The 144,179-nt window shown below is 37.1% G+C and overlaps 10 protein-coding genes and 2 pseudogenes across 11 annotated transcripts; 4 read left to right on the top strand and 8 right to left on the bottom strand.

Annotated features, from left to right (window-relative positions):
• Positions 1-1,563: 1,563 nt before the first annotated feature.
• LOC125176615 (olfactory receptor 52E2-like) lies at positions 1,564-7,213 on the bottom strand. 2 transcript variants are annotated; one of them, XM_047878348.1, is made up of 2 exons: positions 7,187-7,213; positions 1,564-2,475 (listed from the first exon to the last, which is right to left on the bottom strand). In XM_047878348.1, the coding sequence occupies exons 1-2, from the start codon at positions 7,211-7,213 to the stop codon at positions 1,564-1,566; spliced, it is 939 nt and encodes a 312-aa protein (XP_047734304.1). The 2 variants fall into 2 exon arrangements, with proteins under 2 accessions (XP_047734304.1, XP_047734305.1); XM_047878349.1 differs by lacking the exon at positions 7,187-7,213 and having other exon boundaries at positions 1,564-2,505.
• Positions 7,214-11,845: 4,632 nt separating this feature from the next.
• LOC125177208 (olfactory receptor 52D1-like) lies at positions 11,846-12,820 on the top strand. Its single transcript, XM_047879323.1, has one exon. It carries the CDS (start codon positions 11,870-11,872, stop codon positions 12,818-12,820), a length of 951 nt encoding a protein of 316 aa, XP_047735279.1. The 5' UTR covers positions 11,846-11,869.
• Positions 12,821-19,042: 6,222 nt separating this feature from the next.
• On the bottom strand, positions 19,043-19,984 carry LOC125176855 (olfactory receptor 52E1-like). Its single transcript, XM_047878759.1, has one exon. It carries the CDS (start codon positions 19,982-19,984, stop codon positions 19,043-19,045), a length of 942 nt encoding a protein of 313 aa, XP_047734715.1.
• A 14,508-nt stretch (positions 19,985-34,492) lies between these two features.
• On the top strand, positions 34,493-35,449 carry LOC125176736 (olfactory receptor 52E2). The gene has a single exon (XM_047878537.1). It carries the CDS (start codon positions 34,499-34,501, stop codon positions 35,447-35,449), a length of 951 nt encoding a protein of 316 aa, XP_047734493.1. The 5' UTR covers positions 34,493-34,498.
• Positions 35,450-51,068: 15,619 nt separating this feature from the next.
• On the bottom strand, positions 51,069-51,727 carry LOC125146474 (olfactory receptor 52J3-like; annotated as a pseudogene).
• Positions 51,728-64,319: 12,592 nt separating this feature from the next.
• On the bottom strand, positions 64,320-65,288 carry LOC125176846 (olfactory receptor 52J3-like). Its single transcript, XM_047878723.1, has one exon. It carries the CDS (start codon positions 65,286-65,288, stop codon positions 64,320-64,322), a length of 969 nt encoding a protein of 322 aa, XP_047734679.1.
• Positions 65,289-75,755: 10,467 nt separating this feature from the next.
• LOC125176885 (olfactory receptor 52J3) lies at positions 75,756-76,694 on the bottom strand. The gene has a single exon (XM_047878801.1). The coding sequence runs from the start codon at positions 76,692-76,694 to the stop codon at positions 75,756-75,758; it is 939 nt and encodes a 312-aa protein (XP_047734757.1).
• Positions 76,695-83,840: 7,146 nt separating this feature from the next.
• Positions 83,841-84,796, bottom strand: LOC125146473 (olfactory receptor 51L1-like; annotated as a pseudogene).
• Positions 84,797-104,769: 19,973 nt separating this feature from the next.
• Positions 104,770-105,714, bottom strand: LOC125177143 (olfactory receptor 51G2-like). The gene has a single exon (XM_047879225.1). The coding sequence runs from the start codon at positions 105,709-105,711 to the stop codon at positions 104,770-104,772; it is 942 nt and encodes a 313-aa protein (XP_047735181.1). The 5' UTR covers positions 105,712-105,714.
• Positions 105,715-118,840: 13,126 nt separating this feature from the next.
• LOC125177152 (olfactory receptor 51L1-like) lies at positions 118,841-119,803 on the bottom strand. The gene has a single exon (XM_047879237.1). It carries the CDS (start codon positions 119,801-119,803, stop codon positions 118,841-118,843), a length of 963 nt encoding a protein of 320 aa, XP_047735193.1.
• Positions 119,804-134,791: 14,988 nt separating this feature from the next.
• LOC125177131 (olfactory receptor 51A4-like) lies at positions 134,792-135,736 on the top strand. The gene has a single exon (XM_047879202.1). It carries the CDS (start codon positions 134,792-134,794, stop codon positions 135,734-135,736), a length of 945 nt encoding a protein of 314 aa, XP_047735158.1.
• A 5,596-nt stretch (positions 135,737-141,332) lies between these two features.
• Positions 141,333-142,250, top strand: LOC125146659 (olfactory receptor 51A7-like). The gene has a single exon (XM_047823381.1). It carries the CDS (start codon positions 141,333-141,335, stop codon positions 142,248-142,250), a length of 918 nt encoding a protein of 305 aa, XP_047679337.1.
• The last annotated feature ends 1,929 nt before the right edge of the window (positions 142,251-144,179 follow it).

Here is a 144,179-nt window from a genome sequence, read left to right as displayed (position 1 = left end):
TGATCACATACAAGAGATCAGGCTACAGAAAGTTAAAAAAAGGAACATATGAGTGAGATCAAGAGAATATGAGCCAAAATAACAAAAGATTGTGGAGATAATGGAGATAACTTGCCTCGCATTACACAATGAGGAAGAGAAGGATAAATGATGAAAATAATTATTTCCAAATTAAAAATTTATGTTTTAAAGACTAAGAGGTAATACCAAATATATACATGAAAAATATGAATGTCATTTTTGATGGAGTTAGGTAAAACGAGCATTTTGAACATTTTCCTTAAATAATAACTTTAAGAAAATCAAGTTTTTATTAAATATCAACAAATTAGTTGTGGACTAGTATCTTGTGTGTGTGTGTGTGTGTGTGTGTGTGCATGTGTAGTACATATACAATGTATATATTATATTAGATACTTTTTGTACTTTGTGTCACTTTAGCTTCAGGTTATTTTATGTGAGGGTGGTATTAAAATAAAACCCATAAACACCTCTTATAGAAACACTGTTGCCAAGGGTGAGAATAATAAACACAACATAGTAATACAAATAATTATAATACTAATGGCTAACAATTATTTTGTATTTATTGCAAACAACATCCTGGGAACTATGCTGATGACTTTAGAAGCATCATATAATTAAGTCTTCATGCTTAATCTCTGAAATGAAACTATGACTATATTTGGAAAGTAAAGAAATCGAGGCCACTGAAACTTACGCATCAAAGATAGAAGTAGGAGTGGAATCAAGTTCTGTTTAACTGTTCAAATCATATATGAAAAGACAGGACAAAAGGAAACAACTACAAGATGACTCTCAAAGCAAGTGAGAAAACCAATAGAACCTAGGAGGTGACAGTGGGCAGCCTCTCCAGGCTGCAGGAGGTTTCTTCCTTCAAGTTTACATCAGAGTTGGGTCTATGTAAACCTAAATATATTTGTGAGAAACGCCACACAAAAATTAGGAGGAAGGTTTTTGTAGCCACATTTATTTCCTCACTTCCTTTCTATGTATAAAACCAGGACTTAATCTATGATATGATTCTGGATCTTTGCAGTATTTTGATGAAATCACAGGATATCACAATACGGTTTTTGTAACGCAATGAAAATTTGCATAATTTCTGAAGAGGAAAAAAAAAGACAAAGAAGAACAGATAAGGGGGGGGATGCAAAATAAGGAATGAGAAACCAATACAGGGACACCTAGAGATAAAAAAGGAGTAAGAATCATCAAAAAAAAGAGCCATATAAATGATAAAGGGTAACCAGTACGTGTCCAAAAAAATACGGCATGCCCTATAAATTCTACTTTAAATCTACTGACACCAGTTATTAAAAATCACATGTAAAGACTCTGCTATGCCCTCACTTACCATACAAATTGGATAATAAAGCTTAAGCTTTCAGTCTCTGAATTCATTAAAATATTTACAGAATGGACCCCCTTCCCCCCCAAAAAATAAACACTGTCAAGCACATTTAAATTTACTAAATTTAATATCACAAGGCGTTTCTCTGCTCAGAAGTTCCATCTATATACATATTCCTTTTTAATTCTTTATTTTTGCAATATTATTTTCTTCACACGGTCATAAATCTGTTTGGTTCTGACTCCGTAGATGACAGGGTTGAGCATTGGTGGCACTACGACATAAAGATTGGCCAGGAGTATGTGGATATAGCGGGGGACGTTATGGCCAAAGCGATGTGTCATAAAGGAAAAGAGGGCTGGTGTATAGAAGGCAAGAATTACACAAACATGAGAACCACATGTGCTGAGGGACTTGAGTCGGGCTTCGCGGGAAGGAAGACGGAAAACGGCACGGAGTATCTGAACATAAGAAAGGGCAATGGCTATGATGTCAAATACTAGGATTGAAATAGCACCCAGGCCATAGATGATATTGATCTTGATGCTGGCACAAGACAGGCGAGCCAGACCCATGTGTTCACAATAGGTATGGGGAATGATATGATTCCCACAGAAGGGCAGTCGCAAAATAAGAAACACAAATGGAATAACAGAAATAAATGACCTCACTAACACACCAACACCAATCACAGAGACAACCTTGTTGGTGAGAATGGTGCTATATCGAAGTGGGTTGCATATGGCCACATAGCGGTCATAAGCCATTGCCAACAGGACTGCTGACTCCATACCAGTGAAGTTGTGGATAAAAAACATCTGGGTGAGACAAGCATCGAAGATTATCTCCCTGAGACTAAACCAGAAGATCCCAAGCATCTTGGGGATGGTAGCTGTGGACAGACCCAAATCAATGCTAGCCAACATGGCCAGGAAGTAGAACATGGGCTGGTGTAGGCTGCTGTCAACCTGGACCACAAACAAAATAGTGAGGTTTCCTATGAGTGCAATCATGTACACAGCGCAAAAGGGAAAGCCAATCCACATGTGGACAGTTTCCAGTCCTGGGATCCCCAGCAGCAAAAAGAAGGAGGGATGAAACTGGGTGTCATTGGGAAGGGACATCTTGATAGGCAACGCATAAGTCCATGTTCTTACAATTATATGTCCGTTAATCCTCAGGACACAAGGTAAAACTCTGCAACGTTTTAAACCTAAAGAAAAATAAGATCATACAATTTTGTACATTCTCTTCTTCAGTTAATTCACACAATTAAAAATGTACAATCAGAAATCCATCTCGAGCAATGTGAGGAAGTGAATTCTCAGTGAAAACCTTTGGAAGCAGTTATGCAGTGGATTATAATAAAACATTTTTCATAATATATTCATGTTTGTTAGCAACTTTCTTTTTTCTTTTTTAATTTGCAATGGTCTCACCACTGGTATTAGGCTAAGATTTTGCCTTAATTCCTACTTCATTCATTATCTTCTGTCATCACCAACATAATTTACTTTCAATTTTGGCATATACAGAGTTGTGCTGGCCTATGTAAATAGTTATTTCTGTTGGTTCCATTTGGTTAGATGGTAACACATAGGTGTTGACATACAAGATGGGTAACAAGTGTTAACACAGATTCATTAAAATGTAGTCTAAACTATTAGAAATAAGTCTTCAGGATTAAAATCCATCCATTTGTTAATATTTATTCATTATTATTATAAAATAAGAAGCAAATGTGGTGAAAACAGAAGAAACTACCTTTTTTATTTAAAAAAATTTTTTTAACGTTTTTTATTTATTTTTGAGACAGAGAGAGACAGAGCATGAATGGGGGAGGGGCAGAGAGAGAGAGAGAGAGACAGAATCAGAAGCAAGCTCCAGGCTCTGAGCCATCAGCCCAGAGCCTGACACAGGGCTCAAACTCATGGACCATGAGATCCTGACCTGAGCTGAAGTCAGACGCTTAACCAACTGAGCCACCCAGGCACCTGGCAACTACCATTTTTGAAGGTACTGCCTATTACTTTCCACGTTGTCGGCACCTATGCAAGTACCAGCTCTAATCTTTATAAACACATATAGGAAAACATAGTTAACCATATTTTTACATGTGGATCTGAACCTTAAATAGTTTAAAACCCTTGCCAAACGCTTGAAGTGCTTGTAGTTCTGGAGCTGTGGAAAGAAGGTAGAGAGGAAATAATTAAATTGGAATGGAGAGAGATTGGAAATAAGGAAAAGCTGACTCGTGCCTCAGTCACGTCAGATCCACACAGCTTCCCTTTGTCCACACACATTCACACAAACACATAATCTCTTTTAAATTCACATCCCTCTGAATAAGAGATATCAGTGTCTTCATTATAAATCTCAGGCAGTCATTATTTTAAGAGTTAAGATGCATGACAAATATGTTGAAGAAAAGACCAGGTGGCATATTCTGAGCAAGCTGAATCTATCATATCCAAAGCTACCCAAGCTGTTCTACATGTTCATGTACTTTATGTCACTTGTTACAGTATTTCTGAAGCACTTGATCATTCATTACATGTAATTGTTTTCTGGTAAAAAGTGTCTTTTCATGATTTTATATCATTGGAGGATTCCAGAGGAGCAGTAGTAATTATGATCCCAGTTTCAGTTAGACAATCAGGGTATTAGCCAGACATTGTTGTATGAGAAGCAGAGGCAAGAAGTGTCATGCCTGTGATAAACAACTAATAGAGGGAGTAGTACCATGTGGGTGAGGAAAGCTGGAACTCCTGGGAAGAAATGGTAGACATTTGAAAAGGAAGGAAGCTAAAAATAATAGGTATTATTTGTTTTTTTTAAGTTTATTTATTTATTTTGAGAGTGAGAGCACGCAAGAGAGAGCATGAGTAGGGGAAGAGCAGAGAGAGAGGGACAAATGGGAATCCCAAGCAGGCTCTGCACTGTCAGTGCAGAGCCCCAATAAGGGCTTGATCTTATGCACTGTGAGACCATGACCTGAGCTGAAAACAAGACTCAGAAGCTTAGCCTACTGAGCCACCCAGGTGCCCCTAGATGTTATTTATAAGGAATGCTGTGTGACATGACTGTAAGAATAGTCTCTCTTCTATAATCCTCTGGCCTTGTAATGGAATGATGAATAAAAAGGCATGATGTGATCAACACAAGAATAGAAAGTAGGATTCAATTATGGTAGCTAAATTTTCTGTGATTTATCAATGTAAGCAAAGTGCCAATGGCAGATTCTTTTATTAAATAATTTTTATATATTCTTCAGTAACATCTCAGAAGATCAAAATTGTAGGCAATAGTCTTAGAAAGCTACAAAAACAAAACCCAAACAAACAAAAAGGGTGATGCTACTTTTCAAGTAGATTTAAATTTCAGTACCTTTATCTCTGTCCTCATGGGATCATTTTTGGTGTTTATTACGACACAATACTTTACAGTGCTTAAAAGCATGAGCTCTATAGTTTGACCAATTGTGTCGAAACTCAGTTTCCTGACTTAGTCACTCTATAATCAAAGGAGATTAAATAACAAGCACTTTTCATCTATAAAATAGAGATTAGAGATAATAAAGATTAAAACCCTAAGTATGTCGTTAGTTTTAAACAGATAATTTTTTAAAACACTCTGAACCATGTTCCAAAGATACTAATTATCCATCATTCTTTAGATATCAGGCAGACTAATTTTTCTAAAATGCCCATTGAATGGATTCAGGCTGAAATCCAAATGCTTTTACTAGAATTATATGGTTTTTCCTAATGTAATCCTACTCATTCTCTAAACTTCAGTCCTAGTCCTCTATCCCCTACACTTATCCCATGGCTCTTCTCTTCCTTTCCTATCCCTCTCTTTCCCTTCAGCCATCACTGTGACATAAGGAGGCTCTGTGAGCTGGGAGATGGGGAAGACTCACCAGAATGAGCACCAGGAGAGAATCCTGTCTCTGTTTTATCTCAACCTGCTCAGTCTTTATGAGGGTGCTGCTCTTTGCCTGTGAGGAGCCTTTAACAGGAAATTCCCCAGAGCCAGTTTTGTAAAAACACACAAGGTCTCTGAGGAATCTAATTTCTAATTCTGACTCAAAAAGAGAGAACCAATACGGAGCTATGGCTTCTGAGAAAATGAAGGCAGAATAGTGAGGTTTAAGTCAGCAAGATGACGGAATAAGAGGACCCAGGACTCTTCCCAATACGAAAACACAGATTTAACAAGCATTGATGGATGAAAAGACCTGTACGAGAGTTCCGGAATTCAGTTGAGAGATTACAGGATCCTGGTGGCTCATACAAGAATATACAAATGGAAAAGGATGAGAAGAAAAGTTTCACCTGACCCACACCCCCTCTCCCCCAACCTGGCACTATTCTGCGTCAAGAGAGATTCCCTCAGCCCATGAGTTCTCCCGTGGTGGAAAGAGTGAGCAAGTCTGCCCCCGCACACCTATATGTGTATCCACACAAACATAGTTCTCATTATTCTCAATAGCTATGTTCTATAACACTGAATTATGTTCTTGAACACTGAATTAGAAAATTTGGAACCATTGCTCTTAGGGGAAATGCAGAGTAAGATTCCTACAAGCATCTTGTCACAACATTTTTGTCAATCAGCCAATACATAAACTTTTTTTAAATGTGTGTTTCTGTGAAAATACACCTCCTTTAATACATAGTTCTTACAAATGATTAATTGTACAGTCCTTAAATGATTGAAAACCGGGGGCTTTGGAGGCCACTTATGTTGGTTCCTTCTGCAAAGTCTTTATAAGACAAGTCAGTCTCATTAGTGTTGATACTTGTTTTCCACTTACTGCTTACTGCTTAATGCCATTTAATAGGCATTTGAAGAACTCATCTGCAGCCTCCTGATTAGCAGAACCTGCCTGAGGCCTGAGCTCCAAGTTTAACATTGTATATTCTTTGTTGCCTTTTTTTTCCAATATATGAAGTTTATTGTCAAATTGGTTTCCATACAACACCCAGTGCTCATCCCAAAAGGTGCCCTCCTCAATACCCATCACCCACCCTCCCCTCCCTCCCATCAACCCTCAGTTTGTTCTCAGTTTTTAAGAGTCTCTTATGCTTTGGCTCTCTTCCACTCTAACCTCTTTTTTTTTTCCTTCCCCTCCCCCATGGGTTTCTCTTAAGTTTCTCAGGATCCACATAAGAGTGAAACCATATGGTATCTGTCTCTCTCTGTATGGCTTATTTCATTTAGCATCACACTCTCCAGTTCCATCCATGTTGCTACAAAGGGCCATATTTCATTCTTTCTCATTGCCACGTAGTACTCCATTGTGTATATAAACCACAATTTCTTTATCCATTCATCAGTTGATGGACATTTAGGCTCTTTCCATAATTTGGCTATTGATGAGAGTGCTGCTATAAACATTGGGGTACAAGTGCCCCTATGCATCAGTACCCCTGTATCCCTTGGGTAAATTCCTAGCAGTGCTACTGCTGGGTCATAGGGTGGGTCTATTTTTAATGTTTTGAGGAACCTCCACACTGCTTTCCAGAGCGGCTGCACCAGTTTGCATTCCCACCAACAGTGCAAGAGGGTTCCCGTTTCTCCGCATCCTCTCCAGCACCTATAGTCTCCTGATTTGTTCATTTTGGCCACTCTGACTGGTGTGAGGTGGTATCTGAGTGTGGTTTTGATTTGTATTTCCCTGATGTCTTTGTTGCCTTTTGACACATTTTCTAGCCAGCCTGTGCCAGCCTAGAAGAGTGATTGTTATTCTGACCTGGAATGATAGAACTGAATACCTTTGACCTCCTCACACCAGGGTTGTCCCACTAGGCTTTTTTTTTTTTTAATTGTCATCTCTTGAATCCACAAATTTAACCTCTTTTTCATCTTTTCCATATTTTTATCTCACACTACCTACCGATGTTATTTTAGTACTTTCCAGAGTGACTTCACACACAGATAGACAAGTTTCCTCTTCCTTTATCAGGGTATATATTATATTTTTGATTCATTAACCTTGAACTCACAACCAACAATGCTATAACTCACACTTGAATGGAGTTTATCTAAGATGGTTATTTTCTCCGTAAGGCACATTACAATCTTGCACTTATAAACACTAGAAAAGTATTATTTATACCAGTAAACTCCATAAATGGTAAGATGTTTACTTATTCTAGTGTGCATCAGCCGTATGCATGGGGGCCATTTTAAACAGTGGAATCAACAAAAAACACAAAAATATGAAAAATGTGGCATGAAACAGATTGCAAAAGCACTTGTTTAGAGCTGAAATGAGAACTCAGAACCTCACCTTATTCAATCTCTGGGAATGTGACTGTCAGGCAACTCAAATATTTACCAGCTCTTTGCATGCTGCAAATAACTGTTAAAGTGCAATGAGAATTTATTTGACAATAATTTAAGTTACAATTTAAATTGTATGGAGTGGGCAAATTTGCAAGTATGGAAATCCCCATGTAATGGAGCCCTGCTGTGTATTTGTAATTTATATGACTCATATCTAAGATGTCCACAAAGAATGTAAGTAAATGTAAAATTAATCTGATAAAATTCCAACCTCTACAACTTACAGATTGGTGAGATTGACACAAAAATGATGTAAAAACTATTCAGTGCTCTCAAAGGAGCCTGAAATACATGCAAAAGCATAGTAAATCTAGATGCCTGAGAGGATTGCATGTTTATTAAAGTTGTCAAATTTTCCACATTAATGTTTAGATATAATTCAACTTTCACCAAAATCCCATTTTGATTAATTTCATATAATCAAATAAATCTTCCACAAAAATTATTCTGATGAATTGTGAAAAGAATAAGGTACATGTTACAACATGTTATTTAGACTCTGATATAAAATTTTAAAGTCTAAATGACTTAAATATTCAAATGTATATGAATATGAAAATCATGGAATAAAATTAAACCAAATATCAAAGTTATAGTATGGTTGATGTTTGTTTTGTGTTTATATTTTCCTATATTAAAAATAAAAAGACATTATTTAAAGTAAAGGAACTAGACACTTATCTACCCTTTTGTGATAAATACACATGATGTATTTAAGAACAATTCCGAGACTCAAGCAATCCTGCTGAGATGCGGGCTCCAGAGACACTCCAAAAAACTCACCTTCCCTCTCCCCACCCTTGTTAGATTCTCCTGTTATTAAGATGTTAGTGCTAAAGACTTAGAACCTGAGTTCTGAGCTCAAATTGAACTCCCAGTGGTTTTTTCTCTTGACATGTGGGGAGGCCATCCCCATTCTATGCCCTTGAGAGCTTTAGAAATCAGAAAACATGTCTGTAACTGAGCTTATTTGGAAATCCTATAAGTCTTGAGAGAACTAAAGTGTTCCTCAGACCAAGATGCTCATCCTCATCCTCACAGGTCCCCTGGTAGGTAAGGCACTGTTTAGTCACACTCATTTGTGTCATGGGCTGGCTAAGTGGACCATAGCCAAAGAGAAGGTTTCAGGGCTCTAATAGAACAAACAGGCTCTATAAAAAAACATGTTGTATAAGATTTCTTGGGGCACCTGAGCCTATTTGCCTTTGTGGCACCTGAATAGACTACCTACCTCTGTTTTACCCTGTATGGGCTGAGATTAGGCTGCAACTTTTATTGAGAATAAATTTGTGCATGGGCTTCTCTGCTTAGTTCAGTACATCAGAGGGAGTCTGATGAAGGAAAGGATGGGAGTATAGATGTGTCAGTTCTTTAGCCTGAGTGAATCTATGGTATTTGAGCAATGTCTCATACTGCTCATGTAGTCATAAATGCATTATGCCATTTTACATTTATAAAACCTTAAGAAGTGCTCATCTCCTAAAGCTTAATGTAAAGATTACAAACTTTGTAATTATACTTAAGTAGGGTTCAAATTCCACATCCTTGAATTCATAGTAGAATAGCTTTGGGAATGTAAATTAACATTCTTAGGGTTTTTTTTAAAGCTGTATTATGAATATGGTTATCTACCAACCCCCTTCCTTAAGGATTAAATGGGATAATGCCTGCAATGTTAGTAATATACTACCTAATATATGCCAATGCATGTTGATTAATTTTTGTAAGGAGATGTATAGGGGTGTAGAATTTAGCCAGAAGATATAATAGTTTTTTTTTAATTTTATTCCTCCCCAAAAGCAGATGTAAGTTTATTTTCCTCTGAACCTTCTTTTTATCCATCCTATAATCAGACAAGGAATGAAATGCTGACAGAATTCAATTTTGTTAGAAACCAATCCCTGGGTATGTCTTAAAGATTTAATATTAGAATCAGGAAAACTGTTAATGCACTATCGTGTTTGAAGATAGTGTGCACTACAATAAATTTATAGTGATTCCACTGGTTGTCTTAAATTTATATTGAAATTATTTACCAGAAAAATAATAACATTCCTTTGTCTTTTCCTTTTCTCTTTTTCTTCATTCTTTGGAACAAGCAAATATATGAAAGTACATGGCCTCTGCCAAGTATTTTATTTGCAATATATATATTTACAATATAATATATTTATTTGCATTATATATATATATTTGCAATATAATAAATGAGAAAACATGCAGAAATAGACAATATGACAAAGCATAGAAGACAGGTAAGTATACATATCATAGGAACACTTGAGGGATATCAGTGATGGTTCAAAGTTTCCAGAAAAATAATCTCACAGGAGCTGATATGTGAGTACAGTCTTCAATTCTAACCAAATTACTAAGGGTTTGTATGTGTGAAGAAATGCTATGACAAATAAAGACACAGGGTTACCACCTTCATGAAGTGAGTAGATGACCAGTTCTCCAAGGAGAGAAATATAGGAAAGGTATTTCAAGGGGTTAGAAAACTTGCTAATATTTTACAAGACATAGAAAGCTACATCTTCTTTGTAACTTCTTGGGTTGTACATTTTTCTGATAAATACATTTGTAACTCTGTATTATTTACTTACATGCTTTAAACAGAGCCCATATTTTAGACCTCTCTTACATTGAATGTATATCCTTTTTAGGTTATTTCTTATGTTTATAAAAGTTTTATTATAAATGTGTGTGTCTACACCCACACCCATACATGCATACACACACACACACACACACACACACACATATATATGCTTAATTTTTGCATGTGTGTCAATGCTAATGGAAAAATAAAATTTATGCTTCATTTTTTCATTTTTCTGTCAGTTTGCAAAAATATACTTTACTTATTCTAAGTGCTTCTGAGTATTCTAAAATATAAATATACCACAGATTTTTAAGTTCAGTATTACTTTACTGATGGGCATTTATTTACTGATGGGCATTTTGAATGTTTCAATATTTATTCTTTTACAGGAACTTTTACAATGAAAATTACTGTATATACTTCCACATGTATATATGAACATTGTCCCCTGAGATGGCACGTAGTTAAATTGGTCTGTCCAAAACTTTGTTTTTAATAAGAATGATCACTATACAATTTTCCACTAAGAGCAGGTTCAATTTTCTCCAATAAATTGGGCATAAGGATCGCTCTTTAGCCCAAACCTCACTAATGCTTGTTTTCATCATTCCTGAAATTCTGTTGGTTAAAAAATCCAATTCATTTCCTGACACATTGTTATCAGCCCCACTCTGGCCATCATGCTGAATGAGTTCCATGTCAGTGTGAATGAACTTCCTCCTGGTCCTTCCAAAGAAAGTCACACATCCTCCCAAATTTTGGTATTCCCTTCTCAAAGCTATACACTATCACTTGGCATCTTGGCATGAACTAATATGACTAAAATCTAAAAGAAAAGGTATATTTTCTATTTAAAACTTCCTATCATCCCTCCTGCCTTTCTAACCTGTGTCTTACAACTGTTTCTAAGTCCTCCAAACCCATGACTCTTACACATTTTTCCCCACATGATTCTACATATACATTTACAAATACATGTATCGTAATGAAAGAAGAAGTTAGTTGGAGGAGCCATTACATACAGTGTGGTTTTGATGAATTAATCATACAGAAATTCCACTAAGCATCTAAACTTATTTTTATTTTTTTATGTTTTTATTTAAATTCCAGTTAGTTAGCACACAGTATAATATGGGTGTTATATGTAAGTACTGAATCACTTATCACAATATACCTGGGACTCTTACATATTTTTTAGCATATTACTTTTTACATATTACTTTCTTCTCAGTGTGTAAAAGATTTTGGATTTTCACACATTAAGCTCCAATTTTTGGTGCCTAGATATTTTCCCTCATATAGCATCCATAGATCAGCCACATTGTAATTACAACTGTGAAATAATATCTGATAATCAGATATGATGATGAAATAATTCATAAATATTTACAGACATTGGAATTATTTCATGACCTGCAATTCCCTGCATTTTGGTTTACTTAGCTCATCAAAGGTTTCAAAATTTGCAAGCTATTATTTTTGTTTGTTGTAGAGGAAAATACACCAAGAGAAAGCTAAAACATCAGGCACTTGTTATGTCAGCATACAATAAGACTGATGTCCATCCATCAACCTTCATCCTCATTGGCATTCCTGGGTTGGAGGCTGCCCACATCTGGATCTCCATCCCCTTTTGTGTGGTATACCTTTTGGCCCTCCTGGGAAACTGCTCTCTTCTGTTTATCATTAAGACAGACCCCAGCCTCCATGAGCCAATGTACCTCTTCCTCTGCATGCTGGCTGTGGCTGATCTGGTTGTGTGTACTACAGCTGTACCAAAACTTCTTAGCCTTTTCTGGTTCCATGATGGAGAGATTCGCTTTGAAGGCTGCCTCACTCAAGTGTTCCTGATTCACTCTTGCTCTACCATGGAATCTGGCTTCTTCCTGGCCATGGCTTTTGACCGTTATGTAGCCATTTGTAACCCATTAAGACATTCAGCTATTCTGACACATGCTGTAATTGGGGGGATGGGTCTAGCTATAGTACTCCGGGGCACAGCACTTCTCAGTCCTCACCCCTTCCTGCTACGCTGGCTTCCCTACTGCAGAACCAATATCATTTCCCATACCTACTGTGAGTTCATGGCCCTCATCAAGATTGCCTGTGCTGAGACAAGAATCCGTAGAGCCTACAGCCTCATTGTTGCCTTCCTTACTGGTGGTCTGGACTTCATATTGATCATTTGTTCTTATGTTCTCATACTGCACACTGTCTTCCACCTCCCATCCAAGGATGCTCGATTCAAGACCTTGGGTACCTGTGGCTCCCATATCTGTGTCATCTTAGTGTCTTATACTCCAGCCTTCTTCTCTTTCCTTACCCACAGGTTTGGGCACCATGTGGCTCCCCATGTCCACATATTTGTGGCCAACATCTATCTTCTGGTCCCACCCATGGTGAACCCTATTATCTACGGGGTAAGGACCAAGAAGATACGGGACAGGTTTCTTAAATTTTTCACTTTTTCAAAGCCTATGAAATAAGTCTTTTGTGTTGATGAGTAATATATGAACAAATGTTATATTATCTATCTTAGAATGTGTGATTTCTTTTTTTTAATGTTTTAATGTTTATTTATTTTTGAGAGAGAGAGACAGAGTGTGAGTAGGGGAGGAGCAGAGAGAGAGGGAGACACAGAATCCAAAGCAGGCTCCAGGTTCTGAGCTGTCAGCACAGAGCCCTACGTGGGGCTCAAACTCACAAACCACGAGATCATGACCCAAGCTGAAGTCGGACACTTACCGACTGAGCCACCCAGGAGCCCCAGAATGTGTGATTTCTTCATAAAGATCCTCTTTTAATGGTCAGAGGGCTAAGACTTTTCTGTGGGAAGTAATTCTTCCAAAGATACATTTTATGTTGTAACAATCATTACCTACAGGCAAACATATCACTGAGTATGCCTCTTTACCAAAATATTAAAGTATTATTTCCTAAAAAACATAAAACTAGAATCATCTGTGGCTAAAAATAAGAAATTTAAAATTAACATGATACATAATCACATATCTTTGGTTTATCATCTAAGACTTACTACCAGGTTTACAAATTCCATCTTCCCCCCCCCCCGTTTTTTTTGCCCCAATCTTTCCTTTTTGACTTATGTCCTTCTTTCTCAAGTACATACCTCACCACTCAGTGAGAGTTTCGTGGTGCTAATTTCTGTGTTCTGTGTTCATCTACAGTTTTCTTTAGTTCTTCTTGAATGATACTGTTCTCTTAAATGATACAGTTCCATTCTCCAGTTACTACGTTTCCTTAGCTTTTTGATGTCATTATCCTACAGTCTTCTAGAATCTATTATTACTTTGAGAAAACTTATTGTTGGCCAGATTGTCATCAATTTGTAGGTAATTATCTTTTCTGTAATTTTTTTTTCTGTCATTAAATGCTATTGCTTTGGTGTTTTGTAGTTTCACATGGATAAATCTCATGGGCAATATGCTAAGTGACAAAAGATCACATACTGCATGATTCTGTTTAAATGAAACTTTAGGGAAGAAAAATTAGTGTTGGGGTAGCATTTAGGCATCCATGTTTTAAATTTCTGTAGGTGATTTTACATGTGGCTAAAACTGACCCACACCTGGAGCAGCTGGGTGGCTCAGTGAGTTAGGCGTCCAACTCTTGATTTTGACTCAGATCATGATCTCACAGTTCGTGAGTTTGAGCCCCACATCTGGCTTTGAGCTGAAAACGCGGAGGCTGGTCGAGGTTTCTCTCTCACTCTCTCTCTCTCTGCCCCTCCCTGGTTTGTTCTCTCTCTTTCTCAAAAAATAGACACAAAAAAAAGTGATTTAAAAAAATTGACATGTGCATTGAGACACAGAGACATTAGTTGACCACAGGGAAAATATTTTAGTCAAGTACCTCACCCTTCAAGCTAAAATGTGAGGCAAATCAACATTTGTTAAGCATTTACTTAAATAAGCTGTTTATTGTAAGTTTATATATATATATATATATATATATATATATATAAGCTGTTTATTATAAGTTATATATATATATATGTATATATATTACTTAACCCTGATATTTTTTAGAATTAATTATCATGATAAGTAACTCAACAAACTTGTATTCAACGGGTTAGTTTAGAGGAGCTAGGATTTGAAGTTTGTCTAGCTCCAAAGCCATAATTTTCTTATAATGTCACAGTGAATCCATATACAGCCAAATCAATGCGTGGGGCTCCTAGGAACACAGCACCTCACAGGCTGAGGTATCAAAATTGTTGCTACTGCTCAATTCATTCTCCATAACCACATTCAGTTTCAATCCATTTAGCTAATATTTACTTGTTCATCACAATTCACCAAGGATATAGAAATGAGTAAGGCAAGGTTTGTAATCAGTTTCAGAGTCTCAGAGGTACACATGATCAATATAGCCTTTCTTCTCCATATGATTCCTGAAAATACTGAGACTGAAGAAAGGTGTGGCTAATGTGAGTTCAAAATATCATCTTTCTTAGTTATGAAGGACCTAGTCTATTTTGAAGGACCTAGTTTGGTTCAAGAGTCAGTGAACATTCTATAGAGTGCCTGGGTGGCTCAGTCAGCTGAGCATATGACTCTTGGTTTAGGCTCAGGTCATGACCTCAAGGTTCATGAATTCAAGCCTTGCATGGATGTCTGCACTGACAGTGTGGAACCTGCTTAAGATCCTCTCTCTCCCTCTCTCTCTGCCCTTCCCCTGCTTACATTCTCTGTCTCTGTCTCTGAAAATAAATAAATAAAAACATTTAAAAAATTTTTAAAAAGAGCCAGTGAACATTCTAACTAAACCCCAGAGTTAGGCATATATTCTGAATCAGAACAGTTATACTTACTATATGGAGGAACACCAGAGAACATATGACTGCCTTAGAAAGTTGGGAGGTAGGAGGGCGTGGAGAGAGGTCTTAATAAAACTTATTGAGTTTACTCCCACCAAGTTTTCAAGTCTACAGCTTCTGCCTAGCACATAGTGAATAAGGGTATATATAAAATAAAAAAAGATGGACTTTACGATACATGAACATCCAGAATAGGCTAGAAACATTTTGTTCCAGCAGTCTGATAAAGTTGATTCAGACATGCAAACACTTACTTTTAGTATAATAACATGTAACACTTACATAGTGTGTACATTCTCATAACCACTCCTGAATTCTTTACATATATTAATCCATTAAATTCTTGTGCAAACTAAAAAAGATTTGTAGCCTTAATATCCTCACTTCACAATATAAGAAAATGGAGAAATGGAGAAATATTTGGCTTTCTCATAGTTACAGATGGTTAAAAAGGGAGACAGGATTTGAACCTAGGAAGTCTGACACCAAGTTTACATTCTCAGCCACTACACTGCATTTAGTCACATTACACTCTGATAGAGCAATGTGACAAGTGCGATGATAGACGTAGAAGACAGATAAGTAGTCATCCAAGGCCATGGAGTTTAGAAAGTCAAAAACAGTTCCAGAAGATAAAGACATCAGGAACATCAGATAGGCAACTAAACTAAGTTCCCTGTGGATTAGGTCAAGTCAGGTAGGTAGAGTGTGGTGTGGGGAGTGAGGGGAGGGAGTGTTAAGAGTGGTGTCCAGTTTGAGTTTTGAAAGCCAATTCTGCTTTCAGTCATTTCACTTCCTAGAGTTTATCCCATTTTCTTCATCTAACAATCAACCAATTTGTTTATTAACGAAGTTTCAAGTTTCTAGAATGATAGTTTTCAAAATTTAGGCTTGAAGACTCTTAAAAATACATATTGCTTAGGCCCACTCTAAAACTACTAGATTCAAAATGTCTATGGTGTATCCCATAAGTAAAATCCCATTTAATTTTCCTCAGTCATTCTGTATATTTATAATTCAGTGATCCACAGTCCATGCCACAGTTGTAGGAAGCAGAGAATCAACACGTAGCTGTTCTACTCAGAGGATACAACATGATTTAAAATTCCTACCAAGATTTATACTCTTTACCTAGAATATAAAAACTTGGACAGAATGTAATTCAAAAGCTTTTGACAAATAAAAATATTGCTGGATAATAAAAAAAACTCACAATTTTCAGGGTGCCTGGGTGGGTGGCTCAGTTGGTTAAGTGTCCAACTTTGGTTCAGGTCATGATCTCATAGTTTGTGAGTTCAAGCCCCGCATCTGGCTCTGTGCTGACAGCTCTGAGCCTGGACCCTGCTTCAGATTCTGTGTCTCCCTCTTTCTCTGTCCCTCCCCTGCTTGCCCTCTATCTCTCTTTCTCAAAATTAAATAAGCGTTAAAAAAATAATTTAAAAAACTCATAATTTTCTTGGACCTGTCAGAAAGTTGAAATCACAGAGCAACTAACCCAAAATATAAGGAAAGACTGGTAACTCCAAAGAGAGATGGAACATGATTCTGTGCTCACCAGGTGCTAGATACTATACAAGCCATTCTACAAAAAATCTGTTAAAATTTTAAACCAAATTATTCACAGCTGAATATGAACCTGTGTGAGAATACAAAGTGTCTGGGAGTCTTGTGTATATGACACAAAAGGGACTTCCCACCCTTTTCGGGTTTTTTCTCCCTAGACCTAGACCAGGTACTCATTAGAAAGCCTGAGTGCAGGACTAGAGACAAGAGAAGGCCTTCATCATAGAACAGACCTGATGGAGGCAAAAGGCAAATAGCAGCCACCTGAACGTAAGAATGACCCCTCATCCAGTTTCTCTCCCCTAAGGAGCAAAAGCATTTACCCTGGAGGAAGAGGACAGCAGAGACCCATTGCTGCTGAGACAAAAGAGCAGAAACAAACTTTGTAGCCCAGGGTGAGGCCTGTTCCCCAGAAACTGTAGGACACTTCTAAGGAAGGGGCAGGATGACTGAGAAGGCTTTACTTTCAAGACCCAGGGACATAGCAGCCCAGTTGGTCATGCTGTATCTTCTGGCTCTCACTAGTAGACTAGCAGGGTTCGAGTAATAAGTAACAGTGCTCTGCTCCTGAGGGAATGTAGAGGACATGAAGAATGGCATGATTTGTAGCACAGCAACAAAGGGAAGATCTAATACTGATAGTGGGTTGGACATCAGGCAAACCTAATTCATCAGCCCACACCCTGAACAAGGGTAAAGTTAGAGGAATGTGATACGTTTACTGAGGACATTCAAAGCAAAGACATGAAGAAATGAATTACTTGAATAGTTGTTTACCTATCAAGTAAGTTGAATCCGGAGTTAGCAACCTTCTAACACAGAAAACTCCAGGGCCAGGTGACTACATTGGTGAATTTAGTCATTGAAAGGTTAAATACAATTCTCCACAAATTAGCCAAAACATCTAAATGGAATGAGCCCTGACCAAATCACTCAAGGTATAATTGAGGCCATATCATTAAAATTCATTTCATAAGCAGAATAAATAGATAGGGGATGAGCTCAGTGTCACAACAGGATTGCAGGAAAAGCTGCTTGTGCCTATAATTTTACAGCATAACTGATTGTTTCAAAGAATCCCAAGTGGGGTGGGATCCCAAGGATGTGATGCTAATTAATATAAATTCCCACTAAGAGTTTATGATGTCATTTTTTATACTATAGTAAAAATAAGTAGGATTTTTTTTCTAAAGTGCATGCTACAGAATATTAGTGTCATAGGTTGGTCAAAGGAACATTCTGAAGCCAATATCACCCTAAAATTTCAATGAATGAATTTGAAAATGAATTTTCAAAATTCAAATTTCAAATTAAAAATGTTGAGAAATCCCACAATAAAAATATAGGTAAAAATTTAGTTTTATTGGCCAGGATTTGCAAACATAATTTCTCTGAATCCTTCACACAAATAATGCCAATAATATCACCTAGAACTAGAGAACACTGAGAGGTAGCATATGGAACAAGAGTTCCATGTTTAAAACACACACACACACACACACACACACACACACATACACACACGTACTCACTTGGCTAATACTGTACTTGGAACATCACTAAAACCTCCTGCTTTTCTTAAGAGGGAAACTCCTCCATGAAGTGGCAAAAGACACAGAGACAGTACTTTTTGAAAAAGAGTTGTTTGAAAAGAAGTATCAATAAGCCAGATTTTGTAAGTATTCATCCATCAAGTAAACGGTACAATTTAAGACCAAAAGACTACCAACTTTTTGCAATTCTATTCCTGGTAGGAAATAGCCAGTTTTCTTACATGATTATGGTATTCATAGGATCAATTTCACATCTTCTGACATTAACATGGTAGAGGCAAGAGTAACCCATGCTTTTTGATAGGGAGTCCAGCCATATGGGAAGTGTTTGAGCATCTATTATTTTGGGGACCAGCACTAGTAAGGGTGATGAACTATTTTTGTTTAAATTAGGATATGAAGGAATTTATGGTGTTTTTATTATTTGTGTGGTATTTCCTTTTTGGAGGGTTGGTTTTGCTTTAAAATGATGCCAAGTGTGGAATGCAATATGTTCGATCATAATGGAAACAGAACAAAGAGTTCGTTTTCTTCCACATGAGGAATTTGAATGATTTCCAAACAATGGAAAATGATAAAACACTTTTACTCATGTGTTAGGCATGGGCCTAACTTTCCATTTCTGGGTTTGAGAAGGAGGGTGACAGGACTCCCCTAAGATAGGCCTGTGTAACTTTCAAATGTTCTCTTTCTGTTCTGAACATAGAGAATTAGTGCTGCTCCCTTCTTAAATGGATTATTTACAAGAGTTATGTTTTTTTCTTGGAAAATACCTTCAGCACCTGTTCTCTAATCTGTTTAGTTCTGACACCATAGATTACAGGGTTGAGAGCCGGTGGAATGACTACATAGAAATTAGCCAGAAGGATGTGAATATAACGTGGTATATTCCGGCCAAACCTGTGGGTCATAAATGAAAAAAACGCAGGCGTGTAGAAAGCCAACATGACACACACGTGAGAGCCACAGGTGCTGAGCGCTTTGAGCCGAGCATCATGGGAAGGCAGTCGAAAGACAGCATGAAGGATCTGGGCATAAGAAATGATGATGGCTATGATGTCAAACACCAGGTTAGAGATGGCATATAAGCCATAGATGATGTTGACCCTGATGCTGGCACAGGACAGGCGGGCAATGCCCATGTGCTCACAATAAGTGTGAGGGATAAGTTGGTGCCCACAAAATGGTAACCGTAGGATGAGTGGAACAAAGGGTATGGCAAAAGACAAAGGCCTCAGTAGAATTATCAATGCAATGATGAATACCACCTTGTTTGTCAGGACCAGTGTGTACCGAAGAGGGTTACAGATGGCCACATAGCGATCATAGGCCATGGCCACGAGCACAGCCGACTCCATGCCAGTGAATAGATGGATGAAGAACATCTGGATGAGACATGCCTCAAAGGAGATTTCTCTCAGGCTGAACCAGAAGATTCCAAGCATCTTGGGGATCGTGGATGTGGACAGGCCCAGGTCGATAGATGACAGAATGGCCAGGAAGTAGAACATGGGCTGGTGGAGGGTGCTCTCAGTCTCAATCACAGAAAGGATGCTGATATTCCCAAGAACAGCTATCAGGTACACAGCAAAGAAAGGGAGACCCATCCAGATATGCATGTGTTCCAGCCCAGGGATCCCCAGAAGGAAGAAAGAATATGGATGAAATAGGGTGTTATTAAGTGAGGCCATCTTTCTGGGATAAATTTACAGTGAAATATATTATAAATCAAGTACCTTTCATTCACTGAGTAGGTCTCATCCTTGCTTAGTGCACAGAGAAAGTGGATAAACCAGTGAAACATTTATTGTATCTACCCATATCACTGCATCATAGACTCAAAAGCATATAAAATTGAATGGTAAAATGAAGCCACTTGATTTCAGTGTACTTCATCATATCCATTCAATTGAATTAAATATTTTTACTCAACCAAAATTGACTGAGTATCTAGTATATATGTGTCAAGCTCTGTGCTAAGACTGATTACAAAAGATGAATTAGAAAAAAAAATGAATTATAGAAGGTTCTTTTTTTAATGAAAGTTAAAGTTTTAGTGGTTGAAACAGTTATACAAATCAACCATTTAAATTAATAGAATAATTATTAAGATAAAGGTGTTCCCCTGATACTCAGGTGCACAAAAGATTTTTCTTAAATTTATTTATCATTACTTTATAGAAAAATTATTTGATTTATGACTACATACGTTATGTACAAGGTAGGGACATAACATAAACATAATGACAGCCATTATGATTCCACATGTACAACATTTCTGAGCTGAACTTATATAATGCACTCTTCAAAGGAACTGTAAATGTGGCAAACCAGAACTTTGTAAGACAAATTTGGATCTATGTAGGCTTCTCACTAAGTCTCCCCAAAATTTTTCATGCCATAATCATCTTCTGATCTCTCCTTTCTTGCTGGTGCAGTATCAGGTGCCTTGAGGTTTCAAAATGAAGGCACACATAACTTCATTTTAGGATAAACCTCTTAATCTGGATGGGTCTGCTGAGAATGGAACATACATATTCTTCTTCGTTTCTGTCCTGATGATAGGCAAACCCTTGCCCTTTAAGTGCCCTCCTGCTGATGCCTGTCCAGAAAGAAATGCAGATTTGTACATGGAAACATAAACATTTATGTTCAGGTTTATAAAATATCCATAATCATCAGGTAAAGTGAGTTAATTTATATAAACCACTCTTTGAAACTAAATTCATCATTTCTCTTACTATATAAGTTGTCACAATATATACACCTTAATAATTTTAAGTACATTGTGATTAGGAGCTCTTGCTTGCTCTTTTATAGATAGATGATAGATGATAGATAGATAGATAGATAGATAGATAGACAGATGATACATCGATCGATCTACACACACACAGAGAAGGTCTGAACTTAGAAGTGCTCAGTAGAAATAAAAATTATTAATTTAAGGAAATTACCATCATCAGGAAAGTAGGTCTAATCCATACCGCCAGGAGGCTATCTTATTATTAACATGAGAAGTTTGGAAGAACTCAGAGGTCTAAGGTAAAATGTATTATTGTTATAGATCACCTTCGATGTACTCCACTCCCTTATAGATAGAATTGGACCTTTCCATTGTTCCTCTGCTCAGTGTTCTGTGAGACTCCTAAGTACTGTGCCAAGCAGGAACAGGCGACATTAGCCAGATCGACTGTATTAGAACAGTACTTATGGGGATGGAAGTGTGTGTGTGTGTGTGTGTGTGTGTGTGTTGCAAGGGTGCATTTCAGCTTGGGTCTTGGACAAATTGCTTAAGAAATCCTAGAAACAGTTTGCTCACAGGTACAGGAACGAGACAGTTAATTAGTCAAAGGCAAGCAAATTACTAGATTGAGAAAATAGAAGAGGGATTTCAAGAGAGAAGAACTATATAGAAAACCATCCCTAATTTGAACAGGGATGACTATAGGCAAGGAATGGCATTAAAATCCAGGGGATTCTGGAAGAGGATGAAGTAGAGTCCTATAATCAGATCTCTCTTCTGTGATTGTGGTTCAGCTAATTTAGAGTTTAGTGTATGAGAAATGGCATACTGTTTAGAATCGGACACTAGGAACTGAAGCCAGGGTCTGCATGCCATGTGAATTTGGCAAAATTACTTATCTTCATTGGGTCCATGATTCTTCACCCTTAAAATGAGGCTGCAAGGCCTACATAGCAGGATTCTTGCCAAGTTTGCATGACTCAAGATGGGTCATCAAAAAAGTATAGTTACAGTTACTGGTTAACCTGTTGATAAGAACATGATAAAGTAGAGAGTTTTTGTGGAAGTGGTTCTGACATATCTCAGGCCTTCAGGTAATCCATACATCAGGGGTCAGCAGACTAAATCCTGATCTTCACTTTATCCACATATAAATATTTTGATAGGGTTTCCAGCCTTTATAATAGAGTATATCTGATTACCATATCCTTAGACATTTTCACAGACATTAGCATTACACACTTGGAGGCCAAACCATTCCAAAATGATCAGTACTGCCTTTAGTTAGAAGAAAGTAACAAGTGGTTTGGTGTGTTTTACTAGGTTGTAAGTTGTGAGAGATAATTTCTGAATAGCCGAAGGTAAATTCAATTATTGTTCTCCCTCTGGGTCAAAAATGGACTCAGGATGGGGATATTTATCCAACCTTTAAATTAGACTAGAAAGGATTGAGGGAGAGATAACAGTGAGAATGAGACAGAAAAATTGAAGAGAAAGAACTTGGTACATTAGTGAATCATTAGGCTGCAGGTCAGTGAAGAGCTCTATGCACAGAAAGAATGGCAGAGGTGTCAAGAGATAAAGAAGCTGCACACAGAGATGGTGTAGGAGGTATTGGAAATGAAAGCAGAGGTTGCTCACATGCATATAAGAGATTACGCCAGCACATTCTTACAGACAGTTCCCTTATCCCCTCCCTTCAGTCAGGAGGTTTTCCTGTTCCCCCATCCTATCAGCTATCCCTCTTTCCCTTGTGCTCAGCTGGCCACAGATAAGGACCCATGCTTCTAAAGCATTGCCTACCAGCAAGGACTCCTGGAGAAGTTAGCAAATCTCCCCTAGCATACTTCTGAGCTCCATTTGCTTTGGTGGGAGGATTTTTTATATGGTTGCCACAGCCTCTAGAGTGAGAACTTAGCATGTCTTGGAACTCCTTGGGGATAGTGTGGGCTACAAAGCTCTGAGATCTGTATTGACTCCTTTCCTAGTGGAATATATGAGACATCGATAGACCATGTCCTGATTCTGGACCCAGACTCTCAAATTTAGGATTAGCATATTTCCAAGGCAATAATTGTTATTATCTTGGCCTTGTAAACTCTGTAAACATTTTTTCCAGCAGGGTTCCTGGAACTGGTCTTAGGATATTAATTCTGAACTCCTCAAAGGGGGTTTAGACGGCTCATACAGGCCCCAAATATACATAAGCTAATGATTGTATTAAATCTGGGTATATCTTCTTACTATTGTGCAATTGTCATATCGACTCAATATTTATCACAACTGAAGTGCTAAAAAGTAAAGAAGTACACTAAAATTGAATCATAATGGTTCAATATTTAGCGTAATTTCATGACCCTGAAGTGAAGTAATGCATACAGTTTTGCATCACAACTGAAATCTATCATGTCATTCCAGTGGACGTTCCCTGTCAGTAATGAAAAGCAGATATGAAAATCCAGAGGGCAGAAGCTAGTCATTTTATCAGTCCCCACTGACTACTTATTTAAAACCCATACAAGTTGGCTTATTCTCTCAATCTTGATGTTGAAACCTGTAAAATGAGGACATTTGTCAAACAAGTTTTAGTGTCCTATAGTCCTAACATCATATGAAGTTATCACCCCATTTTACTGATGAGGAGACAGAAATAGAGAAGGGAAGGGGAGGTAGAGTTGAGTGTTCAAGCTTCCATCTAGAAGGCTTTTCCGTGAGTAATGGGGACTGATCTTGGACATTCAGGTGGATACATCATTTCAAGGTTCATTCACTGATGAATTCAACAGCTATGCACTGACCATCTGCTATGTGTCAGGTACCATTTCAGGAACTATCCATACAGTAAACAGGACAGACAGAATACCTTTTTCTCTAGTAACAGGAAGATAAGAAACAGAATAATTACATAGATGACAATATGAGCTGTGTTGAAACATAAAGCTGGGAAGTGGGGGAGATGCTGATGGTCAGGCTTAGTCATTCTAAGTAACATTGTCAAGAACGTGACGTTTATGTAAGGGTTAGGGGATGAGGGAGCCAGCCACGTGGGATTGGAAGTGGGGCGATGTCTGGGGTGAAGTATTGCCGGCTGAGGGAACAGCAGATGCAAAGACACCGAAGCTGAAGCATGTTCAGTGTCATCAAGGAAAATGCAAGTTTCACAGAATCCAGGTCTCAAAGATGTGGGCAACACTGAGAACCCTCAGACCTCCACACACTTAAGTCTCAGAGGGCCATGATCCATTAGGATAAACACCGAAGGAGATCCACATACAGTGCCTAGCAGTTAGGAGAGCTCGTGGTTACTATTACAATTAAGGAGCCATGTTTAAATCAACTCACTTCCTTGCTCTTTGTTTTGTTTTATATAGCAAAACATGGAAATAGAAAAAAAAACAGCTCAATCAATAGTTAACTTTTTTTTTAATTTGCTGATACAAAAATGTATTTCTATGCCTTCTCATTTGTAATATTGCAGTTTTAAAAAAATCTGTTTGACATACCATATGACCCATAAATCTGAAGTTTTATGTTTCTTTAATTTTTGAAATTATTAGTCATTTTTTCAAATATTTTACCTCTTCATTTATTATTTCCCCTCCCTCTAAAATTCATCATCTATGTCTTTGGCAATTCTACATTAATCTTCCAATATATCCAATTTTTTGCATTTTCTTACATCTATTCATTAGTGATAATTTCATAATTGCTTTATGATCTATTATGTAACAGGTTTTTTTAAGTTTATTCATTTATTTTGAAAGAAAGAGAGAGAGTGGTGTGCATGAGCAGGGGAGAGGCAGAAAGAGAGAGGGAAAGAGAGAATCCGAAGCAGACTCCATGCCACCAGCATGGAGCCCTACACAGGACTCGAATCCACAAACTGCGAGGCGATGACCTGAGTCAAAACCAAGAGTCGGTCACTCAACCAACTGAGCCACCCAGGTGCCCTTATGTAACAGTTTTTGTGTGTGTATGTGCCATAAATGATATTCAGTAATCTTATGTGCAGAGTTTTACCCATATTGATTAGATCAACTCTACTGAAGTGTCTTTTTTCCCCAAATATTCTATATAGGAATTAATTCTATGAAAATTGTATTTGTTTCCTACTGCTCCTATAATAAATTATCACAAATTTATTTGCTTAAAACAACACAAATTTATTAGCATACAATTTTATAAGTTAGAAATTTAAAACATATGTCACTGGACTAAAATCAAGATGTCAGGAGGGGCGCCAGGGTGGGTCAGTTGGCTAAGCATCTGCCTAAGGCTCAAGTCAAGATCTCACAGATTATGAGTTTGAGCCCCACATCAGGCTGTCTGCTCTCAGCACAAAGTCTGCTTCAGATCCTCTGTGCCCCTCTCTCTCTGCTCCTCCGCCACTGGTACTCAGTCTCTTTCTGTCTCTTCCAAAATAAATAAATAAACTTAAAAAAAAAAAAAAAGATGTCAGCAGGGTAGCATTCTTTTCTGGAAGCTTTAGAGGCGAAACCTTTTTCTTCACTTTTTTAGCTTCTAGAAGCTTCGCACATTCCTTGATTGTTTGTGTTCTTCGGTGTTCAAGGCTGGCAATGGATGTTGTCAGTCCATTCAGGTTGCTATAACAGAATACCATAGATTGGCTGGATTTACCATTTTGGAGATAAATCTCCGAAGTCCAAGATCAAGGTGCAGGAAGATTCAATCTGTGGTGAGAAGTTTCCTGTTCACAGATGGTTGTCCTCTTGTTGTGTCCTCACGTTTGGGGTCTCTTTTCAAAAGACATTGATTCCATTCCATTCCATTCCATTCCATTCCATTCCATTCCATAATTAAGCTCCATCTTCATGATCTAATAACTTCTCAAAATTCTTGACTTCAAATACCATCACACTGGGGATTAGATTTCAACATCTGAATTTGGAGGGAGGCACAAACATTGCTTACAGCAGATAGTCAAGTGTTTCTCACATCATATCCTTAGACACTAACTCTTTTGCTGCCTTTTCACTTCCATTTTTAAGGACCATTGTGATTACCTTGAACCCCTCTAGATAATCTAGAATAATGTTTCTGATTTAAGGTCTGATCATTAGCTTTAAGTCCATCTTCAGTCTAAATTCATCTTTATTTTGTAAGGTAATCTACCCACAGTTTTGGGGGACTAGGATATGAATATCTTTGGGGGACCATTTTATGCCTACCACAGAGGTTCTTTTTATTTCTTAATAACATTAAGAAATTTTTGAAATTTAAGAAATATTTGTTTATGTTCTACTTCCTATATAGTGTTTTATTTTCTTGTTGTGGTGTGTGTGTATCTTAATTACATATTGAAATCTTGGTGCTACTACTTAAAAACACCACAACTTTGGGCATTTACTCAACCTCTCCATTATACAAGCATCCTAACAGTGTTGAAGTAAAGACTCTTAATTTCTTAATTTGGGTTTTAGTATTACTTTTAGTCATAGAATATCCATTTGAATCTTTAAAAGTACTCCAGTTTCTTTCTGAGTATTTCAATCTTGTCTTTCATTTTCTCAAGTATATTTAATCATACTTATTATAAAACCTGACTGAAAACTGTATTATTGAGTCTCCTATGTTTCTTCTTGGTTTTTTTTTTAATTATTAGATGTCTTTATTTTATGTTTTTTTTCTGTGCTTTGTTATTCTAATGCCAGATATATTGTGTAAAAATAAAGTATCAATAATTTGAAGTCTTGGATAGTGCTATATAATGCTAGGTCAGTCTAGAAGATTCCCATTTTTTAGCAGGTGACAATGGACACTAAAAGTCTCAAGTCAAAAGGCTAAGAAAAATAGTGTGGAAGAGAGATCATGACAGTGATGAAGTGAATAAATTAAAATACTTTGGACAAAAGGGACATGTCTTTTGACAACTTTTGTAACAAAAGGGCATGTTGATGAATTGGATGGGGTGGGAAGGTTTGAATAATTGAGGAAAATGCTTAGTTTTAACATTTTACCAACTGTACAGCAAAAGTTACATTTTCCAAGATGGAAATATTAAGGCAGCTATGGAGAATCCTTCCTTGTCCATGTGATCTTTGCTGCACCTTTTAGACATATAGGCAGAGATATCTAGTACACTGTTTCACATATCACTGTGGATATCAGTAGAGAGATAAAGGATCGAGAGGTACAGTAGAGTTTCTAGTGTTCATACAGTTTTTAAAGCCAATTACTGAATAAAATAACTTTAAAAAGAGTATAGTATATAAGAGAAATAAAAGCAGAAGTAAGACCCAGGGTACTCATGACAATATTTAGAAATCAGGCAGTAGAGAAGGACCCAACCAATATTAAGAAATGAGATCATGTAGTGAGGTGGGAGGAGACTAAGCATGTAAGAGTAGTTTTTTAAAAAATGTATATGAAGACAAGCATTTTCAAATGAGAGAATGGTCAATTTCACACACTGCTGAAAGTTGTGTTATGAGGGCAGGGTTTGTCTGGGTTTGGTGACCAGAGATCATGTACTTGACCAGAGAGGTGTTGGGGAGGATGCCAGACTAGAGAGATGAGGTGGGGTGAGGAAAGATACACCTGATTGTTTTTTCATGGTCTGTTTTCACATATTGTTAGAGAATTCCAGTGGATCCATAATCCTTGAGGGATGATATTGTCACTCACTTGTTTTCAAGCGTTATCACCAGAAACATGTGTATAGTCCTAGATCCAAGTTCTAGGATTTCAACTCTCCCCATAGGAATTTCCACTTCTGTTCCACTTTGTTGTAGGGTCCTGGGCTGAGTGTCTGATATGGATGTTTTCTGCTCTTCATCTAACACTTTGGTGCTCAGGTTCCCTTGGCAGGAATGATTCAATCTGCCAATGCAATTGGAGAGCTGCCATGAAGTGACAGTACTGTCCCTCTGTGTCAAAGTACCAAAATACAGCTGATTATCTTCCTTTTCCTCTCCAATTACCGGGTTCTAACAACTGCCTAAGGTAGCACTGTGGCCTCAGAAATTCTCACAGCTCTCCCCATTCACTTCCTTTTGTGCCCATGAAAGCTTTTCCTTTAGAGAGCTGTCCCCCTCAGTTTTCTTCTAGGCCTATCTTTTTAGGGAAATGCAAATGAAGAGTGAAAAGGTAACACCTGTTCCGGTAAAACTTGGAGGAATTGATGAAGTGCATTCACCACTCTAATTCCCAGTGTGTGATGGAGGTCCTCATGGTGCAGAGGTAAGACAGGTTTCTGAACACAGAGTTACAATGTTCCAGTGGAAATGGTAGAAGTTTCAGAAGGAAGGGGTTAGATTCTGATCATACATCTCTTTAGTTTCCTCAGTGACATTTCAAAACCTGGGAAGTGCAAGATCAAAATGCCAGCTGATTTTGTTCCTGGTGAGAGCTCCCTTCATGGCTTTGTAGATGTCTGCCTTCTTGCTATTTCCTCACATGGCCTTTCTTTCTTTGTATAAAGCCATTAATCCCATCCTAAGGGCCCCACCCTCAGGACCTAATCTAACGCTAATTACCTCCAAGGACCCATCTTCAAATACTATGACATTGGGGGTTGGAGGTTCATTTATGAATTTGGTGAGGGGAGGAGGAGGGAACAAACATTCAGTCCATAATATTGCCCTGAATTTTCAGGTGTTGTGTCTGAGCCGGTGTCTTAACCAGGGCAGGTTGCATGACCTGAGAAGCCCGGTGCAAAGTGAAGTTGGTTGGCCGTTTATTCAATATGCAGGGAGAAAAAGAGCTCCCCCCCACCCCCCACCATGGTCTCTTTTTTAAACAGTCATGGTGTTTTCCATGTTCTCTTTTACCTTCCTTTCTTTGGGGTATAGGAAAAACGTATGGGGTAAGTGCAAACATGTCGCTGTCCTGTGAATGGAGCACTGGTTACAGGTGTGGATAGGAATCGAGGTCAGGAGCACGCCAAAGGCAGCCTCAGTCTCTAAGCAGGGAATATCCTGGGAATATGGGGGGGGTGGGTATAGCCCATGAGAATGTATGAGTCAGCCTGACTCATACAGGCTTCCTGACTCTCACATTCCCCAGCCCCAGCACCTGCCCCATTTTCATATCAGATTTCCATTACAGAAAATAAATGCAAAGATAAAATTATTTAAAAATTTGATACAGGGTAACATCCCAAATACCACAGAGATTAAACCCCAAGTAAAGGGCCCCCTTTTGAAGGCAGAGTCCTGAGTACTGCAGTGGTTACATACCCATGAAGACCCTAAAAGCATTAACTAAGCCACAACAGGTCTAACTTTTGTGATATTATTGGTTAGTTACTGAGGAAGAAACAAAGCAAAAGGACTGTGTGGGACCATACCTGCACCGATAAAGTTTTTATTTTTCATAGAATAAGTAGATCGACTTGAAACATTCAAGACACAGTATTAGCATCTGCTTAAAGTTATTGATTTACAGGGGTGCCTGGGTGGCTCAGTCAGTTAAGCATCCGACTTCAGCTTGAGTTCGAGCCCCGCGTCCGGCTCTCTGCTGACAGCTCAGAGCCTGGTGCCTGCTTCCGATTCTGTGGCTCCCTCTCTTTCTGCCCCTCCCCTGCTTGCACTCTGTCTCTCAAAAATGAATAAATGTTTCAAAAAATTTGAATTATTGATTTACAGTGTTTACAGAATTTCATTACAAAATTTTATGTTAATTTTGCCTTTTGTGTGTAACTCAAAATTTAATCACAATGGTGAAGGTCAATAAAAAGAATTGAAAGAGTAACTGATTACACTTATGAACTGAGAAATAGGTTGGTGCGTTAAAACAGAGAGAACAACTGAAAAATAAATGGAAAACAAAATTATGAGGTTAAATTGTCTGACCAATGCCACTTATCTAATTAAGTGTAAAGAGCTACCAGTAGAACAGCAGTGTTCTGACTTGAGAGCCCTGTTCTTGAACACAAAATTATACTGTCCCCCATAGTGATGATCTGGGATGGTGAGAGAATGATCTGTATCAAACATCGTGTGCTTTAACACAGAGCAAGTTAGCAAAAGGTTAATGGAGACTCACAAAGTAACCAAGAAACCTTAGTTTTTCCTGCCTTCATTTCCTTACAAGTCATGTCTTTCCATTCATGACTCAGGACTAGATTAGAAAATAGACTCCTCAGAGACTTTGTGTTTTTTATAAAACTGGTACCAGGGGATTTTCTTTTTTTTTTTTTTTTTTTTTTTTTTTTTTTTGATATTTATTTTGGAGAGAGAGAGACAGAGCATGAGTGGAGGAGGAGCGGAGAGAGAGATACACACAGAATCTGAAGCAGGCTCCAGGCTCCAAGCTGTCAGCACAGGGTCGGATGCTGGGCTTGAACCCACAAACCATGAGATCATGACCTGAGCCAAAGTCAGACGCTTAACTGTCTGAGCCACCCAGATGCCCTGGGGATTTTCTATTGAAGGCTCCTCACAGGCAAAGAGCAGCACCCTCATAAAGACTGAGCAGGTTGAGATAAAACAGAGACAGGATTCTATCCTGGTGCTCATTCCGGTGAGTCTTCCCCGTCTCCCAGCTCACAGAGCCTCCTTATGTCACAGTGATGGCTGAAGGGAAAGAGAGGGATAGGAAAAGAAGAGACAGGAGATAAGTTTCAAAGAAGAAGAATAAGGCTTGAAGCTTAGAGAATGAAAAGGATCATGGTCAGAAAGGGCCATATAATTTTAGTAAAAGCATTTGGATTTCAGCCTGAATACACTCAATGTGCATTTCAGAAAAAATCACTCTGCCTGATATCCATGAAATGATGGATAACTAGTATCTTTGGAACATGGTTCGGAGTGTTTTAAATTTTTTTTTTCAACATTTATTTATTTTTGGGACAGAGAGAGACAGAGCATGAACGGGGGAGGGGCAGAGAGAGAGGGAGACACAGAATCGGAAACAGGCTCCAGGCTCTGAGCCATCAGCCCAGAGCCTGACGCGACGCTCGAACTCCCAGACCGCGAGATCGTGACCTGGCTGAAGTCGGACGCTTAACCGACTGCGCCACCCAGGCGCCCCGGTTCGGAGTGTTTTAAAAGAATAATCTATTCTAAAATTAAGGGTTTAATTTTGAAAGGTTTATTTACACTTATTTCTATTTCCTAGATGAAGAAACTGAGGTATAGCAATGTTATAGCTCTTGTGCAAGGCTCACACAGCTAATAAGTAATACTTTATTTACTTTTCTTCAACTCTAGAGTGAATAAGTCATGAAGCTGGTTTCAACACAATTAGTCTCACTACAGAGCTCATGCTCTTCAGCACTAGAAAGCACTGTGCCATAATCAACCCAAGAAATGATGGCTGGAACTGTTCCAGTGAGGATGATGACAACTGTAATGATTTTCAGGATATTTTTAGAAATAGAATCAATAGAGTTTTTTTTTTAAGAGGTGGAGAAGGGAAGAGGATGATGCTCATATTTGTAAATTGGTCAAATAGTTAAATGGTAATGACATTTACTGATATTAGACAAGAGTGAAAGTAAGATTGAGTTAAAGTGGGAGTCTGGTAGAGACAGGTTTGGGGATTCAATTTTAGGAATATTTTATTTGTAATATTTTGGCAAAAGAAGAGCAAAAGTAATTGCCAAGAAGAACTTGGTTTTGAGAACCTGAATTTGATAAATTCTGAGGGTTAGCAACTTTTACTTAGGATTTTTCATTGTAAAGATAGCTATCAAAGCAATGGATGTGAATGGGATTGTTTATACAGATTAAAGTGGATGAGAAAGAGCAGTAACTACAGCTGATGGTTAAGGATCACCAATAGTTAATGAATGGTCAGAAAAATGTCTTTAAAGGAAAATGAGAAGATGCAACCCAGAGAGATGGAAAAACATCAGAAATGTTTAGTATTATAGCATTTATCTTTCTGCAGATTACAATAATGCAGTTACAATGTTTTATATTTTAGTTACAGATGTCAGGATGTGAGGCAGTGTTGGCATTTATAGGGAAGCATTTGACATTCATACTGAGAAGTGGTATGTACATATGAATCAGAATAATAATTTTGAGAAATTCTACTCTGTATTAACTTTAAGAATAGATTGTATGATTAGATCAAATGTTGGTGTAGAGTTTCTTTCACTATTGATAGGATAGTTCCATGCATTTATTTATAGAAATTTGTTTCTCTTGCATATCTTTGTTTATAAACATTGCATCAGATTATATCATTTTTTATTATGCATGATTGCACAGATCTCAATTTTAAAATGTCTCAGAACAGTTTCTGACACATAAAACACATTCTGTAGTATTTATTTAACAAACGAGTAATGCATACATTACCATGAAACTATTAACAAGAAGATTAGAGAGCAAATTAGTCTGACCCAGGAATTATTTATAATTAACCCCTAATATTTATTACCATTAATAATTTATTAATTATTAATCACTTAAATATTAACTTCCTTGATACAGTAGACTCTGCACATTTGGTAAGTAGTTTACATTTTAAATTAGATACAGAAATGTAAGCATGAGTGACACTTGTAATAATGCTGTAATACAAATCTGTATTAGATCCTATAGGAGCACAGAAAGGATCAAGTAAGTCATCAGCACCTTGTATATGGATCTTAAATATGTCTTGAAGGATGCTTTTCAAAATTTTTTGATGGAACTTTCCATTATTGTTAATGCACTTTTGTCCATGAGAAGCTTAGATATAATACTGATGTTTTTATCAATTCAAACACAAGGGAGTCAAGAAGATATCAGGGTATTCCTATGGTAACATCAGATGCATAACATATCTCTGGGAAGGGGTAAAAATTCAAGATGGCTTAAGCACATGATTGTAGGTATTCTTGGCTTGGAAGATAAGAATCAAAGTTACTAGTAACGCTTCCTTTAACACATCCATCTCACTGTAACTTTGCCCCACTTAAACTTTTGTAAATACTAAAGACCTCGTCAACAAGTATAAGACTATCTTTGCTATTCTTTCCCATGTTTATATATTCACGTTGCCCTTGGGGTTTTCCAAATTTTTTTCTTTAATAGTCACCTAAGAAAAACTATTTAATGTCCACAGGAGCATAAAGATTTAATTGTGAGAAATCAGATCTTATTCCTGTCTCCGTATTCCTTATTTCCACTCTAGGTTTTTGTGTCCTTTGTCCATATTTGTCTTCTAGTTGGTTTATTCACACCATTTTCTGACTTCTTATCTCATATTATCTCATACTGCATCATTGTGGAATATAATTGTATGACCAGGGAGACATAATTTCCCTTATCTTATTTGCAATCACAAAATATAGTACTATTCTCTTAGAAAAACCAGAGGTAGCTTATTTTTACCCTTCGCAATCATATCTACAACTAATGCCCCAAGTAAATTCCCCATTAACTGAGAAACTGTCCTATATGTGTATACTGGAAAAAAGAAAAACAGCCTTTTTTTTTTTTTTTTTTTTTCTTTTTTTTTTTTTTGCTAATTTCCACCCTTGGGCTTCACAGAAACACTTGCCTCTGACTGAATTCTACTTTTACTCCTTTTGTCCATTGTCATACCTTTTAAAAGTATTCACAATTTCACTGTTATGACGTAACTTTACAGAAATAGCCTCTATTCCTGTTGAAACTGCCAGTTTCCTGGCTTTGCTCTTCACATTTACCATCCATATTCAACTGCTCATCCCATACTTTATCACACTTTTTCTGGTTTTTTCCTCCTCCTTATGTCAGAGTTTTCATCATGTCCTGCTTTCTTGCTGAGGATGAGGTCACAATTAGTATTGCTGCCATGGAATCTCCAAATAATCAGAAAAGAGACTTTTTATTATAAAATAATTACCCATATGAATGAATAAATATTTTGGAAATACTGCCCTGTCAAATGCTATAAACAAGCTACATGAAGATGTGTAATACATTTAGGGAACTTAAAAAATGATTGAATTATCAAGCACCTAATTATCCAATATTCCTGGTTTTTTTCCCTCTCACTAGTTTTCTTATTGACATTTTGACATGTGTCTTCGACTCCTAAAGTCACAATTGCCTTAGCTAAAAACAAAAAATAACAATTTTATACAGACAGATGTCGTGAGTTTTAAAAAAGATTTATAATTTGTATGCATTTGTATGTGTGTGGAGTATTGTGTGCGCATGTGTGGTTGTAGTGTATATAAAAATAGGTGAAGCACATCTTTTCCTTTATTTCCATTTGCTATTTTCCTCCCTAATTCTCCAGACCTTCCACTGAAAACATTTTAAACTTCCGGCAAGCCACTTAAACTCTTTGATCATTAGATAAGTTTTATGTAAAATTAATGTTCTTCTTGAAAGGCATTTTTATTTAAATATTGGAGATGATTTTTGCACAGATTCTGACATAAAGCCTTGTAAATAATGGATAGCACCTCACTAATTAGTATCTGATATTACATTATCTTTAGGTCTCTAGTGATACAGAGAACTATCTGGGTCAGCATACATTTCTGAAGGCTTAGGCATTACCAAAAAGAATGTTCCTTCTCAATGACACCCAGTTCCACCTCGTCTCCTTCTTGTTGCTGGGGATTCCAGGGATGGAAACATTGCATGTCTGGATTGGCTTTCCTTTTTGTGCTGTGTACATGATTGCCCTCATGGGGAACTTCACTATCCTGTTTGTGATCTGGGTTGAGAGCAGCCTACACCAGCCTATGTTTTACTTCCTGGCCATGTTGGCTGCTATTGATTTGGGTCTGTCCACAGCTACCATCCCCAAGATGCTCGGGATCTTCTGGTTCAACCTCAGAGAGATCATCTTTGAAGCCTGCCTCATGCAGATGTTTTTCATTCACAGCTTCACACTTATGGAGTCAGCAGTCTTGTTGGCAATGGCTTATGACCGCTATGTGGCCATCTGCGATCCGCTTCGATACAGCACCGTCCTCACCAATAAGATTGTCTCTGTGATTGGTGTTGGTGTGTTAGTGAGGGCATTTATTTTTGTGATTCCATTTGTGTTTCTTATTTTGCGACTGCCCTTCTGTGGGAATCATGTCATTCCCCATACCTACTGTGAACACATGGGTCTGGCTCGTCTGTCTTGTGCCAGCATCAAGATCAATATTATTTATGGCTTATGTGCAATTTGTAATCTAGTATTTGACATCATAGCCATTGCCCTTTCTTATGTTCAGATACTCCGTGCCGTTTTCCGTCTTCCTTCCCGCGAAGCCCGACTCAAGTCCCTCAGCACATGTGGTTCTCATGTTTGTGTAATTCTTGCCTTCTATACACCAGCCCTCTTTTCCTTTATGACACATCGCTTTGGCCATAACGTCCCCCGCTATATCCACATACTCCTGGCCAATCTTTATGTCGTAGTGCCACCAATGCTCAACCCTGTCATCTACAGAGTCAGAACCAAACAGATTTATGACCGTGTGAAGAAAATAATATTAAAGAAACAAGGAAAGGAAAAATAATGACACCTAATGCATGTGTGGTTCAATATGAAATTTCATGAAACTTGAATTAGAGAAATTCCTTCTCACAAAAATTATGTTAAAATATATATCTATATTGGCTCTGTTCAGTAACTATTTAAATGCATTTCATTTCCACCTGCTTTTCAGACCACTTCTCAATATCCATTGCTGCAAACTCTTCGTCCCTTAAAATTTCATTTAGCAGGTCATGTCATTTTCTCTATTCATTTCAATATCTGATTGATATTCATATATCACAAGTTTTGAATGCATCCATTGCCACTAGATTAGTTGATGTTTCATGGAGCTTCTTTCTTCTCCAAATATAATGGTTTTCTGAGTGTATATTTTCATAAGTACAGGATGCTGGGGATATAATGGTAACTATTCCACTTTACCTGACTTTATGAAATTTACAGAGTTTAAACTTATAAGCAAACTCAACTTACAAACGTCCTTCCTTTTTCTTTCAGCCTTTTAAGATCTTGATATTTAATGTTGTCACCACTTAGAAATATCAAAGTATTTATATTTAACTCAGTCTGACATCTTTCATATTTCAAATACACTACTAACTTCATGCACATTTAACATAATTATTATTTTTCTAGTAATTAAATCTCAGATTTACTTATTGTCTTTTACCTCAACCTGAGATATAAATATTTCACAAAGATTTTCTTCTTTAGAATTTTTTAATCATTACCATAAGTCTCATTTGCTTTGCTTTGATTTTATACATAATTTCATAGTTATTTTTGCCATTGTCCTACACATGCCCATGCAACTTATCAAATCTTAATCTAAACCAGCAGTCTTACTGCTTTCTATTCACAAAGGGTCTTAATAAAAATTAGTCTCTTTTTCTACTTTCTGAGTTATATATTATTGCTGGTTTAACTTCTTATACAAACATAGGGTTATTGTTTTGGAAAGTCAATATTCATGTAAATATTTCCAAATATTTACCACTTCTATTGTTATTCATTCCTTCTTGCTTCTTTGAATTTCATCTGTAATTATTTTACTCATGTCTGAAGAATAAACTTAAATATTTCCTTGATACAATTTTTCTGGTGAGGAGTTTTCTTTTCTTTGCCTAAAATAACTTTGTCTCATTTCATTTTAAGGTTGTTTAGAGGATATAGGATTATAAGTTAACTGGGAATCTCCCCAGTCTTATGGAAATTTGACCAAGACTGTCTATATTTAGCTTGCATAATGTGATTTTTAAAGGTGTACATGTTATGATTTAATATATAAATATATATTTGTTATGAAATGATTACACAATCAAGTTAATTCATACATCCATCACCTCACATACTAACCTTTTTTTTGTGGTGAGAATACTTAATATTTACTCTAACACATTTTAAGAATACAATACCATGTTATTAACTGTAATCATCATGCTGTACATTAGATCCCACCGCCTAGTCATCTTCTAATTGAAAGATTTTACCCTTTGTCATTTTCTCCCTCTTCCCCCCCACTCCCTAGCCACTGATCTACTCTCTGGTTCTATGAGTTTGACTTTTTTTAGATTCCATATAAAAATGAGATCTTATAGTATTTGTCTTTTCTGTGTCTGACTTATTTCACTTAGCGTAATGTCCTCTAGAAAAGATTTCCTTCTTTTCAAGACTAAATAATATTCCATTGTTTATATATACCACATTTTCTTTATCCACTCATTTGTCGACATATATTTAGGTTGTTTCCTTATCTGGGCTACCATGACTAGTGACCCAGTGAACACAGGGGTGTACTTATTTCTTCAAGTTACTGATTTCATTTCCTTCAGATATTTACCAAGAAGTGGAGTTGCAGGATCAGAGTAGTTCTATATTTTTATTTATTTTTAATTTTTTTCATGTTTATTTATTTTTGAGAGACAGTGGGACAGAGCCCGAGTTGGGGAGGGGTAGAGAGAGAGGGAGACACAGAATCTAATGCAGGCTTCAGGCTCTCAGCTGTCAGCACAGAGCCCTACGCAGGGTTTGAACTCATGAGCTGTGAGATCATGACTTGAGCTGGAGTCGGAAGCTCAACCGTCTGAGTTACCCATGTGCCCCATATTTTTTTGAAGAAACTTCATACTTTTTTCTGGAATGTCTGTATCAAAGATATTACAGTAAAGTGGTTAAATTTAAGTATAGTGGAGTCAGAGTGTTTGTATTCCATACCAACTCTACGAATTCCTCACTCTATGTCTTGGGGAGGCTACTTAACTGATCTAAGTGTGCTTAACCTACCTAAGCAATTCAGTAAAGGGAATGTTACTACTTTCTACCTCTCACAGTTACTATGGGTATTATACCTCCATGTAACAAATGCATGTAAAAACATGCATAAATACAATATAAAGTCACTAAACAAAAGTTGGTATCATTATAATTTTAAAATCACACCAGTGTGGTTTTGTCTCTGCTTTATATTCAGAATATCATGAATGCACCATCTTTTTCCCTTCTCACATAGACAAATGTATTGATATCTAAAATGGTGTTTCAGAGATTCACCCAATAATTATTTGCTTTACCTCTATGTTACACGTATGATGTTTTACTCATTTAATGTAATCAGAACAGTCAGTACATCTTACTTTTATACTACATTTAATCATATACAACCTTCTGATATCATTGATATTTTATTATATCACTGCCAAATATTTTAAAATCAGAGAAAACATAGAATAATATATAAAAACTTGTACATCTTTCAGCCAACATAAAACTTAAAAATTACATGCAAACTAAGATCATTTCTGTACCCATCACCCTCTCTTCTTTTCTAGGTGTAACCACTATCCTAAACTTGATGTAAGTGATTGACATGCAGCCTTCATTTTTTTGAAAAAGTGAGAGATGCATTCACAAACATATAGCTTGGTGGGGTTTTTTTTTTTTTTGAGAAAATTGTATAAAGGAAATCATAATGAATGTACATTTCTGAAGCATCATTTTCCACACAATATTTTTGGTGTAAGATATATTCATATTTATATTTTCCTGGTGTTTATCACTACATCATATATATACAGCAAGTTTATTTACCATTATCCTCATATTTCATTTATAGGCTATTTTCAATTTTTTAAGCAATGTAAGTTTCTCATCCTTTAGGGAGCAATTCTAAGGTGTGTTTAGTCCTTCAGAGACTCTACTACAATATATTGTTGCCCACAATGGTAACCAGCACAGCAATTTTATAGGAGTTTTTGTCTTTCCTATAGTAGTATTCCACTTCATTACTGTGCTTCCTGGGATCAACGTCCAGATTAACTAAAGGCTCCTAAACCCTTGTCCAAGACAAAGGAGCCCAAGGTAAGATATGGGTATTAACACATGACATTAATTTATTAATAAAGCAGAATTGTTCGATGAAATATGGATCTAATTCTCTCTCAGGTTTGTCTCTGTGTGTATCTGTGTGAGTATGTGTATGTGTACCTCTCTCTAAATGAGAAGCTAATTGTTCCACAGTCATTTAATTATTAGTCCATCGTTTTCCCCACTGACAGACAACATAGAAGTGCTATGTATGTATACTGTATTTTATATGAAGTAAATGGTTAGAATTAAGTGAATCCCTTCAGTCTCAATATGTGGGAGGTAAAATTGTTCTTCTTATTTTTATTTCTGACTATGTATTCTCTTCTCTTTCATAAGTGATAATTTAGCCGAGAATCAGTTTTGAAATTGGCAATTATTTTTCTCCAGAATAGTAAAAACAGTATTTAATTCCTGCTATTTTTGTTGTCTTTAAGAACTTTTGGGGCGCCTGGGTGGCGCAGTCGGTTAAGCGTCCGACTTCAGCCAGGTCACGATCTCACGCTCCGTGAGTTTGAGCCCCGTGTCAGGCTCTGGGCTGATGGCTCAGAGTCTGGAGCCTGCTTCCGATTCTGTGTCTCCCTCTCTCTGCCCCTCCCCCGTTCATGCTCTGTCTCTCTCTGTCCCAAAAATAAATAAATGTTGAAAAAAAAAATTAAAAAAAAAAATTAAAAAAAAAAAAAAAAAAAGAACTTTATATCCAGTCAGGTTGTCTTTCCTTTCTTGGTGTCTGAATTTTCTTGTTTACTTGTCCTTTTATTTTCTCTTTATCTTTGATCAATTGAAACTTTAATTTATTTGTGTGATATAATTTTATATTATAGGTTGTAATTACATATTATATTATATATAATAGGCTGGTAACTATTACATACTATTACTATTATACTATTATACTATTACTATACATCAAATAAACTATTGATGTAAATACTTATAATTATTTTTGTAATTAGAAAGTTCTCATTCATAATATTTTTAATATATCTCCTTCATCCTATTTTCCAGTTTCTTTTTTAAAAAATTCTATAAATACTATTTATTCTTAATTTATGCTCCAATTATGTAAATATTATTCAACAACCTCTCATTGTTTTGCTCTTTTATACTATATCTTTAGTGAATTATTCAGTATTGTTTGGAAATTTTCTGTAGTTATTTCTTAGGATTCTCACTTTTTTATTTGATTTGTATTCAACAATTATAAAGTTCGACTATAATAATCACATGACTATAATAATTTACATGATTCTCCATTTTTAGTTGGTTGTTTCCTTTTACTCAGTTATTATAATATATATTTAAAAATTTTAATCTTTTGTTTTTGAAGTTGAGAGATATAAATATTTGAATTGTTTCTCATTTTGTTTGGTTATTTCTATTTTTTCTGGACTGATTTTTTTTTCTTACTGTGAATGTTTTAGTTGACTTTATGTGTTGCATTTTATAGGTTTGAAGATCCCTCTTAAGTGGGATATTTCCCTATTTCCTTTTACTCTCTTTTTAAAATCTTTTTTCCTACTTCCTGTCTCACTTGCTCACTTTATTCTCTCTCCTATAAATTTTACCATCATTGTACCTACAAATCAACTCCTGTCCAGAAATTTTGTGATGGTCTCTACCAAGAGAGCTTCAAGGCAAAAATTTGTCTTCTCATTGGAGCTTCAGGATATCTGAGAAGCAGTGACCAACAGGTGCTTGGATCATTTGAGTTCAGAGGTTGACAGTGTGATTTGCAAACTATGCTCATACACCTTCATGGAAGTATGAGCCCCCAAAAATTATCCCTAATAGTTTTTTTCAGTTTTCATTCTGATGTAGTAAATCACATCCCAGACTTGACTTCCAATAGTAGGGTTTGTTCTAACTCTGGTGGAATGTTTTTGCCTTTATTAGCTCAAAGGAGTAGATATTTCATCTTATTCAGTACCTTGTTTTTTCTGAAGTATTTTGTATTTTTTTTTCGTTGTTTTTTGTTTTGTTTTGTTTTTACTTTTTGAGGAGTAACTTACATATAGTAACATGTATAGATCTTTTGTGTACAGTTCCATGGATTTTGGCAAGTGAAGGTACTTATGTAGCAAATGTAAATCTAATTATGCATATTTTTATTTCTCCAGGAAGTTCTCTTGTCTTGTCTCCCAAGATAGACAAACATGATTCTGATTTCTATCACAGTAGGGTTGTGTCACCTGTTCCTGAACTTTAAATACATCGAAGCAAACTGTATATAGATTTTTCCTTTTAGCTTATTTCACTCAGAAAAGTGTTCATTTTTAATATTTATTTTGTTGTAGTATGTACAGTAATTCTTCTCTTTTTTATTGCTGAGTAATATTTCATTGGATGAATATACCCTGATGTGTTTGTCTGTTGTTCAGTGAAAGTTTATTTGAATTGTTTCCCCTTTGGCAGTAGTATTGTGAATAAAGTTGCCATGAACATTTAAATATTGGCTTTTTTGTGGGTAAACGTTTCCATTTCTCTTGGTAAAATGACCAAGAGTGGAATTTTTGGGTACAGGATAGGTGTAACCAAATGTATATTTAACATTAGAATACTTTTCACCCCCACCATCAACTTAAGAGGTTTTCAGTTGCTCCCTATTTATATTGTCACCACTTCATATTGTCAATATTTTATTTTTTTTAATTGTATCAATCTTGTATGGCATGAACAGGCATTTCATTAAGGAGTTAATACGTATTTGCCTTACAATTAAAGTTTCTAGGCAGGTTTTATTATATTTATTGAATCTTACATATCTTTATGAGTACATATGCAAATTTTTCCTTACCTTTTGTATTGCTTTTTTTCATTTCTTAATAAGTAAATCATAGAAGATCTTTTTTTTTTTTTAATTTTTTTTTTCAACGTTTTTTATTTATTTTTGGGACAGAGAGAGACAGAGCATGAACGGGGGAGGGGCAGAGAGAGCGGGAGACACAGAATCAGAAACAGCCTCCAGGCTCTGAGCCATCAGCCCAGAGCCCGACGCAGGGCTCGAACTCACGGACCGCGAGATCGTGACCTGGCTGAAGTCGGACGCTTAACCGACTGCGCCACCCAGGCGCCCCTAGAAGATCTTTATATAGTGAAGTTACATTACCTTTGTCAGAACTATTTATTGTTAATATGTTTTTTCTGTCTGTGATTTGCCCTTTAATTTTTGGATAGTTTTTTTTACAGAATAAAATAAGAAATCTTTTCCTTCCTCAAAGTCTCAAATACATTATCTTATTATGTCTTCTAGGGACCTTATAATTTGAATTTCAATTGGATTAAGAGCTTGGATTTATCTCAAGAAATGCTCAGATTCTGCATTTAATTTGAAGGCACAGTACATACAGTAGCCTGATATGTTTGATGTAGATGGTAAGAGAAAGAGAGGGATCAAGGATGAGTTCATGTTTTATTTTTCTTAGGATATTAGAAATAGGATAGTAATGATCAATAATGAAGATGTGTTATGTGTATGTGTACAGGAGTGTTATGTACAATTAGGAAACTTGTCATTCATTCATTCATTCATTCATTTATATTTTTGAGAGAGAGAGAGAGTGCTAGTGAGTGAGAGGCAGAGATAGAGAGGGAGGGAAGGAGAGAGAGACAGAATCCATCAGAGGCAGAAAAAATTATCCCCAGAGACAAAGAGAGAGAAAAGCAGGGCTCACCCAAAGCGGGGCTTGAGCTCACCCGATGCGGCATTCAGAACTGTAAGATCATGACCTGGGCCAAAGTCAGATGCTTAACCTACTGAGCCACCCAGGCGTCCCTTAGCTTTTATTTATGAATTAAGTTAAAAAGTGACCAGAAAAATTTCAAGTATAAGAAATGATTAAACAGTACATATTCAATTTTACTTTGTTTTAATCTTTTTAATTTTTATGGCTAAATGATATTTTATGAAAACAAAAATTATATATGTTCAACATTAAACATTTTATAAAATTAAGAAAATTTCCAGAAAAATAAACTCACTGTCTAGAGATAAATAATTTAAAATCTGGTATATTTGTGAAAATTATAGTTTCTTGATGTTTTGCATGTTGCACATAATTTTATAATTTTCATTTTTTCCACTTAACACTGAATCGTGAAGAGAGTCCAATGCAAGTAAGATATATTAAAGTAAATCTTTAAATGTTATACATCTTATTCCATTATAGCATAGCTGTAAAAATTAAACTATGGAATCACATTGGCTGGCTTGGGATACAGGCTCTATGTCTTACTAACTGTGTGACCTTGGGCAAAGTGCGTCATGTCTGCATGTCTCATTTTCCTTGACTCTTAGAAGATAAAAATAGCACCTGAACCATAATGAAATCAAATAATATATGTAAGTATTTGAACTGTGTCTGATACACAGTGAGAACTTCAGAAGCACTAGCTATTATACAGTTTTGAATAATGTATTTCTTTATTATTAATTCAACATTTAAGATCATATTGATTTCAAATGCAGTTTTGATACCCATTCCTAAGTTTGTGGGCACCTCTCTCTTACTCTTGACTTCAAAATGCATCATTATACGTTAAGGATATTAGAGTATCTACTAAAAAATACAGCAGGAAAATTTTTCCAATTAAATTTGGGAATAATGTGAAAGCAATAATGTTCTGTCAGGTGCAAAAAAAAATCAAAGCTTCCAGACAATGAAAATAATAATAATCTCTTACAATATTTTAAATCCATGCTATGTATCAGGTGTAGTATTAACCTTTTGTTCATATTATCTCTTTTCCTCCTAATAAATATAATCTACCTCCATCTTACACATGAGAAAGCAGAGTTCTAGTGTTGCAGAACTAGTTATTATAATTAAATATCAAATTATTTAACATAGAAAATAAATAGTGCATGATCTGATGTAAACCAGCTTTGGCCCCCACTTCAATCTCTGTATTAACCACACTGTTCTACCTTACATATGAATCTGTAAACCTAAATCAGAGATTTAGCAAATCTCTATGATCCTCCTCATGTGTTCTCTTCTTGAAATACTTTCATATACCTACTAAGAAAGTAGTCCTTGGGAGCAAATACCAATCATTAGCTTGTATCTGAGCATGTATTCGCTTCCTGATTAGACATACAGTAAAATCTTGCATTCCAAGTAACTTGTTCTGCAAGTGTTCCACTAAATGAGCAAATATTTCTAAAAAATTTTAACTTGATAAACGAGCAATGTCTTGCAATACAAGTAGTACATGATGCTAAATGTCACATGATCACAACTGAGCCAATGATTCTTGAAATTCTCTTTGATATACAAGTGCTTTGGATTACAAGCATGTTTCTGGAATGAATTATGTTTGCAAACCATGGAGACTCAGTATCATTTTGTAGCTCTATATGTTTCACTTCCAACATATTTCATTTCAGATATTCTGTGTTTTCTTAGCAAACACACAACCAATGTTTGTAAGGCAAATTACTTTTACAGCCAAAGTATACAAGTGGTATCAGGAAACAGGACATTGTTCTTAAAGGGAGGAGAGACATTTGATAGAGCCAAATGTGTTCGTCATCGGCTTCTGAATGAATAGTGTTTCTACAAATGATCTACTGTTAGTGAGGTGGCTACGTATTTATTTTTAAACATAATGAATTTCTAGTATGTATAAGAATGCATTTTACTTCTGCTTAGTTCCCCAGCCTTCTGCCTTTACTTACACTTCTCCAAAGGCAAGGGAATTAAAAGCAAAAATGAACTATTGGGACCTCATCAAGATAAAAAGCTTCTGCACTGCAAAGGAAACAATCAACAAAACTAAAAGGCAACCTACAGAATGGGAAAAGATACTTGCAAATGACATACCTGACATTTGGGCTAGTATCCAAAATCTATAAAGAACTCACCAAACTCCACACCCGAAAAACAAATAATCCAGTGAAGAAATGGACAGAAGACATGAATAGACTTCTCTAAAGAAGACATCCAGATGGCCAACAGGCACACGAAAAGATGCTCAACGTCACTCCTCATCAGGGAAATGCAAATCAAAACCACACTGAGATATCACCTCACACCAGTCAGAGTGGCTACAATGAACAAATCAGGAGACTATAGATGCGGGAGAGGATGTGGAGAAACGGGAACCCTCTTGCACTGTTGGTGGGAATGCAAACTGGTGCAGCCGCTCTGGAAAACAGTGTGGAGTTTCCTCAAAAAATCAAAAATAGATCTACCCTATGACCCAGCAATAGCACTGCTAGGAATTTACCCAAGGGATACAGGAGTGCTGAGGCATAGGGGCACTTGTACCTCAATGTTTATAGCAGCACTTTCAACAATAGCCAAATTATGGAAAGAGCCTAAATGTCCATCAACTGATGAATGGATAAAGAAAATGTGGTTTATATACACAATGGCAATAAGAAAGAATTAAATTTGGCCTTTTGTAGCAACGTGGATGGAACTGGAGAGTGTTATGCTAAATGAAATAAGTCATACAGAGAAAGACAGATACCATATGTTTTCACTCATGTAGATCCTGAGAAACTTAACAGAAGACCATGGGGAGGGGAAAGGGAAAAAAAAGTTAGAGAGGGAGGGAGGCAAACCATAAGAGACTCTTAAAAACTGAGAAAAAACTGAGAGTTGATGGGGGGGAGAGAGGGGAAAGTGGGTGATGGGCATTGAGGAGGGCACCTGTTGGGATGAGCACTGGGTGTTGTATGGAAACCAATTTGACAATCAATTTCAAGTTAAAAAAAAAGAATCAATAGAAAAGAGATGTTTTTAATTAGCTAGCACAATAAAGCATATTTCAAATGTAAAAAAAAAAAGTTGCTGCAGGTCAGGTCAAAGAGGTTGTTGCCTGTTTTCTCCTTTAGGATTTTGATGGCTTCCTGCCTTACATTTAGGTCTTTCAATCATTTTGAGTTTATTTTTGTGTATGGTATAAGAACGTGGTCCAGGTTCATTCTGCATGTTGCTGTCCTGTTTTTTCAACACCATTTGCTGAAGAGACTGTCTTTTTTCCACTGCATATTTTTTCCTGCTTTGTCAAAGATCAGTTAGAAATACATTTATGGGTCCATTTCTGGGTTCTCTATTCTGTTCCATTGATCTATGTGTCTGTTCTTGTGCCAGTACCATACTGTCTTGATGATTACAGCTTTGTAATACAGTTTGAAGTCCAAAACTGTGATGCCTCCAGCTTTGGTTTTCTTTTTCAGGATTGGCTATTCAGAGTCTTTCCTGGTTCCATACAAATTTTAGGATTGTTTTTTCTAGCTCTGTGGAAAATGCTGGTGTTACTTTGATAGGGATTGCATTGAATATGTAGATCGCTTTAGGTAGTATTGACATTTTAACAATATTTTTTCTTCCAATGCATGAGCATGGAACGTTTTTCCTTTTTTTGTATGTGTCTTTCTTTCCTAAAGTTTCTATAGTTTTCAGTGTATAGATTCTTCACCTCTTTGGTTAGGTTTATTCCTACGTATTTTATGAGTTTTGGTGCCATTGTAAATGGGATCGATTCCTTGATCTCTCTTTCTGTTGCTTCATAATTGGTGTATAGAAATGCAACTGATTTATCTACATTGATTTTATATCTGTGACTTTGCTTAATTCATGGATCAGTTCTAGCAGTTTTTTGGTGGAGTTTTTTGGGTTTTCCACATCTAGTATCATGTCATCTGCAAACAGTTAAAGTTTGACTTCCTCCTTGCCAATTTGGATGCCTTTTGTTTCTTTTTGTTGTCTGATTGCTGAGGCTAGGATTCCCAACACTATGTTGAATAACAATGGTGAGAGTGGACATCCCTGCCATTTTCCCAACCCTAGGCGGAAAGTTCTCGGTTTCTTACCATTGAGAATGATATTACTGGTGGGTCTTTTTCATATATGGCTTTTATGATCTTGAGGTATAATCCTTCTATCCCTACTTTCTTGAGGGTTTTTATGAAGAAAGGATGCTGTATTTTGTCAAATGCTTGTTCATCTATTGAGAGGATCATGTGGTTCTTATCCTTTATTAATGTGATGTATCACACTATTGGCAGATATTGAACCAGCCCTGCATCCCAGGAATAAATCCCATTGATCATGGTGAATAATTTTTAATGTATTATTGGATCTGGTTTGCTAGTATCTTGTTGAGAATTTTTTCATCCATGTTCATCAGGGAAATTGGGTCTTAGTTCTCCTTTTTAGTGGGGTCTTTGTCTGGTTTTGGATTCAAGGTAATGTTGGCATTATTTATTTTATTTTAAAGGTTTATTTTGAAAGAGAAAGGGTGAGGTCAGAGATAGAGGGAGAGAGAGAAGCCCAAGCAGACTATATACTGTCAACCCAAGCCTGGCACAGGGCTCAAAGCCACAACCATGAGATCATAAGCCAAAATCCAGAGTCAGACACTCAACTGACTGAGCCACCTAGAACCTGTTGTTTAAATGCTTAAGTTCAAAAGCTTTGGGTGTTCTGGAAAATGTTTTAATCCATAAATACAATGATATGGGGGGAAGGTAGGGATATACTTGAAATTAGTATATTATATAATGGTAGCACTGATTTCAGTTGAGCCTCTTCATTTTAAAACATTTTTGAGTATGTCCTATGGTTCAAAATGTGTGCTTCCTGTCAAGAACATGGAGTGTTAAGACAGGAGGCTGGGATAGATAAGTTTCATTACAATAGCAATCATGTTACAATACATAAATGCATCAAAGTAACAAGTTATACACCTTAAATTTACATGATGCTATATATCAAATGTATTCCATAAAAAAAAAAAGACAGGAGGCTAAAAAACTAGGAGTTAATCACTGTTGGGCAACAAAAAGTTACAGACATGGCAACGAAAGGTTTTCATCAAATAAGTCTTTGGTTTAATCTAAAAAATCTTATTTAACTTAAAAAATGTTTATACAAAGTTATAAGATGTTGTGAAGATTGAGCTATTTCTATGTTTCTCTATACATACATAAACGTTGTGGTCACAATTTGTTTACCTTCTGCAAATGATAAAGTCAATACAAGTAGTAGTTACACAAATGACTGTTAAGGGATTTTTCCTCCTTGGCTGTTAAGGAGAACCTAAGTTATTCCAAGACCTGGGGAATAATAAATATCTTTGCTAAAATGGATCTTCATTTCTCACAGATATATTCTAGAGTAGCAGACAATATTAAAAAAAAAAAACTAGGAGAAAAGGAATACAAAGAGACTCAGATGTAGATTTAAGTAGGTAAAAAAAGAGAGAAAGTAAAATTTCTTGAAGATTCAGAGAGAGAGGAGGAAATCATGACAGGATACTCTCCTTTACATACCAGTTTTATTGGGAGTGATCATTTAAAAGAATTATATGAAATTGTATTTACCTGTTGTTTTAGTCTAATTTATAGACAGCCCTGTAATGTTAAAGAAACTTTCACTTACTTATATCTGTATACTCAAAATATAGTACGGAGCTGAGAATATTGGGTAAGAGAATTTTTAACACATATTTTAAGAGATTTTATTATTTGTTTGGCTTTTGGTGTTTTGTTTTTTTAATTTAGAAAGATGCAGAGACAGCATGAGCAGGGGAGGAGCAGAGAGAGAGGGAGAGTAGAGAGAATCCCAAGCAGGCTGTGCACCATCAGCACAGACCACAAGATCATGACATGAGCCAAAATCAAGTCGGACGCTTAACCAACTGAGCCACCCAGGCATCTCATTAAGGGATTTTGTTAAACTGAAGTATAATCAACATACAATGTTATATTCGTTTAAGATGTACAATATAATGATTCAAAAATTCTATACATTACTCATTGCTCATCACGGTTAAGTGTACTCAACCTCCTTCACCCCTCCACCTCCCCTTTGCAGCCACCACTCTGTTCTCTGTATTTAAGAGGCTTTTGGTTTTATCCTCTTTTTCTTTGTTTGTTCCTTTGTTTTGTCTCTTAAATTCCACATATGGGTGATATCATATGGTATTTGTCTTTCTCTGACTTATTTCATTAAGCAGTATATTCCATATATATTCCATTATCTTTTCTCCTTTCTTCCCCTCTGTCTGTCATCTTACCCATCGGCTGGGGAAGTATGTAGCAGATTCACCAAAGTGTGCACCATAAGCGATTCTGAGCCTGTCGTAATCTATTTTCATACGTACTGAAATAGGGAATGGAGTTTTTATCCTTCATGTGATGCTCCCCAAAGGAGAGCCTCCAAATGAAACTCTCCAGGGCCTCATCTCTGAAGGACAAGAGGGCCTCAAGTTTCCTATTTTGAGCCAGGTCCTACACTGGGTAGAAACATCCACCAGGAACTTCTGCTCTTCTCTAGGGACAAAGATTCCAACTACTCAGAATCAGTGCAATGATGTGCACCTGAGCCTATGTGAACCAACTATATTCCTTGCCTGAAAGATAAGTCATAACACATCAGGAGAACATTTAGCGCCCTAAAAGCCAGTATTTGAATCTTATCAAGCCCAAGCAGAGTGGATTCTAGTTGCAAGGTCATCCACTTACAGACTGTGTGATTTGAGCAAGCTACTTATTCTCATTAAGACCTAATACTCTTTTTATATGGAGAAGGGGAAATAAAATGGTATCTACTTCATATGTTTCATGTAAAGTAACAGGCAGTGTCCCTGGTAGTATATCTTTTACACAATAAGCATTTAATAAATGTAATAACAACTAGAAAATTCTACTAACTTTGTGAATGTTGCCTATTCATTTTATTTCAAACAAATTCCCTCATGATTCTTCACAAAGTCAAAATAAACTCGAGCTCCCAAATGCAGTTTAAGGTCCCAGCATGTAATTCTCTGCTGCTCTTCGCCATGTAGCATGCAGCTTTCTTACACTTCTCACGAGGGTCTTCCTGATCTCCAGTATCTCCCAAATGTATCATAATTTCAGACTTCTGTAAGCTGCTTTTAACTATTCTTGGTATACGATATTTTGTTAATATTTTTTTGAGGGGGTGGGGCAGAGAGAGAGGGAGAACACAGAATCCGAAGCAGGCTCCAGGCTCTGAGTCGTCAACACACAGATGGGATCATGACCTGAGCCGAAGTTGGATGCTTAACTGACTGAGCCACCTAGGCACCCCATTATACAATATTTGAACACAGGAAGACATATAAGTAGGCTGTGCATTCGGTGGTCAGCGCAAATAATAAGACATGGATTAGAATGGAGGCATGTTATGTACTCTTCTCTCTCATTTCCTCATCAGATGTAACTATTACTGTCCCAACTTTAGTGTTTATTGTCATTTAACTTTTTTTCCCCACTTTCTTACACATGAAAAAGTTCATAAACAAGTGGGAACCACTGGTTGGAATTGACCAAGTCCTTGTTTATGTTCCCTAAATGCCAAATTCTGTTAAAATATTGTTCAACTGGCAAAACAATCTAAAGAAAATCTGACTTATCTCTTTAACTATCTTATGTGAGGGTTGAAAGACATAATTTTTAAAGAAAAAGTGACCACAAATGCCAAACTTTTAAGATTCTTTTTTTTTCTTTTATTTGCTCCTGCAGCTTCTTAACAGCCATGAGAGCTCTCTGATCCTTTCAAATGCAACTTTAACATTTAATATGTTATAGAGTTGTTTCAGTTATTCCAAAACAGTGTTAATTAACCAAACTAGGTGTTCGTCATCAGAAGAACCACTAATTTTCAAATCTTGTGATGTTTTTCTTTATATTTTTATGTATTTCTAAATGTGTGTTTCTTGGAGCATCTGGGTGGCTGAGTTGGTTAAGCATTCGACTCTTGGTTTTGGCTCAAGTTATGATCTCATGGTTTATGAGTTCAAGCCCTTCATCAGGCTCTGCATTGGCAGTGTGGAGCTTGCTCTGGATTTTCTCTTCCTCCCTCTGCTCCTCCCCCCTCAAAATAAATAAATAGACTTAAAAAAATAAAACATTTATTTTTTTATTTTGAGAGAGAGAGAGAGATCACAAGTTGGAGAGGGGCAGAGAGAGAGGGAGACAGAGAATCCCAAGCAGGCTCCACGCTGTCAGCACAGAGCCTGATGTGGGGTTTGATCTCATGAATAATGAGATCATAACCTGAGCCAAACCAAGAGTCGGGGAGGCATAACCAACTGAGCCACTGAGTGCCCCTTATTTTTATTTTTTAAATAAACTTTTTTTTGAAATTTTAGGTCTACAGAAAAATGGAAAGGTAGAACAGAGTTCCCATGCAGCCTTCACTGTTTTCCCTGTTATTAACAATGTACGTTAGTACAGTACAGTTTTTAAAAGTGAAGAGACAGGTGTATAGAAAACAAACACGACTACAGCATGGGAGTCACAAGTGCTCAGTGTCTTGTGATGGGTATTTTGCAACTTGAGACATATACAGGGCAGAGGATATAGCCATAAGAGATCCAACCCATACCAGGATGAAGACGAGGAAGAAAGCAGCTAAAAGACCACAGATGGCATTGATATAAGTGTTGGCACAAGCCAACTTGGCCATGCCCATGTGCTCACAGTTTTATGAGCAATAACGTGGGCATCACAAAAAGGCAGACAGTGAATTAGGTAGACAGTGTGCATATGACTGCACTCAGGGAAATACCCATTCTAATTCCTGACATCCAGACTGTCAGGATGGTGGTACAGTGCAGTGATGCACAGATGGCCACATGGTGGTCAAAGGCCATTGCCAGCAGTACTGCAGACACATTCCTGTGTATGAGAAACATCTGGCCCACACATGCTCAAAAGCCAACCTCATGAATATTAAACCAGAATGTACCCAGCCAGGAATGTAGAGAGGGCCAGATACATGGCCAGAAAAAACATAACATTCAAGAGGATTCTGTCTATCCATATCATTATCTGAGATGTTACATTGAAAATAAGAGCCAAAATGTAAATGCAACAGAAGGGAAAGGAAATCTAGGCATGGACAGTCTCAAGCCCTGGGATGCCTAAAAGAACAAAGTGCAGATGATGGAGCATGGTTACATTTTTATGGGGCATTCTGGAATTGGCTGAAATAGGAGGATATATGATTCATTCCTAGAAATAATTAAAAAAAGCATAATGTTTTCAAATGCTTAGTTCATATTTTAGTAGAGTGCAAGAGAAGGCAGTAATATTGTTTTTTGTCTATTAAAGAAAGGAAAATTTCTGACACTGAACACAGTTTGAATCTAAGAAACCAAAGTTTTATGACAACTAATAGCATAGCCAATGCCAAGAAATGATAAAATATCCTCTGAAGTTCTGAACTAAAATAATCTGTATTCTGGTACTTTCTGTTGAGCGAAGATTGGTATCTGGATTCATATAAAATGTAAGGACTTCCCCAAATGAGCATGTTAAGGACAAAGCCAACAAATCATTAAGACAGAGAAAGACCGATGTGGCTCCCCAAGCATAGCCACACTAACATAAAGAAACATCATATGCCAAGTAACTTAAGTATGTTGCATTTGATACTAATGTTCATGTGAATTCCAATTCAAAAATCACCTCGAAAATCAACAGGTATCCTCATGAAATTACCCAACAAACATTCATAGATAAACACCGTCAAACAAATCTTAAACTGAAATAGATACAGGAAGGTTTAACTAGTAAAAACCAGTCTTAGAGCCAAAATATTTCTTATGACAGCGATGTACATCCCTTTGTTCCTGGGCGATGAAAGAGCATAAGGAAACAAGGAGGACTTCAGGTTCTTCCCTGTTTCCTATATCTAAGGAGAATATCTAAGAAAGACAGTGCTCAGAGGAGGTGAAAGAAAGATTTGAGGGAGGTACTGATCATGGAAATAGCTCTTCCAGCTCAGGGTGAGGTCATACATTCTTTGTCTTTACCCCAAGCACTATCCATAAGGACAAGGATATTTTCTGATAAGGTAAGTTTTTTAACACAGAAAATCAGACATAGTGAGAAAAGACAAGAAACCTGGAGAGTGAGGAAAAAACAGACTAAGGACATGGGAACATGGAGATGAGTAGAAAGCAGAGAATAAATGAAGCCAAGGGCTGATATTTTTTAAAGCAAAAATTAACAAGCTTCCGTCAGGACTGATTAAGAAGAAGGAAAAAAAAATGAAAGGGAAAGGGAGAAAGACAGAAGATGGTTTCTCCATGTCAGGAATGAAGCAGGGTATATCACTCTAGATACTGCAGACATTGACAGTTCCATAAAAACGAAAATGACAAAGTAGATCAAATGGACCGATTCCTCAAACTCTACAAATTCCCACATCTTATTAATATGAAGTAGATCATTTAAATAGCCCTAGAACTATCAAGTCTCATTTTTAACCTGTGCCTCCTCTTAATTAGCCAGAGTGAAATCCTGAGCAAAAATGATAGCATCACATATGGTCTGCAGACAAGACTATATATTGCAGTATACTAATGGTATCACTATACTATTAGCAATAGGATCTTTGCTGTGAAACCTCGTTCTGAGTGCTTACTTACTACGGTCACTATGATTCCAATGGTCTTGGTAGGAGTTCTTTAGAGAACAAAGCTTGAGTCAGTAAAATTCCATGGAGTAAAATCCGAGAAAGGAGGAGTGGGGTACAAGGGAAAGATGAAGGGAAGGAGGAAAGTCACTTTGAGGGTTTGTTCTCTAGTGTGTGGTTGTTCAGTGCAACTGATCTTGTAGTGACCTTCATACACCCCTACACTGACTAGTGACATTTTGCTTCTCCAGATATTAATGTTGGTTCAGGACCAATGTCTTATAATCACCCAAGATTCTCGCTATTTCTCTTCCCAGTGCACAGTCTTGATAATAAATGATCACATGTCCCTTTCAGGAAGACTAGTGTATAGTCAGCTGCTCAGCAGGATCCTTCTTCAAGGGGAGATAGCCCACTTCAGTGGGCTCCAGGCTTCAGAGCTGTCTCAAGATTGAAATCAGGAAGAACAGTTTGACAGAAAAAATTCCTGACATCATTCCTACTGCAGAACTTTTCCTGGTTTCCTAGGTTCTCCTCAGGAATATATTTCTCACAGCCGTGATGAGGAGAGTGTTTTCTAGGCCCTCCAGGATAGACTTAGGGGCTGACTGAGCAGGTATGCATGATAAATAAACTCTAACATTCTGTGTTCCCTGAAGTCTTTGGGAACTTTTTTTTTATGGTATTTTTCAGAGAAAGTCTGGCATTTCCATTCATTTTACTGAGGACCATCTTTGAGAACAGGTTTTAGTCAATCATCTAACTGTTGGAGCCACTCCCAAATACATTGAATCCAGAATCTCTATTTAATATTCTCATATTACAATTCAGCCTCATACTGTGTCACATTTCTTCTACTCAGATCTAGTACTCAGAGTTCAGTACCACACATGATCCCCAGGCTTCTATTTGTATAAAGTGGCAAAATCTTGCAATTCTTTTGGTTAGTATATTTTACCCCCTGGAGCCTGCTGGCATTTAAGTCCAATTATAGACCTAGAATTGTACTTTCCCACACAGTAGACACTAGCCATATATGATTATTGAACATCGTACATGTGGCAAATTCAACTGATGGGATGAATTTTAATATTTACTTTAATATAAATATAAAATATTTTTCAATTCAACATAAATTCTTATGTTGCATATTATTTTAGCCATTGATTATTTAGTACAAAAAATAGTACAAAAAGATTAGTACAAAAAAAGATGTGCTTCAAGTGTTAAATACTGGATTAAGAAGACTTACTTTGATAATTTCAATGATATCAAATATTTAATTGATAGGTATATTGATTTTATGTTTAAATAATTTTTGAATAATATTAGGTTAGATTACATATTCTATTGAATTAATTTTACTTTTTTTTAAGCTTTCATAACATAGTTAATAGAAAAATTACATAGGTGACCCACATTTTATTCTTATTAAACACGATTATTCTCAGAAACTGTAAGAAGCGGTGGGAACTTTTCATGGCTGAGATTAGGAATCCATTTCAAGTCAGCTACCTCAGGGGAGGATATTACATTTATTTTGGACAGAGGGAGACTATCTAACTGAGACAAGAGAATAAGAGCTGCTTCTAACGGTAAAAGGGGGGTTGGCAGGATTCAGGATTTGCTTCATTGGAGTCTACCCACATAACATCATTCCAATTTTTGGAGTTCTATTTCTTTCCAATAAACGACCTCGTAGAAGATGATTTTTTTTTTTTTAGCATAGTCAAAAATGCTTTATTTCCTTACCTGGACTTTCAGCTGGGTATTAAAGCCCTGAGTTCATTGTTGTCTTTATCCAACTTCTCTGGCTTATTTATCATACAAAAAAATCAAGTCTCTAATGTCCTCATTCCTATTAAAATCTTTGGCAGAAATACTTGGACACTCAAAAATGTTTGCCTCCTTTAAGCCCTTGGTTACGGAGAATAATAATATACATAACAGTTTCATCACTGCATTCTACAAATGACCAATGTCTCTTTTGCCAATAGCAGCAGGGGCCTTGCTATCCCTAAGGCTCATTAGATAAGGAACTAATTCCAAATTCCATCCTTAAGAATTTGTTATCCAGGAACCACTTTTGGTATCTATATTTATGTCAACTAAGGTTCAGAACTACTAAGAGTATGAAGAATAAAGAATTTATTATAGGAGTTAGCTGCGGAGGGGAAGAGCCAAAATGACGGAACAGCATGGAAGCTTTTTGTGTGTCTCACGTCCATGAAATACAGCCAGACCAACACTAAACCATCCGACACACCTAGAAAACTGATTGGAGGATTAACACAACTATATGCACAACCTGAACCACAAAATTCAGCAGGTACACGGCGTGGAGAGCTGAAATTGGGGAGCAAGAAGCTGTGAAAGGTAGGGAACTGCTTTTGCCTGTGGAGAGAGGACTGGGGAGGAAGGGAGAGTATGGGAAAAGCACCCCTCCCCAAAAGCAGCTGGAGAGAAAGTGGAAAACTCAAAACAGCTGCAGGTACTAAACTAAAAAGGGAGAAAGGAGAGGGTTTAAATTTCATTAACACTGTAAACAAGGGGAACGCAAAGGCTGCAACTCCGCAGCTCGATACCTGGTGGTGCTCTGGTGGGAAAGACGAATTCCCAGGAACAGAGTGGGGTCTGGGAGGTTCTTGGGCCACATGAAGAAAAGCGGTTCCACTGCTGGAAGGACACTTGAGACTGTTGAAGCCACTTGGTGCCAGCAGACCCTGGAAGGCAGCCGCATTCGCTGGTGCTGGGGCAACGTTGCTAAGGGTGAAGCCTGGTGCCAGATGTGTGTTGTGATTTTCCATAATCCCTGAAACGCTGCAGCTACTCTGTCTCGTGAACTTTTTCTGGGGCGGGCTGGCACCTGGCCACAGTCTCAGGGCACCGGCAACAACAGGGTCCAGTGGGCATTCCTGGGTGCACTCAATATTCAGCCATTGCTCATTTGGCCATTGCTCGGTGAGACCCTCCCGCAGAAGGGCAGAACGGGTCAAAGCTGCAGTCCTTTAGAAGTAAGGGGCCGGGGAAAACAGCCGCGTCTGAGACAAAACTTGGGAGAGAGGTATTGCCTTGAGCCTGGTCACAGAGAGTGAAAAAGCGGGGAATGGACAAGAGTTAAAGACCGAGGACGGTGCGCGATTGCTGATCCTGGAGAACAGACCAGGTACCTGGGAGGCGCCATTTTCACCATTCCTGTGCATGCGCATATGCACCAATGAGCGCTGCAACAATCCATCCCAGTAGGCTAGCAGCACCATCTAGTGGACAGTGGAGCTGTTACACTGAGCCCCACCCAACTAGGCCATCTTTGCTCTTCAAGTACACAAGACTCACCGCCGGCTTAATTTATGGACTATAAAGAGCTACATAGACTGACTTCTAGGGAAAAACGAAGCAACTTCAGTCCTACTTCAATCTGTTAGCAGGTTCATCTATTCAATTTTCTTTCTTTTTTCTTTTTCTCTTTTACAATTCTTTTCTTTTTATTGAATACAGAAAGAGAAAAAATTCATTTTTATTTTCAATTTTTATTAAAAATATCTTTCTTTAATTTTAATTACTATATTTTTTACTTTTGAGTAAATTTTTTTCAAATTATACTTTACTTCCATCATTTTATTTTAGCCTACTTCAGTATATTCACCTTTCAAATTTTCAAACAGTTTCCTTTTTTTCTTTCTTTTTATTTTTTCTCTTTTTAGTTTCTTTCCTTTTTATTGAATGCAGAAAGAGAAAAAGTTCACTTTACTTTCAATTTCTATTAAAATATTTTTATTTAATTTTTATTACTATATTTTTTGCTTTTATGCAAATTTGTTCAAATTCTATTTTACCTCCATCATTTTATTTTAGTCTACTACAATGTATTCACTTTTTCAAATTTTCAAACGATTTCTTTTTTCTTTTTTTCTTTCTTCTTTTTTGTTTCTTTTTTCTTAAATACAGAAAATTTAAAAAATTACATTTATTTTTAATTTTTATTAAAAATATGTTTAATTTTTTCTACTATATTCTTTACTTTTGTGTATATTTTTTCAAATTCTATTTTACCCCATCTCATTTTAGTCTACTTCAGTGTATTCATTTTTTCAAATTCTCAAACGATTTCCTCCCCCCCCTTTTTCTCTCTAATCTGTCAAAACACTTTCAACACTCAGACCAAAACACACCTAGGATCTAGCATCATCTATTCGATTTGTGTGTGTGTGTGTCTTTAATTTTTAATTTTAATATTTGTTTTAATTTTATTTTTTAATTTCAACTTTTCTACCTCATTAATTCCTTTTCTCCCTTCAAAATGACAAAATGAAGGAATTCACCCCAAAAGAAAGAGCACAAAGAAACGACAGCCAGGGATTTAACCAACACAGATACAAGCAAGATGTCTGAACCAGAATTTAGAATCACGATAATAAGAATACTAGCTGGAGTCGAAAACATATTAGAATCTCTTTCTGCAGAGATAAAAGATGTAAAAAATAGCCAGCATGAAATTAAAAATGCTATAACTGAGCTGCAATCACAGATGGATGCAGCAGTGGCAAGGATGGATGAGGCAGAACAGAGAATTAGCGATATAGAGGACAAAATTATACAGAATGATGAAGCAGAAAAAAAAAGGGAGATGAAGGCAAAAGAGCACAATTTAAGAATTAGAGAAATCAGTGACTCATTCAAAAGGAACAACATCAGAATCATAGGGGTCCCAGAAGAGGAAGAGAGAGAAATAGGGGTAGAAGGGTTATGTGAGCAAATCATAGTGGAAAACTTTCCTAACCTGGGGAAAGACACAGACATCAAAATCCAGGAAGCATAGAGGACTCCCATTAGATTCAACAAAACGGACCATCAACAAGGCATATCATAGTCAAATTCACAAAATACTCAGGCAAGGAGAGAATCCTGAAAGCAGCAAGGGAAAAAAAGTCCCTAACCTACAAGGGAAGAAAGATCATGTTTGCAGCAGACCTATCCACAGAAACTTGGCAGGCTAGAAGGGAGTGGCAGGATATATTCAGTGTGCTGAATCAGAAAAATATGCAGCCAAGAATTCTTTATCCAGCAAGACTGTCATTCAGAATAGAGATAAAAAATTTCACAGACAAACAAAAATTAAAGGAGTTTCTGACCACTATACTAGCCCTGCAAGAAATTTTAAGGGGGACTTTCTGAGGGGATAAAAGATGAAAAAAATATATAAAAATAAATAAATACCAAAAGCAACAAAAGATTAGAAAGGACCAGAGAACACCACCAGAAACTGCAACTCTACAAGCATCATAATGGCAATAAATCCATATCTATCAGTACTCACTCTAAACGTCAATGGACTCCATGCTCCAATCAAAAGACAAAGGGTAACAGAATGGATGAGAAAACAAGGTCCATCTGTATGCTGTTTACAAGAGACCCACTTTAGACCTAAAGAGACCTTCAGATTGAAAATAAGGGGATGGAGAACCATCTATCATGCTAATGGTCAACAAAAGAAAGCTGGAGTAGCCATAGTTATATCAGACAATCTAGACTTTAAAATAAATACTGTATCAAGAGATGCAAAAGGGCATTATATCATAATCAAGGGGTCTATCCACCTAACAATTGTAAACATTTATGTGCCAAATGTGAGAGCACACAAATATATAAATCAATTAATCACAAACATAAAGAAACTCATTGATAATAATACCATAATAGTAGGAGACTTCAACACCCCACTCACAGCAATGGACAGATCATCTAATCAAAAAATCAACAAGGAAACAATGGCTTTGAATGACACACTGGACCAGATGGACTTAACAGGTATATTCAGAACATTTCATCCTAAAGCAGCAGAATTCCATTTTTCTCCAGTGCACATGGAATGTTCTCCAGAATAGACCCTATACTGGGACAAACATATACACTACCAAAACCGAATCAGGAAGAAATAGAAAATTTGAACAGATCTGTAACCAGTAAGGAAATCAAATTAGTAATCAAAAATCTGCCAGAAGACAGAAGTCCAGGGCCAGATGGCTTTCCAGGGAAATTCTACCAAACATTTAAGGAAAAGTTAACACCTATTCTCTTGAAAATGTTCCAAAAAAAAGAAATGGAAGGAAAACTTTCAAACTCTTTCTATGAAGCCAGCATTACCTTGATTCCAAAACCAGAGAGAGACCCCACTAAAAAGGAGAACTATAGACCATTTTCCCTGATGAACATGGATGCAAAAATCCTCAACAAGATATTAGCCAACCGGATCCAACAATACATTAAAAAAATTATTCACCACAACCAAGCGGGATTTATATCTGGGATGCAGGGCTGGTTCAATATCCACAAAACAATTAATGTGATTCATCACATCAATAAAAGAAAGGACAAGAACCATATGATCTGCTCAATAGATGCAGAGAAAGCATTTGACAAAATACAGCATCCTTTCTTCATAAAAACCCTCAAGAAAGTAGGGATAGAAGGAGCATACTTCGAGATCATAAAAGCCATATATGAACGACCCAACGCTAATATCATCCTCAATAGGGAAAAACTGAGAGCTTTCCCCCCTAAGGTCAGGAACAAGATAGGGATGTCCACTCTCACCACTGTTATTCAACATAGTATTCGAAGTCTTAGCCTCTGCAATCAGACAACACAAAGAAATAAAAGGCACCCAAATTGGCCAGGAGAACGTCAAACTTTCACTCTTCACAGATGACATGACACTCTATATGGAAAACCCAAAAGCTTCCACCAAAAAACTGCTAGAACTGATTCATGAATTCAGCACAGTTTTAGGATATAAAATCAATGCACAGAAATCGGTTGCATTCCTATACACCAACAATAAAGCAACAGAAAGAGAAATCAAGGAATCGATCCCATTTACAGTTGCACAAAAAAACATAAAATACCTAGGAATAAATCTAACCAAAGAGGCGAAAAATCTATACACTGAAAACTATAGAAAGCTTATGAAAGAAATTGAAGAAGACACAAAGAAATGGAAAAAGATTCCATGCTCCTGGAAACTAAGAACAAATATTGTTAAAATGTCGATACTACCCAAAGCAATCTACATATTCAATACAATCCCTATCAAAGTAACATGAGCATTCTTCACAGAGCTAGAACAAATAATCCTAAAATTGTATGGAAACAGAAAAGACCCTGAATAGCCAAAACAATCTTGAAAAAGAAAACCAAAGCAGGAGGCATCACAATCCCAGACTTCAAGCTATACTACAAAGCTGTAATCATCCAGAGACTATGGTACTGGCACAAGAACAGACACTCAGATCAGTGGAATGGAATAGAGAACCCAGAAATGGACCCACAAACATATGGCCAACTAATCTTTGATAAATCAGGAAAGAATAACCAATGGAATAAAGACAGTCTCCTCAGCAAGTGGTGCTAGGAAAACTGGACAGAAACATGCAGAAAAATGAACCTGGACCAATTTCTTACACCATACACAAAAATAAACTCAAAATGGATGAAAGAGCTAAATGTAAGACAGGAATCCATCAAAATCCTCGAGGAGAAAGCAGGCAAAAACCTCTTTGATCTTGGCCACAGCACCTTCTTACTCAACACATCTCTGGAGGCAAGGGAAACAAAAGCAAAGATCAACTAGTGGGACCTCATTAAAATAAAAAGCTTCTGCACAGCAAAGGAAAAAATCAGCAAAACTAAAAGGCAACCGACAGAATGGGAGAAGATATTTGCAAATGACATATCAGATAAAGGGTTAGTATCCAAAATCTGTAAAGAACTTATCAAACTCGACACCCAAAAAACAAAGAATCCAGTGAAGAAATGGGTAAAAGACATGAATAGACACTTCTCCAAGGAAGACATCCAGATGGCCAACCGACACATGAAAAAATGCTCAACATCACTCATCATCAGGGAAATACAAATCAAAACCACAATGAGATACCACCTCACACCTGTCAGAATGGCTCACATTAACAACTCAGCCAACGACAGATGTTGGCGAGGATGCTGAGAAAGGGGATCTCTTTTGCATTGTTGGTGGCAATGCAAGCTGGCAGCCACTCTGGAAAACTGTATGGAGGTCCCTCAAAAAACTAAAAATAGAACTACCCTACGACCCAGCAATTGCACTACTAGGCATTTATCCACGGGATACAGGTGTGCTGTTTTGAAGGGACACATGCACCCCCATGTTTTTAGAGTACTATCAACAATATCCAAAGTATGGAAAGAGCCCAATGTCCATCAATGGATGAATGGATAAAGAAAATGTATATATAAAATGGAGTATTACTCGGCTATCAAAGGTATAAAATCTTGCCATTTGCAACTACGTGGATGGAACTGGAGGGTATTATGCTAAGTGAAATTAGTCAGAGAAAGACAAAAATCATATGACTTCACTCATATGAGGATTGAAGAGACAAAATAGATGAACATAAGGGAAGGGAAACAAAAATAATATAAAAACAGGGAGGGGGACAAAACAGAAGAGACTCATAAATGTGGAGAACAAACTGAGGGTTGCTGGAAGGATTATGGGAGGGGGGATGGGCTAAATGGGTAAGGGGCATTAAGGAATCTACTCCTGAAATCATTGTTTCACTATATGGTAACTAATTTGGATGTAAATTTTAAAAAATAAAAAATAAATAATAAATAAATATAGGAGTTAGATGCAATTGTGGGAGGAGCTAGGGGGAAAAATAGATCCCAAAACAAATTTTCTAGTCAGATTAGGCCTGCATGAATAAGGTGATGTTTGCAGAAGACTAGGTACTTTCAGGGGTGCCTGGGTGGCCCAGTTGGTTGAGCGTCCAACTTTGGCTCAGGTCATGATCTCACAGTCTGTGAGTTTGAGCCCCACATCTGGCTCTGTGCTGACAGCTCAGAGCCTGGAGCCTGCTTCGGATTCTGTGTGTCCCTCTCTCTCTGCCCCTCCCCCGCTCACACTCTGTCTCTCTATCAAAAAATGAATAAATGTTAAAAAGAAATGAAAAAAAAAAGACTAGGTACTTTCAGCTTCTGGGATGGAATCATAAAGGAGTGAGTGTCGAAATTTAAGGTAGATGGTTTGTTATTCCTGGCTACTGCCTCTGTGTGTACAAGTAGAATACCTGGTGGTAGATTTGTGATGGCTGTTGGTCAGCAGGTCAGTAGGCATGGAGAGCTGTGCATGAAGCTGAGGGATACGGGGAGAAATTAGAATCCTCTAGTATCGCTGTGTTTCTATCACTGCCTGAAAACAATATTGAGCCACAGAAAATAATGGCTGCTGTTTCACATTTGCTCCCACAGCTTATGCATTTCTTATGTGACCAACTCTCAACTGAAAACTTACAGGGAAGAGAATTCTGGGAAACAGAGTGCTAACAGGGTAGTCACAGAACAGTGACAGATGCACATTTTATCATCTGTGCTTATCCAAATGAGGAGCATAATTAAGTCTCAGTTAAGATTTCAAGGAATTAATAACACATTGTTAAATTGATTGATAGTAAATGAACCAAGGAATAAGTGAACTCAAAATTCCATCAGGATATTTTTAACTATAGCAAAAATGACAGCATTTCATCTTATTGTTCTACAAATTAGCTTAAAGAACAAATGAAGAGTGAGAAAAGTACAGGAGGATAATCAGCTTTAAAAGTCATTAAAATGTAGTTCTCTAGTGATGACTGACACTGATTCAAGAACAAACAGCAAACCAACTATATAAATGAAAAGCAAACTCTTGTACAAATTGAAATTTAATATGAAGAAAGAAAAAATGCAAATCAGTTCTGAAGTGATGAGTTCTTAAGTCAATTATGTTATTAAACAGATTAGAAATAGAAACAGAAAGGTTTTTAATATTCTTACACCTTACATCAAAATAAGTTGCAAGTAGATTAGAATTAAAAGTAACACTTAATAAACACACACACCCCAATAACAATATAGATGTTGGGATGTCCATATATAATAAAGCTGTGCAAAAGCCCTAAGTTTCAAAGGGATAAAATGCTGTGTTATAGATAATAATATCAGTACTGATTTCATTTAAAAATTTAATCTGCGATATGAAAATAAGGTATTAATTATAAAGGGTTTATAGAAAGGTGTTAATATGTCAGGTGTAATCAAAAACTCATGTTATGAGATTTTTAAGAAGCTGGGCAGAAAACTTGGGGAGGGCAAAAAGAAATCACAGTAAATAACCACAATAAAAATAAACAAGAATGTGACCTGTTCCATCAGTAACCTACTATCTGACAGTCCTCCTTGTAAGTGTAGAACCACTAGAAAATTTTCAAATATGCACAAAAACAATTCATAAAGATGTCACAACATCGATTTGGAATTAAAAATAAAATATTACATACATTCATATTATGAAAAGATAAAATGAAAATTACAGATTTGAGTATATTTAAAAAGGAATATTGTATCCCATATGTATAAACACAAACAGATCTCTAAGTTTAATATTAACTGAAAAAATTGCCTATGAAATGATACAGTATATTACCATTTACATGAAGTAAAAAATTATAATCCCAACCCCCACAGAGAAAACTGAACTTAAAATGATCCCTTTAGACTCCAAGAAAAAAGAAAGTCATGTGATGGTCATTCCTGTCTCTGAGGATAAGAAAAAAATGGGAAGTGGTTTGGGGGTACGAGTCATAGGTCATTGCTACTTAACTGTCTCATGTGTTTGATTAAGAATAACATTAAAGATAAATAAGTCTCAGTAATAATAGTTTTTAATTTCATGTTGTGGGAACAAAGGTATTAGTTATGTTTCCTTATCTTACTTTTGTTGAACTGAGGGAAAAATAAAGAACTTAAAAACAGGGGAGAAAAGAGCACTGTTAGCAAATGTAATGATGGGAAGTGTCATTGCTTGGACTGTTCATTCTCACACAAAGTGAAATAATGAAAACAGTTCTTGCTTCCACAATAGGAATTAGTCCTTGAACCTGAAACATTTTGAAGATTATTCAAATCATAAAATCAATAACAGGCCCGATCAAAACCCCTGGAATATCATCTTGTGGCACTAAATGTACACAGAGAAAAATCTCCGGAAAGAACACACATTTTCCTTGCTAGATCAAAATGTTTGGTAAACAAAGGAAAGAGTATCTACTTTTTAGCAAAGACACAGAGCACTCGCTCTCGTATCTGTTTGGTCCTTACACCATAAATGATGGGGTTGAGCGAAGGTGGGATAACCAAATAGAGGTTGGCAACAAGAATGTGAATGTAGCGTGGTATATTGTGTCCAAATCGGTGAGTGAGGAAGGAGAACACTGAGGGGATATAGAAAACGCAGATGACCCCAGTGTGAGAGCCACACGTGCTTAGGGCTTTTAACCGAGCATCGTGTGATGGGAGGCGGAAGACAGCTCGGAGTATGTAAACGTAGGAGATGCCAATAAGGACCAGGTTCAGAAGAAAGAGAGACACCACAAAGAGCCCATAGATGGCATTGATACGGATGTTTCCACAGGACAGTTTTGCAATGCCCATGTGTTCACAGTAGGAATGAGCTATTACATGAGCCTGACAAAAGGGTAGGCGGTAGATGAGATAGACCATGGGAAGTGTAAACAGAACAGGACGAATCACAATGCACATGCTGATGCCCACCAGCACCCGGGATGTCAAGATGGTCCTATAGTGGAGTGGAGCACAGATCGCCACATAACGGTCAAAGGCCATGGCTACCAGGACCTCGGCCTCCATGCCAGTGAAGGCATGGATCAAAAACATCTGGGCCACACAAGCCCCAAAGTTAATCTCATGAGCATCAAACCAGAAGATACCCAGCATGCGGGGCATAGAGGTTGTGGAAAGGGCCAAATCGATAGTTGAAAGGAGGGCCAGAAAGTAGAACATGGGCTCTCTCCTCAGGGTCTGCTCCATCTTGATGACTAGCAAAATGGTGGCATTGCCCAGCAAAGCCATAAGGTAAACAGAGCAGAAAGGCAGGGAGATCCAGGCATGGGCTCCTTCCAGCCCTGGGATTCCAACGAGGAAGAATGTGTCTGGGTGAAAAATGCTCCTGTTGGGATAAAACATCCTCCCAAGTGACAGAGAAGGAATTGCCATTCCTGGAAGGAGGGAAGAAGAAGCTTGAATAAGATGTAGTTATGAAAATGATTAGCTTAGTGTTTCAATATGTAATGAAAATGAAGAAGACTGCTATTTGAAAGGGCTTGTTAATATATATCTTTTATTATAAACTAAGCCATACTTATTTGAATGGGCCAGTCTCAAAGAATTTATTACTCATTTTTGTTTAACACATGAGGCTCATCAGCAAGCCTATGGCAAAGTTATAAGACACAGAACTTGATATTAAGGATGGAATCATTTTGTATGCCCTGTACCTTTTGTAAAGCTCTCATCTGAAGAGGGGCACATGAAAAATCAAGGATGCACACATGGAAATGCAGATATAATCCAAAAGGAGATAAGCCAGCTAGAAAGTAGAGTGGCAGGCACATATGTACAAGACACTTCTGTAATTGGGAAGTGCAGAAATTATCTAATGATTCGTGTATCACTTCTGGACATAGAGAAAATGCCAAGATCCAGCCAAATATCCTGTCGAAAAGAGAGAAACACAATATCAGAAGTACACATTATCACAATCAAAAGCACAGACACTCTGGGATGCCTTCCCAGGAGCACATACCAGCTGGGTCATATACCTCTACACTTGAAACATCCCAGAAAGAAAGATAATGATAAACCTTATGTTTATTTTCATTCATGCCCTTATTTTCCCAAGACCATCCCATTTCATAGCCCACTGCATTTTAGAGTGTTCAGGGAATGGTGGTTTCTAGTGGTATTTGAAAGCTTCTTCATTTACCCTCCACACCGCACCAGTTCCTCTGGGAAAGCCTGCCGATTTCACCACTGCTAAGGAACTAGCATGTACTGAGTGCATTCCTTTTGCCTAACTGGGGATGTGGGTAAAAGACTGCCTAGAAGGCTTCAGGTGGCATGCACCTGAAGAAGGCATTTTTGAGCAGCACAGAACTGTCTGGAACAACAAAGTCTGGTTGGAGAGGCAACTGCCTTCTGTGATTGTGTAAAGGACACAGGGAAGGGTGCTTTTGCAATCCCTTAAAAACAATGAAGCACCTAATCACTTATAAACTCAAATAATGAAATAAAGGAATGTTCTCTGGGTGTCCACCTTGAGGCAGAGGGATTCAAGATCAGGATGAAGTAGCACAGACTCCATTTTTTATCCTTTATATAGCTCCATATTTCTTGGGGAAACATAGCCAGGTAAAAAAATAAAATAAATGCTATATCCATTCTAGAATTAGAGGGGTGTGTGTGTGTGTGTGTGTCTGTGTCTGTGTGTGTCTGTGTGTCTGTGTGTGTGAGAGAATAAGAGAAACAGAGAGGGAGGGAGAGAGGGAGAGAAGAGTTGTGTTTTTTAACACAATTTGTGTTTTTTATTTTGTATTTATTTGTGTTTTTTAAGGACTGAAACTCCAGGTAACAGCCACCATCCAGTAGCAGGATGCTGGCCAAGAACAAGCCTTTTAATACCCTGATGCCTACCTTGGGTTTAACTCTGAAAATAGACTCTCAGTAGTATGCTACCGCTCACCTCAGGTATTCACCGTGCTACAGAAGTCTATTTCATTCATTCCCTATAACCCATGGCAGAAACAGAAATTATACTTTATCAACCAACTGTATGCTCATTTCATAGATGGATTTTAAAAGCCTTGGATCTTCCTAGATATTTGTAAGGAAACCTATTCTCCATTTAAAAGCTGCAAGATCAAACTGGCAACATTAAGAAAACAAAAACAAAACAAAACAAACAAAAAAACTACAATAAAAAAATAAAATTTTCAGTAAAAAAAAAAGTACAAGATTTTTCTCCATTAGATTCAGAAATTGGACCACATGATGCATATCCTATCATATTAGGCCAGCAGTTGTCAGCCACAGTTGACCATATCTCTTTCACTTGAGTGCAGTACATACCCAAATCAAAAGAAAACTCATCTTTGATGCTTCATTCCTCCACAGGAATAGAGATACAAGGCAAATATCAAGCAGCACAGCTCTATTTGCCTTTTTTGAAAAAATACATCCAAGGAGAGTCATTGTATATTAAGGCTTTAGCTGCTTCTAATTTTAGAAAAATGAGTTAACTCCATTTTCTACTATAAATTGTGCCCAGGGATCGAATCCTCTGAGATTGCTGGCAAAACTCCTAGACTATGATTTAGATCAACAGGAGCCTAAGGGGAAAAAAATGGCATAGATAGGAATTTATAGAAGGAAAATTACACATGTGGGGCAAAACCCCACAAATATTATCATTTATATATGACATAAAGATAGATATATTCCATCTCCCTCTAAGTAATATTTTGCAGCCTAATTCTATGGATTGTTGTTTCCTAGATAAAATAGTACTTAATCCATATTCTAAGCTCAAACATAATAACCTGGCATAGGAGACACATTTTCAACCCGAGCTTTCACTATCCCCATGCACTGGCCTGACCATGTGTTCTAGGTTCGTTGAATCCTTAGCTATGGGGATTGACATCTCTGAGGTTTTGGTCCCACTGTCCTTTGTTCATGACCGATCTCCTCAGTCTTCCCCCTTGACAATTTTTCATATCTATCTCACAAAGGCCATAGGGATAAGTGGTAAAAATATCCCATCCTGGAGTTGGTCTGATTCAGTTCAGTTACTGGATTTCTCAGTAGATTTCCTTTTCATACGGTTTGGAAGCACTTGTACAATGTTGTGAGATATTAAGTCCTCTTTATACATATAGTGGAGTGAAGATATCTGTATCTAGGTTTTTCATTATAGGAAATATTTGATTACTAGCTCAATTACAAGTGTCCATTCAAATTTTATTTTTCATCTTCAGTTATCTATAAAGACATTTTGAGAGAAACAAAAACTGACAGACTTCATTGCCAGCCAGGCTGTACAACAAGAAATGTTAAAGGATTACTAGCAGCTGATGGGAAATGGCAGAAGTTTTTAAATGGCTGTAAATGAAGAAATAAGGATCATTGGAAATATGGAATAATTATATTATATATTTCAAATATAAAATGAGCTTTGCACACAAAAATATTTTTTTAATTTTTTTAACGTTTATTTATTTTTAAGAGAGAGAGAGAGATAGAGCACGAGTGGGGGAGAGACAGAGAAAGAGGAAGACACGATCTGAAGCAGGCTTCAGGCTCTGAGCTGACGGCACAGAGCCTGACGCGGGGCTCAAACTCACAAACCATGAGATCATGACCTAAGCCGAAGTTGGGCACTCAACTGACTAAGCCACCCAGGCGCCCCAAAAATATTTTTATTATATGGCTTTGAATGATTGCAAAAGCAAAATAGGTACTTAAGTGGACAGAAGAGTATATTCACTCAAAGATATTGTACTTCCATTAAAATAAAAGTGCATTAGGAATCTACACATAATGTACATACTTTTGTTTATAAATGTACATGAGGTATATAAAATAATATATAATTTCAGTGAATAAGTCAAAAATACAGAAAAACATATTTTTAAATAGCATCAAAGTGTCAAAATGTTTTAGGGTCATTGCAATACAGATACCATCAATTCCTCTCATTCTACCATGTGGAGTTTAAAATGTTTAATGATCATACAACAATTTAACAATGAAAACTATCATAAATGAATATTAACTGAAAAAATGACTTCACTCAGATCTATTGTCAAATAGGATACACTAAAAAAATAGGTTTCCCATGCTTTTAAAAAATAATGTGACAGTTTCTATTAACAAGATGACAGCCTATTTAACTATTGTCATTCCTCCCACCCCCGAAATCTTTAGATATATTAAAATTGATGTTAAAACTAAGTGGTTTTTATATATACCTTCCAAATCAATAGGAACAGTTATTAAAGGACAAGAATAAGCAGCCTAGCGTATACCTGCAAACGCAAGACGTAGTTATATTTCAAAGACAGGGTTGGGGGTGGGGGGACGTGAATGTTTCTCTGTCTTGAGATTTTCAGAAAAGCCAGAGGCAAAAAGCAACAAAAAGCAAATTCCTAAAGAATTAGGTGGAGTTTCACAGTAGTGTCTCCACTACACAAAACTCTTACCCTAGTTGGGTTTTACAGTGGATGCCACAGGGTGTCATCCTTAACCCATTTTCAGATCTGAAGTTCTCAATCACCAAACCACTGTAATGTGTGCCTCTTTGCTTCTTCTCTTGCCTAATGGACCTTCTTCACCTAAGATCAAATCCTCCTCCCAGAGAGCCCCAAAAATGACTGGTTGGTAAAGCAGCATAAAGCTTGCCCGATTCACCCCAATCAGGACAACTATGAAGGGCCATTCCAGCTCCAAAGACTCCTGAATAAATATCTGGCTGAAAAGGGCACCTGGATGGCTCAGTTGGTTAAGCATCTGACTTCAACTCAGGTCATGATCTCACAGTCGGTGGGTTCAAGCCCCACATTGGGCTCTGGGCTGACAGCTCAGAGCCTGGAGCCTGCTTCAGATTCTCTCTCTCTCTCTCTCTCTCTCTCTCTCTGTCTCTCTCTCCCTCCATTCACATACTCTTTCTGCCTCTCAAAAATAAACACTAAAAAAAAATTAAACGTCTGGCTGACACTTTTGTTGCCATTTCATTAAAAATCATTTTCTCCCTCTCTTTTCATCCATCTCACCCAGGTGCTGATCTTGGGAGCAAAGCTGTATTAGTTTTCTAAAGCTGCTCTGATACATTACCATAAATGGAGTGCCTTAAATCAACATAAATTTATCATCTTGCAGTTCAGTTTGTTAGAAAGCTGATGCGTACATATCTCACTGAGCTAAAATAAAGTGTTCAGCAAGTCTGCATTCTTTTCTAGAGACACTAGAGGAGAACATGTTTAGTTGCGTTTTCCAGCTTCTGTAGGCTGCCCACATTCCTTAATTCATGGCTCTCTTACCCATTTTCAGAGCCAATATAATGACAGCTTAAGTCTTACACATGTGATATTGCTCTTACTTTGCTTTAATTGTATAAATGCACCCTGATGTTTATAGCAGCATTATCAACCATAGCCAAATTATGGGAAGAGTCCAAATTTCGATCAACTAATGAATGGATAAAGAAGATGTGGTATATATATATATATATATATATATATATATACACACAGACACACACACACAATGGAGTATTACTTGGCAATCAAAAAGAATGAAATTTTGTCATTTGCAAAGACATAGATGGAGCTAGAATGTATTATGCTAAGCAAAATAAGTCAGAGAACGACAAATGACATACAATTTCACTCAAATGTGGAATTAAAAAAATAGACCAGATGAACATAGAGGGGGGGGAAAGAGAAGAGAGGCAAACCATAAAAAAGACTCTCCACTATAGAGAACAAAGAGATAATCACTAGAAAGGAGGTGGGTGGGGGGATAGGTTAAATAGGTGATGGGTATTAAGGAGGGCATTTGTTGTCATGAGCACTGGCTATTTTATGTAAGTGATGAATCACTAAATCCTATACCTGAAACTAATATTATACTCTATGTTAATGAACTGGTATTTAAACAATAACTTGGAAAAAAGAAATGTGTAAATAAGTATGCAATTGAGTCATCATGTTTCCTTCTCTGACTCTGTCTTCTATTTCTATTATTGTCTGCCTTCAAGGACTCATGATAACACTGTCTCCACCTTGATAGTCCAGGATGATCTCCCTATCTTAAACAACCTTAATCCCATGTACAACTTTAGTTCCTCTTTGCCATGAAACTTAACATATTCACAAATTCTGAACATTAGAATGAGGACATCTTTAAGGGGGCATTATTCTGACTTCATGAAATTTTCCATCTCAGGATGTGGTTTCTAAGAAATCCAACCTGCAAACACTGCTTAGCCAGGGTCTTTGAAGAGCCTACCAAGAAATCACATTGGCAAAGAAAAACTCACAGTAAATAGTACCAAATGTCCAAAGATTAGTAACAACATTTAAAAAAAAAAAGCTAACAAGATAGTGTGAAATAAAATAAAAACTAAACCACTTCAGGGATGCCTCGGTGACTCAGAGAGTTGAGCATCTGAATCTTGATTTCAGCTCAAGTCATGATCTCAGGGTCATGGGATCGAGCCCCATATTGGGCTCTGTGCTGAGCATTGAGCCTATTTAAGATTCCCTCTCTGCTCCTCTCCCCCAACTTGTACATGAGACCTCTCTCTCTCTCTCTCTCTCTCTCTGTCTCAAAAAAAAAAAAAAAATCAAATCAACCACTTCAGGATTTAAAATATATATGAAGTTAGAAACCTTAAAGAGATAAGAGAGAGAGGGTCACCCTGGTGTCTTAGTCAATTAAGCATTCGACTCTTGATTTTGGCTCAGGTCATAATCTGGTTTGTGAGTTCAAGCCCCATATCGATGCAGAGCCTGCTTGGGATTCTCTCTCTCTCTCTCTCTCTCTCTCTCTCTCTCTCCTCTCTTTTTGCCCCTCTCTCAGTTGCTTTCTCGCTCTCTCTCTTCCCCTCAAAGTAAAGAAATAAAATTTAAGAAAAAAGAGATGAGACAGGAGAGAAAATTATAATCATGAAGAAAGCACAGGTTTTGCTATTATCAAAAAGATCAAACATAGGAAAGCTAAGTGTTGAAAATGGTAATATTAAGGAACTAAAAATAGAATGGAAATTGCTGAAAATAAAAACTTGGAGTTTTAAGAGTAGATGGATATATTTTTAGGTCCATAGTAAAATAAATAAATGATGGAAGGAAAGAAAAGTTAAAATGCATGGAATAAATATATGGCATTCAAACTTTATTTTTAAGTATTTACAGAAGAATATGGGGGGAATGTGGAAGGAAATATTTAAAGAAATAAGGTTTTGGGGCACTTGGGTGGCTCAGGTGGTTAAACATCTGAGGTCAGCTCAGTTCGTGATCTCATGGTGGGTGGGTTTGAGCCTCGCGTCAGCTCTGTGCTGACAGCCCAGAGCCTGGAGCCTGCTTCAGATTCTGTGCCTCTCTCTATCTGTGCCTCTACCCCAATTGCGCTGTCTCTCTCCCTCTCAAAAATAAATAAACATTAAAAAATATCTTTTTAAGAAATAAAGTTTTAAAAGTAATAGATATAGAAGTATCTAGAAGTTTATATATATGTATATATTATATATGTATATAATATATACATATATATGTATATAATATATACATATATATGTATATAATATATATGTATATAATATATACATATATATATATATATACATGCACACACATATATAGTGTATATCATATAAGAAAATAAGGACTGACTGAACACTGAACATGACTTTTTTTTTTTTTTTTAATTTTTTTTTAACATTTTATTTATTTTTGAGACAGTGAGAGACAGAGCATGAACAGGGGAGGGTCAGAGAGAGGGAGACACAGAATCCGAAACAGGCTCCAGGCTCTGAGCTGTCAGCCCAGAGCCCGACGCGGGGCTCGAACTCACAGACTGCAAGATCATGACCTGAGCCGAAGTCGGCCGCTTAACCGACTGAGCCACCCAGGCGCCCCTGAACATGACTTTTTAAAAAACTTATGAATCTATGGGACACATGGGTGACTCAGTCAGTTAAGCGTCCGATTTCATATCAGGTCATGATCTCACAGTTCTTGAGTTCAAGCCCTGAGTCCGGCTCTGAGCTAACAGCTCAGAGCCTGGAGCCTGCTTTAGATTCTGTGTCTCCCTCTCTCTCTGCCCCTCCCCCACTTTCATTCTGTCTCTCTCTCAAAAATAAATAAACCTTGGAGCGCCTGGGTGGCGCAGTCGGTTAAGCGTCCGACTTCAGCCAGGTCACGATCTCACGGTCCGTGAGTTCGAGCCCCGCGTAGGGCTCTGGGCTGATGGCTCAGAGCCTGGAGCCTGTTTCCGATTCTGTGTCTCCCTCTCTCTCTGCCCCTCCCCCGTTCATGCTCTGTCTCTCTCTGTCCCAAAAATAAAATAAATAAATAAATAAATAAATAAATAAATAAATAAATAAAATAAATAAACCTTAAAAAAATTTTACAAATTTATAAATCTAGAACATTAAATTTAGAACATTAAATATCAGAATATTAGAATTAAGGTGATTCTAAAAACATATATATACTTTCAAAAAAGTGGAAAAATGATTGGCATATGTTCCATTAATAGCATTAGCTATAGGAAAACAAAAGGTTGAACAATAAATTCAGAAAGCTGGTAGGATAGAACTTGGTTCCAAAATCCTATGAATTTTTAATTCATTATTCAAATATGAGGGCAAATGAGGATGTATTTAGACATAAAGGTACAATTAAATATTGCAAGACTAGATGGGATTGTAGCTAGTAGGAAAAATAGATATTCTCCACTAAGAACTGTGAATTTCAGAGCTAGAAGATATTCATGAAGATTTATTGCAGAAAGATCATTAAAAATATATTTGATCAAATAAAAACGGGCATTTAAGAAGGCTTTTTAATCCTGGAAACACAATTCCAGACAATTCCAAAATGAGAGATATATGTACAAGAAGAACAGGAAAAAGCAAAAAAGGGCTAAAATTTTTGTTTTGTTCAGAGTATGGTAGTTACAAATTACTATAAGTAGAAAACTAATATTTAACTAATGTTGGGAAACAAAGTTAAATTAAGAAAGCAAGCAAGTTAGGAAAAAGGAAAGCATTGGAAAATGTGAAAATTTTAAGAAGTGATCAAAAACAAAGATCGAGAAAATAGAAATATGTCCAAATTAATTACAATTCTGTTACTCAATAATTTTACCTCAAATTCTAAAACCTGGATAAACTGTCTTAACATAAATGCAAGGAATAAACAAATCCCAACAAATAAATGCCAGGAAATGCAGTATTTTTCAAATTAAAAAATAATATGAATATCTATTAATAGATTAATATATAAATATCAATGTTGTGAAACAAACCAAAATATTTTAATCTATATAAATTAATAACAAATGACCTAACTAAAATATTGTGACTGGTTGTAAAATTAAAAGTTTCTGTTCTGTGTGTCAGAAACACAAATGATACATTTTGCTCCTGGAAAAATAGGAGAAAATCTGTGTTGAGGCGTTGTTGAAAGCCATTTCCACTGTAATTCTATATATATTTTTTTTTTCAACGTTTTTTATTTATTTTGGGACAGAGAGAGACAGAGCATGAACGGGGGAGGGGCAGAGAGAGGGAGACACAGAATCGGAAACAGGCTACAGGCTCCGAGCCGTCAGCCCAGAGCCTGACGCGGGGCTCGAACTCACGGACTGCGAGATCATGACCTGGCTGAAGTCGGACGCTTAACCGACTGCACCACCCAGGCGCCCCTATATATATTTTTATTAAGCATTTTATTTGAGATGAGTTTCAATGTTAAAAGTTGTTAATTCATAAGTTGTAGGACAATTCTCTGTGTTATACTTTAGTTTCTCTTTTAAAAAGTCTGAAAAAACATTTAATGTAAAGCAATATGACAAGTTTGATGATGCAAAAAGCCATTGCTTGGTCTATGCGAAATATTATTGAATCAACAGAAAGCGCTCAGTAGTATACAAAAAAAAAGTGACTATTCATAGGTTGGTGTAAATGCTTGTACATTAAAGTAAGTGGAGGAAGTAGAGATAGATCATGGGTCTAGGATGAGAGGCCTTCTATTTGGGGATGGAGAATCTTAGAGTCAAATGTAGATTGAGAGAACAAAAGTGAATGAAGTGATAGGCAGAGGCCTGCATGCATCATGTAGATAGAGAGAAATATCATACATAATTCAATTATGACTACACTGTGCTTATGCTATGGGCCTGAATACAGAGAGATATTCAGTAATATAGTACTCTTGATATTAGTAAGAAATAGTTTTGAAATTACATGTTTTCTTTGGCTATCATCCCACTGAATCTTACATGTTTGGCAGATCATTCCACTTCAGGCTACAGATTTGGCAATGATTGTTTTTGAACCCATGAACTTGGTTTTGTAAAAAGAATATAACAGAATGCAAGCTCCTCAGGGCCAGCCATTTTGTTGGTTAGGTTTATGGGTTCATCCCTAGCAATTAGAATGATTCAAGACATACAATAAACACAAAATGAATGTAAATTAAAGGAATAATAAAATGAATACATACACGCATGAATGAATGAATAAATAAATGAACCAACACATGAAGTAGGATAGGGTCAAATTTCTGGCGCCACATTTGTCTAATTTCAGAACTCAAAAAACCAAATGTAATATGTTCTTTATCCAGAAAAAGAGTAGCCTAATGTTATAAAGGACTCTGCATGAAGACATACAGACAGAGGCCACACAGCTCCTTCCAAGATACCCCATTAGCCCTTTGACTTGAGATCCAATGATGTTTCCACAAGTCTCAGAATCCATCAGTCAGCATCTAGGAACAAATCAACTTGTATCTCAACCTGGAAGCAACAGGTTAGGATCAGGAGATGTTTGTTGAAGTAAGAACACATAAGTCTTTCTACATGGATCAAAATCCTTAGTACAAGAATGTGTCATGAGTCTTATTTTTGAATGAAAACATGGAGTACTCGCTCTCGTATCTGTTTGGTCCTTACACCATAAATGATGGGGTTAAGTGACGGTGGGATAACCAAATAGAGGTTGGCAACAAGAATGTGAATGTAGCGTGGTATATTGTGTCCAAATCGGTGAGTGAGGAAGGAGAACACTGAGGGGATATAGAAAACACAGATGACCCCAACGTGAGAGCCACATGTGCTTAGGGCTTTTAACCGAGCATCCTGTGATGGGAGGCGGAAGACAGCTCGGAGTATGTAAACGTAGGAGATGCCAATAAGGACCAGGTTCAGGACAAAGAAGGAAACCACAAAGAGCCCATAGATGGCATTGATACGGATGTTTCCACAGGACAGTTTTGCAATGCCCATGTGTTCACAGTAGGAATGAGCTATTACACGAGCCTGACAAAAGGGTAGGCGGTAGATGAGATAGATCATGGGAAGCGTAAGCAGAACTGGACGAACCACAGTGCACATGCTGATGCCCACCAGCACCCGGGATGTCAAGATGGTCCTATAGTGGAGTGGAGCACAGATCGCCACATAACGGTCAAAGGCCATGGCCAGCAAGACCTCAGCTTCCATGCCAGTAAAAGTATGGATCAAAAACATCTGGGCCACACAAGCCCCAAAGTTAATCTCATGAGCATCAAACCAGAAGATACCCAGCATGCGGGGCATAGAGGTTGTGGAAAGGGCCAAATCGATAGTTGAAAGGAGGGCCAGAAAGTAGAACATGGGCTCTCTCCGCAGGGTCTGCTCCATCTTGATGACTAGCAAAATGGTGGCATTTCCCAGCAAAGCCACAAGGTAAACAGAGCAGAAAGGCAGGGAGATCCAGGCATGGGCTCCTTCCAGCCCTGGGATTCCAACGAGGAAGAATGTTTCTGGGTGAAAAATGCTCCTGTTGTGGTATATCATCCTATTACTGATCAAACGAGGTGAATCTGCTCCCTCTCTAGGGGAAAATGAGAGAGAGGGAGAGGGAGAGATCAGAGGAGAGATCAGAGAGAGAAGGAGAGGCCATATCATAAATTGCTAGCTCAGTGTTTTAGCATAGAGTTGATGTCATGTTTAATACATAGTAGGTCTGTTACTGAAGAACATATATGAGATATCACACAGCCATTCCCAGGTCAAGGTCATGTCCAGAGTTTTCATTCAGCCTGCTAATTGAGTTCTAATCCCAAACATGGAGGCTTACAGCAAGCTCTGTGAAGATTTCTAATAATTAGAGCTTATCATTCACTTTGAAGAATAGCATGTGATTTCACTCTGGGAAACACACCCTGGTGAGGTGACACTGGAAACATCAAGACTATAGATGAGATCAAGTTAATATACTACAGAGGCAGTCAGAAACACCTTTAAGCTAAGTAAATAATAAATAAATAAATAAATTTAAGCAATCCATAATGAAAATAAATTATAGATCCAGATGTATAGGTACTCGCACAATTAAAACCTGAATTCTTCTGACTGATATGTAAAAACTCTGACCCAAGCCCAGCAGCCTCTCGCAGACACTAAACCAGATAATAAGGGCTGGCCCCCTGAGATGCCTGGCCAGGAGTTGAAACAGCCATTGTTTATGATTTATGGACTGTGCAGATCAATTGGGAAAGGAAACGGAGGGCTCTCTGATGCTATTTTCACACTTTCCATTCACTCTCCATAGCATATCCAGTACTCTCTGAGCACCTATGAATTTTATGTGTTAACTCTGCCACTGTGATGGAGCCAACTTTTGCCTGGCTGCTACTCCTACCAGCTGAAGGCACCAGAAATCTGGGCAGAAAGTTTCAAATGATTTTGGTACCAGAGAAGGTATTTTTTTGTAGCTCTCTGAGTCTGTTGTATGTCAACAGAGAAGAATCTACTTCTGCAATGGTCTGAAGGGAATGAGAAAGACACTTGAGTAATGCCTTCAAAATGCTACAGGATGAGTCATACCACTCCGAAGGAGGTAAAGAAACTTACCCTGGAATGTAGGGTACAGCGGTTGTAACTAAAAAAAAAAGCAGAGATGTCCCTGTTTTTGTTCCTGTTATAGCTTCACTTTCTTATCATTTAAAAATTGTTTTCTAATATAGAAAACATACCGAGGTAAAAAAATAAATAATTATTTGTGAGCTCAGTCCAATAGAGAAAGAATAAGTACTGCAAGGTGCCCTGACTCTTATTTGCCTCTGAAAACATAAACAACCCGGCCAATTAAGAAACCATTGCCTAGAAAGGTGATGGCTAAGGCCAAAGTGAAGAGTGTCTGTTGTTTATTGTGGAGAAACACTAGGAGTCTACTCTCAACGGCAGCTCTTCACTGGCCTCATTCCTTCCTGCTGACATAGAAATTTATTTCATCCAATGCAACGGACAGGATGATATTAAATTCATTGGGTCTTCCTGAGACTTTTAAAGATAATCTTATCACCTTTCAAAGATATAACTTTGTTTTTTCTTTTTCCTGCCTGGTGCAGTTGGCCACTTGATCCAGTTCTCAGCTTGCTCTGCCCACATATCTCTGCATTTATGGCCACGACTATTCACCAGATCCCAGCAGCTGATTCACCTTTTTCTTCCATAGGAATAAAGACTCACAGACAGCATCAAGCAGCACAACCCTTATATTCTTCTGAGCAGTACATGGAAGGTGCCTTTATGCTAAGCTTCTAGCACCTAAGGGATATTTCTAGGAAAACATCCCAGTTTAACCCCAACTTAACACAGTGATCTGGGATAGAGTCCTCGGAGACTGCTCACAAACCTCTACATTCTACTCCCCAAACAGAAAACCCTAAGGAACATAGAAGCACAAGGAAGTGTATATAAATAAAAGTTGAAGAGTGGGGACAAAACACAGTTATTGTCATCATTACTTGACACATGTGACAAGAGATACACTGTATCTCCATGTGAATGTGACTATGTGGCCCAGTTCTATGGCTTAGTGATCTTCTACATATAGAAGAAGCTAGCTAATTTCAGCTCAAATATTTGAACTAGTATAGAGAGCGTTTTTTATGGCTTTAAATTTTACTATTTCTCTTCACTAAATTTTTACCATCCTCCTCTCATATAACTGCTTTGATTTTCCCCAAGTAGCACTAAACGCATAGAGCCATGATCCATTTTCCACACCCTTTTCTGGGCATGAATTCTCTCCCACAACCACAATTTCACCTGGACAGATTGCAAAAGACCTATTGATAAGTGCCTAAATTTCAACCCTGGAGCCAGAGTGCTCGTGGTCAAGTTCTGGCTATGCCACATGCCAGCTGCATGACTTTGGGTGACAAGTATTATTTCTGTGCCTCAGTTTCTTTATAAAATGAAAATCAAAATAGTGTCTTCCTCATTGGGTAGATTTGAGGTATAAACTAAATGTCTCTGAGGCATTTAGAAGAGTGTCCTGTACATAGCTGTACATAGTAAGTGGTCAATTATAATTTGTTCCTCTTTCCCCTTGTCCTGCCCCTCCTCTTCTCTCCCCTCTTTCCCTTCTCCTCCTCCTCTTCCTCCTTCATATTCTTATTCTTATTCTTATTCTTATTCTTATTCTTATTCTTATTTCACCTCACAAGAACAGTTCCATAGATATTATTCATGCAGGGCAACTTTAGGAATCACTTACCAATTTCTACTAACTCTAGAGCCATTTTCTTCTAACAATATTAAATATTTTCTACTCAAACTGTAGAGTCAATCATGTAGATCCCCTTAGAATGTGATTTTTTGGATTGAAAAAAATATATATCTCTTGGGGTACCTGGGTGTCTCAGTCCATTAAGGATCCAATTCCTGATGTCAGCTCAGGTCATGATCTCACGATTTGTGAGATCAAGCCCTGTGTGAGGTTGTGTGCTGACAGCACAGAGCCCGCTTGGGATTCTCTCTCCCTATCTTTCTTCTCCTCCCCCACTCTCATGCACAGACACACATTCTTTCTCAAGATAAATTTAAAAAAAATATATCTCTTTATCACACAGCTGAAGTTTCTGGGAAGTTCCCTAAGATAGTATTTAAGCTTAAGAAAGAAATCATTGATAGGGCTTCTGGGTAGTTCAGTCAGTTAAGCAACCGACTCTTGATTTTAGCTCAGGTCCTGATTTTGCAGTTTATGAGTTCAAGCCCTGCATGGGGCTCTGCACTGTCAGTGCAAATTATCTCTGCTTGGAACTATCTATCTCTCCCTCTCCCTCTCCCTCTCTCTTTCTCTCCCCCCCCCCTCTCAAAATAAACTTTAAAAAATAAAAATAATTTAAAAGGAAATAGGTCATTGAATACAAAGTATGAGAAGTAATAATATCTTTCATTTGACCTTGCCAATCCTCTCCATTATTCTCTACAAACATTAAAGCTATTTCCTGAAAATTTACACTTTTTTTTTACCTGTACATATACAATGAAATATTCTCTTGGGTCCAATTAGGTCTTTACACATAATAAAAATAAATTTTAAGACAAATGCTTAATGGCACATTTCTTCCTCTGTGAGTATGAACTAGGACACATCAAGTCTTGAGAGTGGCTAAAAGATATCTTGGATCCATAAAGGCAGATAACTTTAGGATCAGGATGAGATGTAGAATCTCAAAAGCAAATATTAGAACAAGTTTGGTCCCAGTAACACAGTTTATTTATTCGAATAACTGTTATATAAAACCAGACCAACATCTTTATTGTTGTAAAGCCAATATATTCTTTTCAATAGTCATTAAAAAGTTTGGACAAAAAACAGTTTAGATTATCTTTCAGAAACTTACAATGTAAAATATCACAACAGATATGGATCTAATTACTTTTTTTTTTTTCTGAATGACCTCCTAGTGGCCTCAATGCTATAGCTCCAATCTAAATTGGTTGCTTTTCCTTTTCTTTTTTTTTTTAAATTTCTTTTAATGTTTGTTTGAGAGAGAAAGAGACAGAGTGCAAGCAGGGGAGGGTCAGAGAGAGAGGGAGAGACGGAATCTGAAGCAGGCTCCAGGCTCTGAGTTGTTAGAACAGAGTCGACACGGGGCTCAAACTCATAAGCTGTGAGATCATGAGCTGAGCTGAAGTCATACACTTCAGTGACTGAGCCACCCAGGCGCCCCTAAACTGGTTGCTTTTTGTGTTCCTAGCTGGGAATGCCCTTTTCTACTCTCCTGTTTTGGATCCGCTTCTGTTTCATACCTCATGCCTTCCCAGATAGCTCCCTAGCTTTCCTGGAACACATCCTTGAATAAATTCCAAAGACAGAATGAATGGGAGATACAGTTTCAAAATCTTTATATGACTGAAATATTACTTTGCCTTCAACTATGGATTTAGTCATGATTGGTTGTGTCCCCCACCCTCAAATTTAAATGTTAAAGTACTAATACCCAGTACCTTAGAATATGACCTCATTTGCGAACAGGGTCATTACAGATCCAATAATTTAAGTTAAAATTAGGTCATACTGGAGTAGGGTTGGCCCCTAATTCTATCCAACTGATGTTCTTATTTAAAAAAAAAATGCTCTGTGAGGAAAGGCATGTCCACTGGGAGGGCACCATGTAATCCAGGCAGGAGGCATGGAGCAGACACTTTCCACAGCCCTCAGAAGGCAGTGGCACTGCTGACGATCTCAGGCTTACAGCCTCCAGAACTGTGAGGAAATAAATCTCTGTTGCTTAGCCACCCAGTCTGTGATGCTTCGTTACTACAGCCCTAGCAAACTGATGCAGTTATCTTGGTTGCAGATGATTTTATAAGCATGATTACACCTATCATCCATCATCTATACGGTAATCAAGGAATCTGATACCATTGTAATTCCTGTTTCTTTTAGGTAACCTCTTGTGATATTTCTTTCCCCTTTGAAATATATTAGTATTATATCTTTAAATTTCTAAACATGCATCTTCATTTACTAAAAGAATTGTGCCTTTATAAGGTATGGATCTATGACATTAAAAGACAATTTTCTTTGATTTAAAATCCCTTGATTATCCTTTTCTTCTTTCTCTTAATGTAACTTCTTTTTTTTTGGCAACCGGTTTTCTAGATGGATCCTTTATGTATACTTTTCTTTATTGCATATTTTAATCATTGTTTCCCTTCTTCCTAATATTATGAGATATTTCTTTGAATTTATTTCCCCATGCTTATACTGGTTTTTTAAAAATATGTGTGGCCACTTATGAAGCACTCCAGAATTTAAAAACCTTTTCTCCTGAGTTCCTGAGTTCTGAACCAAATGGAGGGATCTTTTAAAATGTCAAACAAATGAAGACAAAGGACTTTAACTTTATTATTGATAAGCTGATGACTGAGAATCTTGTTTAAGTGTTTTCTACAATGAAATTCCTAACAGATCCACTGAATTAGGTAGGCCTACTAGCCCCATCATAGTCTGAGGAGAGGCATCTAAACATATAGTATATTCCTATAAGATATAGCAGGAAGTATAATTTGTGCTCTTTCTAGGCTGTTGGTTTCCACATACACACAAAAGGCACAAATTAACTGCACTCATTTTTTAAATTTCTCTAAATATATATTTTACCTTTATTCTTATGTATCATAAAATGACATGGAAATAGCTTTACCCCTTCCAAGACTTTTCTTTATGCTTTGTTAGAAAAGACCAAATATAGCTTTCAGCCGGGGAATAATTCATCCCATTACTAAAGTAACACTCTTCCAAGTACACAGCCAGACATTCTGTTTCTCTACCCTCTCTGTTAAGAGTAAGAACTCTTTTCAGGGTGCATGGGTGGTTCATTGGGCTAAGTGTCTGACTCTTGATCTCAGCTCAGGTCTTGATCTCAGGGTCATGAGTTCAAGCCCCGTGCTGGGCTCCACATTGAGCTTGGAGCCTACTTAAAAAATAAAAAGAAGAAGAAGAACTCTTCTCAGTCACATATAAGATCTGAGAATTGTTCCATCTGCTCCTTTCTGGTGGCTATTTCCTTGGCCTCAGTAGTTTCTTCACATACATATACTGACCAGTACACAACTGAAAGCTTCTGAGGAATGTCCTGAGGTCATGTGTGTCAGTCTCCATGCACGTCTCTCCTCTATGGTGTTCTCTGTAATTCAGGGAGATGGTCAGACTCTTTGGGTTCTCTGCCTTTATCCATGACTTGATAAATTTCCAGAGAGTAAGTCAGGGAAATCTTTGGGCTCATCTCATTACCCCCCCCCCCCTATTTTTAGGGATCATTGTCATTGATTTCTTTTACCCAGTTTCTTAGAACAATTGTTCTATAAACTTACCACTTTGTTTTTAGTTATCTAAGGCGAGAGACTAAATCTGATAGCTGTTATTCCATCATGGCAATAAACAGAAATAAAATGTTTGCTTTGTATTTAATATTTGAATGCTTAATTTTTTTGTCCCAAGTTATAATCTGATTATGTGGGTGAACACACTCCAAAACCATCAATATTATGGATTAATATCATCCTCTTCATCTCAGTGGTGTGAATGCACATCTGCTTCAGTTTTTCCACTTACTATATGTTGACTTCAAGTGAGCAATCATGACTTATGTGCTTATCTCAACACTGGCAGTTGATTATGATTCTAATAGCTCTATAAGGGGGGACACTAAGATAAATGGCAAAGGATGAGGTTAAGAAGTCGGTTATAGTGATGATATTCAGCAGGGCAAAGATTGGGTCTGGCAGGGTCTTTCAAATTTCAGGTACAATATAGGACAAGTCTACTTTGTTGAAACAAGTTTTTCCACAAAATTCTGGCCCTGGGCAGGTGAATAAACAATCACAGACTAGCAAAGATAACCTGGCTTAGGTCTTTGGATTATTAAGAGATCTCAATTGTATTATTATTTTCAAATACAATAAAATGTGTCATTAATAAGGTTACATTGCTATATTAAACACCTCATAAGGTATTATTCACAATGATCTTCATAAAATGCAGGGAGATGAAAGAGCAATGACAAAATTTCAAATTTACAAAGAAGAAGCATAGAAATGAAAGAGATTTAAGGAATTCACCTAAGTTACATATGCAGGAAGTTGCACAGTTAAGAATCTGATGGAGAAAGTTTTCCTCCAAATCAATGCCTGGTGTTTCTAAAGCCTCCTACTTTGTCTAAACATGTAGAGAACTGCAGGATGAATCTCCTTGGTCCTGACACTGTAGATGATGGGATTAAGTACTGGTGGGAGAAGCAGGTAAATGTCAGCTATGACGATATGGACAATGGGACGCAAGTGTTTCCCAAAGCGATGGACCATGCATACCCCTGTTAGAGGTACAAAGAAGATAAGAACCACACATACCTGGGACAAACAAGTGTTGAGTGCCTTTAGTCGCTCTTCAAAGATGCAATGCCCAGAACAGCATGGAGAATTATGACGTAGGAAAGGAGTGTGAAAACTGAGTCTGCGCCCAGTGTGATAATGACCACACACAATCCATAGATGTTGTTGACACTGGCATCAGAGCAGGATAATTTCAGAATACCCTGATGCAGACAAAAGGGGTGGCTGAGCACATTAGCCTGGCAATAATGATAGCGCCGTAGCAATGTGGATGTAGGCATCATGACTCCTGCACTTCACAGCAAGCAGCCCAAGCCAGTCTTGCCAATGACATCACTGGTGAGGACGCTTGAGTAGTGCAATGGACGACATATAGCAGTGAATCTACCAAAGGCCATGGCCAGCAGCACTGAAGACTTCAAGAACGTGAAGGTGTGGATGAAAAAGAGCTAAGCAAAGCGAGCTCCTACTTTGATTTCCTGGGCTTCCCACCATTACACAGCCAGTATTGTGGGGAGTGTAGAGATGGACATGCCCAGGTCAGTTACTGCCAAGATGGACAGCAGATAATACATGGGCTGGTGGAGTGAAGACTCATTCCAGACAACAGAGAGGATGGTCATGTTGCCTATAAATGCCATCAGGTATGCAAGACAAAATGGAATTGAGAGCCAAGCATGAACAGACTTCAGCCCATGGAAACCTCCTAAGAGAAGGATGGGTTCCATAGCATCACTGTTATTCCAGACCACCATGGTGGCCTTCAGAAGCCTTTTGGGTGTGAGAGATGCTGACAAAGTCACAGACTATTCAGATTGGTGAACAAATTCTACCATATTCATGTAAAATCAATCTTTAGTGTTTTTCAAATGACTTACACAAATGTGAGTATGAAGAAAGACATCCCAGGCATCTGAATCATCAGTTCAGGAACAGTTTATAAAATATGAAATTTGGTCACAACTGTATACCGGGACATGTGAGCACTGCTAGGATGCTATCAGGTTTATACCACAGCCTTGAAAAAATTCAATGTACATGCAAACTAAGGAATATAAACCTTTAGATAAATTGTGTAATTAATACAACAAAATCTAAGTGAAAATAAAGAAGCTGTATTGCTCTCCTTCAAATAAGCCTGCAGATCATTTCTCAATCTTATTTTTATTTTTCAGGGTTACCCTTATACCTTTAATCTCATTGTTTTTCATATATTTTTTTTCTAAAAATTAACATATATGTTCTATGAAAGTGCAACACAATGAAGAAGAGAGAGGTCATTAATTTTAACATTTGATAACATTTAATTCATTGAAATTTTGTAAAACTGGAAGCTCCAGTTGCGAGAGAAGCCAGGACTGATTTATTAAATCATCATGAAGAAAGAAAATCTGAAAATAGGTCACAAATGACCCTCTGAAATCTGATTAAACACACGTTTTCACTCATTAGAACCTAACAGTAAAGGACAAAATATTAGTGGCATATTTTACTAATAATAAGAATAATAATTTAATATACTTTCATTTCTTTAGCATTCCTTACTTCACAATGTTTTTCAGTTTTAAAAAAGGTGCTCATATTTATGAACACATTTCTCAGATAAAGCAAATGATTTATCTATTAGTTCTTTTATCTACATATCAAACAATTTCAAATTTCTAATCATTTATTCCTTTTTCCAGGAACCTGACTAGTCCTGCCTATGTGGTCCCAAAGCACACAATGGACCTTCTTATACATGTGTCTCTTTGATATTAACAATTGTAGGATTAAATGTAAGTCAGAATTTTTTGCCTTTCAATTTTATTTATCTTTCCCAATATTTGATGATGATAATTTTTAGGCTTTTCTATTTGTCATCCATCTGACTTAGACAAATATATAACAATCCCGAAATGAATTATTTAACACCCAGATACATTTGAATTGTGCATACTAGAATATAAATTCTTTGGTATTCCAAGACTTTACCCAATTGGAACAGATAATCAGAGAGGATATGCAGCTTTATATTCATTATTTTTGACCTCTATATTATTTACCAGTATATTTTTATTTTTTTTATGTAGTTGTTGATCTAATTGTGTAAATGCTATTATATTCTTTTGTCATTTTATACAATGTACTATCTCTATATTATTTAATAATCTTCTAGGCCACTATTTTTAGCACCTAACATTGCATGGATATCTTCATATGATTTTTCATCATATTTTAAGGTTTTCCACAGCATGGATTTTCAGAAAGGGGTACACTGAATCAAATAATATAACATTTAATATATACCGATGTATATTGTCCAATACAAATTTAAAAACAATATTTAAAATTAGACTATCATTTCTTGAATAATATTGCACTGGTCCCTCTGTTAAATATATACACTTTATCTTATTTAGTTACTGTAGTAACCATATAAAAACAAAGTAAAACACAGAAGTGTCTACTTATTTGTTCAAGGTCACATAACTGATAAGTAGAATACCCAGGAATTCACGTGTCTGTCTTTTTTTTTTAATATGACACTTATTGTCAAGTTGGTTTCCATACAATACCGAGTGCTCATTCCAACAGGTGCCCTCCTCAATACCCATCACCTACTTTCCCCTCCCACCCACTCCCCATCAACCCTCAATTTCTTCTCAGTTTTTAAGAGTCTCTAATGGTTTGCCTCCCTCCCTCTCTAACTTTTTTTTTCCTTCCCCTCCCCCATGGTCTTCTGTTAAGTTTCTCAGGATCCACATAAGAGTGAAAACATATGGTATCTGTCATTCTCTCCATGACTTAGTTCACTTAGCATAACACTCTCCAGTTCCATCCACGTTGCTACATAAGGCCATATTTCATTCTTTCTCATTGCTAAGTAGTATTCAATTGTGTATATAAACCACAACTTCTTTATCCATTCATCAGTTGATGGACATTTAGGTTCTTTCCATAATTTGGCTATTGTTGAAAGTGCTGCTATAAACATTTCTGTACAAGTGCCCCTATGCATCAGCACTCCTGTATCCCTTAGGTAAATTCCTAGCAGTCCTATTGCTGGATCATAGGGCAGATTTATTTTTAATTTTTTGAGGAACCTCCACACTGTCTTCCAGAGCAGCTGCACCAATTTGCATTCCCACCAACAGTGCAAGAGGGTTTCCGTTTCTCCACATCCTCGCCAGCATCTATAATCTCCTGATTTGTTCATTTTAGCCACTCTGACTGGCGTGAGGTGGTATCTGAGTGTGGTTTTGATTTGTATTTCCCAGATGAGGGGTGACATTGAGCATCTTTTCATGTGCATGTTGGTCATCTGGATGTCTTCTTTAGAGAAGTGTCTATTCATCTCTTCTGCCCATTTCTTCACTGGATTATTTGTTTTTCAGGTATGGAGTTTGGTGAGCTCTTTATAGATTTCGGATGCTAGCCCTTTGTCCGATATGTCATTTGCAAATATCTTTTCCCATTCTGTTGGTTGGCTTTTAGTTTTGTTGATTGTTTCCTTTGCTGTGCAGAAGCCTTTTATCTTCATGAGGTCCCAATAGTTCATTTTTCCTTTTAATTCCCTTGTCTTTGGGGATGTGTCAAGTAAGAAATTGCTGCGGCTGAGGTCAGAGAGGTCTTTTCCTGCTTTCTCCTCTAGGGTTTTGATGGTTTCCTGTCTCACATTCAGGTCCTTCATCCATTTTGAGTTTATTTTTGTGAATGGTGTTAGAAAGTGGTCTAGTTTCATTCTTCTGCATGTTGATGTCCAGTTCCCCCAGCACCATTTGTTAAAGAGACTGTCTTTTTTCCATTGGATATTCTTTCCTGCTTTGTCAAAGATTAGCTAGCCATACTTTTGTGCATCCAATTCTAGAGTCTCTATTCTATTCCATTGGTCTATGCGTCAGTTTTTGTGCCAATACCATGCTGTCTTGATGATGACAGCTTTGTAGTAGAGGCTAAAGTCTGGGATTGTGATGCCTCCCACTTTGGTATTCTTCAATAGTGCTTTGGTTATTCGGGTTCTTTTGTGGTTCCATAAAAATCTTAGAATTGCTTGTTCTATCTTCAGGAAGAATGCTGGTGCAATTTTGATTGGGATTGCTTTAAATGTGTAGATTGCTTTGGGTAGTATTGACATTTTGATAATATTTATTCTTCCAATCCATAAGCACGGAATTTTTTTTCCATTTCTTTGTATCTTCCTCAGTTTCCTTCATAAGATTTCTATACTTTTCAGCATACAGATCTTTTATATCTTTGGTTAGGTTTATTCCTAGGTATTTTATGCTTCTTGGTGCAATTGTGAATGGGATCAGTTTCTTTCTTTGTCTTTCTGTTGCTTCATTATTAGTGTATAAGGATGCAACTGATTTCTGTACATTAATTTTGTATCCTGCAACTTTGCTGAATTCATGTATCAGCTCTAGCAGACTTTTGGCGGAGTTTATTGGGTCTTCATGTATAGTATCATGTCATCTGCAAAAAGCGAAAGCTTGACTTCATCTTTGCCAATTTTGATGCCTTTGATTGCCTTTTGTTGTCTGATTGCTGATGCTAGAACTTCCAAATATGTAAAACAATTAATCACAAACATTAGCAACCTTATTGATATGAATGTGGTAATTGCAGGGGACTTTAGTACCCCACTTACAACAATGGATAGATATTCTAGACACAGAATCAATAAAGAAACAAGGGCCCTGAATGAGACATTGGATCAGATGGACTTGACAGATATATTTAGAACTCTGCATCCCAAAGCAACAGAATATACTTTCTTCTCGAGTGCACATGAAACATTCTCCAAGATAGATCACATACTGGGTCACAAAACACCTTCATAAGTATAAATGAATTGAGATCATACCATGTACACCTCCAGACCACAATGCTATGAAGCTTGAAATCAACCACAGGAAAAAGTCTGGAAAACCTCCAGAAGCATGGAGGTTAAAGAACACCCTACTAAAGAATGAATGGGTCTCTATTTGCTGTCTACAAGAGACTCATTTTAGACCTGAGGACACCTTCAGATTAAGAGTGAGGGGATGCAGAACTATTTATCATGTGACTGGAAGCCAAAAGAAAGCTGGAGTAGCCATACTTATATCAGACAAACTAGACTTTAAATTAAAGACTGTAATAAGAGATGAAGAAGGGCATTATATAATAATCACAGGGTCTATCCATCAGGAAGAGCTAACAATTATAAATGTCTATGTGCCGAATACAGGAGCCCCCAAATATATAAAACAATTACTCACAAACATAAGCAACCTTATTGAGAAGAATGTGGTAATTGCAAGGGACTTTAATACCCCACTTACAGAAATGGATAGATCATCTAGACACATGGTCAATACAGAAACAAGGGCCCTGAATGAGACATTGGATCAGATGGACTTGACAGATATATTTAGAACTCTGCATCCCAAAGCAACAGAATATACTTTCTTCTCAAGTGCACATGGAACATTCTCCAAGATAGATCACATACTTGGTCACAAAACAGCCCTTCATAAGTATACAAGAATTGAAATCATACCATGCATACTTTCAGACCACAATGCTATGAAGCTTGAAATCAACCACAGGAAAAAGTCTGGAAAACCTCCAAAAGCATGGAGGTTAAAGAACACCCTACTAAAGAATGAATGGGTCGACCAGGCAATTAGAGAAGAAATTAAAAAATATATGGAAACAAATCCAGATGAAAATACAACAATCCAAACGCTTTGGGATGCAGCGAAGGCAGTCCTGAGAGGAAAATACATTGCAATCCAGGCCTATCTCAAGAAACAAGAAAAATCCCAAATACAAAATCTAACACCACACCTAAAGGAAATAGAAGCAAAACAGCAAAGACACCCTAAACCCAGCAGAAGGAGAAAAATAATAAAGATCAGAGCAGAAATAAACAATATAGAATGTAAAAAAAAACTGTAGAGCAGATCAACGAAACCAAGAGTTGGTTTTTTGAAAAAATAAACAAAATTGATAAACCTCTAGCCAGGCTTCTCAAAAAGAAAAGGGAGATGACCCAAATAGATAAAATCATGAATGAAAATGGAATTATTACAACCAATCCCTCAGAAACACAAGCAATTATCAAGGAATACTATGAAAAATTATGTGCCAACAAACTGGACAACCTGGAGGAAATGGACAAATTCCTAGGTACCCACACACTTCCAAAACTCAAACAGGAAGAAGTAGAAAATTTGAACATACCCATAACCAATGAAGAAATTGCATCAGTTATCAAAAATCTCCCAACAAATAAGAGCCCAGGACCAGACATTACTAAATATTTATAATAGTGATCACAGTATAATCCTGGCTAGAGAGGGATGTTAATTACCAGTATCCTACCTTTCCATGACTAACTCTCTCTGTGTGTCCCTATCAACTTTTAATTTCCTGAATGCTATGCTGTTTTAAGTATTTTGCTTTTATCTGTAATAAAAATGCTCATCTTTTTCTCATTGGTCTTTGTCCAAATCCTAAATTTGGTATCATGTCCTTTAGAATCCTTTACTGGAACACTTCTCCACCTTCCACCCAAGATAGAATATGTTTTTCTTTGTGACCTTTGGCACATTAATTATATAAACATTCTTTTTTATGAAATTTATTGACAAATTGGTTTCCATACAACACCCAGTGCTCATCCCAAAAGGTGCCCTCCTCAATACCCATCACCCACCCTCTCCTCCCTCCCACCCCCCATCAACCCTCAGTTTGTTCTCAGTTTTTAACAGTCTCTTATGCTTTGGCTCTCTCCCATTCTAACCTCTTTTTTTTTTCCTTCCCCTCCCCCATGGGTTCCTGTTAAGTTTCTCAGGATCCACATAAGAGAGAAACCATATGGTATCTGTCTTTCTCTGTATGGCTTATTTCACTTAGCATCACACTCTCCAGTTCCATCCACGTTGCTACAAAAGGCCATATTTCATTTTTTCTCATTGCCACGTAATATTCCACTGTGTATATAAACCACAATTTCTTTATCCATTCATCAGTTGATGGACATTTAGGCTCTTTCCATAATTTGGCTATTGTTGAGAGTGCTGCTATGAACATTGGGGTACAAGTGGCCCTATGCATCAGTACTCCTGTATCCCTTGGATAAATTCCTAGCAGTGCTATTGCTGGGTCATAGGGTAGGTCTATTTTTAATTTTCTGAGGAACCTCCACACTGCTTTCCAGAGCGGCTGCACCAATTTGCATTCCCACCAACAGTGCAAGAGGGTTCCCGTTTCTCCACATCCTCTCCAGCATCTATAGTCTCCTGATTTGTTCATTTTGGCCACTCTGACTGGCGTGAGGTGATACCTGAGTGTGGTTTTGATTTGTATTTCCCTGATAAGGAGTGACGCTGAACATCTTTTCATGTGCCTGTTGGCCATCCGGATGTCTTCTTTAGAGAAGTGTCTATTCATGTTTTCTGCCTATTTCTTCACTGGGTTATTTGTTTTTCGGGTGTGGAGTTTGGTGAGCTCTTTATAGATTTTGGATACTAGCCCTTTGTCCGATATGTCATTTGTGAATATCTTTTCCCATTCCGTTGGTTGCCTTTTAGTTTTGTTGGTTGTTTCCTTTGCTGTGCAGAAGCTTTTTATCTTCATAAGGTCCCAGTAATTCACTTTTGCTTTTAATTCCCTTGCCTTTGGGGATGTGTCGAGTAAGAGATTGCTACGGCTAAGGTCAGAGAGGTCTTCTCCGGCTTTCTCCTCTAAGGTTTTGATGGTTTCCTGTCTCACATTTAGGTCCTTTATCCATTTTGAGTTTATTTTTGTGAATGGTGTGAGAAAGTGGTCTAGTTTCAACCTTCTGCATGTTGCTGTCCAGTTCTCCCAGCACCATTTGTTAAAGAGGCTGTCTTTTTTCCATTGGATGTTCTTTCCTGCTTTGTCAAAGATGAGTTGGCCATACGTTTGTGGGTCTAGTTCTGGGGTTTCTATTCTATTCCATTGGTCTATGTGTCTGTTTTTGTGCCAATACCATGCTGTCTTGATGATGACAGCTTTGTAGTAGAGGCTAAAGTCTGGGATTGTGATGCCTCCTGCTTTGGTCTTCTTCTTCAAAATTCCTTCGGCCATTCGGGGCCTTTTGTGGTTCCATATGAATTTTAGGATTGCTTGTTCTAGTTTCGAGAAGAATGCTGGTGCAATTTTGATTGGGATTGCATTGAATGTGTAGATAGCTTTGGGTAGTATTGACATTTTGACAATATTTATTTTTCCAATCCATAGGCAGGGAATGTCTTTCCATTTCTTTAAATCTTCTTCAATTTCCTTCATAAACTTTCTATAGTTTTCAGCATACAGATCCTTTACATCTTTGGTTAGATTTATTCCTAGGTATTTCATGCTTCTTGGTGCAATTGTGAATGGGATCAGTTTCTTTCTTTGTCTTTCTGTTGCTTCATTGTTAGTGTATAAGAATGCAACTGATTTCTGTACATTGATTTTGTATCCTGCAACTTTGCTGAATTCCTGTATCAGTTCTAGCAGACTTTTGGTGGAGTCTATTGGATTTTCCATGTATAATATCATGTCATCTGCAAAAAGCGAAAGCTTGACTTCATCTTTGCCAATTTTGATGCCTTTGATTTCCTTTTGTTGTCTGATTGCTGATGCTAGAACTTCCAGCACTATGTTAAACAGCATCGGTGAGTGTGGGCATCCCTGTCGTGTTCCTGATCTCAGGGAAAAAGCTCTCAGTTTTTCCCCGTTGAGGATGATGTTAGCTGTGGGCTTTTCATAAATGACTTTTATGATCTTTAAGTATGTTCCTTCTATCCCGACTTTCTCAAGGGTTTTTATTAAGAAAGGGTGCTGGATTTTGTCAAAGGCCTTTTCTGCATCGATTGACAGGATCATATGGTTCTTCTCTTTTTTTTTTGTTAATGTGATGTATCACGTTGATTGATTTGCGAATGTTGAACCAGCCCTGCATCCCAGGAATGAATCCCACTTGATCATAGTGAATAATTCTTTTTATATGCCGTTGATTCGATTTGCTAGTATCTTATTGAGAACTTTTGCATCCATATTCATCAGGGATATTGGCCTGTAGTTCTCTTTTTTTACTGGGTCTCTGTCTGGTTTAGGAATCAAAGTAATACTGGCTTCATAGAATGAGTCTGGAAGTTTTCCTTCCCTTTGTATTTCTTGGAATAGCTTGAGAAGGATAGGTATTATCTCTGCTTTAAACGTCTGGTAGAACTCCCCTGGGAAGCCATCTGGTCCTGGACTCTTATTTGTTGGGAGATTTTTCATAACCGATTCAATTTCTTCGCTGGTTATGGGTCTGTTCAAGCTTTCTATTTCCTCCTGATTGAGTTTTGGAAGCGTGTGGGTGTTCAGGAATTTGTCCATTTCTTCCAGGTTGTCCAATTTGTTGGCATATAATTTTTCATAGTATTCCCTGATAATTGTTTGTATCTCTGAGGGATTGGTTGTAATAATTCCATTTTCATTCATGATTTTATCTATTTGGGTCATCTCCCTTTTCTTTTTGAGAAGCCTGGCTAGAGGTTTGTCAATTTTGTTTATTTTTTCAAAAAACCAACTCTTGGTTTCGTTGATCTGCTCTACAGTTTTTTTAGATTCTATATTGTTTATTTCTGCTCTGATCTTTATTATTTCTCTTCTTCTGCTGGGTTTAGGCTGCCTTTGCTGTTCTGCTTCTAGTTCCTTTAGGTGTGCTGTTAGATTTTGTATTTGGGATTTTTCTTGTTTCTTGAGATAGGCCTGGATTGCAATGTATTTTCCTCTCAGGACTGCCTTTGCTGCATCCCAAAGCGTTTGGATTGTTGTATTTTCCTTTTCGTTTGTTTCCATATATTTTTTAATTTCTTCTCTAATTGCCTGGTTGACCCACTCATTCGTTAGTAGGGTGTTCTTTAACCTCCATGCTTTTGGAGGTTTTCCAGACTTTTTTCTGTGGTTGATTTCAAGCTTCATAGCATTGTGGTCTGAAAGTAAGCATGGTATAATTTCAATTCTTGTAAACTTATGAAGGGCTGTTTTGTGACCCAGTATATGATCTATCTTGGAGAATGTTCCATGTGCACTCGAGAAGAAAGTATATTCTGTTGCTTTGGGATGCAGAGTTCTAAATATATCTGTCAAGTCCATCTGATCCAATGTCTCATTCAGGGCCCTTGTTTCTTCATTGACCGTGTGTCTAGATGATCTATCCATTTCTGTAAGTGGGGTGTTAAAGTCCCCTGCAATTACCACATTCTTCTCAATAAGGTTGCTTATGTTTGTGAGTAATTGTTTTATATATTTGGGGGCTCCGGTATTCGGTGCATAGACATTTATAATTGTTAGCTCTTCCTGATGGATAGACCCTGTAACTATTATATAATGTCCTTCTTCATCTCTTGTTACAGCCTTTAATTTAAAGTCTAGTTTGTCTGATATAAGTATGGCTACTCCAGCCTCTTTTGGCTTCCAGTCACATGATAAATAGTTCTCCATCCCCTCACTCTCAATCTAAAGGTGTCCTCAGGTCTAAAATGAGTCTCTTGTAGACAGCAAATAGATGGGTCTTGGTTTTTTATCCATTCTGATACCCTATGTCTTTTGGTTGGCGCATTTAATCCATTTACATTCAGTGTTATTATAGAAAGATACGGGTTTAGAGTCATTGTGATGTCTGTATGTTTTATGCTTGTAGTGAAGTCTCTGGGACTTTGTCTCACAGGGTTCCCCTTAGGATCTCTTGTAGGGCTGGTTTAGTGGTGACAAATTCCTTCAGTTTTTGTTTGTTTGGGAAGACCTTTATCTCTCCTTCTATTCTAAATGACAGACTTGCTGGATAAAGGATTCTTGGCTGCATATTTTTTCTGTCTAGCACCCTGAAAATCTCGTGCCAATTCTTTCTGGCCTGCCAAGTTTCAAAAGAGAGATCAGTCACGAGTCTTATAGGTCTCCCTTTATATGTGAGGGCACGTTTACCCCTTGCTGCTTTCAGAATTTTCTCTTTATCCTTGTATTTTGCCAGTTTCAATATGATATGTCGTGCAGAAGATCGATTCCAGTTACGTCTGAAGGGAGTTCTCTGTGCCTCTTGGATTTCAATGCCTTTTTCCTTCCCCAGTTCAGGGAAGTTCTCAGCTATTATTTCTTCAAATACCCCTTCAGCACCTTTCCCTCTCTCTTCCTCCTCTGGGATACCAATTATGCGTATATTATTTCTTTTTAGTGTATCACTTAGTTCTCTAATTTTCCCCTCATACTCCTGGATTTTTGTATCTCTCTTTTTCTCAGCTTCCTCTTTTTCCATAACTTTATCTTCTAGTTCACCTATTCTCTCCTCTGCCTCTTCAAGCCGAGCTGTGGTGGTTTCCATTTTGTTATGCATTTCGTTTAAAGCGTTTTTCAGCTCCTCGTGACTGTTCCTTAGTCCCTTGATCTCTGTAGCAAGAGATTCTCTGCTGTCCTGTATACTGTTTTCAAGCCCAGCGATTAATTTTATGACTATTATTCTAAATTCACTTTCTGTTATGTTATTTAAGTCCTTTTTGATCAGCTCATTAGCTGTTGTTATTTCCTGGAGATTCTTCTGAGGGGAATTCTTCCGCTTGGTCATTTTGGATAGTCCCTGGCGTGGTGAGGACCTGCAGGGCACTTCCCCTGTGCTGTGGTGTATAACTGGAGTTGGTGGGCGGGGCCACAGTCAGACCTGATGTCTGCCCCCAGCCCACCGCTGGGGCCACAGTCAGACTGGTGTGTGCCTTCTCTTCCCCTCTCCTAGGGGCGGGATTCACTGTGGGGTGGTGTGGCTCCTCTGGGCTACTTGGACCCTGCCAGGCTTGTGATGCTGGGGATCTGGCGTATTAGCTGTGGTGGGTAGGCAAGGTGCAAGGGGGCAGGAGGGGCAGGCTTAGCTCGCTTCTCCTTAGGTGATCCACTTCAGGAGGGGCCCTGTGGCAGCGGGAGGGAGTCAGATCCGCTGCCGGAGGTTTGGCTCTGCAGAAGCGCAGAGTTGGGTGTTTGCGCGGAGCGAGCAAGTTCCCTGGCAGGAACTGGTTCTCTTTGGGATTTTGGCTGGGGGATGGGCGGGGGAGATGGCGCTGGCGAGCGCCTTTGTTCCCCACCAAACTGAGCTCTGTTGTCAGGGGGCTCAGCAGCTCTCCCTCCCTTTGTCCTCCAGCCTTCCCGCTTTCCGAGCAGAGCTGTTAACTTATGACCTCCCAGACGCTAAGTCGCGCTTGTTGTGGGAACACAGTCCGTCAGGCCCCTCCGCTTTTGCAAGCCAGACTCGGGGGCTCTGCTTGGCCGGCGAGCCGCCCCTCCGCCCCGGCTCCCTCCCGCCAGTCCGTGGAGCGCGCACCGCCTCGCCGCCCTTCCTACCCTCTTCCGTGGGCCTCTCGTCTGCGTTTGGCTCCGGCGACTCTGTTCTGCTAATCCTCTGGCGGTTTTCTGGGTTATTTAGGCAGGTGTAGATGGAATCTAAGTGATCAGCAGGACGTGCGGTGAGCCCAGCGTCCTCCTAAGCCGCCATCTTGCCCTTATCGTCTAATTATATAAACATTTATTTGACATTTATTTCACGTCTGTTCCTCCTAATTGACTTATCTCTTTGTGGCCAGGGTATATTTTATGTATATCTTGATGTTCCCTGATGCTTTCACCCATTTGATCCTCAATAAATATTTGCTGGATAAGTATAAATGATCTTTCTTAACTAGAGGCTAAAGGAATGAAGGACCAAAATGAAATATATTAGGATAACTGCTACATGTGGGTGACTCAAGCTGGCAATGATACCTCAAACCTTGGCTTACTATACAATCCATATGAGTGAGGGAATCTCAGAAAGTGCATGTTAGTTATAAGTGGAAACATTTAAGTAAGAAGAGACACATTTAGATATAATTGGTGCCTGGCTATCACTCTGTGTGAGGATTAAAGCAATATTATTGAAGATAACTTGTTGATATTATTTAAAGAAACTTAACATTCGAAGGTGTTAAAAGGTACATTGCAAATAAACATAAATTTAACACACATGATTTGCTTTTATACCAATTCCTGATCACTAGGGAATTTATACTATCCCATAAAGTGGTATACAGGCCAGTTGTTTATTATACTGCTTTGTTTGCCTTGTTCTCTTCTTGTCCTCTCTTGCTCTCACATATGTTGCAAAAGTCTCCTGGATATCTTTTGTATATGATCAGTATCAACCATTGTTGCCTCTCTTTTCTAAACATGCTTTACCTCTCATTCTTGCTTTCATGCTTTTCTCCATTCCTCTCTTTTTCTTGCACATATTGTGTGTGTGTGTGTGTGTGTGTGCGTGTGTGTGTGTGTGTGCGTGTGTCTCCACATCTGTCTCCCATATGCCTTTCTTACCTCTAGCCTCACAATCCATAAACTGCTGCACATGCCTGATGCATTTCTGAGCTGCTACTTCTGTGACCACTTTTGTTGAGCTTTGGAATATATTCCCCTGGGTTTAATTCTATCTTTGTAGATTGAATTCCTTGCTTAGTTTAGCTTCCATCTCTATGTCACCTATTAACAATTAAGTGATAAATATATCACAGAAAAATTTAGTTTTGAAGTAAATGGATGTAGAATAATAGTCTAAATAGTGGAGAATACAGAGCAAGTTCTAAATGCAGTTATCACACTAGAAGAAAATAAAAATCTTACAAGCATTTGATTAAATGGTTATTACATTCATGTTTGGGAGACACTCACCACCAATATCAAGGAGGCCACATTTGTGTACAGGTGTTAGAACATGTCTTCGTGCCAGCTGCCAGATTTGTCTTTCTGTAATGTTAGTCATTCTATTTCTCTTAAGAAAATCAGAATAACCCCCACTTCCCAAGTCAAATACCTTGGCTGAAATGCAAAGCTTTGCCTTCTCTCCTATTAGGTATATACACTTCCACTCTCTTGGACTGCCCCACCCCGACTCAGGTCCCCTATTGCTACAGCTTAGTTGATTAGCTCCTAAACACACATATACTCCTTGCTTCCATGTTATTGCTTCAGAAGATAATCAATTATTGCAAACAAAAATTTCTTTTAAGGATACATATTTTTATGTAATAGTATAACATTTTTATTTTACATAGAGGAACCTAGGATAGAATTTGACATTTTCAATATTACAAAACTTGAGCAACACTTGTTTTTTTCTCCTGCTTGGAATACCAGTTGTTGTTTGTTGTTGTTGTTTGTTTTAACCCTGCCTACCTAGTAAACACAAATTAATCCAAACTTTAGGTCCAGGCCTAACTCACGAATGAGGATAATAGTAACTCAGGGCATAGTGTGCTCTTGATGATAATATTTCTGCTTTTCATCCTTTCTGTCGCTTATGGTATCCTATATGATCATATATCATTTTAATATACACTGAAACTCAGTGAATGAATGAAAGATCATATCATTAACTTGGAGGCCTCTATCTTAAAATTAAATTATTAAATGGAATTTGTTAAAAAAAAAAATCATCCACACATGATTTATGAAAATCCGTGAACTCATAGATAAGACAGTTTTCCCTTCCTAATATAGGATGGTGTGATCCAATCAGGGCAGGTCCTGAATAGAACAGAAAGGGGGAGGAAAGAATGATTCAATCCTTCCTGCCTGATTTTTTGAGCTAGGATATCAATTGATTTTTTACACCAACTTTCTAGGACATCCAGCTTGTAAAAGGCAGATTGGGGGACTTACCAGCCTCCATATATAATCCTCAGCCCCCAGTACATATCCTATTGCTTCTGTTTCTCTGGACAACTCTGACTTATACAATGGTATTGCCAAGGTCTTAAGTATATCTTGAGATTTAAGCAGGTATTATTAAATAGTAAAATATTAACAGTTTATCAAGGAAACATCTTATCCATCTTAATGTTCTTCACTGATGATATATAATAGGAACAATAGGGTTTTCAGGTATTTACCAAGGTGTGCCATTAGGGCTATACCTCAGGCACTATATATATGACAAGAATGAAGTCCGTCCAATCCCCCAATCCCAGTCTCAGGTACACGGGATTATTGTGACTTTCTGATACTAGTGTTTCCTCCCTGATGCTTTGTTAGTGGACTTTGGGAATGATTACTCCGGAGGCTATACCCAGAAGGACTACAAAGCCCAGTCGAATACTTTAATGAATCCTTAAGTGTTAAGTGAGACTTACTCAACTGAATTCCTATAGTGCAAATGATTTAGTCATTTTGAGGGGCCTTAAAAAAAGAATAGGAGCGTGTCCCAGTCCCATTATGCTGAATTGCTTCCTTACCTACAGCTTCAGAGCATTCTGGTTTTGGCTCTTTCCCAGCTGTAGTCACATTGTATTATTCTATGTCATTATGTCAGTGATACTACGTTTGAGCTATTGAGTTTTTTAATTCTTAAAGGAACAGATTATTTTTTTTAAAGACAAGGGGCCCCTGTGTGGCTCAGTTGGTTGAGCGTCCAACTTTGGCTTAGGTCATGATCTAATGTTTGTGGTTTCAAGCCCCACGTTGGGCTTCATGCTGATAGCGTGAAGCCTGCTTCAGATTCTGTGTCTCCCTCTCTCTGCCCCTCCCCTGCTTGCACTCTGTCTCTGTCTCTCTCTCCCTCAAAAATAAATATAAACATTAAAATAAACACTTTAAATAAATAAATAAATAAATAATAAGAGGATAGTATTTACCTTTAAAATACTATATTGATATTGAAAATAAATAATACTGACATGTTTAATACAAAAGTGAATGTTGGCCTCTCTTTTCCCCTTCACCAATAACCAAGGATAATCTCCATTGACCATTTGAAATATTTGATTCCATGAATCTCTCTCTTAACATACACACAGACACATACACTACACACACACACGTTTCGTTTGAATTAGTTTTTTTAGAATTGAAATAATTCTATATGCACTGTTATTCAGCTGTCTTTTGCAACAAATCAAATATAAAATGTGTATCACTGCATATACATCCACATTATTCCCTTTGGTTGCATGATGTACATTCCATAAACAGATTTTGCTTTTATTTTAAGCAAAATCCCTCCTCTACTGAGGTTTAGGTGGTGCAGGTAGTGATTCACATTGTGCAGAAATGGGAGTATCATGAGGTTAGAACATGTACAGAATCATTGGCAGTGGTGAATTAGGGCTGGTTAGGAGACTGACAGGAAAAGATTGAAAGACCAGAGTCCAGGAGATCTGGGGTGGTAGAATTATACCGGTATATATCTTGAAGATCTTTGCATCACATGTTAGTGCCCACCAGAGAGTATCCACCACGGAAATGCAGCCAACCTTATAGAAAAGCATGACCAGTTATCAGTCATCCTCTGTTTTCAGCCATCACAGTGCTTGAACAATGGGTACATGAACTTGGAGGCCATAGAGGATGCAAGGGTTTGACAAAGGTCGAACACTATGGAATCCCACATAGCTAAGACTGATCTAGCTACTGCCACCGCTAAATGTCAGACTTCCTAGCAATAGAGACTAATGTTGAGGATTGGATATGGCATCATTTCTCATGGTTACCAACCAACCACTTCATGACAAGTTGACCACATTTGTCCTTTGAATCCTGCAATAGGGGCCAGTTTGATCTTTACAATTTTTGTCTACTAGTTTCTGGCTTGTCTAGTTTCTGACACTATGTCTGAGGCACAGAATATTTTAATGTCATTAAATCTAACTTATCAATTGCTTCTTCTTAGATAATGGTTTAGCATTATAGTCAAATGTAGGCTAAAAGTCCGTGCTTCAAGATTGTAATTTGAATCTACACACACACACACACAAAATAAACACAAAAACCAGTAAAGGTAATTTTGTAATTATAAAAGACAGTTTAAATGTATATTTTATCTCTTTTCTCCTCTTAACAGTCTTAAAAAGCAATTTTATAAAGTAACATGCATGCAATCCACTGCTGGCCTTATAACATATAGAAATACAATGTGTGTATAATATATTTGAGAGTACAGCACAAAGGAGGTAGGCAGATGCAATGCTGTATTCTTAGAAATGTTGGGGCCCCTGCGTGACTCACTTGGTTAAGCTTCTGACTTCGGCTCAGGTCATGATCTCACAGCTTGTGAGTTCAAGCCCCGTGTTGGGCTCTGTGCTGAAAGCTCAGAGCCTGAAACCTGCTTTGGATTCTGTGTCTCCTTGTCTCTGCCCTCCACTACTCGGTCTCTCTCTCAAAAATAAACAAACATTAAAAAATTTTTTTAATAAAAAAGAAATGTGGACAGATGCAGGGTGCCTGCACTTTGGCTCAGGTCATGATCTCATGTTTCATGAATTCCAGCCCCAAATGGGCTCACTGCTATCAGTGCAGAGCCCATTTCTGATCCTCTGTCCCCCTCTCTTTCAGCCCCTCCTCCGCTGGTGCTTTCTCTCTCTCTCTCTCTCTCTCTGAAAAGTAAATAATTAAAAAAACATAAAAGAAAGAAATGTTGACAGATGGTAAATTAATAATTAAAACAATAAATTTTGGCATTGTGACATTAATGGATGTATTGTATATAACAATACCACAAATAAAGGGGAAATGGAAGACAGCTATATTGGAGTAATAGCTTAAATAGTCCTATATATCACTGAAATTAAGCTAGTGTACATGTGAAGCTGATTTTGGCAAGATGATTTTGGTAAGCCCTATTATAATCACTGAGGAAAACCATCATAAATATATAGTGAAAAAGTCATTAAAGAAATTAAAATGCTATGTAGGGCAATATTAATTTAAAGCAAAAGAAAGTAGCAAAAGAACCAACAGAGAAATTTAAAAATAAAACATGAGATCTGAAAACAAAAAATTAAATGGCAGATGTAAATCCACCTTACCATTCTCAATATTACCATTGAATGTAATGGAAAATGGATTGAGCATTCCAATCAAAAACCAGTTTGTCAGACTAGATAATAAAACATGAGCCAACCATGTACTTTCTGTAGGGGACATATACAAATGGATTGAAAGTAAAAGAATGGAAAACAAAATATGCAAATAGCAACTACAACAAAGCTGGCTATACTACATCAGAAAAAAATAGACTTTGAAACCAAAACAAAGAACAAAAAACCAAACCAGATAGTATATAGTACAGTAGACTATACTATATACTATAGTATAGTAAAAAAAGATACTATATTATAAGTAAAAAGGTCCATTTTATAATGATAAAAGGGATCAATCCACCAGGAAAGTCTAACAATGATAGGCATATACATACATAATAACAGATCAGCAACATATATGAAGCAAAAATTGGCAGAAATGAAGGGAGGAATAAACAGAAGCTTAAGATTTTAATACCCCACTTTCTCACTATCAATGATGAACAGAACAACAAACTGGACAGAAGATCCAACAAGGATATGGAAGTATATATATATATATATAATATTAATTATTAATTAATTCTAATAAATAAATTTATTAGTTAATAAACATTAATATATTAATAATATAAATATATTAATATAATATAATTTTATATATTATATATTATATTATATAATATATATAATATAGTATATAATATAACATATAATAATATATAATTATATTATATAATATATAATTATATATATAATAATATATAATATATAATAATATATAATATATAATATAATTTGTATATATAAAATATTATATATATATTTATATATATATTCATACATTCAAAATGATAGAAATAACACAATGTTCTGTGACCGCACAAAAATATTTAATATATATATATGAATGTATTTTCATAATAACCAGAAGGTGGCAACAAATTAAATGTTCATCAACTGTCTGAATGGTAAACAAAAAATGTATGATATACATTGTAGTGAGTTTGAGGATCTGGGGAGTGACTAAGGAAAAGCCTTGACTATGAGATGGCAGTGACACAGTGAGGTTTCTCAGGCAGAACTTGGACAGGTTGTTGGTAGAGGAAGTCCCACACAGCAGGAGATCTTCCAGGGGTGGTTGTCAGGGCCACCACCCCAAGGAGAAAAGGGCAAAGGAACTCCTGGGATACAGGGAAATTGGAGAGAGGACACGTGTTTCTTGATAATATTTTTCAGCGACATGGAAGGTAGTGTCTGAACCAGAAGTAGTTCAAAGTCTTTTATAGCCCTAGACTTTGTCTTATCTATAGCTAGCAGAAATCAAATACAGTTTTGTGAAATATGCAAATCAAGAAGTCTCTATATGGTTATAATTGTATTTATTTGGGATGTATTTAAAACATTTGGATGTGTAAATATTTCTTTTATCTGGTGCCAGTGGGCTTGAGCTCAAAGTCCTACATGCTGTGTGCAAGGGCTATCCTTTACCCATTTATATAACAACATAAAATGAAATATCATTCAACCATAAAAAGTACTGAAGTTCCGATATATGTTACATCATTATGCTAAGTGAAAGAAATCAACCACAAAATACCACATACTACATTATTACATTTATAGGCAAGTGCAGAATATGGAACTCTACTGAGCTAGAAAGTATATTAGTAGTTACTCCATGGAGGATATGGGATGGAAGTGATAGCTGCAGAGTATGAAATTTCTTTTTGAGATGAGAAAAATTGACTGCTTTGATGGTTACATATACCTTTAAGTATATTTTAAAATTTATAAAAGTACACATTGAACTGTGTACTTTAAATGGATGAATTGTATGGTATGTGACATATCTTAGAAAGTTAATATTAAAAGATATACTTAGCAAATTATACATTTATGGAATAGAGAAAGATATACCATGCTAACACTAATCAAAAGAAAGCTAGAGAAGCTATATTAATTTCATAAAAGACATACTTTAAAATGAGAAAAATTATCAAGGATAAATAAAACGCATTATATTTTGATAAAGTGATTTCCAAAAGACATAACAAATCTTAATGTCTATGCACCTAACAACAGAGAATCAAAATACTCATGATAAAAATGATAGAATGACAAGGAGAAATAGACAAATCCACTATGATATTTTGAGACTTTAATAGCTCTCTTTCAGTAACTGACGGATCAAAAGCCATCTTGAAACCTAAATTTTCTTCAGAAATGGAGGACCTTCCAAAAATATAATAAACAACTTCATTAGATTGTTGATTTGATGACTCTTAGTTTCACATTTATTGCTAGTTATTAAAAGATAAGTTATATATTTCTGCTAAGAATAGCTTAACCTGGGTTTAGTGACCATATTCCCTAGTATGTCAACATACATACAAAACAAAATCATGCCTTTATTCTCTATGCTGAAAATACAGGATTTGCACATATATTTTTCTAAACAACAAGCATTTATTTCTCAGTTCTGAAGGCTGTTAGTCCAAGATAAAGGTGCCTACAGATTTGGTGTCTGGTGAAAGCCCACATCCTGGTTCATAGATGACCCTCCTTTCACTGTGCCCTCACACGGCTGAAGGGGCAATGGAGCTCTGTAGCCCTTTTATAAGACCACTAATCCCACTTATGGGGGCTCCACCTTCATGACCTAATCACCTCCCAAAGGCCTTAACTTTTTTTTTTTTTTTTTTTGTAATTCCAGTGTAGTTAACATACAGTGTTATGTAGTTTCAGGTGTTCAACAGAGCTTACTATTATTGAGGTTTATATCTACTATCTTAAAAGCAAAATGTTATTAGTAATATTTAAATTCAAAATTCTACATTAATATGAAATGCATTCATAAATATAAAAGGACTGGGAAGGAAGTTATATTTTAGAGTCTCTTTCACCTAAAATTTCTGTTGCTTGAATTTCTTGAGGATTCTATCCCGAATCTGCTTGGTCTTGACACTGTAGACAATGGGGTTCATGAGGGGTGGAACCAGCAAGTAGACATTGGCCATGAGCACATGGACAATTGGGGACACATTTTGCCCATAGCGATGGATCATAGATAGCCCAATCATTGGTGTATAGAAAGTGAGCACAGCACAGATGTGGGAGATGCAGGTGTTGAGGGCTTTCACCCTCTCCGTCTTGGAGGCTATATTCAATACTGTGCCAAGGATGAGGATATAGGAGAGGAGAAGGAGCACTGAATCAAGTCCCATGGAGCAGATGACCACCATGAGGCCATAGATGCTGCTGACCCGACGGCTGGATACAGTTGTCTTTATAAGGTCCTGGTGCAGGCAGAATGGGTAAGAGAGAATATTGACAGAATGATATTGAAGCCTCTTTAGGAGAAAGGAAGCCGGAAAGACCAGAGCCAAGGCCCTTCCAGCAATTGCCAACCCAATCCCAGTGATCACACCATTGGTTAGAATGGCCACATAGCGCAGGGGCTCTCGGATTGCTACAAAGCGGTCAAAGGCCATGGCCAACAGCACAGCTGACTCAATAATTGAGAAAACATGAATGAAGTACATCTGGACCAGACAGGCATTAAAAGAGATCTCCCGGGCATGGAACCAGAAAATGCTGAACATCGTAGGCAAGGTTGTAGTAGATAGGCCCAGGTCAGTAAGTGCCAGCATTGATAGAAAGTAGTACATTGGTTGGTGGAGGGAAGGCTCAGTTCTGATGATAAGTAGGATGGTGATGTTTCCTGCAATTGAGGTGGCATACACCAAGAAGATGGGGATGGAAATCAAGCTGTATCTGCTTTCAAGGCCTGAGAGGCCTGTCAGGAGAAAGCGAGGGTACAGGGCAGAGCTATTGAAGACAGACATTGTGGTGATGGAGGTGTCTCCAGTCTAAGTGGGAAGATGAGAACCTGGAACAATTCGGGTACAGTCAATATTGCAAGAAACAGCAATGCTCTGACGCATGCTGCACTCTATGGACTCTTTCCAATCATTCCTTTGGTCACTGTGTATAATTACTACCTGTATTTATTATTTTGCCAATTAATTTATTCTTTCATCACTGTATATTTATTGAGAACATAGCTTATAAAAGGAAAATTGGCAGTGCTATAATATAGAGGAATATATAAAAACTGCGTTCGAATACTTATAACCTAGAAAATAAAGCTAAAATTAAAGAAGTAATTTAATATAAGGCCTAAAAAAACACAGTAAGAGGAAAGAAACCTGACCTAAATATGTCAGGGAAGATTTATTGAAGGTGATTCTTGAATTAGGTCTCAAATGACAAATAATAGCTGGATGGGAACAAAGGGCTGTATTGGGCATTCTGTGCTGATTGACTCCCAGACAAGCGTAGGAAGATATTACAAGTCTGAGTGCAAATGAATATAATTCGGCAAAACTAGGATAGGGTGGCTCTTCAGATGGTATTGAGGTGCAGACTGAATAGAAATAGGGCAGAATTGTATTGAGGAGGGCACCTTTTGGGATGAGCACTGGGTGTTGTATGGAAACCAATTTGACAGTAAATTTCATATTTTGAAAAAAAAAAGAGCTTGAAAAAAAAAGAAATGGACCAGAATTTCTGAATGAACTTATGTATAAATATAAAGAACTCCCTCTTCATCTTAGAAGATGCAAGATAGTCATTTTAATAAAAAGTAAACAATATATTGTAAACAGACCTATATTATATTGCTGTCAAACTAGAACCAATGTAAAGAATGGACTAAAGTTTGGCAAAAGAGAAGGCATGGAAATCATTTTGAAGGCTATTGTAGTATTTTTTTAAGTGGATGAAAGTAAAATGTGGGATAATAAAGGATAAATGGATATAAATGTTGTATATAGAGAAAAAAATACTGGTTCATGATCATATGGTAGGAATGAGTTATTTGGTAGATTTTGGTTTCATCTATTGAAACAAACAAAAAGCAAAAATTCAGAAGGACCTCAGGAATAGTTTGTGAAACTAGCAGGTAAGAATAATTCAGTTTTTTTAGGATAAATCTGAAGCATGTGTGTCCAGGGGCTAGTGGTATATTGGGTTCCATAGAGAGTTGTCAAAAGGGAAATTATTCCTAGAAAATTTGGAAGGATAGCTAATGGAGCAAGGAGACAGAGAAAACATTTCTTAAAAAAAATAAAACTAGCAATAACCAAAAAAGAACACATGGCATGTTATAAGAAGAGTGAAAGAGCTTTAGTACTCAGGGCTCAGGTACCCAGCAGATGGAATGTGCTGTAGGGAACATAAGAGGCAGAGTTTATCAGGAACTGGAGAAGATGAGGTATTCTACTAGGAACCCTAAAGACTGATTACTTAGCAACATGATGGCCACCCAATTCCAGTTACTTTAGGCACTAAACATCAAAAATACTTTTTTCACTTAGCATATCTGATGTCAAACTTCCTCCAAAATTCACGTGGCCCCCAACATATCTTGTTCCACTAATACAATTACAGTTCATAGTTTTCTCTGACAGACTCAATAAAAGTAAGTAATCCCCTAACCACCTACAGTGATCACAGGAGCTTTTCCACTCTGAAACCATCTTCCTTCCATTTTCAGAAAGATAACAATGAAGAGCAGAACTGCTTTACATATCCTCATCTTGTGATTTATATATTATTCTATTTATAACATATTAGGTGACTAGTCTTAATATACTTCCCTCATTGTCCTAGCTCATCATGTTACAGTCTTCTCCTGGTCTCCTTTAACATCACTTAAACAATAATTGTCATCACCTTGGCATTTGTGCACACTTATTTTATTCTTCCTTTATACCTTCCCTTAAATCTTTCAATATCCTCAGAGACTTCATCCTGCCCAAGTATGCCAAGTCCTCCCTCTTAGATCACTTTCTCTTACTGCCTCATTTTAAAGACTCCTCTCACTTCAGATATTCATAATCCATCTTCCATAAATGGGTCTATTGGATGTAGATACAGGCACCCTGCTCTCAAGTAGCTACTCCTCTAGAGTCAGAAGAAGACTGATGACAGCTGTCATTCACTACCTCTATCACTTTGGACACATTACTAAACTTCTCTGAGCACAAAACAAAACAAAACAAAAAACTAGGAACTGTATTGCCTTACTTCAGAAAGTACTCAAGAAAATGTATCTAAAACGCTTGGCACAGAATCTGAGACCTTTGAGCTTAAGTGAAGAAAAAGTGTTAAGACCTTTGGGAGATACTTTGGGCTAAGTGAAGCAAAATGTTAAGGGAGGTGCTGAAGTAGTGACAATCTTAAGCATATCAGCCAAATATAACAGTGACCCAAAGGCAGGTGTGACCGAGGGTGCCCAAGTTACCACTTATAAAGATATTACTCCTCAGGGTTTCTCTTGAGAATTATTTTGCCTAATTCATTTTTTTCATTCATAATATTGTTAATTGTGTAAGATACATGTGAGAATAATATAGAAGAGATACACAAACCACCATGAGCATTATCATCATTTTAACATAATTTTTAGTTAATATCAGTTTTTCAGAGAACAGAGATTTCAGTACATGGGTTCCCATTATGTGCATTCTCTACACCTACAGATGAGTTTACAGTCCCAGGGCTCTTCTGAGCAGCCTTGAGGATGATACTCTGGCTCATTTTGGGGAAATGATACTCTGTACCTCTGACCTATCCTAAAACGGTGAATTCACACGTACAATGGCCAGTCTTACCTCTTGACTTGCTCTCCTACTTCCTGGATTCTTCAAATACATTAGGTACTAATCTGCCCATTTCTCTCACTTCAGAAGCCTTACTTTAGACATACTTGAGTCTTCAAGTGTAAACAGCCATTCACCCTGTTACAGATTTGCTGGGCTCCAGTCTGCCAGACCTGCGGACTTGTTGCAGGTAGACCAAGCCACTGAATATGGACATAAGAGAAGAATAAAAAAACACAATAGATCTGAAGGGAGATAGTTCTTCAAGGAAGCATAGATGTCTGGGGTGAGGCATCCATTTCTCCTTCAGCAACTCCAGACCCAAGATAACATGTTTGCTTTCAGCATCTTTGACTCTGTCCATCAAAGCGCTTTATTAGCACTACACTTCTGGGCTTTGACTACTCCAAGCTGCACTCCCTTTCTTCACTAGCCATCCTCTCAGGGCCAATTTCTTTTCTTAATGCAAACTTCAGGGAGGATAAATGTCACTGGAGCTTTTGTTGCTGCTCAGAGAAGGGAGATGATTGTGCCAAATTCCCAAACTGGGAGTCCAGATTTGGCAGCAATTGAGCAGTGTCCCTGGGATAATCTGATGGGGAAAAACAATGGACTTGGTCAGAATAATGTACTAAAAAAAGCCTGTGCTTTGAATAACCAGAGACAGCAGTCACTAGTTGTTGAATGGTGGGAAAATCACAGTAGTTCTCCCACTTTGAAACCCACTTTGTTGAGCCGCTGTGAGGAGTGCGAAAACTTGTGTGTAGAGTGTAAATTTATTATAAACAATAAAGAGCTATGAGATTCATATATGGCATTCCATAATACTTAACGCTTTTACCAGCAATCTGATAGAAGGGTAGACATCCTACTCTCTTCATCCAGCAAAATGTCCTATTTACTCTGGCCCACAAATCTGCCTCTGAACAATCCTGAGCTATTATATTAAATGGTAAAGACAAAAGTGTGGTAGAATACAAAAAGAGCTACACACCTATGTCCTCACTATCTAGCAAAGAAATGAAGGTCCTATTGTAAAAGGAGTTTTATCTGTTCATTCCAAAATTACATGAGCAGTAGACACGAGAGTAGAGGATGGGTTTGCCCAATTTCCACTGCTGTTCACCTTCACTACTAGGAAAGTCACCTCAGTTACGCTGGTGCCATCACCTGAGACCAATTTGGTTTTTCTTTTGATCATAACTCATAATGTATCTACCAACATTTCTCTATTCACAGAGTAAACTACCTCTCAGAATACATTATTTTGTTCCCATTATCTTCAATGTCAGATCAATTCAAGTAATTTCCAATAAAATCTCAATGGAGGGCAACATGACTTCATGCTGGTTTTTAGGGATGCCATAGCTGCATCCAAATATATTCTTTATACTGCCCCATGAAATTCCACTTTTCCAAAATCTGATTTTTTGGTATCTTACTGCTCTAAAATGTTAGTGCCTATATAATATTTTCCTAAAATGTACAATAAACCTCTATATGAATAGAATTAATGATCAAACAAATAAATAAAGTAAGCCTCAGTCAATTACGATTGGGGCAAACGGCACATAATAAAATGTTGGTTACCAGGGGCTGGGAGAGGAGGAGGGTGTGGATAGGATAGATAATATTTAAGGATACAAACCTGTTATTAGAGTAAATAGGATCTATAGGTCTTAATGCACAGTAGAGTGAATATAGACAACAATATTGTATCACAATCATCAAACTTGCTGAAAAGACTAGATCTTAATTATTTCAACTACACAAAAGGAATCATAATTATGTGATGTGATAAGGATACTATTACTACAATGAAAGTCATATTACAATATATTAATCATCAATATATTGTAATATGTAATCAACATGTTACAGAAAATGTCATGTCAAATATAATTATACAATGTTATATATCATGTATATATACATATATACATATATAATTAAGTTTATTTATTTATTTTAAGAGAACGAGAATGGGAGGGGCAGAGAGAGAGGGAGAGATAGAGAATCCTCAGCAGGCTGTGCACTCTCTGCGCAGAACCCAACACGGGGTTCGAACTCACAAACTGTGAGATCATGACCTGAGCCTAAAGCAAGGTTTGGATGCTTAATAGACTGAGCCATCCAGGCACCCCTCTTTTTTTATGTTAAATATATTTTTTAAAAAAGCAAACAGCATAAGGAACCCTGTACATTGTAATACCATTGCATGTAAACATTTATATTGTATGCCAATATTTCAGAGAAATCCAGCACTGACAAAACCTATTTAACATAGTTTAACCCAGCCTTCTCCAGACACATTTTATCCAGGCAGCACTTATTAAGATCTGAAATTTGTGTTCTGCAGAATTCAGTTTGAGAATGGAAGTTGACAGAATCATTGATTTAAGGGAGTAATTCTCAACAAGAAGGAATTTTTTCCTAACAGGGAATATTTGACAATGTCTGGGGGCTTTTTTAGGGGTCAAAACTGTGGAAATGTTAATGATATCTAGCTTGTAGATGCTAGGGGATGCTTCAAAACATCCTTCGATGAGCAGGAGAGGCTTTAAAAACAAAGAATGTCCAATGTCAATAGTGCCAACATTGAAAACCCCTGTTTTAAGCAGGAGGCAGGTGGAAGAAAAGAGGGGCAACAAAACTAAACTAAAAATCAATATTCTGTGTGTAAGTCTCAAGGTGACATAAAGGCAAATAGCACGGGCTCCAGAACCATGACCGGAAAGGTCATCCTTATCTTTGAATCCCAGTTCCAGCACTTACGGACTATGTAACCTAGGGGACATTACTTAGCCATTTTTGCCCCTGTGTCCTTATGTATACAAGGAGTTCATAATATTTTTTTCTATCTCCTATGTTTTTTTTAAATGTTCAATGAATTAACATATATAGCATTTAGAACATATTGAATACTCAATAACAGATAATCAAAAATTTACTGCCTGTTCCTTTGACATATAATTGCTATTAAATTAATTATTCTTAGTATTCTGCCAGGCTACCATTTCTGTGATCCTTTATTTTGTGCCCTGAGATGAAACTTCTTTCAAAGACTCTTCAAAGGGTACATCAAATTTTGTAGCTATCAAATAATTAAGTCATAAGGCTAATTTGTCTGGATGTGATCTAATGAGTATTAGAGTGCCTTTTAACCACAATATTTGGATTTACACATGTATTTATTATCAGAAGGAAAACTGTCTTCCCTTTGGGAGGTATGCATCCAGTTTAGAAAAGTTGCATTTCATATATTAACATGTTGGCATTCTAAAATATACATTGTATCAGATAAGTTTGGCTTTTGGGATTCTGCTCTCTTGACATTTTATTAGTCATAAAATATTAATAAGATTGTTTTTTCCTGGAAAGGTGGAATATCTAGGGATAATATGAATTAAGAAACAGTTGATAATCTGCTTAATGATATTTTTCAAGTTCTTTTCACCTGCATCTAACTCAATGATAATTTAGTTTAAATGATGAGTTGCACTATTCACTCTTTCCTCTTGAAGATTAATCACTAATTCCATAGTCCCAGTTTTCCAGGCTACATCATTCTCCCAAATCTCAATCTCATTATTTATCACAAATCTTTACCATATAATCCAATAGTCACACTCATCTTTCTCTGAAATAAAATTTTATAGACCTTGTTGACTGAGCTGATGGGGGAGTAAATGGCGCAATGCCTCATTTCACAGTGAGGTTCTTTACCAAAGAAAAATATTTAGTGTATTTAAGTAGAAGGGTTGATAGATTTTTGTCTAATTTAATATCATCCAGACTTAAAATTTCCTTGCTATTAATTAATATTATAAGTAGAATTTGGATAATTGTATGTGTGTGTGTGTGTGTGTGCACATCTGTATGTGCTTGTGTTGGGAAATCTGGGAAGCTTTCATTTTCCTAACACATGGTATATTCACAGAAACACAAGATCTTCATTGAACCTGACTCAAAGAGCCCATGTAGAGGATGTGTGAAAACTGACAATGGAGAGTGGTGTGGCTTGAGATGTGCAAGTTAATGAAAACCAGTTATTAGATGGGAAAGTATTTGAATTTTATATCCTAATACTGAGCATTTCTTAACCCCATCTTATTGGCTCTTGGGTAGCATTTTCTTTTCTGAATCACTTCATTGAGACATAATATAGACACCAGGTTCAGAGCAGTGGGAAAGAGAAATCATAACTTCTTTCCTCAAGGCACTTTATTTGGTATCTTGATCAAGCATTCACTGAAATAACCTTCTGCAAATACCTAAAGTGTGGCACCAAAAGGAAAAAAAAAGATGACAATGAAAACAGACATACATAACAGAATAATTGACATGTGAGACAAAGATTCCAAGATATGGTGAAGATACATGAGAAAAGAGAATATCACAGAACCAATATTTGAGAGACAATGGCTGAGAAATTTCCATCTGAAACTAATGTTCTGCAGATTATCAGGAATTTATGTCTTTCTTGAAACCCCTATTTGAAAGTTTTATAGAGAGAAAACCCCAGAGCCAGAAGGCATCTTTAATGAATAGCTCAAAACAGAAAAGAAAAATAACAGAAATGCTACACCTGTGTTTCTAGAGAATATAAAAAGAAGGATCACTTCTTAATGATTTTTATGAGGCAAGTGTAACCTGTATTCCGTAACCAGAAAATGACATCACAGAAAATAAATATTAAAGACCAAAATATCCTTTAAAATTGATTTAATCCAAAACAATATATCATCAAATATAATCCAGTAATTGTGTGTGCACACACATACACACACAGTCCATGATCCTATTGGATTTTTATGAAAATACATAATCAGTATTAAATTTAATCAAATATTTTTCTACCTCAGTCTGGAATAACAAATGATTTCCTCCTTTTCGTGCATTTAATTCAAGCATCAAAGATGTTTTACATGCAAAAATCACACAGTGATTTATATATATGTAATATATACAAGTGAATATAGTATACATGTAATATAGTGAATATGGTATATATGTAACATAGTGAATATAGTATATATGAAATATAGTATATAGTATATATGTAATATAGTGAATATAAGGAATAAATCATGTGATAATCTAGATTGATAAGGAAAATATATTCGACTAAATTTAATACTGACAATGCTTATTAAAACATTAAGCTAAAAACATGAGAATTTCCTTGATCTGGTTTTAAAAACAATAAACCTGAGGTCCAGTTTCCAGTTTTTCATGTGAGGAGCTCAGAGTCATCACTCTGTCGTAACAATGAGGATAAACTGAGCAGACTGAAAATCAACATCTCCTCTTCTTGGATCCATGAGAAAGGAAAGGACACGGGGCACATTACCACCCCCGAGAGTGGAGACTCAGGTAATACAGGGAGTTGGCTCCCTGTATTACAGGGAGTACAGAGTAGAGGCTCATAAGCAAGATGGCTGTGGGAACTACCATTAAGGTAGGAAAATTGGAACTAAATTAACAGGTTGCTGGAGTCTTGGTGTAGACAAGTCTGAGGGTTAAAAAACCCAGGGGGACCCAACAATGGCAGGGTGAGGGAGGGGTAAGATATTGTGATATTTGCATCCAGGAGCTTTTCAAAGCTCCCACAGTAAACATCTGAGAAAAATCCCCTCATGCTCCTAGCAAGGAGAGGGGGAAAGGAACCGTTTTGAAACATGTCATGGCACTCTGTTCCTTTTAACAAGGCCTCAGGAGAAACTAGTTAACCAGAGCCTAACCTGGTATGGTATTAGCACCTAAATGACCATAGGGAGAAAAAAAAAAAGCACCAACTCCAGGCCCCTCTAGCCTTCCATGTGGGAGAAGGATATACCCACCCACAGTCCACTCTAGCCATCCTGTTTTGTCTAAGGGAGGAGAATTAAAACAAAACGACAAAAGTGAGAAACACTTATGGAGTTCAAATTCCAGGGGCATAGGCTCACCAAAAGATTGAAACTATAGGATGTTTCCCCTCCCCCATACCTTATCAGACATTAATAAAACCCCATTTAAAGCCATTCCTTTTACCTGATACATCATGTCCAGCTATTGGGGGCTGGTGTGTGTGTGTGTGTGTGTGTGTGTGTGTGTGTGTGTGTGTGTGAAGCATACTAAAATGTTAAAAATATCATTTGAAGAGACAGAGCAAGCATCAGAAGTAGGCATGACAGTGTTGGTGGAATTATCAGATCAGGAATTTAACATCCCTATGATTCACATGCTAAAGGCTCTAATGAGTAAAGTAGACAGCATGCAAGAAGAGATGGAATACCTAAGCAGAGAAAGGCAGATACTAAGAAAGAATCAAAAAGAAATGCTAGAGATCAGAAGCACTGTGATAGGAAAGGAGAATGCCTTGAAGGACTTTTTAGTACTTTAGACATGGCTGAGGCTATAGAACTCCTAGAAGATAATATAAGAAAAGGTACATGACCTTGGCTGTGGCAATGATTTTTAGACATGACATCAAAATCCCAATCTTATGAAAGAAATAATTGATAAATTGGACTTTATTGAAATGAAAGCTTCTTCTCTATGAAAGATAGTGTCCAGAGAATGAGAAGACAAGCCATTGACCAAGAAATATTTGCAAAGACACATCTGGAAAAGGACAGTTTCCAAAACGCACAAAGAACTCGTAAAATACAACAATAAGAAAACAAACAACACAATTAAAAAATGGGGCAAAGACCTTAACAGACACTTTGTCAAGTAAGATATACAGATAGCAAATAAGTATATGTAACATGCTGTATATCACATGTCATCAGGAAAATTAAAATTAAAATAGTGATGAGACTACACATCTATTAGAAGGGCCAGAATCTGGAATGTCAACAATATCAAATGCTGACAAGGATGTGAAGCAATAGGAACTGTCATTCACTGCCAGTGGGAATGCAAAATGTTACAGCCACTTTAGAAGACATTTTGGCAATCTCTTGCCATACAAGCCAACAATCATGCTCTTTGGTATTTACCCAAAGTTCAATATTATGTCCACACAAAAACATGCACACAGATGTTTATAGCAATTTTATTAACTGCCAAAACTTTGAAGCCAACCAGGATGTCCTTCCTTAGGTGAATGGACAAATATTCTACGGTAAGTACAGACAACTGACAATCCAAGATTTAAAAGAAATAAATTATATAGAAAATGAATAATATAGAAAAGTTAAAATTAATAAAATATAGAAAGTTAATATCATGGAAATTTTAATAATGTAAAAAATTAATAATTAATAATTAAATAAATTTAATAATATATAGAAAGAAAATATGATCTCTCTACTTTTGTGACTTCATTTCATGTCCCTGAGCCCAGAGATTTTCTGGTTCAGTATTTCCACAGAATAAATCTCACATCTTATGCCAGTGTAGATTATTTACTCCAAAATCCACAGGCAAAAACTAACATTATTTTTTAACCCAAAAAACAGAGGCTGGGGGCACCTGGGTGGCTCAGTCAGTTAAGCATCTGACTTCCGCTCAGGTCATGATCTCACAGCTTGTGAGTTCAAGCCCCACGTCAGGCTCTGTGCTGACAGTTCAGAGCCTGGAGCCTGCTTCCGATTCTATGTGTCTTTCTCTGTCCCTCCTCACTCTTGCTCTGTCTCTCTCTCAAAAATAAATAAATATTAAAAAAAAAAAAACAACAACAGAGGCTAGGGAAAAAAAATTAGGGGTTGACTTTTTAAGAAATTATCATTTGAATTAGACATTTGACCTAATGTCATTTAAAATTTTTGACACAAATAAGCTAAATATTCAGTTCCTATTATCAATTTATCCAAGTGAGAGCTTCCACAACCATTTTCTGTCTGTGCATATACTCAATGCTTAGGAGTACAGGAATAAGAATTATTTCCCTTCTGCCAGGCTCACACACTGAGTTTGGCTTTCTACTTAAGACTTCAGAGTCAAAAATCATTGCTACATCCTCTTACTTTACTCTACCTGCTTGCAAAAGGATGTCTCTGAGAATTTTATTTCATCTTTGTCACAGGTTTTCTGGGAGAATCCCAGGATTCTCTACAAAAGCAGACTTTGAGGTAAAATTTAGTGTGCAATATGTATCATATGGAGAGTCCTCAGGATAAGCATCTTAATAATATATGGGATGGAAGTTGGTTTGCCAGGAGAAATTGAGCTGTGAGTCGGGTCTGATGCCAGCTTTGTTCAATACCACAGAGAGTCCTGGAAGTAAAAGTTGTACGAGTGAATTGTTTTGCATTGGGCCGTAGGGTCAGGCCTTTCTGCCTATCACTGTGGTTACATAGGTCATATCTGCAATGGAGACAATCCTTGAAGGGGCTGAAAGTCCAAGACTCTCTCCTGACAGCACTTCCAGCAGCTGTGGCTACAAATCCTTCACTGAAGTGGGATCTGGGTAGTTTGTGTTCATGTCCATTACAACCCATTTAGAGTCCTTTCTCTTCTTTTTTTTTTAAGTTTATTTATTTTGAGAGAGACAGTGAGAGAGAGAGAGAGAGAGAGAGAATCCCAAACCCTGATGTGGGGCTCAAACACACGAACCATGAGATCATGACCTGAGCTGAGATCAAGAGTCAGACACTTAACCGACTGAGCCACCCAGGTGCCCCCAGAGCCATTTCTCTTTTGAGATAATGTGAAAGAGTTTGGGCAGGTCTCAACTTTCTCCTGGAGATGGGAGTATATTACTAACACATGCTCTCTCTACAGTCTTTGTTTTTCTTCATGCTACCTCCCCTTCCTGGAGTACCATACCCAGTGGTATGCTGGTAAATGCTTAACAACCAACTCTCTAGGAAACTTTTTAAAGCCCAGGTATGTACTGTTTGCCTATTTCCGTTGTGTAAATATTTCCATCATGACCAGTTTCAAACTCCCAGTGTTTTACAGAACATGGATTTGGGATAAGATATTGTACAATTGGTGTTCATAAACTAGAGAAGTTAACTTTAGCATACCACTTTCTTTCATACCTAGTCCAGCTAGAAAGGATTAATTTGAACCAGAAGGCACAGCTAAAGTGTCAAATACTTCAGTCCAATCTTTAATAACAAAATTACACTATTTATTTATTTCAGTGACAGCATCTGTTAACTACTAACATATCCTTTTCATATATGTCTCCACTATTAAACATTAATTATTTAACATTAAGATCATGCATATTTTATATATCCACAGTATTGAAAGAAATAACTGCCACAAGAGGTATTTCATGTTTCTCAGTATATTTTTCTTGGATGAGCGAATAGGCAATATAATTTTACACTTAGAACTATTTTATGAGTACTCATGCTGGTTGGAGAGACCAGCCCCAGAGAGATGTGTTAGTGTAGCAGTGACCCCATGCTCAAAAAGTTTTCAGTACAGCTGAGAAGAAAGTGAATATTTATTAAATACTAAAATATCACCAATGAAGGCATATGTATAAATCTTACCAGTGAAGGAGAAAAATAAGTAATGAGTTATTGGCAATAATGAAACTGAGAAAGACAATGCTATTGAAAATCTACACAGACATGGAGAACAAGAGGAGAAAACCTTATTAAAAGATAAGGATGGTTACTTTGCACAAGTCCCAACCCACTCACTGATTCAGACATGAAATTCTGTGCTATTGAACAGGAAACCAAACACTTGTCTAGATGTTTAGATGGTCAGGCTTTCTAGAACAACTCACATGTGTCTGCTTCAGTATTTGCTGATAAATAGAAAAAAGCCGATAGATCTATCTGGTGATAGATATGGCCAGGAGAGAAAAGAAACATTACTGCCCAATGATGAGGTGAAAACTGGTCTATAGCCAATGGCCACAGTAGCAGTTCAAAGTCTGGTCAAAAACTCAAGTTCCAAACTTGCCCCCAAGAAGTCAGAAATCTTTTTATAAATAAGTATGAAACTTTGGCATGAGAAACACAATATAGACAGATCAGAGACAGATATTGATTTCTGGTTCATAAACATGAGAAACTATATAAACAGCTATATTTTATAAAGAAACTTATTGCTATTATTGTCATTCATACCAATAATTTAATAATATTAACAAAATTGTATATTTTTCAAAAGAATCTTTTTAGACACATTGTCTCTTATACATCTCATAATTATTTGGGGGATATAAAAGAACATTCTTATCTCAATTTGGCTATGAAAACAAAGGTTGATGATTAACTGAGATCACATATCTAGAAAGTGAAAGAATTATAGATTTAATCAGATGATCACACTCCAAATATTTTACTTCTCTTCTACTCAGCTGCCCCAAGATTTTTTAATGGGAAAACTTGAGGATAGAGGTTATTTAATGCCCCCTCCGCAGTCCAAACCTGCGGAGAATTCTTAGACGAATCTGCTTTGTTTTGATGCTATAGACAATAGGGTTAAGCACTGGGGGGAAAAGCAGGTAAATATCGGCCATGATGATGTGAATTCTTGGAGACAGATGTTTCCCAAAGCGATGGACTATTGACACCCCAATTACTGGCACAAAGAAAATGAGCACAACACAGATATGGGATATGCATGTGTTGAGTGCCTTCCGCCGCTCTTCATGAGATGCAATCCCCAGCACAGCATTCAGAATCAGGATATAAGAAAGAAGTATGCAGACTGAATCCACACCAAGTGTGGTAATAACTACACACAGGCCATAGACACTGCTGATCCTTGCATCTGAACAGGATAATTTCAGAATGTCTTGGTGCAAACAGAAGGTATGGGAAAGGGCATTGTCATGGCAGTAGTGATAATGTCTCAGTAGCAAAGGTGTAGGAAGTACAACTCCCATGCTTCTTAGCAAGCAGGCCAAACCAATCTTGCCTACTACACTGTTGTTAAGGATGGTAGTGTAGTGCAGTGGACGGCAGATAGCAACAAAACGGTCAAAGGCCATGGCCAGTAGCACCGAAGACTCCAGGAATGTGAATGTGTGGATGAAAAAGAGCTGAGCATAGCAAGCACTTGCCTGGATCTCCCGAGCATCCAGCCATAACACAGCAAGCATGGTGGGAAGTGTGGACATAGACATACCTAGGTCAGTCAGTGCCAAGATGGAAAGGAAGTAGTACATGGGCTGATGGAGTGATGACTCTATCCAAATGACAGAGAGGATGGTAACATTACCAATAAATGCTACCAAGTATGCAAGACAGAATGGGACTGAGATCCAAGAATAGACACACTCCAATCCATGAAATCCCCTCAGAATAAATATAGGCTCCATGGTGTTATTGTTATTCCAGACCACCATGGTGAACCTTGGCATACAGTGAAGAATCTTTTCTGTTATCCTTTTTTATCCCTCAAAGTTATCCCTTGTGAACATAAGCAGTGCAATCTGTATACAACATATCTTTCCTCTGACCTTACAGAGAAAGGAAGGAGGTACCTCTTATGGATCCTACATAAGAAACAGTTCCCAGTAGCAAAGAGCACTAAATTCCAGAACAAAAATGTATACCACACACTGGTCATCTGGTCATCTCTGACAAGAACTCTGATGAATTTGCCCCGAGGACACTAAAAATAGAAACAGCAAAAGAGGAAAAAAAGACATCTTTACCAAACGTCATAAAAATGAAAATAGAGAAAAGTGAGAGTAAATGTCTATGGATTTGCATAAGCTTCCTGTCAGTGATGTTCTTGAGTTAATCATTTGTTGTTTCTAGGCTATCTCTTCATTCAGAGCAACTGAATTGTATCCAGGGACTCAATATAATTTCCTTTCATATTTAATTTTTATTAAATACTTTATAATATTTAAAAATTGAGCATATCTAATATTTTAATATTAAAAAAGTAAATACCACATTATATAAAAAGGGGAAATGAAAAAGAGTCAAGTCCATAATCCTAGCACACTTGCATATCTTTTAGCTGTTTAATATAGCAATTCTTCCTTAATCTAAACTCCTCACAGTAGTGGGGAAGATATTTATTATGATAAATATATCATAATGGTAACAATTTAACTATTAAAGTTATGCCTGCCCACAAAATAAAATTAAAACCATATATTTAAATCAGACATCTATCAGTAATAATGGGTAATATCCACTTCATTTATGTTTATCCTTTCTTGCTTTTTTTTTTCTCAAAATGATGCTTATAATCACATTTTTAAAAATATTCAACCTAGGGGCACCTGGGTAGACCAGCTGGTTAAGCATCTGACTCTTGATATCAGCTCAGGTCATGATCTCATGGTTCATGGATTCAAGCCTGGCATCAGGCTTCACACTGACAGCGTGGAGACTGCTTGGGATTCTCTCTCTCTCTCTCTCTCTCTCTCTCTCTCCTCTCTCTCTCTCTGCTCCTCCCCCTCTTATGCTCTCTCTCTCTCAGCAAATAAACATTAAAAATAAAATAAAACAAATTATTCAAAAAATTTAAACCTAAATATTAGTTTTTCCAATTTTATGACCCATTTGCTCCTACCTCCATGAATCCACAGCAACCCCAGAAATGTAGCCCTTAGCATCCTCCATCAGTGCCTTTTAGAAACAACCAATGTCTTTTTCCTTTTTCAAAATAGAGTTCTAATGTCTGGTTTTCCTTTCCCTGAACAATCTTCACTGTAATTGCCTCTGCTGATACTGGCCTTGGTATTCCCCAGGTTGATGGCATTGGGCACAGCTACACCCTATGAGATTCTCTGCCCCTTTAGTTCTCTGGGTCCTTATTTTAAGCCTGTCTAATGCCATTGACTGTCCACGTTTTAAAGTCAGATCTCTCCTGCAATATCTCAGCATCTCCCTCATTCTTCCTTAGAGACACATAGTCTCTGAACTCTTAAATGTCTAACACAGATTTTAGCTCTGGCCTGAAGTAAAGATCTTTCCAAAAGTAGCCCCAGATTGTTCATTGGCTCCGTCTGTCCAGCATTGACCTTTTATTGTCTCTGTTTTATTTCATAAAAACTTTTTTTAAAATTTTCCCCTCTTGACTGATTCTGATCCCCATTTTATAGTGTGAATGCTGAAAGTTCTCAGACTGAACAATCTGTCATTCCAGAGAAGATTTTAGGTTAGAATCTACAGCTGAGAAACAGAAGGAAATGTGAAGCTGTCTGTAATAAGACAGATCTGTCATTTTCTCCTTTTTCCTCCAAGTCCAGGCATCCATCCTCTGGGAGTGGGGCACCTCCCTAGTCCTCTTCTCCAGTCCCAAGCATTCCAAACTGAGCTTTTACTGGGGCCCTTATCCTGGAGAAAGCAGTCAGCAACTCTCCCTGCTCTTCATGGACCACGCAGAATATGAGTTCCATGCATTTCTTTTTCTTTACCCCCAAGCAACATTGTTCTCTCTAGTCTTCAAAATCTACTAAAGTCCCTGGGTGGCTTTCTTTTTTCTTCTTCATCACTCAGAAACGTTTGTTCTAATTTCTGTTCTAAAGGTCAGCTCATGAAAATACTCCAGACATTAACATTGAAGTATATAGTGCAAGAGGGTGTGCTCACACACAAAGAGGTTGTGCTGTGGCCAAAAAAGAAAAGTACTTTGCTTTACCCCATGCCAGGAAATTAGCCTATGCTTTATTTTTCAACCTTGATATAAATCACATTTTCCTTAATTCTCAGAGAAGTTACAGAAAATAAAGTAGGTCTCTGGTTTTCAGACATGTCTTTCTCCCTGATCTGAGCCTTCTAAATTCAGATTGCAAGGTTTAGAAAATCAGCTGCAGGACTGTGCATGGATTTAAAGCTGGAGCAGACAGGAATATCCCTATTTGTTATCTTTCTTGTCCTCTCTCTCACTGAGCATCTGTCATATCTTTCACGTTTTCTCATCCCTTTATGGTTGTCCTTTGTTCATTTTCTTATGACTCCATGTCATTACCAATGATTCTACAGGGCTCTTGATTTATTTTAACATAATTTAATCATTGCTAATTGAAAAAGAAATGGTCAGAAAAGGCTGAGACGGATGTCAAGACATTTCAAGGGCAGAGCATAAAAAGACTTCCATCACACACTCACATATTCCAAGGAATTAAGGAAGAGCCACTGAGGGTAAGGGCACCATTTTATCTCTGTGGTCTTACCTGTAGTCCTCAAAAACTGCCTTCTGCCCACTGACTGGCCTATCTTAAAATTGTTGAAAAAAGACATTATGATATTACCACAATTCTATATGTCATACATTTCAAATTGTTTACTTATAAAGAAAATGACACCTACTTTATCCTCCTGCATAAACCATGCATTGTCCTAATGATTTTACTCTCCTTAGCTTTTGTGTAGTAATGTACACTGTGCCAAAATCTACTAGCTGTTTATTTGTAATTTAAAAATGGACACTTACCTGAAATTTACACATAAGGCAGTTACATCAATATGAATGCTTAATCATGCAATCAGTGGCCAGTTTCCCAAAGTATCCAGTTTCATTGGGTCTTTCTCTGCCTAAACTTTCCTACATTGTAGGTAAAGTCATATCCTCTGTTTCTATCTCCATGGCTATCTCTCTCTCTGCCACTTAATTTACTTTCTAAACATTTTTATCCTGTCTAATCTGTTCCCTGCTGCCATTTTCTTCTATTTTGTTTCACCTAAATTTGTGCCCTTTCACCATGTAACTTTCTTTTTTCCCCCAGTCTTTTCATTGCCCCTGTCTTCTCATTTCTCTGCTTTTAGTTCTGGCTGTCTTTGATTCATCCCTCCCCTGAGAAGAGCTCCCATCTCCCTCTGAAGGTCACACATACCCTGATTACAAATGGCCCAGTTTTGATACTCCATGAAACTCAGGTCCTGAAAACTTTCGATTCCAAGAGTAGTGAGGCTTGAATACTTCCACCTTTCTATAAACACTCCTGATTTATCTTAGGATAGAAAACTGGGGATAGGTGTCAGAGTCTGATGGGTCCCTGGAGGTGAAATTAATATAATCAAACTTTAACCACAGCTGTGCCAAGAGTATATGATTATGATCCATATGATTATGAGTCCCTACCTCTATCCACCATTCCCAGTCTTTTCCTTAAACTGTTAACAGTTTTCTCTTTTGGAATGAACATGAGAATGAATGCATGATAACTACTCTAACCCAGAAGAATACTGAAATTGCAGCTTTATTAGGGGCATCCATACAGAGCTGTGGTAATTAAATGCAGAGAGACCCCTCTGTTACAAGGTATTTGCAGCTTCTCACTGAACAGGATATTCATCAGTTATGCACTTGATAATCATTTATTAAGCAATAGCAGGGTTCACGTCTCCATACTAAATTCTGTAAAGGCAAAAATCATTATCTGGTTCATCATTACTGCCACTGTGCTTAGCCTGGAGCATGGCTTCCCAATACATTCCTTTTCTTAGCTTATACCTTGGCTATCCACCTGTCTGCATTTACTTATAAATTTTATAGGCAGCTTATCAATTTCCACAAAGATATATGTTGTGACTTTCATTGTGAATGTATGAAATCTGCAGATCAATTTTGGGAGAATTTAAATTTTTAGGTTACCAGGTCTTTCAATCCAAGAACACAGACCTCAGTTAAACAAATCTTTATTTTTTCTCAATATGGTTATAAACTTTTAAAATAAGAGCTATTGGGGCGCCTGGGTGGCGCAGTCGGTTAAGCGTCCGACTTCAGCCAGGTCACGATCTCACAGTCTGTGACTTCGAGCCCCGCGTCAGGCTCTGGGCTGATGGCTCAGAGCCTGGAGCCTGTTTCCGATTCTGTGTCTCCCTCTCTCTCTGCCCCTCCCCCGTTCATGCTCTGTCTCTCTCTGTCCCAAAAATAAATAAACGTTGAAAAAAAAATTAAAAAAAAATAAATAAATTAAGAGCTGTTATATATCTTACATTATATTTATTCCTAAGTATTTGATATTAATTCACGCTAATATGAATAGCATTTATAAATTAAAATAGCACTTTTTCTAAATCTTCGGTACTGATACATAAAGATCGATTTATTTTTGGTCTTTTGTCTGAGAAACTGCTAAGCTTGTTTTTATTCATAATACATAATCTGTATAATCTTTAGGCCTTACTTGGTACCAATCACACCATCATAAATAATGCTAGCTTCTTTCTCCCTTATTTCCAATTTTTATATCTGTTATTATATTTATTGATGTTGTGCTGGTCTCAGCCTATTATTGGTAACTAATGCTGTGTTTGACCCTTTGTGATTCTTATGATGACTGCAAGACACCCTCAGCAAGAACCATTAGGAAACTTTGAAGAAAAAAAATGGTTTATTATTTATTGGACCTGTAAATTACATGGCACACCTGGGACCACAGAGCAGGGTTGTTGGGTGGGCTTTAGGCCTACAGTAAAAACAAAAATCAAATAACAGGTGTTAAGGATGGAAATTGGGGATCATATAAAAACTTGTGAAACTCATGCAATTATTGAGGGCCTATTATAAAATAAGTCTATATGTTATGCTTTTAGTAAGTATTATAGCAGAGAGAGAGGAAGACAGAGAATCCCAAGCAGGCTCCAGGCGGCACGGAGCCTGACCACGGTCTGGAATTCACCATGAGATTATGACCTGAGCCAAAATCAAGAGTTGGACACTTAACCAACCAATCTGAGCCACGCAGATGCTCCTACCATCCTTTATCTATTGCCAGGTTTGATTTGTTAATATTTTGTTTAGGATTTTTACATCTATGTTCATCAGTGAGAATGCCCTGAAATTTTCCTTACTTATGTTTTCGTCATGTTTTGCTATAAAATTATAGCAGAGTTTGAAAATAATTTAGGATTTTTTTTCCTAACTGGACGATTTTTCATATGGTTGGCATGATTTCTTTATTAAATGGCTATCCAGGGGTAGTTTTAAAGTATAGTTTCAATAGAACAATTAAAAGACACTCATATTTTCTTCTTTGTCAGTTTTGAGAAAGACCAACCAGGCCTATGACTTCTATCACATCTTGCCACCAGGCTAAAGTTTAATTAAATTGTGAACCTGGTAGTAGGCCAAGATCATGGTTGGCACAGTCCTTACACCCTCTCTTTCACCACTCCTTAATGCCAAATATTGCCAAGGCAGAGAAGTATCAATTAAATATGGTGTCTTTCACAGCCATGAAGAAGATAAGGATGGGGACACAGCTACAATTCTCCACAGGAGCACCAGTGGAAATTTTATTGCCCTAGAAAGACCTGGTATGTTTTCAGAGTATAGGAGAAGGCAAGCCAATTTGACTTATCGAGCCTGTGTTTGCAAGGACAACGACTGGATGGTATCATGTTTAGGGAGTAGCAGTCCTTGGAAGAAGAAAGAAATTTGATTAAGATCACTTGTCAGGAGGAATTGATGTAGAGGCAGGGATCTAGAGTTTTGGGGGTGAGTCAGAAGTAATGAATACCCCTTATTGCCCCATTTATTTTCTATCCTATTTCCCCTCTCTTCACAGAGTCACTTTATTCTCTTTGGTTTATCTGCAGGAACTGGTGGAAATAGGAGGAGAGAGGCAGTGCCTTGTAAACCCTGTCCTTGGGGGCCAGTGCAACAGGTGTCTGTGTGGTTACCAGAGGATGGGCTCCTGCAGGGCAAGTCATGCAACCACATCCATTCACTTTGTGTCTTCCTCATTGCATAGGTAATTCCAGGTCTGGGAACTTTATGTTCAATAAAGCCTGGTGTTTGAATCATCTTCTCTCAGTGTCTATGGGTCTTTGTTTCTGCTTCAATTTTTGTGTCTGTGTGAATGTAATGATAATTGTAAAACAGCTCTTATCAATAGTGATTTACTGTTACCAAACCCAGTCCTCAGTTTCCATCTCCATTATTATCAAATGTATGAATATTATTAATTTCCTTAACTACAGAAAGAAACAGAGGCTTTTCAGTATTAAATTACTTGCTTAAAGCAGATCAGCTTTTAGGTAGCAGAGTTAATATTTGTACTCCTTTTTGTGTGGTTTCAAAGGCTATCATATCAGCTGAAATCTTGTGCTCTGTTTGTAAATCTCTGTGTCTCTATTTATTATCAAGTGATTTATTTTCTCAAGTTTTCTTCAAGTTTGAAACTACTTGTGAAGAAATGTAATTATAGATTATCTTTTTAAACATTTTTAGGGCTACTTGGATTTTCTATTTCTCCCTTTGCCTATTTTTATAAGCTATGTTAATCTAAAAATGTATATTTTAGATATTTGTTGACTAAAAGTTACTCATTACACATCTTTATGATTTTTCAAGTTGAGGGAGGGGAGAGAGCCCACTCCTACATGTGGGCCTCAGGTTCTTCTTTTATTGGGGTCAAGGGTAAGGGCCTAGCATTTCATGGGCTCACCCTTATCAGTGAACTTAAAACACAAGAGCTGGAATTTATAGAGAAGAGAGTAGCAACCACAAGAGTGAAGATGTAGATCAGAATATGAAAAATCTCTAAGAACCATATAGAAGAATTACAGGAACACACAGAATGCTAAAAATGCTAAAAATGCTAAAAATATGTTTGTGAGCCCAGGGCTCAACATAGGACTCAAACTTGCCAACCGTGAGAAAATGACTTGAGTCGAAATTGGACACTTAACCAACTGAGCACCCAGATGCCCCTGGATTGCCAATTTCAGAGATGGCTCCATCACTTGTGGTGTGACACGTGTCAGTGATACTGTTTCTGGTTCTCCCAGGATGCACCTTGCAATCTGATAGGGCAGACTCGGATAAATAGCCACCTATAAGACTGACCCATTTCTCAAGTAAATTGAGTGCTGGGTGCTGATACGTAGTTTACCTAAGAAACTAAATGAGTGACTTATTAATAAGATCACATGCCAAGTCACAAAAAAGTCTTAACAAATTTCAGAAGATTGAAATCATTCTCATTCCAAGTATCTTTTCCAAACACGACGAAACTAGAAATCAATAATAGAAAGAAAACAGCAAAATTCATAAATACATGGAAATTAAATGCACTCTTAAACAATAGGTTAAAAAAGACATTTAAAAAGCTGTAAAATAACTCCAGACAAATGAAAATAAAAACATAACACACCACACTTATGAAATGCAATAAAAGAAGTACTAAGTGGGAAGTTTGTAGAAATAAATACCTATTTTAAAGAAGAAGAAAGCTCTCAAATAAACAACCTAACTTTACATCTCAAGGATCCAGGAAAAACAAAACAAAACAACCCTAAGCCCAAATTTAGCAGATGGTTTCTGAGAAGTCACATGTAATTCTTATCTTTGTTCCCATATAGGTAAGTTATTTTGTTCCTTTGAGTGCTTTAGGATTTTTTTCTTTATTTTTGATTTTTGTAGTTTGAAAATAATATGCCTATGTGTAGTTTTTTTGATATTTACCTTGCTTGATGACACTAATTTGATTTTAAACTTCTTTTGTTCTTTAGCTAAGGGTTTATCAATTCTGTTTATATTTTCAAAAAAGCAATTCCTTATTTTATCAATTTTTAAATTATTTTTCTATTCTCCATTTCACTAATTTATATTATAATCTTTATCATTTCAGGTTTTCCTAACACAGCACTGATTCCCAAGTTGATTTCTGCTAATGAGTCTCTGCTCCAGTAAACTGTGACTCCTTCTGTGCACTTTTCTGTCTTTCCAATTTTGGTCACAGGGGTTTATCCTGCATTCTCAACTCTCTTAGTGCTTCTACAAGAGCTGTTGATTTTTCAGTCACTTCTGTTTTTATTTGTTAGGGTGGAGAAGCAGTTTCCAAGCCCCTTACATGTGGAACCAGAAAACAGAAATCCCTGTTCTTATGTTTGTATCATTACTTTGAATTCTTTATGGACTATTTTAAACAGTTGAACAATATGTTTATAGTTGTATTTGTTATTCAAAGAAATATAAGTATGTATATTAACTCCTGGCCTAGTAAAATTAATGTATTTGTGTCCATGAAATTTCCTTTGACTGACTATATTTTTACTTACAAGTTGTTACCACAGAGAAACTTCTCATACTTTTTCCTTAAAGTTGAGGATATACTGGGGCGCTTGGGTGGCTCAGTCCGTTAAGCATCCAACTTCAGCTCTGGCCATGATCTCGCCGTCTGATCCAGGAGTTTCAGCCCCATGTAGGGCTCTGTGCTGACAGCTCAGAGCCTGGAGCCTGCTTCGGATTCTGTGTCTCCCTATCTCTCTGCCCATGCCCCACTCATGCTCTCTCTCTCTGTCTCTCAAAAATGAATAAAAGTTTAAAAATTTTTTTAAGTTGAAAATATACAAATAATAGTCTTAATTTTATGACTATGGACATATACATAGTACATAATTATTGCATACCCATTTTATTTGCATAACTACTTAAATGTTCTTCAGTTTTTAAATTAATTTTCTATTCTCTTTGAATTATCTTCCCTTAATCACCTTACATTGTTTAAAATTTTAAAGTACAATACAAATCTTAGATATCCACTTATTCCTCTAGATATTGCCCTATTAGAGCTCTTCCTAGTCTTTCTCCAAACTAGACTTGAAGCTTTCTAGCTCGTGGCACAAATGACCTCCTGGGACTTACTTTAATTACCTTATGGTTTTGCATTGCTTATTTGGGTTCATGTATTCTTCTATCAATTCACTTAGTTTACTGGAAACCATCCTCGAGTAACTTCTTAGGTTAAATTAATTACACCTAAGTACTTAGAAAACATTAACCCCTTTGTCTTCTAAACTCTTGTCTAGCTATTGCAATATCTTACCCACATCTAATTATATTTGCTTTGTAGTCAAACATATTATTTTTAGATGTTTGTTTTTCTTTAATATCATTTATCATTCTATCTTTATCATTATTCCTTTAAAATTTCACAATATGTTTAATATGGATTTTTAAAAATCCATAATTAGGTAACCCTTATTCCAGGACCTCCCATTAAAATGATGACATACGAACTTGTAGATTAGATTTTTTGTTTTTTTTAATGTTTTCCATCCTCATATTTTGTTTTTGCTGGAGATTTTCTCATATATTCAATATATACATTGAATCAAAGACCTTTATATGTACTGCGACATCCTCCCCCTCCCCACCCCAAAATAGATCACAGGGGATGTTGTGTTTCTGTCCTCACATATGTGAACTCAGCAGGATTAGAGGTAGTGACTGCCAAGGCAGTGTAGTCTTTGTTACCAGTGCATGGAATTCAAAGTTCTCTCCACTACTTCATTCTTTCCCCATAAGTCTTTAACCTGAGAGCACTCAACCAATAAACTCTGCGTACAAATATTCACCTCAGTATTTGATTCAAAGAGAACTCAGCCTATGATACCATCACTAACAAAGACAAATGCAAGTGACATAAGAGGAAAAATTATTTGCAAGCATATCAAAATAGAAGGCTATATTCTTTAATACAGAAAGCACACCCACAAACTAATAACTATTTTTTTTAAAAGAGCATACTTGACTGGCTTCTAAAAATAAATTCAAATGCTCTTGAATGAGAAAAGAAGACTAATATTTATTTTATAAGGTACAAAGTGCATTTACCAGCAGTAGCAAAACTGAATCTGAACACTCAATTACAGGCACAAACATAATGACCTTGGAAAACAAAATGTGACACTCTTCCAGAAAAGCCACTTACAGAGTCTCTAAAATTGCAGGTGACATAGGAATCAATTCTGCTTGGAACAACAGGAGAGGCCTCTTAGGGCCTTAAACATAAATGGCTAATTCATATGCATAATGGGAATTCAGTTGAATGTTCCTTGAACTAATTCATGTAAGGACTTGTCTGGGGGCTTTTTAACCCTTCTGGATAATTTCCAGAGTTCTCATCCCCAGAGGCCTTTGTTATGCTAAAAGGGCATCCAGGTAGAAGGACTAGAATCAAACTGTCATGATCAACCCTTGTTGTGTGTATCAAATGGGATTTGGGTGACTTCATCCTGTGTTCATCTCTTTTTTGAACTTAAAGAATATAAATGCAGTGGCCAACACCTTGGTAAGTACCTGAAAACCCTCATGATCTTATCAGTCAGTAACCACAAGATGCATCTCTTATCCCTGGTAAGCTATCATGATTTCACTGTTCAATGCCTGCTTCAATATCAGGATATAGTCAACACCTGAAGCAGTCCCAATGACTTCATTGAAAATCACTCTACCTTTAACTTAAAGAACATGATAAACAACCTTATTTAAAACTTCCATATAAACAGTAAACTTTATTCTAAATCCATCCTTTAAAGACATTCTGTATCTGTTACTTACACTGCATTTTTTATGTTTTTGCAAAGTACAGAATAGGGTTGGGTAGGCCCTTCTGAGATGAAAACAACATACTAGAAATTTTTCTGTGCAGTGTTTTACTTTCTTGTAGACTCTTTAAAAATGTCACACTTCAAAGCAAATAAAATGGCTCTTCCAGAGACATATAGCACTTTCTAAAGATATATATATATATATATATATATATATATATATATAAATTAATTTAGGAGAAGTAAAGGTTGATAGTGAAGAATAAATAATGTGCTTGTTGAAAATGTTATTACTCCATTTTTTGATTTATCAGTAAACAAGTTTTTATTACATTAAGAGAACTTATAAACACGAAGTTATTAATGGGATTTGGTATGGAAAAATTAATAACTCAGATCTCAAAATGCTTAAATTGATTAAAAGATTCAAAATTATTACATGATTACTGTGCAAAACCAGTGCTAAGTTATTGACAACCTATGCAGTATGGGAGAAAGTTTGCTAGATAATATCTAGGAGAAAATTGAAAGAGCAGAGTCCCCTCTACAGCCCAGGAAGAACTGCCTGTAGCAGGGATGGAGACATTGGCAAGAAGGGTGCTGAAGTAAAGATGGAAGTAGGTGAGTTCAAAGACAAGCTAGGCAGAAGAGGGACCCTGGGCAGCAAAGCAACATTTCTCAAACGTCTCACTTAGCTCAACAAATCTGACAGTAAACATGCTTTGATGCTATTTGTCCTAAAGGGAATGATCCAATAACTCCGTGTGGTTACATAAACCAAACAAGCAAACCCCTTACACAATCCTTGTTAAAATAAAACTTCAGTTTTCATTAAACATTAATCTTACTCCTTCCAGATTAACGTCAGAAGCAAGTTTGGGGAATCTGAAGACGCTAGGTCTAACGGATAGCCCTTCATTGTTTGTTGTGTGATTTGACACAACTGGATTAGTGTCTAGGCAGACAGCTATCACAAACTAGTCACTGAAAGTACAGTTTATTCATTACTTTACTATGAATTTGTATGAGAGTTTGCCAAACTCTAAAGTGAACAATATCCAAACACCTGACAGGTTTTTTACTTTATTAAAAAATGCAAATAATGTATTATATAATGCAAAACTTCCTAGGCATTTCTTTCTAATTGTCTGTCTCCTAGACATCTCATTCTTTTTTTGAAATTTTTTTTTTCAATGTTTATTTATTTTTGGGACAGAGAGAGACAGAGCATGAACGGGGGAGGGGCAGAGAGAGAGGGAGACACAGAATCGGAAACAGGCTCCAGGCTCTGAGCCATCAGCCCAGAGCCTGACGCGGGGCTCGAACTCACAGACCGCGAGATCGTGACCTGGCTGAAGTCGGACGCTTAACCGACTGCGCCACCCAGGCGCCCCTCCTAGACATCTCATTCTTAAGGGGAATAAATGTCACTAAAATGTTTATAGACAACCCAGAAGTGGAAGTAATTTGGGCAGAGGAAAATAAATACAGGAAGTTGGAGGTGGGGTTCGTCCAGAAAACTCATTCAGAAGGCAGTGAAAGATCAAGAAGCAACAATAGCCTAGAGAAAACTGAAGGTGGATTACAATGATTGGCATTTGAAATTATAGGAGAGATGAATTCCAGGGGAAAAAAATAGTTAAGAAAAAAGGGAACATGAGCTTTTAAGTATTTTCCATCATGACAACAGAATCATTGTGACAAAATGGTTGAAGATGTATGTAAAAATAAGAATGGAAGTACTAAGAAATGGCCTAAATAGTTCAGATCTGAGAGACATTATCAAATTCCTCATGACAAAAATTGATGATGAAGCCTGCAATTAGCTCTAGTGTATCATTGAATAAATTAATACATTAACTCATTATTTTACAAATAGCATATGATCAAACAATTCTCAAAACTATTTTTCTTGAACATTAACAGGTTATATTTTTTAAATTGTATTGAAGTTTTGATGGAGAATTTTATTCAATATGTATAGTGAGCTAAATTTGGTATGTCAATTTCCATTTTACTCTACACACGTAGTAATAATAAATAAAAGATAAAAATAATAAAGAGATATTGCCATGCTCCTTAGATAGACAAATAGATAGTAAATACATGATAATTGATAGATGTTAAATGATAGATGGATGATGATAGATTATAGAGAGAGAGAGAGAAAGAGAGATGAGATGCCATGTAAAAATGCATAATTATGTGTTGAAGTTGAATCCAGAAACCAATGTGGCTCCTGGTCTAGAGGCATATTGGTGGTTGACAGCTCAGCATGTGCATGGGACTCAGCACGACAGTGCTCTATATTTGACAAGGGACCAGTCTAAGTTACCCTACTTGGGACATGAAGCTGTTAATCCACATGGAGAGTAGAAATAGGTGTTGTCACAGCTCAAATCTATTCCCCATAACAAGCCAGGTCTTGAGATAGTTGAGGGTGGGAGATGGGAAGGGCAAAACCGTCCTCAACTCTCATTTGAAACAGTATCCTTTAACCGTTATAAAAAGACTTAGTACAGTTGACAATCTTAAGGTAGTGAGGAAGAGTCAACTGCCACATCTAAACATGGGGCATGAACAAAATAAATCATCAAACAAACAAGGAAATTTTCACTCAAGGTGTGCTTACAAGTAAAATTCTGAAACATGTATGAAGACTAACACTGAAAAAGAAACTCTACAATTTCGATAATAGCATTCACTGATGAGAAAAGAAAAACTAAAGCAATTTAAAATGAATTTCGAAGCAGCCATTCTTAAGATCCTCAAAACTTGAAGGTGGCATAATAACAATAAAATGAATGAAAAATTATGGGGGTAGGTAGATATAAATTGAAAATATAAATATGAATTATAAAAGAAAATAGAGTAATTGAAATAAAACTCAATAGTTGGGATACATTTGGGACCAGTAACAAATGAAAACAGAATTAGTAAATAAGAAGTGGTACTAAATAATTCACCAAAATGCAACAAAAACAAATGAACAGTTTGAAGATATGAAGCAATCTAAATAGGAAGTTAGATTGGGAAGTTTCAACAAGTTCCAACTAGATATATTTTAGTAGGCAATGTTGAAAATTATAATGGCAGAAGATATTCAATGCTGAAAAAATACATGGCTTTTCAGGTTAAGAGTACTGAATTACAAGCAAAATAAGTTAATTGCAAATCCCCATCTTGCACCGCAGATAACAGCCTAAAGACTAGAGGAGGTGAAGAAAATCTTAACTAAAAGGAATGAAAGACCATGTGCCAGCAAGACACAGAGACACATGAGGAAGTCAATTGAAGAGGGTTTACTGAAGGATCTCTTTACAAACGTGTATATATGGCCAAAGGTGCAAAAAGAAGATGAGGAGACACTCAGGACTCTATGGTAGGAAGGAGGAGACAAAAAGAGAATGGCCAGCATAGACAGGCTTATAACAGGCTTCTACGCCAAAAATCTGCAGTGTTCCTCTATGTGACTAGTAATCATTATGAAAAATAGAAAAGTAATAGAGAATAAATTATCTTATAAATACTCTTATAAATAATTGCATAAGTATTCTAAAAAAATTTTTTACAAAAGATGTAAGATCTTTGTGGAGAAAATTACCAAATGTTTCTGAAAGACATAAAAGGAAATTAGAAGAAAGGAAAAAAACCTATGTCTACGTTAGAAGACATTGTATAAAAATATGTTATTTTATCTCTGAATTTTATGTACATTAATTGAAATTTTAACAGTATGTAAAGTATAATATTTACATTAAAAAGTGAAAGTTTCAAGTTCTCCAGTTGGAATATAATTATCTTAGTTGACCAATCAGCTCTTGTATAGAACTTATACCTATTATAACCTCTGTTGTAAAGTTCAATTTTGATATAAATTTGTTTTCCTTCTCTTTCAGTTTTTGTTTTTAATGGACATTGATGAATACTTTTCTTCCTAGGTTTCTCCATTTAGGTTTATACCTAAGAATTATGTGCATATCCCTTGGATTCACAATACCTCAATGATTCCAAAATGGTAGAGTCAGGCATCTGAGCCAGTCTATTTGCAGCACTTCAGGAAGCCTCTCCCAAGCTTCTCATCTTCTCATTCACCTGTCATGTTCACCGTCAACAGCTCTGAAACTGAAATTTCTACCTTCTTCCTGATTGGGATCCCAGGGATGGAGCATGCCCACATTTGGGTCTCCATACCTATTTGCCTCATGTACCTCATTGCCATCCTGGGGAACTGTACCATTCTGTTTTTCATAAAAACAGAACCATCTCTTCTTCATGAACCCATGTACTATTTTCTCTCCATGTTGGCTCTCTCTGACCTAGGACTGTCCCTCTCATCTCTCCCTACCATGCTAAGGATATTCTTGTTCAATGCTCCAGGAATTTCCCCTGATGCCTGCTTTGCCCAAGAATTTTTTATTCATGGATTCTCAGCTATAGAGTCATCAGTTCTTCTCATCATGTCCTTTGATCGATTTATTGCCATCTGCAACCCTCTGAGATACACTTCCATCCTGACCAGTGCCAGAGTCACCAAAATTGGGCTTGCTTTTTCTTTCAAAAATGTTCTGTTGATCCTCCCTTTCCCTTTGACCCTAAAACATCTAAGATACTGTAAGAAGACCCTCCTTACCCATTCCTACTGCCTCCATCAGGATGTCATGAAGCTGGCCTGCTCTGACAACAAGGTCAATGTCATCTATGGCTTATTTGTGGCTGTCACAGGCACCCTAGACTTAGGATTTATTTTCATGTCCTATATGATGATACTGAAAGCAGTATTGAGCATAGCATCACAGAAACAAAGGCTCAAGGTCCTCAACACCTGCGTGTCCCACATCTGTGCTGTGCTCATCTTCTATGTTCCCATTTTCTCTCTAACTGTTATCTACCGGTTTGCCAAACACAGCTCCCCAATAGTTAGGATCTTCATGGCTGATGTTTTCCTGTTGGTACCTCCATTGATGAATCCCATTGTATACTGTGTGAAAAGCCAACAGATAAGAAATATGGTTTTAGGGAAGCTGTGTCAGAAACACAGCTGACAGCGATGCTTAACCACAATGAAATCTCAATCAGTGAATGACACAGAACAAGCAGAATGAATCAACAAGGAATCACACCATATATTAATTGCTTTACAATATCATCTTTCCAACATGTTTATTAAGATTGAAGAATCAGCCTTGCAATGTTTTTGGATTAAGATTTAAGAGTACGGCTCATATATAAATATAAAATTGTATTCTAAGTGTCCACTTTCACCTAGCTTGCTTTAACCAGCCTCATGAACACAATATATGCTTGTCAATTTCATCATACTTAAAGTGATATCCTATATATTCATTTGAGAATTAACAGTATACATTTATATAACAATTGGATAGCAATCAGAAGTGACAGAGGATTGCCTCTTCATTTAAAATAGTGCTCTCCAGGGGTGCCTGGGTGGCTCAGTCGTTTACATGTCCAACTCTTGATCTCAGCTCAGGTCATGATCTTGTGGGTTCATGAGTTCAAATCTCACATTGAGCTATGCACTGTCAGTATAGAGCCTGCTTGGGATTCTCTCTCTCTCTCTCTCTCTCTCTCTCTCTCTCTCTCCTTTCCCTGGTATCCCCCCCCCCCACCAAGAATAAATCGATAATCTTAAAAAAATAAATAAAATAGTGCTCTCCAATTCATAGTTTTGACTTTTATTAAATATGCCTATGCCCTCAGGAACTAAAATTGAAATGGACAATGATATGAGCACACATAGAACCAATAAAACAAACAATAAACACATGCAATGTTAACAAAAATATAAGAATAATTTAATTCATTCACCCATTTCATTTGTTTCAGTATTTGCTTCCTGAGCATTAAAAATATCACTGTCTATGTTATACATCATAGAAAGTTTCCTGTCTTCCCGGTTTCTGTGGGAGTTCTAAATGTCGTAACTCTTTATAATGTATATGATCTGCCTCTCTCTCAGGCACAGATATAAACCCTGACTAAGACCAATTTTCAGGGGTGCATGAGTGGCTCAGTCAGTTAAGCATGTGACTCTTGATTTCGGCTCTGACTCTTGATTTTGGCTCAGGTCATGATCCCAACAGTCATGAGATAGAGCCCTGATTGGGGTCCACACTGGACATGGAGCCTGCTTAGGATTCTCTCCCTCTCTCATTCTGTCCCCCGCTCATGCCCATGCTCTCTCTCTCATAAATAAATAAATAAATAAATAAAGCAAACAAGCCAAGGTGCCTGAGTGGCTCAGTTGGGTAAGCGTTGAACTCTTGATTTTGGCTTAGGTGATGATCTCACAGTCATGAGATTGAGCCCCTGCATCAGGTTCTGCTCTGGGCATAGAGTCTGCTTGAGATTCTTCCTCCTCCCTCTGCCCCTCTCTCCTTCTCATGCTCTCTCTCTAAAAGTAAATAAGTAGATAGATAAAATTTAAAAGGACTAATTTTCAAAAAAGGTAAAAATAATAGCTCTCACAATGGCATAAAATGAACATCCATTAGAGATCTAATTTAACTTATTTTTAATGAAAGAACCAGGCAAATAATACAAAATGTTCAAAGGATATCCCATATAAAAGATATATTTATAGATAGGAATGTTGACATTATTTGGCAAATGACTACAAATAGTCTCTTTCACTTTGTGAGACATGCCTATTGACCCTCCGCCAGTCAGAATTTATTTGCTGGTCTACCTACCTGAATTACTTTGTTGCTGTTAGTATCTACAACTTACAGAGACTTACAGAGTTGGAAAATAGCTCAAAAGCATTGAAAATACCAAGTCCCTGCATATCAAAATCAGATAACCCATAAGAACATGCTATAAAAATGTAGCTTCCCACAGAAGCACACGTTTTCCTGTATAGTCTCCCCCATTTTAAATAAAATATAATTTCAGGGGTGCCTGGGTGGCTCAGTCAGTTAAATCTCTGACTTAGGCTCAGGTCATGATCTCACAGTTTGTGAGTTCAAGGCCTGCATTGGGCTCTGTGCTGACAGCTCAGAGCCTGGAGCCTGCTTCTGATACTGTGTGTTCCCTCTGTCTGCCCTTCCCTTGCTCACACTCTGTCCCTCTCTCTGTCTCTCAAAAATGAATAAACATTAAAAAATTAAGTTAAATTAAATTAAATATAATTTCAAAGAAAGATTATTCTTGATTGGGCTTTCATTAGATTTTATCTCATTATTTACACAGATGCAGAAAGAATGATGATATACCAGATGGGCCTTCTTAAGTTTGCAGTGCTAGAGATTTCCATACAGAATCAGATTAGATGTTTAAAAGCTGCTATCATACGCTAAATCCAGAATAGGGAGCTATAACCAAGAAATTGTCTTCACCAAATTACTCCTTCAGGTATGTATACATTTGGGCAGTATTTCCTTTACTCAGATCCCCCAAATGTCCCAGTATCCTGTCCTGTCATGGAAGTGATCTCCCTTACCAGTTTTACTGGCTATGCCTATAAACCAAGTAACAGGGTGATTTATTTGAGAGGGCTTTGTCAGCACAGATTTTATACAGTCAAACTTCGTTCACTAAAAGTCACTAGTCATACTTGATTAAATGAGCAACATTTTCAAATATGACATTCTAGGAAAGGACTTGGTTGCATAACCAATCCTCCAAATCATACCTTGGTGAAAAGAGGACAGGATCTTATCGCACCTCTGCAAATACACGTAGTATGAAAACCAAAGACACTCAGTAAGAGTTCCTCAACACTGAGGATTCAATGAGAATCTGTTATAACTTCAAAATGTTTCATTGCATTTTACAAAAGCAGAGACTACTAGATTATGATTGGTTGGAAATAGCTTAAGAGAAAGAGAAAAATCCTCCTTATATTATTCAGAAAATAGAACAAGATGATAACATTAACAATATTCCAAACAACATATTAGGATGCTACCCATCAGTTCAGCCAGTCCTATGCAATGAACTCTTCTGTTGGATCTTGGGTTAACAGTCTCATGAAATATTGTCTATTGAATGAAAAGAGTTCTGGAAATCACAACTCAACCCACTGAAAGTTACCTAAGACTCTGTCCTTTGAAGTTTGAAGTATTGGGTGCAGGCCTTTTCCACAAGCTCTGCCTGGGTCCTTTCATACTGAAGATAAAACTCTGGACTGTTGCTAACTGTAGAGCTTTCATGAATGCATCAGAGTCAAACAAAAACTATTGTTTTAAGATATTGATTTTAGGGGCGCCTGGGTGGCTCAGTCGGTTAAGCGTCCGACTTTGGCTCAGGTCACGATCTCACGGCTGGTGAGTTGGAGCCCCGCGTCGGGCTCTGTGCTGACAGCTCAGAGCCTGGAGCCTGTTTCGGATTCTGTGTCTCCCTCTCTCTCTCTCTGACCCTCCCCCGTTCATGTTCTGTCTCTCTCTGTCTCAAAAGTAAATAAACGTTAAAAAAAATTTTTTTAATTAAAAAAGTTAAAAAAGATATTGATTTTAAGCTAATGGAAGAGTGTTTATGTTTATCTTAAAATGCTCATTGTTAAGTCTAATGAGAGCTCATAGTACATATAATGCAACTGACAATTTCACTTTTACAGTGAAAACAATACTCATATATAACATAATAATCATAGGAACTAATACACATACTATACGAAGAAAATGCAAAGACTATACCATGAATATCAAGTAAAGAGATTCAGTGACTCTAGAGTAGGCCTAGAAATCTCTATGTTTATAAAATTCCACAGTGAAGTCTGAATGCAGTTGCAAACTACCATATTTGAAAATACTAGATGCAAATTTAATGTTCAAAACCTTGTCAGTTTGTAGAAGGAAACACACATAAGTTTAAGGGGGTAAAGTGTAGTGAAGGAGGCAGACACATACAGGCATAGTTATCAGACACTGTGAAACTGTTCTAAGAGTATTCACATGATGCTCTTGACCTTTGAAGACAGGAGCATATTCTGCCAGAGGGGGCAGAGGAGGCTTAAGGGGTGTTTTGCTAAAAGGATGAGTTCATCTCATTTACAGAGGGTTGGATGACTCTCCTGGGTTCTTGAGGTTTCACCTCCAGGGAGTTTTCTTTTTCTCTGGGTACAGCCTGCTGAGCTGGAATCCCCAAAGCTTTCTGGGCGAATAGGAAAGCAGCAGGAAGGCAGGACTAGACTCTGCAGGTCAGGATGGACTGTTGTGCCTACATAGCAGTGAAATTCTGGTGACTGCATGCCACCTCCATTTCCTCTTTACTCTGCCATGTGGGTACAACCACTTACCAACTTACTGGTAAGTTTCCAAATGTTCACAGCTGCCACTTGCCTTTGTACCAGCTCAAGCAAAAATTTCACACGGTATCTGGCTGGCTGTGGTTTCCAAGTGATTAGGATGGATGCCATTACCCTAACCCTCTAAAAAGTCCAACAATTCTGTAAATGCATGGTAGAAGTCCAGAGTCCTGCTAAATGATAGCAACCAGTCAAGTCTAGGCCAGAATCACTAACCTGGCACAAAGAGAAATTCAGAGGCAGGTACTGGAACCTGGCTGGCTGTGGGGTGACATGTTTGCTGAATGGTAGAGTTATTGCCTCACAGGTTAGTATAGGTGTTTCTGGGTGCAGACATGCAAAACTACTGAGTTTGCAGGGGCATCAGTGAGAAGGCTATAGGGACCACTATTGCTCTATTGTCTGTCCTAACTCAGCATGCTTCTTTATAGGTTTAAATATCTCTTTACATTTTCTCTCTATATATGAACAGAAAGGAACTGTACAATTCTAACAAAAAACTATGAGTTCACAGATTTTTAAGCAATGGTGTGATGGTGGGTATTGCATAAAATTCATTTTATGATTTAATTTATACATATAATTACATTTATAAATTTAATTTATACATACCTCTGCATTGAGGGTATAACTTTTCATTTATTTAGTGCACATCAAAACGATATCTGCTTATATGAGATTCTATGAAGCCAGAGGGAAGACAAAGAGCAGCAGTAACCTCACAGACAGCACAACCCCAGATGACAAAAACTTACCACCTAAGTTTCCTTCGAAGACATTTATTGTTGTAGCTCTTTTTTGATTGAGCTCTATAATGTGTTTTGAGATAACTTTTGCATAAAATGTGACATACAGGTCTACCTTCATCCTTTTAGATATGGATGTTAACCCTTTCTAGCCCCATTTTTTGAAAGAAAACTGTTTTTAAAAATTAATATTCATTTATAACTATAAATGCAATTGTACTAAGTGACATCCTTCTTTGATCCTATATTTCTCCAAACAGTTTTCAAACTTAAAGGCATGACAATCCTTAAAAAGATGGCTATAGAATCTGTGAAATTTACTGCTTCCTTCTTGTATAATGAGATCAGGAAAAGCATTTAAAATATTTGAAATATCTATCTGCTAGCAATTACTGCATATTAATCTATATTCATGTTTCTTTTCATATCCTATCTATATGAGTCCTGCTATTACTCCTACAAGTATATTATAAAATATGTTGTTTTAGTCCAAGAATTCTTATACAAAGAAAAAAAAGTGCAATCCTAAGATTTCACACCAACATTTTAAAGCATATGCTAACCTATTTAGGCCATTTCAGGAAGGCTCTTCTGAGATTCATATTATGAGCCCCTCACATTCCTGCAATGTCAGTCTTGAACACCTCTGAAATGGAAATCTCTACCTTCTTCCTCATTGGGATCCCAGGCATGGAGCATGCTCACATTTGGGTCTTGATCCCCATTTGCCTCATGTACCTCCTTTCCATCCTGGGGAACTGCACTGTCCTCTTTTTCATAAAAACAGAGACCTCTCTGCATGCTCCAATGTATTATTTTCTCTCCATGCTGGCCTTTTCTGACCTGGGACTTTCCATCTCCTCCCTTCCAACCATGCTGAGGATCTTCTTGTTCAATGCCACTGGAATTTCCCCCAATGGCTGCTTTGCCCAAGAGTTTTTCATTCATGGATTCTCAGCTATAGAGTCATCAGTTCTTCTCATCATGTCCATAGATCACTTCATAGCCATCTACAGCTCTCTGAGATACACCTCCATCCTGACCAGTGCCAGAGTCTTTAAAATCGGCCTCATATTTGCTGCATTATGTATCATGTTTGTCCTCCCTTTCCCCTTTATTCTAAAGAGGCTGAAATTCTGTAGGAAAAGCCTTCTATCCCACTCCTACTGCTTCCACCTGAATGTCATGAAGCTGGCCTGTTCTGACAACAGGGTCAATGTTATCTATGGACTCTTTGTGGCTCTTACATCCTTATTGTACTTGGGGTGCATTTCTGTGTCTTACATGTTGATCTTGAAACTTATTCTAGGCATTGCCTCACACAAGGGCCACCTCAAGGTTCTCAACACCTGCATCTCCCACATCTGTGCTGTGTTCATCTTCTATGTGCCTTGGCCGCCCTTCATCGCTTTGCCAAAAAATGTTTCCCCAGTCATTAGGGCCATTATAGCTGATATTTTCCTTCTGGTACCCTCTAATGAATCCCATTGTGTACTCAGTGATGAGTCAGCAGATAAGAAATCGGATCCTGGCAAAACTATGTGATAACAAGGTTGATGAGCATTGTCAGCCACAATGAAAACTCAACTCAGCAATTTCTGAACAATTGTAGGAACCTGAAGATAGTAATGACAGAATAGACTGAACGCAAAGCTACACTGCCTATACTAAGTAGGCCCTCAAATGTCAAGTTATTGATTGAATTAAGCAGCAACAAAGTCTAGATAAGATGTCTTAGGCGTTAGGCATGGTCTTCTTATATCTAATTGTCCCACCTCTTTTCTGATTGCTATTTCTCTATGCAACCACCTATCTATCAACCTTAATAGCAGTGCAGTCCTAATTAGGACTTAAAAGATTTTTAAAATATGATTCTAAACAAAAATAGAAAAAAAATAAAATAACATGTCTGTGGCTTTAATTATCACAGGCATAATCAGCAGTGACTAAAATGTGCTGGAAGATTAAGCTCACACACTTACCCACAAAAGAATTAGCAAGTTCTGAATATCTAGTGTGTATGCGTTTGTGTGTGTGTGTGTGTGTATGTGTGTGTGTGTGTGATCAGCAATTCATATAATCTATTAAAAATTCTCTGCCCTATAGGACTGTGAGATGTGTTTGGAGAGGTAAGTCTCACATACATAAAATAATTTAAATTAAATTCAAAACATAGATAAGCAGATATTTCACTTATTTATATTTTCAATAGTTTGCAATAGACTCCACAAATGACCTCCTTTAAGTGTATATTGGTTAACTATGCTTTACCTCAGTCTGCACAACATTCTTTGTTTACTACTGTTATGATACTAAACAATAGTATTTTTAAATTTTTAAATTTAAATCTAAATTTTTAAACAGTATTTTAAATTTATTTTAAATTGTCTATATTTTTAATCAATGTATGAGTGACTTAAGAAGCAGAGTTTCATGAGGTGCCTGGGTGGCGCAGTTGGTTGGGCGTCTGACTTCAGTTCAGGTCATGATCTCACGGTTCCTGAGTTCAAGCCCTGTGTCTCGTGAGTTCCAGCCCTGTGTCAGGCTCTGTGCTGACAGCTCAGAGCCTGGAGCCTGCTTCAGATTCTGTGTCTCCCTCTCTCTGTACCCCTCCCCCACTCACATTCTGTCTCTCTCTCTCAAAAATAAAGATTAAAAAAATATTTTTAAATAAATAAAAAAAAAAAGAAGCAGAGTTTCACTTCTGTCTTTGTCAATACCCAGCAAAGGACCTGGAATATCCTAGTTGTTGGTGTGTTTATTAAACATTTTATGTTAAGAGCAAATTTTCTATTTGACAAAGCCCTGCTATGGAATCTAGATGATTTTTCTGTACCTGTAGAAGACGGAGTGGCTTTATAGCCTTAGAAATCACTTTAATAAGAGCTGTATGATAAATCACTAAAATACAAGTATAAATATTTTTATGTCTATCAGCGTTCTTATTTGGAAGTGTGCTTTCACCATTTCCCTTGATTAAGAGAACAAAATAGTTCTAAGTGTTTATGAAGGATGTGCATGCTTGCTCTAGAGGTTCTAGGAAAAGCAGGCTCCTCTTAGATAGCTTGGGAACACTGGTAGCCTTAAGGGGACTAGATCTACACATCCTTTAATGAAAAAGATACAGTTGAATTACTGTTCTGTTAATATACAGAAGAACAACAAATAAGTACATGCAAATACATGTAAATATTTACATACAGAGATACCTGTACATGTGGTTGTAAAGCCTAAACAGGTGGATTTGGCCATCCTTAGATGATTAGGTCAAATGTGAATATGTGCCTTTCATAACTGTATCACTGTGAAAAAACATCAAAACTGCTGTACTTTTCCATTTTTACTGTATTTCATTTGCAATCTACTTTTCATAAACTTTGTAATACTTAAAAAATAACATGGTTCTAATCAATTTTGCAAATATGAATAAAATGTATGATAGTAAATCCAAAGAATCAAAGTAAACTATGTCTG

Source organism: Prionailurus viverrinus, chromosome D1, assembly GCF_022837055.1.
Source record: "Prionailurus viverrinus isolate Anna chromosome D1, UM_Priviv_1.0, whole genome shotgun sequence".
Classification (NCBI taxonomy): domain Eukaryota; kingdom Metazoa; phylum Chordata; class Mammalia; order Carnivora; family Felidae; genus Prionailurus; species Prionailurus viverrinus.
Note: the sequence above shows the minus strand (reverse complement) of the source record. Positions and strands in the feature narration are given on the sequence as shown.

Excerpts from the sequence above, each read along its gene's own strand:
- LOC125176615 (XM_047878348.1), bottom strand. The coding sequence starts at position 7,213 with ATGACAATTAAAAAAAAAAAAAGCCTA. Across the intron at positions 2,476-7,186 it reads TTAAAAAAAAAAAAAGCCTA|TTTCATCCCTCCTTCTTTTT; the intron begins GTGGGACAACCC and ends AATGACACCCAG.
- LOC125177208 (XM_047879323.1), top strand. The coding sequence starts at position 11,870 with ATGTCAGCATACAATAAGACTGATGTCCATCCATCAACCTTCATCCTC.
- LOC125176855 (XM_047878759.1), bottom strand. The coding sequence starts at position 19,984 with ATGGCCTCACTTAATAACACCCTATTTCATCCATATTCTTTCTTCCTT.
- LOC125176736 (XM_047878537.1), top strand. The coding sequence starts at position 34,499 with ATGTTCCTTCTCAATGACACCCAGTTCCACCTCGTCTCCTTCTTGTTG.
- LOC125176846 (XM_047878723.1), bottom strand. The coding sequence starts at position 65,288 with ATGGCAATTCCTTCTCTGTCACTTGGGAGGATGTTTTATCCCAACAGG.
- LOC125176885 (XM_047878801.1), bottom strand. The coding sequence starts at position 76,694 with ATGATATACCACAACAGGAGCATTTTTCACCCAGAAACATTCTTCCTC.
- LOC125177143 (XM_047879225.1), bottom strand. The coding sequence starts at position 105,711 with ATGTCTGTCTTCAATAGCTCTGCCCTGTACCCTCGCTTTCTCCTGACA.
- LOC125177152 (XM_047879237.1), bottom strand. The coding sequence starts at position 119,803 with ATGCCAAGGTTCACCATGGTGGTCTGGAATAACAATAACACCATGGAG.
- LOC125177131 (XM_047879202.1), top strand. The coding sequence starts at position 134,792 with ATGTTCACCGTCAACAGCTCTGAAACTGAAATTTCTACCTTCTTCCTG.
- LOC125146659 (XM_047823381.1), top strand. The coding sequence starts at position 141,333 with ATGTCAGTCTTGAACACCTCTGAAATGGAAATCTCTACCTTCTTCCTC.